This window comes from Ranitomeya variabilis, chromosome 4 (assembly GCF_051348905.1).
Source record: "Ranitomeya variabilis isolate aRanVar5 chromosome 4, aRanVar5.hap1, whole genome shotgun sequence".
Taxonomy (NCBI): Eukaryota; Metazoa; Chordata; class Amphibia; order Anura; family Dendrobatidae; genus Ranitomeya; species Ranitomeya variabilis.
In genome coordinates this window covers 469772816-469916994 of record NC_135235.1, presented here as the reverse complement: position 1 = coordinate 469916994, position 144179 = coordinate 469772816, and the positions used below count along the sequence as shown (strand labels likewise).

The 144179-nt window shown below is 45.1% G+C and overlaps 2 protein-coding genes and 4 long non-coding RNA genes across 6 annotated transcripts; 2 read left to right on the top strand and 4 right to left on the bottom strand.

Moving 5' to 3' along the window:
• The first annotated feature begins 27274 nt into the window (after positions 1–27274).
• Positions 27275–106714, top strand: LOC143769037 (5-hydroxytryptamine receptor 3A-like). The gene is made up of 9 exons (XM_077257634.1): positions 27275–27343; positions 33552–33721; positions 35533–35577; positions 35666–35775; positions 67925–68094; positions 71865–72013; positions 77238–77448; positions 92325–92453; positions 106191–106714. The coding sequence occupies exons 1-9, from the start codon at positions 27313–27315 to the stop codon at positions 106451–106453; spliced, it is 1278 nt and encodes a 425-aa protein (XP_077113749.1). The 5' UTR covers positions 27275–27312; the 3' UTR covers positions 106454–106714.
• On the bottom strand, positions 71196–114401 carry LOC143769038 (uncharacterized). Its single transcript, XR_013214177.1, has 4 exons — positions 114265–114401; positions 72723–72804; positions 71831–71928; positions 71196–71384 (listed from the first exon to the last, which is right to left on the bottom strand). It is a non-coding gene; the product is annotated as an uncharacterized LOC143769038 (long non-coding RNA).
• A 195-nt stretch (positions 114402–114596) lies between these two features.
• On the bottom strand, positions 114597–116167 carry LOC143769036 (uncharacterized). The gene is made up of 3 exons (XR_013214175.1): positions 115819–116167; positions 115392–115472; positions 114597–115151 (listed from the first exon to the last, which is right to left on the bottom strand). It is a non-coding gene; the product is annotated as an uncharacterized LOC143769036 (long non-coding RNA).
• Positions 116168–116216: 49 nt separating this feature from the next.
• LOC143769035 (uncharacterized) lies at positions 116217–118645 on the bottom strand. Its single transcript, XR_013214174.1, has 3 exons — positions 117534–118645; positions 117249–117367; positions 116217–116446 (listed from the first exon to the last, which is right to left on the bottom strand). It is a non-coding gene; the product is annotated as an uncharacterized LOC143769035 (long non-coding RNA).
• A 37-nt stretch (positions 118646–118682) lies between these two features.
• Positions 118683–121970, top strand: LOC143769034 (uncharacterized). The gene is made up of 6 exons (XR_013214173.1): positions 118683–119040; positions 119207–119325; positions 120128–120251; positions 120391–120755; positions 121102–121182; positions 121423–121970. It is a non-coding gene; the product is annotated as an uncharacterized LOC143769034 (long non-coding RNA).
• Positions 121971–125319: 3349 nt separating this feature from the next.
• ATP5PD (ATP synthase peripheral stalk subunit d) lies at positions 125320–136254 on the bottom strand. The gene is made up of 6 exons (XM_077251739.1): positions 136116–136254; positions 135048–135178; positions 127430–127526; positions 127276–127347; positions 126607–126669; positions 125320–125499 (listed from the first exon to the last, which is right to left on the bottom strand). Exons 2-6 carry the CDS (start codon positions 135167–135169, stop codon positions 125368–125370), a joined length of 486 nt encoding a protein of 161 aa, XP_077107854.1. The 5' UTR covers positions 135170–135178; positions 136116–136254; the 3' UTR covers positions 125320–125367.
• Between the last annotated feature and the right edge of the window lie 7925 nt (positions 136255–144179).

Below are 144179 nucleotides of genomic sequence, written 5' to 3'. Positions count from 1 at the left end.
CTGAAGTACAAGGTGGCTGTTATACACGCCAACGCCTGGGGGGGGGACAGGTTCCCTTCAATTTAAGTTCTTGTGTCTGCGTGGCATTTGCAGGACACGATGCCGGCTACACAGCAGGGGAACAGCTGGCGTTACTGAACCCCACTGACACATTGGCTGTTTTTCTCTGTGCAGCTAGCACTTCCGGGCACCAACTAGCGGTGTTAGAGCCCAGGGTCAGCAGGAGGAGCAGATAGGAGGTATTGCAGCACACACAGCAGGGGAGCAGCTGACGTTACTGAACCCCAATAACACGGCAGCAAGTGTTAACTGTGCAGCCAGCATTTCCAGGCACCAACTGGCGGTGTTAGAGCCCAGGGACAGCAGGAGGAGAGGGAGCAGGGTGTAGGCCGAAGCCTGAACTCGAGGCAGTTTTAGGTCTGTTGTGTCTGCGTGGCGTTTGCAGGACACGATGCCGGCTACACAGCAGGGGAACAGCTGGCGTTGCTGAACCCCACTGACACATTGGCTGGTGTTTTTCTCTGTGCAGCCAGCACTTCCAGGCACCAACTGGCGGTGTTAGAGCCCAGGGACAGCAGGAGGAGAGGGAGCAGGGTGTAGGCCGAAGCCTGCACTCGAGGCAGTTTTAGGTCTGTTGTGTCTGCGTGGCGTTTGCAGGACACGATGCCGGCTACACAGCAGGGGAACAGCTGGCATTGCTGAACCCCACTGACACATTGGCTGGTGTTTTTCTCTGTGCAGCTAGCACTTCCAGGCACCAACTCACGGTGTTAGAGCCCAGGGACAGCAGGAGGAGATGGAGCAGGGTGTAGGTCGAAGCCTGCACTCGAGGCAGTTTTAGGTCTGTTGTGTCTGCGTGGCGTTTGCAGGACACGATGCCGGCTACACAGCAGGGGAACAGCTGGCGTTGCTGAACCCCACTGACACATTGGCTGGTGTTTTTCTCTGTGCATCTAGCACTTCCGGGCGCCAACTGGTGGTGTTAGAGCCCGGGGTCAGCAGGAGGAGCAGAGTGTAGGCCGAAGCCTGCACTGGAGCAAGTTGAAAGGGAACCTTTAACCCCCACCCCAGGTGTTTGTTGCTGAAAGAGCCATCTTGTACAGCACTAATGATGCAAAAGGAAAAGGTGGCTCTTTTAATTATGCTCCTTTCAAAGGCTGAACTAGACACTTATGATATGTGTCCCCTCACACCGTTAAACCATCCCGGAGGTGGGACTTTCCTTTGTAATGTGACGCAGCCCAGCCGTCATTCCTACCCCCTTGGCGCCGTGCGCCGCCTCCTCAGCGTTGTTTGATTCTGTCCCGGAGCCTGCGCTGTTATGTTATCCCTTGGCCAGGCACACTTAGCGCTGCCCATCTTCTGACATCATTTGGAGTCAGGCTGGCTGCGCCTGTGCGGCCGCGCTGGCCGACATCCCGCCTCGCAGTGTCGTCTAATGTAATCCCACCGCGGGCCTAGGATCCGTGGCCATGCGCAGTGCATATCCTCGCCTCTCACTCCCCTCCCTCCGGCTTCTTCAGACTGTGCGGTGTCACGGCCGTGGCATGCTATTAGGGATCAGCTGACGGCGCACAGTCTGAAGAAGGTGGAGGGAGATGAGTGAGAGGCGGAGGTGAAGATATGCACTGCGCATGCCCATGGATCCCAGGCCCGCAGTGCGATTAAATCAGAAGACACTGCGAGGCGGGATCTCGTCCAGCGCGGCTGCACAGGCGCAGCCAGCCTGATTCCAAATAATGTCAGAAGACGGGCAGCGCTAAGTGTGCCTGGCCAAGGGATAACATAACAGCGCAAGCTCCGGGACAGAATCAAAAAACACTGAGGAGGCGGCGCACGGCGCCAAGGGGGTAGGAATGACGGCTGGGCTGCCTCACATTACAAAGGAAAGTCCCACCTCCGGGATGGTTAAACGGTGTGAGGAGACACATTTCATAAGTGTGTAGTTCAGCCTTTGAAAGGAGCATAATTAAAAGAGCCACCTTTTCCTTCTGCAGCATTACTGCTGCACAAGGTGGCTCTTTCAGTAACAAACGCCTGGGGGGGGTGGGGGTGGCCAGGTTCCCTTAATTTTGAGTTGTGCCAGCGTGGCGGTCGCATGACACGTTGCCGGATACACAGCAGGGGAGCAGCTGACATTACTGAACCCCACTAACACATTGGCGAGGTGTTTGGCTCTGTGCAAACAGCACTTCCGGGCAGCAACCAGTAATGTTGGAGCCCAGGGACAGCCGGAGGAGCAGAGTGTAGGCCGAAGCCTGCACTGGAGGCATGTAAATGTCTGTTAGTTGTGCCAGCGTGGCGGTCGCATGACACATTGCCGGATACACAGCAGGGGAGCAGCTGACGTTACTGAACCCCAATAACACGGCAGCAAGTGTTAACTGTGCATCCAGCACTTCCAGGCACCAACTGGCGGTGTTAGAGCCCAGGGACAGCAGGAGGAGCAGATAGGAGGTATTGCAGCACACACAGCAGGGGATCAGCTGATGTTACTGAACCCCTATAACAGAGGAGCGACTGTTGACTGTGCGGACAGCACTTCCAGGCACCAACTAGCGGTGTTGGAGCCCAGGGACAGCAGGAGGAGCAGATAGGAGGTTTTGCAGCACACACAGCAGGGGAGCAGCTGACGTTACTGAACCCCTATAACAGAGGAGCGACTGTTGACTGTGCGGACAGCACTTCCAGGCACCAACTAGCGGTGTTGGAGCCCAGGGACAGCAGGAGGAGCAGATAGGAGGTATTGCAGCACACACAGCAGGGGAGCAGCTGACGTTACTGAACCCCTATAACAAAGGAGCGACTGTTGACTGTGCGGACAGCACTTCCAGGCACCAACTAGCGGTGTTGGAGCCCAGGGACAGCAGGAGGAGCAGATAGGAGGTATTGCAGCACACACAGCAGGGGAGCAGCTGACGTTACTGAACCCCTATAACAGAGGAGCGACTGTTGACTGTGCGGACAGCACTTCCAGGCACCAACTAGCGGTGTTGAAGCCCAGGGACAGCAGGAGGAGCAGATAGGAGGTATTGCAGTACACACAGCAGGGGAGCAGCTGAAGTTACAGAACCCCTATAACAGAGGAGCGACTGTTGACTGTGCGGACAGCACTTCCAGGCACCAACTAGCGGTGTTGGAGCCCAGGGACAGCAGGAGGAGCAGATAGGAGGTATTGCAGCACACACAGCAGGGGAGCAGCTCACGTTACTGAACCCCTATAACAGAGGAGCAACTGTTGACTGTGCGGACAGCACTTCCAGGCACCAACTAGCGGTGTTGGAGCCCAGGGACAGCAGGAGGAGCAGATAGGAGGTATTGCAGCACACACAGCAGGGGAGCAGCTGACATTACTGAACCCCTATAACAGAGGAGCGACTGTTGACTGTGCAGACAGCACTTCCAGGCACCAACTAGCGGTGTTGGAGCCCAGGGACAGCAGGAAGAGCAGATATGAGGTATTGCAGCACACACAGCAGGGGAGCAGCTGACGTTACTGAACCCCTATAACAGAGGAGCGACTGTTGACTGTGCGGACAGCACTTCCAGGCACCAACTAGCGGTGTTGGAGCCCAGGGACAGCAGGAGGAGCAGATAGGAGGTATTGCAGCACACACAGCAGGGGAGCAGCTGACGTTACTGAACCCCAATAACAGAGGAGCGACTGTTGACTGTGCGGACAGCACTTCCAGGCACCAACAAGCGGTGTTAGAGCCCAGGGACAGCAGGCGGAGCAGATAGGAGGTATTGCAGCACACACAGCAGGGGAGCAGCTGACGTTACTGAACCCCAATAACAGAGGAGCGACTGTTGACTGTGCGGACAGCACTTCCAGGCACCAACTAGCGGTGTTGGAGCCCAGGGACAGCAGGAGGAGCAGATAGGAGGTATTGCAGCACACACAGCAGGGGAGCAGCTGACGTTACTGAACCCCTATAACAGAGGAGCGACTGTTGACTGTGCGGACAGCACTTCCAGGCACCAATTAGCGGTGTTGGAGCCCAGGGACAGCAGGAGGAGCAGATAGGAGGTATTGCAGCACACACAGCAGGGGAGCAGCTCACGTTACTGAACCCCTATAACAGAGGAGCGACTGTTGACTGTGCGGACAGCACTTCCAGGCACCAACAAGCGGTGTTAGAGCCCAGGGACAGCAGGCGGAGCAGATAGGAGGTATTGCAGCACACACAGCAGGGGAGCAGCTGACGTTACTGAACCCCAATAACAGAGGAGCGACTGTTGACTGTGCGGACAGCACTTCCAGGCACCAACTAGCGGTGTTGGAGCCCAGGGACAGCAGGAGGAGCAGATAGGAGGTATTGCAGCACACACAGCAGGGGAGCAGCTGACGTTACTGAACCCCTATAACAGAGGAGCGACTGTTGACTGTGCGGACAGCACTTCCAGGCACCAACTAGCGGTGTTGGAGCCCAGGGACAGCAGGAGGAGCAGATAGGAGGTATTGCAGCACACACAGCAGGGGAGCAGTTCACGTTACTGAACCCTTATAACAGAGGAGCGACTGTTGACTGTGCGGACAGCACTTCCAGGCACCAACTAGCGGTGTTGGAGCCCAGGGACAGCAGGAGGTGCAGAGGAACACCGTTTAGGCCGAAGCCTGATTGGAGCAAGTCGAAAGGGAACCTTTAACCCCCACCCCAAAAGGCGTTTGTAGCTGAAAGAGCCAGCTTTTGCATCACAAAGGATGCCAAAGGAAAAGGTGGCTCTTTTCATTATGCTCCTTGCAAACACAGAACTAAACACTTAAAGTGTGTCCACTGATAGCGTAAAACCATCCCGGAGGTGGGACTTTCCTTTGTAATGTGACGCAGCCCAGCCATCATTCCTACCCCCTTGGTGCCATGCGCCGCCTCCTCAGCGTTGTTTGATTCCGTCCTGTAGCCTGTGCTGTTATGTTATCCCTTGGCCAGGCGCACTTTGCGGTGCCCGTCTTCTGACATCATTTTGTGTCAGGCTGGCTGCACCTGTGCGGCCGCGCTGGCCGAGATCCCACCTCGCAGTGTCGTCTAATGTAATCCCACCGCGGGCCTGGGATCCATGGCCATGCGCAGTGCATATCCTCGCCTCTCACTCCCCTCCCTCCGGCTTCTTCAGACTGTGCGGTGTCACGGCCGTGGCATGCTATTAGGGATCAGCTGACGGCGCACAGTCTGAAGAAGGTGGAGGGAGATGAGTGAGAGGCGGAGGTGAAGATATGCACTGCGCATGCCCATGGATCCCAGGCCCGCAGTGCGATTAAATCAGAAGACACTGCGAGGCGGGATCTCGTTCAGCGCGGCTGCACAGGCGCAGCCAGCCTGACACCAAATTATGTCAGAAGACGGGCACCGCAAAATGTGCCTGGCCAAGGGATAACATAACAGCGCTGGCTCCGGGACAGAAATAAACAACGCGGAGGAGGCGGCGCACGTCGCCAAGGGGGTAGGAATGACGGGTGTGCTGCGTCACATTAGAAAGGAAAGTCCCACCTCTGGGATGGTTTTACGGTATCAGTGGACACACTTTAAAAGTGTTAAGTTCTGCGTGTGCAAGGAGCTAAACAAAAATAGTTACCTTTTCCTTGTGCAGCATAACTGCTGCACAAGGTGGCTATTTCAGTAACAAACGCCTGGGGGGGGGGACAGGTTCCCTTACATTTCAGTTGTTGTGTCAGCATGGCGGTCGCAGGACACATTGCCGGCTACACAGCTGGGGATCAGCTGACGTTACTGACACCCAATAACACTGGGTCGTATGTTTTGACTGTGCAGACGGCACTTCTGAGCCTCAACTGACGGTGTTGGAGCCCAGGAATTACAGTTCAGGTGGTAGAAAGATCAACACAACAGGAGACCTGGATACTTTAGACAGTCACCCAATTATTTAATCAGGAAGAGGAGTGGCAAATTCCTGCGTGATCCAGGCCTGGTTCATTTTCAGGAAAGTAAGCCGGTCAACGTTATCGGAGAATAGTCGCATGCGACGGTCAGTTAGTACACCACCTGCAGCACTAAAGACGCGTTCCGATAATACACTAGCCGCAGGGCTAGCCAGCACCTCCAATGCATACTGGCTTAGCTCGGGCCATGTATCCAGCTTAGAGACCCAAAACTTGAAAGGGGAAGAGCCGTCTGGGAGTACAGCAAGAGGGCAAGACATGTAGTCTGTCACCATCTGACGGAACCGTTGCCTCCTGCTGACTGGAACCGTCTGTGATGGTGTAGACATTTGTGGTGGGCACACAAAACTGTGCCACAGTTGGGCCATACTGGTCTTGCCTTGGGCAGAGGCACTGCTTTTGCTCCCTCTTTGTGCAGAGCCTCCTCCACTGCCTGGACACACTGAGCTGCTTTGTAAAGCACTAGCAGCACTTCTCTCAGTTGGACTGGAGACGATGATGGAATTCACCAGTGTGTCTTGGTACTCCCGCATTTTACGCTCCTGGTTCAACGGTGTGATGAGGCTTTGTACGTTGTCCCGGTAGCGAGGATCGAGGAGGGTGAACACCCAATAATCAGACATCTTGAGAATGTGGGCGATGCGGCGGTCGTTTCTCAGGCACTGCAGCATGTAATCAACCATGTGCTGCAGACTGCCAACTGGCCAAGAAACGCTGTCCCCTGCTTGAGGCGTGATCTCTGCCCGCTCGTCATCACCCCACCCTCGCTGTACACACTGACTACTGGACAATTGTGTAACTCCCTCCTCTGGAAAGATGTCTTCCTCCTCCATTGACTCCTCCTCATCCTCCTCACAAAGTGTCCCCTGCCTACGCATTTGTGAGTAACCACGTGGCACTGACTGTCCAGAAGATGATGGAAATGGTGAATCCTCATCCTCCACCTCTTCCACAACATCATCCCTTAGCGCTTGCAGTGATTTTTCAAGTAGGCAGATAAGGGGGACAGTCATGCTGACTAGTGCATCATCTGCACTCGCCATCCGCGTGGAATAATCGAAGGGACGCAAAACCTGGCAGACGTCCTTCATAGTGGCCCACTCTGTGGTTGTGAAGTCTGAACGGCGCGGAGTGCGACTTCTTTGCGCCTGATGCAGCTGGTACTCCATTACTGCTTGCTGCTGCTCACACAACCGCTCCAACATATGTAACGTGGAATTCCACCTGGTAGGTAGGTCACATATGATGCGATGTTCCGGAAGGCGGAATCGGCGCTTCAGAGCTGCAATGCGCGATTTTGCCGTGCTGGAACGCCGCAAGTGAGCACACTCTAGGTGGACCTTGTGCAGCAGTGCATCAAGATCCGGATAGTCCCTCAAAAAACTCTGCACGACCAAGTTGAGCACATGTGCCAGACATGGGATGTGAGTGAGGTTGCCGAGGCCCAGAGCTGCCACCAGATTTCGGCCATTATCACACACTACCATGCCTGGCTGGAGATTCGCTGCCACAAACCACACATCGCTCTCCTGCTTGATGGCTTTCTAGAGCTCCTGCGCTGTGTGGCTTCGATTCCCCAAAGAAATTAATTTCAAGACGGCCTGTTGACGTTTGGCCATGGCTGTGCTCATGTCGGTCGTAACAGGTAAACGTTCACGGGCCCATGTGGAGGTGGACTGTGACGGCTCCTGCAGCGATGATTCTGAGGAACTTGTGTAAGAGGAGAAGTCAATGCGTACAGACTGGATTCCTGCAATTCTTGGAGTGGGCCACTCGCACGATCTGTACCCGGCTCAACAACATTAACCCAATGGGCAGTGAGGGAAAGGTATCGCCCCTGCCCATGTTGACTGGTCTACGCATCGGTGGTGAGGTGGACCTTGCTACTGACGGCGTTCAGTAGCACGTGTTTTATGTGTCCCTCCACATGCTTGTGCAGGGCAGGGACGGCTTGCCTGCTGAAATAAAAGCAGCTGGGCACATTGTACTGTGGGACTGCCAATGACATCAAGTCACGGAAGCTGTCAGTCTCCACCAGCCTGAATGACAGCATTTCCAGTGACAGAAGTTTGGCAATGCCTGCAGTCAGAGCCTCGTGGGTGGTTTGCCGAGAAAGGCCGCCTTTTCTCCCACGCCTGTACTACCGATGGCTGTAGACTGGGCTGGGAGTGTGAGGATGACTGGGAACGTGGTGCTGCGGGTGGAATTACAGTGGGTCTCTGGACAACAGTGCCAGAGGTTCTTCCATGGCGATCCTGGGAGGAAGCCGAACCAGCTGTGTGTGAGCTGGAGGAAGAGGCAACACGAGCTGAAGAGGTGGTAGCTGCCGCTGTTGGTTGGCCTAGCTCTTCAGTGTGTTTCTGTAACTCCGCCGCGTGCCTGGTCCGCACATGTTTCCACATGTTGGAGGTATTGAGGTTGCTGACATTTCTCCCTCTTTTGACTTTGTGATGACACACCTTGCATTTGACATAGCAAATGTCATCTGCAACTGTGTCAAAAAAGGACCAGGCACTGCAAGTCTTGGGAGCGCCCTTTTTGGCTGTTGGAAGAGACATGCTCCTAACGGGTGCCAAAGTGGAGGCTACAGGATCCGCAGTCTTCCCCCTCCCTCTCCCTCTTTGGCCCGTTCGGGGAATCTCTTCCTCAGAGCTGCTCCCACCACCTTCCTGTCCCTCACGCCACGATGGGTCAAGGACCTCATCATCTACACTACCCTCTGCCACCAACTGCTCCTCCTGGGTAGTCTCAGCAGCAGAGCACGCACCAGAAAGTGGCACCTGAGTGTCATCAGCGGATGCGTTCTGCGGTGTGGTGACCGGAGGCACTGGCCCACCCGCCTCTTCAGACTCAGAGAGAAAAAGCTGTTGGGCATCACTGCACACTGCCTCTTCTTCCATTTCTCCAATGCTGCTTGGCTGGTCCCCTGTTTCCAAGCCAAGAGATTCAGAGAACAGAAGTAGAGACGGCTCCTGTCCTGGGCTCTCTGTCTGCCTGGGCAATTTGGCAGGTGGTGAAGAGACAGATGGGTGCTCTCCAGTGCTCTGTGTCTGAGAGGATGTGGCACTAATTGAAGTCGATGCGTTAGCTGCCATCCATCCGACAACGGCTTCAATTTGGTCTTCACGCAGCAGCGGTGTACGGCGCTCTCCGACAAAGCTGCGCATGAAGGACTGTTCCCTGCTGAAACTGGGTGATGATGAGTCACCGTTGCCCGCAGCAGGCACAGAATCCCCACGTCCTCTCCCTGTTCCGCGCCCACGCCCACGTGCCTTACTCCCTGCCTTCTTCATCTTGGTTGACTGATAAAGATAAGCAGAAAAGTACTAACGGCTTAGTGTGCTTATTCCTGAACAGCTCCTAACAGGTATAAGAAACACTAATTTTCTAAAGTGTGGACTAGACTTTAATATGAGCCAATGGCGCCTACACAACTGTAAAGTGGTGTGTTTGGTGAACTTTATTATTTATTTATTTTTGGGGGGCTGAACTGACAACAGGGAGAGCTGCACTCACACGGAGACCGTGCAGACAGCCGTAAACGGCGCTGCAAGGCCACAAAAACCTCCTCTACGTTATCCTATGTAGTGTTTTTCCACAATTTAGCTGGATACGGGTGGAAAGCCACTAATAGGAATTATTTGAAAAAATGTGCAGCGGGCTGTACTATTTGCAAAAAAAGGACAATGGAATGGATAGAAGTGTATGAGCCAGTGAACCACCCTGAGCTGGATACAACCAGCTGTGGCTGCACACAGACTACAGGGCGAGCTGCACTCACACGGAGACCGTGCAGACAGCCATAAATGGCGCTGCAAGGCCCCAAAAACCTCCTCTACGTTATCCTATGTAGTGTTTTTCCACAATTTAGCTGGATATGGGTGGAAAGCCACTAATAGGAATTATTTGAAAAAATGTGCAGCGGGCTGCACTATTTGCAAAAAAGGACAATGGAATGGATAGAACTGTATGAGTCAGTGAACCACCCTGAGCTGGATACAACCGGCTGTGGCTGCACACAGACTACAGGGAGAGCTGCACTCACACGGAGACCGTGCAGACAGCCGTAAACGGCGCTGCAAGGCCCAAAAAAACTACTCTAGGTTATTCTATGTAGTGTTTTTCCACAATTTAGCTGGATACGGGTGGAAAGTCACTAATAGGAATTATTTGAAAAAAATGTGCAGCAGCCTGCACTACTTGCAAAAAAGGACAATGGAAAGGATAGAACAGTATGAGGCAGTGAACCACCCTGACCTGAATACAACCAGCTATGGCTGCACACAGACTAGAGAGTGGGCTGCACTCACACACACACAGAGACCTTGCAGATCACTGTGAAAACAGCGCTGCAAGGCAAAAGCAAGGTGAACACACAGCGGTTGCTAAATTAGCCTGGGAAAAGCACAAAGAAGCAAATCGCTATCTCAACTGGCCCTCAGTCAGAACACAGCGTCCTGTCACTAACTGAATTCACAGCAGAGTGAGCCAGCAAGGGCGGCAGCGTTTTTTATAGTGCATCATGACATCATTTCAGCAGCCAATCACAGCCTTGCCAGTAGTTACATGCCCACCATGCTGAACAGGATGTGCCCACACTTGGAATCATTCCTCATTGGCTGAATTCGTGCAGTTTGAATCCTGGGAACGTCCGATTCCGGTATCCGATATGCGGCAAGTATCGGATCTCGGTATCGGAATTCCGATACCGCAAGTATCGGCCGATACCCGATACTTGCGGTATCGGAATGCTCAACACTAGACATAAAGCTTCTGGGAGAATGTCCAATGAACAGATGAGACAAAAATGGGACTTTATGGCAAGGAACATCAGCTCTATGTTCACAGACGGAAAAAATGAAGCATATCAAGAAAAGAACACTGTCCCTACCGTGAAACATGGAGGATGCTCTGTTATGTTCTGAGAGAAAAAGGCGTGTGCACAAACTGCTAGGATGGTGCTAAGGTAGGCTCCCACACCTTAATATACTAATGAAAAAAGACCTAGCACTCAACTTGATGCTTTAGTGAAGTATTTATTGTAGTACCCAACAAACGTTTCGGTCCGTCATATGGACCTTCATCAGTAACTACATGTGAACAAACAATCAAAGTGAACCAAACAATACAAAAAGTGTGACAAAAAAACAAAGTATATACATTGCTAGAGACAAATAGAATAACAGCATCTGTATCTTTACGGGTTCAATGAGAAAACTGAAAATATGCTGAGAGAGACCGTATAGAATAAAGTGGCACCACCTAATCCACAGAGTGGAGTGCTAGATATAGTGAGGCACGTACCGTACTATGGTGAGACTTGCGTGTGGAGACAATATAGTCCCAGGGTACAAGTGGCGCCTATAAGTAATGGTAAGAACATAAGAAAACTGCCAGTAGTGCAATGATCTGCGGAAGTACTACTGTGGGCATACCTTAGGTAAATGCTGAACCTGTTTAGAGACTGGAGGGGAATAGGGAAGGAGAGAGGGAGAACTGGCGTTAAGTATAATATAGAAAGGAGCTGGTGAGGTGCCTAGCTGGACTGAGAGATGATTTACCTGTGGAGGATGTCCTGTGAAGCGCCGTCGTCAGACGCGGAGTCCACCGCTAGTCTGATGTGGAGGTGTACTGACCGCCAATAAATATACTAAGGGAGGGGCCGTAGTGATAGCACTGTCCAATGCTATGCTGATGTCCGGAAAACCGGAAGTGTACACATCCGGGTGTAGCCGACATGCGGCCGGATATGCGGCGTCTAAGAAGGAGCCGGCGGAAGTGACGTAAGTGAGTGTCACCGGTCTCCGGAAAGTAGTAACGGTCAATACAGTTCCCTTAGTGCAAGTGCGATGTATCTGATCGCTGAATGGGCGCAGTGGGGCGGTGCTACACAGAGGCGGTGCTTAGCAGGGATCTAGTGAAGTGAGAGATTCCTGTAGTGCCCATGCTGAATCTGTATTGTGTTCAGCCGTGTGAGTGATGGACCGGTGGAGAAGAGAGACTGGGTCCCGTGCGTTCTGTGGCTGTGCCGGTGGATCATTGTAGAGAAAGCACCTTAGTAAAGTCGACTCTATAAATACAAAGATACATAGTTACATATTGTAAGCACAGACATATGTTCAAGTAGAATAGGCTGTTACCTCATTAGAAAGAATATATTTTGTGCAGATTATCACATAGGTAAAAATCATGAACCAGTACAAATGAATCGCCAGGGGGGAAAACTGGAGTTAAATGGTATAAGTAAATATATTGTCCTATTAATCAGTAAGGCAATGCACAATTACAGAATGACACTGATTTGTAACACGTACTATGGCTACAGTAAGATGAAATCCAAGGGACAAGACGTGGTTACAGATAATGGAGTAAAGATCACTGAGAATAATATGGACACAGTACCGAGGGGATGAGTAAAGGAGTAGTCAGTCTGTGTGCTCAGAATGGTACGATGTCTAAGGGAAGAATCAGAGAAAAGACGCTAGGTCATAATCCCTATTAAGGCCTGACGGGTGGAGAGAATCCAACGTGTGGATCCAATACGCCTCCCTCCGTTTCAGACGGGCCACACGATCCCCACCACGTCTCGAGGGTGAGATGTGTTCAATAACTTGAAAACGTAACTGTGAAACATTATGGCTGAGTGTTGAAATGCGACGGAATGGGTAAAAGGAGGTGTTTACACCGGATGGTGGATTTATGTTTTGAAATCCGATCGCGGATAGGTTGAGTGGTCTCCCCTACGTATAACAATCCACAAGGACACTTAATAAGGTAAATGACCCATGAAGAGGCACAGGTAAAGTACTCTGGAATACGGAACAATTTCCCTGAGCGAGGATGGTTGAAAGAAGAGCCCTTGAGTACATTATGGCATTGTGCGCAGTTGAGGCATGGAAAGGTCCCTGTGCGGGGATTATGCAAGAATTGTTGTCGTGGGGATGACTTACTGGATCCCAAATCTGCCCTAACTAAAGAGTCCTTGAGATTGGGAGGGCGTTTGAAACACGGTAGGAATGGATTTTGAAATTCCGGAATATGAGGGTGAGCTTTGGCCAGTAGGTGCCAATTTTGGCGTATGGACCTGTGGAGGATATATGCGAATGGGTGATAGGAGTGAATGAAAGGAACTCGGTTGGTGGCTCTATTGCATCTTGGAAGCGGGGGTGACGCCGCTTGTTGGAGAATGGCTGGCGGGTAGCCGCGTTGTGCAAATTTGGAGGCCATTTCCTGTAAACGGAGAGGACGTAGATCTGTGTCGGACACAATATTAGAGACCCTGTAAAATTGAGACTTAGGTACTGACCTCTTGGTTGCAGGTGGATGGAAACTTGTGAAATGAAGTAGGCTATTACGGTCAGTGGATTTGGTATAAAGGTCTGTGGAAATGGAGCCATCGGGTTGGAGAATGACCATAGTGTCAAGAAAATTGATCCGAGCAGGATCATGGGACATAGTGAACGAAATTCCCGGCCAGGCTGTGTTAAGCCAGTCAAAAAAGCACGCGAGGGCTTCCAACGAGCCCCCCCATATGCAGAAGACGTCATCTATGTACCGTCTCCACAGGAGTACGTTACTGCGGAACAGGGAGTGCGGATATATCCGACTTTCTTCGAAGTCGGCCATGTAGCAGTTAGCATAGGGGGGCGCTACGTTGAAGCCCATCGCGGTGCCACGGATTTGGAGGTAGAACTCATCCTGAAACATAAAGAAATTTCGAGTGAGAATGATGGTCAGTAACTCGACACAGAAATTAATTTGGTCAGATTGCATGCCTGATTGGGAGAGAAGTTTATGGACCGAATTGATGCCATCTGTATGTGGAATAGATGTATATAAGTCTTTTACATCCATGGTGACCAATGTGGAATGTGGGGGAATAGGGCCCATTTCTTTCAAAGTGTTCAAGAAGGATCCTGTGTCCAAGATAAAGGATTTGGATGTGCGTATCAGTGGAGTCAAAATTTTCTCTAGGTAGACCGCCAGAGGGGAAAGAATAGAGTCAGTGGAGGCTACTATTGGCCTCCCTGGCGGTTTTTCCAAGTTCTTATGGATTTTAGGAATAGTATAAAAAACCGGAATTACTGGGTATAGGTTGGTAAGGAATTCACACGTTTTTGAATCAAGAACCCCTAGCAGGGTGTATTTTTGAAGGGTATCAGAGATGGTTCGCCGAGTAGCGGCCGTGGGGTCCCTTGGTAATTTTGCGTAAATAGTGGAATTATCCAACTGACATCTAATCTCAGAGAGATAATCAGTCCGATTCATTACCACTAGAGCACCCCCTTTATCAGCCGGTTTGATAACCAGACTATTATCATTTTGTAAGCTTTGTAGGGCTTGACGTTCCGTGGGGGTGAGATTGGGAGGATAGGATAGTCTACCCCTTCTAATGTCCTCACATAGTGATTTAAATGATTTTTGTATAAAGCCAATAAAGGTTTCCATGGCGTGAGAGCCATGTGGTGGCCTAAAATGGCTTTTAGTGTGTAGCCGCGATACCCGCGAAGAAGACCACGAGGCGCGGCCACGGACACAGGAAGAGACTTAGACCAAGCGAGAACAACGAGATCTCAGGTATCCACCCGCTGGTGATAAACATTTCTGATAGACTACTGGGGGTGGCGGAGTATAAAGTATTGCAGAAGGGATTATCATTCTGTCCCTCCTACCAATGTCACACATTCGACCTGGAGATGGATCTCCAAAGATTTTTTCGCACTCTTAGACTTAAAGCCTTCTTCGCTAATTCCCCAGAACTAGCTCCATCCCAATCTAATGATGTATCGTCTGACTCCATTCTTTCCTCCCGCAGTCTGGGTCTACACACTAAAAGCCATTTTAGGCCACCACATGGCTCTCACGCCATGGAAACCTTTATTGGCTTTATACAAAAATCATTTAAATCACTATGTGAGGACATTAGAAGGGGTAGACTATCCTATCCTCCCAATCTCACCCCCACGGAACGTCAAGCCCTACAAAGCTTACAAAATGATAATAGTCTGGTTATCAAACCGGCTGATAAAGGGGGTGCTCTAGTGGTAATGAATCGGACTGATTATCTCTCTGAGATTAGACGTCAGTTGGATAATTCCACTATTTACGCAAAATTACCAAGGGACCCCACGGCCGCTACTCGGCGAACTATCTCTGATACCCTTCAAAAATACACCCTGCTAGGGGTTCTTGATTCAAAAACGTGTGAATTCCTTACCAACCTATACCCAGTAATTCCGGTTTTTTATACTATTCCTAAAATCCATAAGAACTTGGAAAAACCGCCAGGGAGGCCAATAGTAGCCTCCACTGACTCTATTCTTTCCCCTCTGGCGGTCTACCTAGAGAAAATTTTGACTCCACTGATACGCACATCCAAATCCTTTATCTTGGACACAGGATCCTTCTTGAACACTTTGAAAGAAATGGGCCCTATTCCCCCACATTCCACATTGGTCACCATGGATGTAAAAGACTTATATACATCTATTCCACATACAGACGGCATCAATTCGGTCCATAAACTTCTCTCCCAATCAGGCATGCAATCTGACCAAATTAATTTCTGTGTCGAGTTACTGACCATCATTCTCACTCGAAATTTCTTTATGTTTCAGGATGAGTTCTACCTCCAAATCCGTGGCACCGCGATGGGCTCCAACATAGCGCCCCCCTATGCTAACTGCTACATGGCCGACTTTGAAGAAAGTCGGATATATCCGCACTCCCTGTTCCGCAGTAATGTACTCCTGTGGAGACGGTACATAGATGACGTCTTCTGCATATGGGGGGGCTCGTTGGAAGCCCTCGCGTGCTTTTTTGACTGGCTTAACACAGCCTGGCCGGGAATTTCGTTCACTATGTCCCATGATCCTGCTCGGATCAATTTTCTTGACACTATGGTCATTCTCCAACCCGATGGCTCCATTTCCACAGACCTTTATACCAAATCCACTGACCGTAATAGCCTACTTCATTTCACAAGTTTCCATCCACCTGCAACCAAGAGGTCAGTACCTAAGTCTCAATTTTACAGGGTCTCTAATATTGTGTCCGACACAGATCTACGTCCTCTCCGTTTACAGGAAATGGCCTCCAAATTTGCACAACGCGGCTACCCGCCAGCCATTCTCCAACAAGCGGCGTCACCCCCGCTTCCAAGATCCAATAGAGCCACCAACCGAGTTCCTTTCATTCACTCCTATCACCCATTCGCATATATCCTCCACAGGTCCATACGCCAAAATTGGCACCTACTGGCCAAAGCTCACCCTCATATTCCGGAATTTCAAAATCCATTCCTACCGTGTTTCAAACGCCCTCCCAATCTCAAGGACTCTTTAGTTAGGGCAGATTTGGGATCCAGTAAGTCATCCCCACGACAACAATTCTTGCATAATCCCCGCACAGGGACCTTTCCATGCCTCAACTGCGCACAATGCCATAATGTACTCAAGGGCTCTTCTTTCAACCATCCTCGCTCAGGGAAATTGTTCCGTATTCCAGAGTACTTTACCTGTGCCTCTTCATGGGTCATTTACCTTATTAAGTGTCCTTGTGGATTGTTATACGTAGGGGAGACTGTCATGATCTCCATGGCCAGAGAACTAGCATAAGCCTCTATAGGAACAAGCTCTTGGAAGATGTAACTGTACTGACCATGAACTAAACCTACCGCATCATCTAGAAGTAGCCAGGTAGCATGTCCTACTTTTTATCCCTATATGCCCAGCGCCGGCCGGAGAACTAAATAATGCTAGCAGAGGGAAATATAAGACCTGACTCACCTCTAGAGAAATGCCCAAAAGGAGACAGAAGCCCCCCACATATATTGGCGGTGATATGAGATGAAACAACAAACGCAGCAGGAAAATAGTTTTAGCAAATTTGAGGTCCGCTTTCTAGATAGCAGAAGACAGAAAGCATACTTTCATGGTCAGTAGAAAACCCTAACAAAACACATCCAGAAATTACTTTAGGACTCTGGCATTAACTCATAATACCAGAGTGGCAATTCCTGATCAACAAGAGCTTTCCAGACACAGTAACGAAACTGCAGCTGTGAACTGGAACCAAAATACAAAAACAAAACATGGACGAATGTCCAACTTATCTAGTAGATGTCTGGGAGCAGGAACAAGCACAGAGAGGCTTCTGATAACATTGTTGACCGGCAAGCATCTAACAGAGAAGCCAGGTTATATAGCGACACCCAGATCTAATCAGAACAGGTGAACAGGGAAGATGATGTCACAAGTTCAATTCCACCAGTAGCCACCGGGGGAGCCCAGAATCCAAATTCACAACAGTACCCCCCCCTCAAGGAGGGGGCACCGAACCCTCACCAGAACCACCAGGGCGATCAGGATGGGCCCTATGAAAGGCACGAACCAGATCAGAGGCATGAACATCAGATGCAGTGACCCAAGAATTATCCTCCTGGCCGTATCCCTTCCACTTGACCAGATACTGGAGTCTCCGTCTGGAAACACGGGAGTCTAGGATTTTTTCCACAACGTACTCCAACTCACCCTCAACCAACACCGGAGCAGGAGGCTCAACGGAAGGCACAACCGGTGCCTCATACCTGCGCAATAACGACCGATGAAAAACGTTATGAATAGAAAAGGATGCAGGGAGGTCCAAACGGAAGGAAACAGGGTTAAGAATCTCCAATATTTTATACGGACCGATGAACCGAGGCTTAAACTTAGGAGATGAGACCCTCATAGGGACAAAACGAGAAGACAACCACACCAAATCTCCAACACAAAGCCGAGGACCAACACGACGGTGACGGTTGGCAAAAAGCTGAGTCTTCTCCTGGGACAACTTTAAATTGTCCATCACCTGCCCCCAGATATGATGCAATCTCTCCACCACCGCATCCACTCCAGGACAATCCGAGGATTCCATCTGACCGGAGGAAAATCGAGGATGGAACCCCGAATTACAGAAAAACGGGGAAACCAAGGTGGCAGAGCTGGCCCGATTATTGAGGGCGAACTCCGCCAATGGCAAAAAAGCAACCCAATCATCCTGGTCAGCAGACACAAAACACCTCAGATATGTCTCCAGGGTCTGATTAGTCCGCTCGGTCTGGCCATTAGTCTGAGGGTGAAAAGCAGACGAAAAAGACAAATCTATGCCCATCCTAGCACAAAATGCCCGCCAAAATCTAGACACAAATTGGGTTCCTCTGTCAGAAACGATATTCTCAGGAATACCATGCAAACGAACAACATTTTGAAAAAACAGGGGCACCAACTCGGAAGAAGAAGGCAATTTGGGCAGGGGAACCAAATGAACCATCTTAGAAAAACGGTCACACACCACCCAGATGACAGACATCTTCTGAGAAACAGGCAGATCTGAAATAAAATCCATCGAGATGTGTGTCCAAGGCCTCTTAGGAATAGGCAAGGGCAACAATAATCCACTAGCCCGAGAACAACAAGGCTTGGCCCGAGCACAAACGTCACAAGACTGCACAAAGCCTCGCACATCTCGTGACAGGGAAGGCCACCAGAAGGATCTTGCCACCAAATCCCTGGTACCAAAAATTCCAGGATGACCTGCCAACGCAGAAGAATGCACCTCAGAGATGACTTTACTGGTCCAATCATCAGGAACAAACAGCCTATCAGGCGGACAACGATCCGGTCTATCCGCCTGAAACTCCTGCAAGGCCCGCCGCAGGTCTGGAGAAACAGCTGACAAGATAACTCCCTCCTTAAGAATACCTGTGGGGTCAGAGTTGCCAGGTGAATCAGGCTCAAAACTCCTAGAAAGGGCATCCGCCTTAACATTCTTAGAACCTGGTAGGTACGATACCACAAAATTAAACCGAGAAAAAAATAATGACCAGCGCGCCTGTCTAGGATTCAGGCGCCTGGCGGTCTCAAGATAAATCAAATTTTTGTGGTCAGTCAATACCACCACCTGATGTCTGGCCCCCTCGAGCCAATGGCGCCACTCCTCAAACGCCCACTTCATGGCCAAAAGCTCCCGATTCCCAACATCATAATTCCGCTCAGCGGGCGAAAATTTACGGGAAAAGAAGGCACAAGGCCTCATCACGGCGCAGTCAGAACTTTTCTGCGACAACACTGCCCCAGCTCCGATCTCAGAAGCGTCGACCTCAACCTGAAAAGGAAGAGTCACATCAGGCTGACGCAACACAGGGGCAGAAGAAAAACGGCGCTTAAGCTCCTGAAAGGCCTCCACAGCATCAGGGGACCAATTAGCAACATCAGCACCCTGTCTAGTCAAATCGGTCAATGGCTTAACGACATCCGAAAAACCAGAAATAAATCGACGATAAAAGTTGGCAAAGCCCAAAAATTTCTGAAGACTTTTAAGAGAAGAGGGCTGCGTCCAATCACAAATAGCTTGAACCTTGACAGGATCCATCTCAATGGAAGAGGGAGAAAAAATATATCCCAAAAAGGAAATTCTCTGAACCCCAAAAACGCACTTAGAACCCTTGACACACAGAGAATTAGACCGCAAAACCTGAAAAACCCTCTTAACTTGCCGGACATGAGAGTCCCAGTCATCCGAAAAAATCAGAATATCATCCAGATACACTATCATAAATTTATCCAAAAAATCGCGGAAAATATCATGCATAAAGGACTGGAAGACTGAAGGGGCATTAGAAAGACCAAAAGGCATCACCAAATACTCAAAGTGGCCCTCGGGCGTATTAAATGCGGTTTTCCACTCATCCCCCTGCCTGATCCGCACCAAATTATACGCCCCACGGAGATCAATCTTAGAGAACCACTTGGCCCCCTTTATGCGAGCAAACAAATCAGTCAGCAACGGCAATGGGTATTGATATTTAACCGTGATTTTATTCAAAAGCCGATAATCAATACATGGTCTCAAAGAGCCGTCTTTTTTTGACACAAAGAAAAAACCGGCTCCTAAGGGAGATGACGATGGACGAATATGTCCCTTTTCCAAGGACTCCTTTATATATTCTCGCATAGCAGTATGTTCAGGCACAGACAGATTAAATAAACGACCCTTTGGGTATTTACTACCCGGAATTAAATCTATAGCACAATCGCACTCACGGTGCGGAGGTAGTGAACCCAGCTTGGGTTCTTCAAAGACGTCACGATAATCAGACAGGAACTCAGGGATTTCAGAGGGAATAGATGATGAAATGGACACCAAAGGTACGTCCCCATGAGTCCCCTTACATCCCCAGCTCAACACAGACATAGCTCTCCAGTCAAGGACTGGGTTGTGAGACTGCAGCCATGGCAATCCCAGCACCAAATCCTCATGTAGATTATACAGCACTAGAAAACGAATAGTCTCCTGGTGATCCGGATTAATACACATAGTCACTTGTGTCCAGTATTGTGGTTTATTATTAGCCAATGGGGTGGAGTCAATCCCCTTCAGAGGAATAAGAGTTTCCAAAGGCTCTAAATCATACCCACAACGATTGGCAAAGGACCAATCCATAAGACTCAAAGCGGCGCCAGAGTCGATATAGGCGTCAGTAGTAATAGATGACAAAGAGCAAATCAGGGTCACTGACAAAATAAATTTAGACTGTAAAGTGCCAATGGAAACGGATTTATCAAGCTTTTTAGTACGCTTAGAGCACGCTGATATAACATGAGTAGAATCCCCACAATAGAAACACAACCCATTTTTCCGTCTAAAATTCTGCCGCTCGCTTCTGGACAGAATTCTATCACACTGCATGCTTTCTGGCGTCTTCTCAGTGGACACCGCCAGATGGTGCACAGGTTTGCGCTCCCGCAGACGCCTATCGATCTGAATGGCCATTGTCATGGACTCATTCAGACCCGCAGGCACAGGGAACCCCACCATAACATCCTTAATGGCATCAGAGAGACCCTCTCTGAAAGTAGCCGCCAAGGCACACTCATTCCACTGAGTAAGCACAGACCATTTACGGAATCTTTGGCAGTAAATTTCAGCTTCATCTTGCCCCTGCGATAGGGACATCAAAGTTTTTTCTGCCTGAAGTTCCAAATGAGGTTCCTCATACAGCAAGCCCAAGGCCAAAAAAAACGCATCCACATTGCGCAACGCAGGATCCCCTGGTGCCAATGCAAAAGCCCAGTCTTGAGGGTCGCCGCGGAGCAAGGAAATCACAATCCCAACCTGCTGTGCAGAGTCTCCAGCAGAACGAGATTTCAGGGACAAAAATAGCTTACAATTATTTCTAAAATTCTGAAAGCTAGATCTATTCCCTGAGAAGAATTCCGGCAAAGGAATTCTCGGCTCAGATACCGGAGCATGAATAATAAAATCTTGCAAATTTTGTACTTTCGTGGTGAGATTATTCAAACCTGCAGTTACACTCTGAAGATCCATTATTAACAGGTGAACACAAAGCCATTCAAAGATTATAAGGAGAGAGAAAAAAAAGAAAGACTGCAGCATAGACAGACTGGCAAGTGATCCAATTAAGAGCACAGAGGAAAAAAAAAAAAAAAAAAAAACTCTCAGCAGACTTCTTATTTCTCTCCTTTCTCAGCCAAGGATTTTAACCCTTTAGTGGGCCGGTCAAACTGTCATGATCTCCATGGCCAGAGAACTAGCATAAGCCTCTATAGGAACAAGCTCTTGGAAGATGTAACTGTACTGACCATGAACTAAACCTACCGCATCATCTAGAAGTAGCCAGGTAGCATGTCCTACTTTTTATCCCTATATGCCCAGCGCCGGCCGGAGAACTAAATAATGCTAGCAGAGGGAAATATAAGACCTGACTCACCTCTAGAGAAATGCCCAAAAGGAGACAGAAGCCCCCCACATATATTGGCGGTGATATGAGATGAAACAACAAACGCAGCAGGAAAATAGTTTTAGCAAATTTGAGGTCCGCTTTCTAGATAGCAGAAGACAGAAAGCATACTTTCATGGTCAGTAGAAAACCCTAACAAAACACATCCAGAAATTACTTTAGGACTCTGGCATTAACTCATAATACCAGAGTGGCAATTCCTGATCAACAAGAGCTTTCCAGACACAGTAACGAAACTGCAGCTGTGAACTGGAACCAAAATACAAAAACAAAACATGGACGAATGTCCAACTTATCTAGTAGATGTCTGGGAGCAGGAACAAGCACAGAGAGGCTTCTGATAACATTGTTGACCGGCAAGCATCTAACAGAGAAGCCAGGTTATATAGCGACACCCAGATCTAATCAGAACAGGTGAACAGGGAAGATGATGTCACAAGTTCAATTCCACCAGTAGCCACCGGGGGAGCCCAGAATCCAAATTCACAACAGGAGACCACTCAACCTATCCGCGATCGGATTTCAAAACATAAATCCACCATCCGGTGTAAACACCTCCTTTTACCCATTCCGTCGCATTTCAACACTCTTAGCCATAATGTTTCACAGTTACGTTTTCAAGTTATTGAACACATCTCACCCTCGAGACGTGGTGGGGATCGTGTGGCCCGTCTGAAATGGAGGGAGGCGTATTGGATCCACACGTTGGATTCTCTCCACCCGTCAGGCCTTAATAGGGATTATGACCTAGCGTCTTTTCTCTGATTCTTCCCTTAGACATCGTACCATTCTGAGCACACAGACTGACTACTCCTTTACTCATCCCCTCGGTACTGTGTCCATATTATTCTCAGTGATCTTTACTCCATTATCTGTAACCACGTCTTGTCCCTTGGATTTCATCTTACTGTAACCATAGTACGTGTTACAAATTAGTGTCATTCTGTAACTGTGCATTGCCTTACTGATTAATAGGACAATATATTTACTTATACCATTTAACTCCAGTTTTCCCCCCTGGCGATTCATTTGTACTGGTTCATGATTTTTACCTATGTGATAATCTGCACAAAATATATTCTTTCTAATGAGGTAACAGCCTATTCTACTTGAACATATGTCTGTGCTTACAATATGTAACTATGTATCTTTGTATTTATAGAGTCGACTTTACTAAGGTGCTTTCTCTACAATGATCCACCGGCACAGCCACAGAACGCACGGGACCCAGTCTCTCTTCTCCACCGGTCCATCACTCACACGGCTGAACACAATACAGATTCAGCATGGGCACTACAGGAATCTCTCACTTCACTGGATCCCTGCTAAGCACCGCCTCTGTGTAGCACCGCCCCACTGCGCCCATTCAGCGATCAGATACATCGCACTTGCACTAAGGGAACTGTATTGACCGTTACTACTTTCCGGAGACCGGTGACACTCACTTACGTCACTTCCGCCGGCTCCTTCTTAGACGCCGCATATCCGGCCGCATGTCGGCTACACCCGGATGTGTACACTTCCGGTTTTCCAGACATCAGCATAGCATTGGACAGTGCTATCACTACGGCCCCTCCCTTAGTATATTTATTGGCGGTCAGTACACCTCCACATCAGACTAGCGGTGGACTCCGCGTCTGACGACGGCGCTTCACAGGACATCCTCCACAGGTAAATCATCTCTCAGTCCAGCTAGGCACCTCACCAGCTCCTTTCTATATTATACTTAACGCCAGTTCTCCCTCTCTCCTCCCCTATTCCCCTCCAGTCTCTAAACAGGTTCAGCATTTACCTAAGGTATGCCCACAGTAGTACTTCCGCAGATCATTGCACTACTGGCAGTTTTCTTATGTTCTTACCATTACTTATAGGCGCCACTTGTACCCTGGGACTATATTGTCTCCACACGCAAGTCTCACCATAGTACGGTACGTGCCTCACTATATCTAGCACTCCACTCTGTGGATTAGGTGGTGCCACTTTATTCTATACGGTCTCTCTCAGCATATTTTCAGTTTTCTCATTGAACCCGTAAAGATACAGATGCTGTTATTCTATTTGTCTCTAGCAATGTATATACTTTGTTTTTTGTCACACTTTTTGTATTGTTTGGTTCACTTTGATTGTTTGTTCACATGTAGTTACTGATGAAGGTCCATATGACGGACCGAAACGTTTGTTGGGTACTACAATAAATACTTCACTAAAGCATCAAGTTGAGTGCTAGGTCTTTTTTCATTACTGTTATGTTCTGAGGCTGCTTTACATTTAGAGAAATGTGCTGCCTAGTGTCAGAAAGCTTGGTCTCAGTCGCAGGTCATGGGTCTTGCAACAGGATAATGACCCAAAACACACAGCTAAAAACACCCAAGAATGGCTAAGAGGAAAAAATAGGACTATTCTGAGCATCTTTGGAAAGAGCTGAAACATGCCATCTGGAAAAGGCAACCTTCAAACACAAGACAACTGGAGCAGTTTGCTCTTGAGGAGTGGGAACAAATACCTCTCCAGAGGTGCAGAAGTCTCATTGACAGTTACAGGAATCGCTTGATTGCCTCAAAATATTAAGTTAAGGGTACCATCATTTCTGTCCAGGCCTATTTCATGAGTTTTATTTTCTTTTTATTCTGTGGAAGCATGGTTGAAAAGCAGTGTCTGATTTTCATTTGTTCATTACACAGGTCAACAAAAAAAAAATTTTTTTCTGGTGTCCAAAATATTTTAATGAATTTGGGGTATTTTTGGGGTGCTGATTCTGAATATGTCATCAGTTTTGCCAGATTGGCTCAAGTTTTTGAGATTTTTGGTATCTTATTTATAGCACTTGTTGGTAAATGCGACGCATCATCTCATTAATTTCTTTGGATTAGTACTTGAACTGAGCAGTTCTCAATATAGTTTTGTGTTAATTAGTGTTCTAAAAGTTTGTTCATAGCTTGATTTTTGCACTAACTTTATGTTGTTGTCTGTTTTCCAGTGAAAAGCATGAACTCATCAAGAAGAAGTTGTCTTAACGATCCAGACTCATTCTGTTACATTTGTGGTGAATACACACTGCCAAAACATAGAAGAAACATAACAGACTTCGTAAAAAAAGTGTATTTTGCCTATTTTGGGTTTATGCTTGGGGACCAAGACAAGTTTTGGGCACCACACATAGTGTGCAAAGCATGTATCGAATTATTACGAAAATGGAGCAAAGGACAAAGAAAAAGCTTCAAATTTGGTGTTCCAATGGTGTGGAGAGAGCCAAAAAATCATCATGATGACTGTTATTTCTGTGCAGTGCAAGTGCAAGGATTCAATAAGCATAAGAAACGAAAATGGGAGTAACATGGAATCTGCAAGAAGGCCTGTCCCTCATTGTGAAGATGTGCCTGTACCTGTGTTTACCATAAATAACAGTCATCATGATGATTTTTTGGCTCTCTCCACACCATTGGAACACCAAATTTGAAGCTTTTTCTTCATCGCATCGTCGCATTTACCAACAAGTGCTATAAATAAGATACCAAAAATCTCAAAAACTTGAGCCAATCTGGCAAAACTGATGACATATTCAGAATCAGCACCCCAAAAATACCCTAAATTCGATGAAATATCTTTGGCACCAAAAATGCTGTTGACCAGTGTTATCATAGATCTTTTATTTATTATTACTTTTGTCAGATTCAAGATATTTCTGTGACCTTTGTGGGTTTTCCTGTCATTAAATGAGGGGTACCAACAATTTTATCCACGTGTGTAATGTAATTAGTTTAATTAATAGCAGTACTCTATAGCACATATTATAAACAGCCCCCCAGACACGCCACATATTTTTCTTCTGTCTCTTCCTATAGTTTTGACCCCACAACCACCTAGATATTGCTTTTTTTGGTAGGGAGAGAGCCTTTCCCTTATCACGGAGGTCTTTAGGCTGTCCAGAGAAGCCAAGTTGATTCTTTATTTTTCTGGACAACTTATAAAAAAATCATGGACAGACAATATTTTTTATCAACACATTGGAAAACCATAACAAATCATTATGATTATAAGTGATACATGTCTACAGCACATATTTCTCATAAGAAGACATCAGCGCATTCATTGTTGTAAGCTGGAAAATGATGATGAATGCAGTCAAAATAATCTGTATAAGTTTCTTCAACTTCAAAAATGTTACACCTTTAAAAAAAAATTACTAACAGGCCCTATAATTTCTGGATGGATGCAGCTGTGGTCATGGAGGCTGGTGCAACAGGCAAAATTAACCCCTGTCGAGATTAAACCCGGGTACATTTTGGCCCAGGCCAGAGTATACCCAGTGGGATAAACTGTCCTAGGCCAATCTATACCCGGGGTGTAAAATAGCTTAGGCCAAGCTATACCCCTCCTGGCTACAATATACCCTTCTATTTTATGAGCCCTTGTAAATGAGATAGATTTTAGAACGTATTTGTGTTGTTAATCACATGATGAAGATTGATCTTACAACACAATGTGACTGGTAACGGACAACAGTCATTATATCGGAGATTATACTGTTATCCATTAAGATAAGTGCTTTAAAATTAATGTACAAACACTGCTGAGAAGGGTGCTAGTCATCTTTTATTTTTGTGGAAGTCTAACATTATTATTTTTTATTATTATTATTATTATTATTATTATTTAGTACTGCTATGTGTAGCTCAAGCAATCAGACAATACCAGCTTCAACTCTCTAAGGCCCCTTTCACACATCAGTTTTTTGCCATCAGTCACAATCCGTTGGCTCGACGGATCCGTCACAGATTGTGAAAAACTGATGCAACGGATCCGTTTTTTGGACGGATCCAACCAGCTCTCGGGCCCCATACACCAGTAAGGGTAATAATGCCCTGATGGTGGCACTGGTCGGCAGTGTCATAGAATAAAGTTTTACTCAGGCTATAAGCGCAATAAACCTGTTTTTAGCCGTCCAGGGTATGGAGCTCAGTCAACATGTCTGTTCCCGCCAAGAGCCGTGCATGTGCGCCAAACTTGCAACTCTTTATGCGACTTTTTAAAACACCAAATCAATAAATGACAGCAAAAGTGAAGAGAAAGAACTTCAAATGTTTACAAAAACTGTCCAATGTAAAAATTGGACAGTTTTTGTAAATCTATAGGAAAACTAGTCACTTCAGTGAAACTATGCTCCTGTTATCAGACATACAGAAAATAATGAAAAAGAGGCAAAACGAGTAAAACAAAGGAGCAAAAGTTTGGCAAATGTGAGATGAAAAAAGTCCAATCTAAAAAAAAACAATTGTTTTATTCCATCTGCCCCTATATGTGTAACAGTACACCATTCATAGAAGAAATAACTGCAGGAGAAAATAAGCGTTATTCCAGTCATCCAGTGTTATCCGAAATAGTAATTTTTAGAAATTTTAAGTGTCTTAAATTACTCTAAAATGTATTAACATCTTAACAGAACAAAACTTTTGCACTTTAGAATCATCATGATCAGCAAAATCAATATTAGAGAATGTGTGGCGAATACACAAGAGATTGGAAATTGATGCAGACTTATCATCAGCTTCTCGCTGCTCAGTATAAATGCTCCTTCCTTCTTTATCCACAGACTGCTAGGAACGCTGGAACAATGTGGCTGCTTCTCTTGTATCTTTTAGCCGGTATGTATAGTGCTTGTTATGTTCTGCTTAGTCTTTATCTTAATATTTGGAATACTTTCTATTTGATAGTATGGATAAGAAAGTGAATGTGAAATAATCACCTGAATATTTATTTCATTTTTTCCTTGTGAAATTCCATCACCTAAACACATTTTCATTTTTCAATAAAGCAACCCAAATGAGCATTATTGTAATAATGCTCATTTGGGGTACGTAAAGATTACCGATTTAACTTTCCTTTGTTTAACTGTTTTGTTTTTGGGGAAATACCAAATTCATTATATGTGTGCGTTTTATATATATATATATATATATATATATATATATATATATATATATATATATATATATATATATATATATATATAATCTTTGCTTAATAAAAAAAATCTACTAGAAACACAAAAATAATGTGTTTTGGGGGGGTCTTCATCTGACAGCCTCAACCTTTTCATTTTTCTACAGACAGAGCTGTGTGTGGGCTTGTTTTTTGCAGGATGAGTTCATGTTTTTATAGGTTTTTATAGGTATCATTTTATAGGTACATAGGACTTTTTTATTTAGTCATTTCTTTATTAGTTGTTTTTTTCTTTTACTCTGTTTATTCTGTGGAAACGCTGATATCAGCTGCAGTATGTTTCACAGATGGATACATAATTCCTATGCTATGAATGGGGTAAAAAGAAAATCCCTGAGGCCGCATTCAGATGTCTATGTTGCACGTACATGTTGTATCTGTCATTTGCACAGAGAGAACACGTGCCCATTATAATCTATGGCGATTCACATGTCTGTATATTTTTACAGACTGCGCGTTCGTGCTAAAAATTTCCGCTTTTCCCGGTATCACAGATGGGTCCGTGAGAAAACACGTACAGCACACGGATGGCATCAGTGTTTCATCCATTTTTAACACTGCAAAGTATAGGAGAAGCTTTGTAATTTATTTATCTATCTGTGGATACACTGATGACACTGATGGATAAAAACAAACTCATGGACTATACACTGATGACACACGATCCAAAACACTGATCACACTGGTGATATTTTTTCACATATGTGTTTAAACACGGACGTGAAAATGAAGCCTTATAAAATAAATGGGAAACTATGGTGGCCGCAATTGCCGTTCGAATAGCAATAGTCGAGTGTCTGTTTCGGGTGAAACCATATTGATTAGGCGACAAAATCTCAGTAAGAAACGTCTGTATTCTATTAGCCATAATCTTCGCCAACAATTTATAATCCAGATTTAACAAGGATATGGGCCTGTATGATGTTATCTGCGTTGGGCTCCTACCTGGCTTTAAAATTAGGGATGTTAATGCAGAATTAAAAGAAGTTGGGGATGCGCCCCCATTCAAATAATGATTGAGTAGATCCTTGAGGAGAGGAACTATATCTGGAGATAGCAATTTGTAATATTCAGCAGGTAAACCATCCGGTCCTGGTGACTTATGATTTGCCAATGCTTTAATGGCCGAGCTTATTTCCATTAGTGTGATAGGCACCTCTAGAGTTGCACGCTGAGAATCTGTCAACATAGGTAATTGCAAAGAATTTAGAGAATGTGCTATGGAGGAGATATCTCCTCCCCGTGTGGAGTAGAGAGCCGTATAATGAGCATGAACCGCCTGTAATATGTCTTTGCTATTAGTCAGGTGGGACCCTGATAAGGGGTCCACTAAAAGCGGAATTTTCTGTCTAGGACCTTTTGGATTTGCCAACCTAGCCAGTAAGGTTCCTATTTTATTACCCCATCTAAAGAAATGTTGTCTAGTAAAGTCTACTTTCTGTTGGGCTATCTTAGTCAAATGTGCATTTAATAACGATAAAGCATCTTGCCACTGTGCCCAATCCTCTGGAACATTAGATCCCAGGTACCGTCTATAGGCCAATATGGTCAATCCCTGGAGGTCTCTCGTTTCCTGTCCCGCTTTACGCTTTTTCCCTGCCACATATGCAATAATTCTCCCTCTCATAACTGCCTTGCCCGTCTCCCACATGAGTACTGAGTCATCCCAGTGTTGTATATTATCATCCACAAAATTACCCCACTCTTGTTTAAGGAATGTCTCAAACTCTCTGCTTTTAGACAAGTAGGCTGGGAATCTCCATGAGCCCGGCTGACGCGGGTCACGCCCACAGCGAAGGAGTAAAGTGATAGGAGTATGATCAGAAATCCCAGCATCCCCTATAGCTGCTTCCAACACCTCCGACAAAAGAGACTCCCCTACCAAAAACATATCAATACGTGAGAGGGACTTATGTGCCTTAGATATGCAGGTGTAATCCCTTTCCGTCGGATGTAGTACTCGCCATATATCTACCACAGGAGTGTCTCGCATGAGATTAGTCAAACCAGGTCCCGGACCGAAATAAGGAGTGGGCAAGGCCGCAGACCTATCTAATTGTGGATCCAGCACAGCATTAAGGTCACCCCCCACCACCAAGTTAGGCAAGTCCATTGTTAAAATCATCTGGGCGACAGATGCAAAAAAGGCGGCATTATCAGCATTGGGGGCATAAATATTTAACAACGAATAAGGGGTATCTTCAATAGTCACTTTCATAAGAAGGAACCTGCTCTGAGGGTCAGTCACCACGTCCCCCGGAGTCACCCGCAAATGTCTAGCAAAGGCTATGGCCACTCCCCGCTTTTTTGACGAGTATGTGGTAGCATAAGTTTGTCCCAACCAGTTATCTTTCAAATGTAATGTATCCCTATGTGACCAATGGGTTTCCTGTAAAAATATAATATCCGGCTTAGCTCGTTTGAGTGCCTGTAATACACGGCGCCGTTTTACCGGCGAATTAAGGCCCGCTACATTCCATGATAAGATTTTTAAAGGATTACCTGTCCCTTTTCGGCCAGACATACGCGAAGTTGTCATCATGGTGGATAGAAGTGACATAGAGGCAGGGCATTTCCAATGTATAGGAGCACGGAGGATTTCGGAGTCCCAGCTGCTCCGCTACCCTCTAGAGTAGATAGGTGTGTGACATCATTAGCAACAATACACTTATGCAAGAATATAACAACCAAATTCTTTTTTCCATACAAAATTAATTTCAACCAAAATATAGTCAATATCACTATGTAACTCATATTCCTTGTCATTTTGACTCATTAAAGAAAGATCTATTAGTTTCTCATCTAGTCTCACCCTAGATGTGAAAATGTGTTTTCAAGTGTCTGGGGGAGCAAGGTCTCGTTTCAGCTGATCTAAAGCAATCTTAGGGTCATCAAATAACTTTGTCTCTGTACCCAGTGTTACTCGGAGCCTAGCCGGGTAAGCCAAAGCAAAACGGACCCCTTGATCAATAAGAAACCGACAAACCGGGCCAAACTCCTTTCTACGCCGGGAAACAGCTGCTGAGAAATCCTGAAACACCAGGATCTTTATCCCTTGGATAGTGACATCTCTAAGGTTTCTGGCTGCTGCTAAAACTCTCTCCTTGTCGTGATAGTGGAAATATTTAGTAATAACCGGGCGAGGTCTCGCACCAGACTCTCTCCTCTCTGGTCCCACCCGGTGTGCCCTCTCAATTTGTCTAGAAGAACCGGGCTCCAGCTGGAGGGCCTCCATTAAGTCAACCGTTAAGAACCGAATAAGATCCGCACCCTTGCAACTCTCAGGAATGCCAATAAACCTGAGGTTGGATCTCCTGCTACGATTCTCAAGGTCCTCAACCTTGTCTAGCAAAGAACCAATGAGAATCTTTTGTGCCTCCACCGTAGTTTGAGTATTCACTACAGTGTCCTCCATATCGCTAATCCGCTGCTCAGCTTCTGTAATCCGAGATGTATTTGCCGACACAGCAGTCACTGTTGCCTCAAGGGCCTTATTCCAAGTTTCAAATTTTTTGTCAAAATATGGGAGAAGAATTTTTGATACTGCTTGAGCCGTAGCAGTGTGAGGTTCAGGTGGGAACTGTGAATCAGAGGTGTCCTGCGACCCCTCTCACGGCCACATCCGATCCAAAGACCCCCCAGCTGAAGATCCACCCTCCGTTCTACTTTTATTCTTATGTTTAGTGCGTCTAGAAGTAGTCCCTTTCTGTAAGGGAACCTGCGTTTTTTCCAGGTATTTTTCCATGATGTGGTAGCACGCAGACCTCCCCACCACCCAAGGTCCCAGTAGTAAGCTTTGATCTTAGACCCGTTACTCTCAGCTCTCACTATCACCTAGGCTTATGAGATAGAGGTCCAAAATCCGTGAAAGCGAGGGACCGCAGCAAGATAGAAGATTATGTATATGATAAAATGACTCCCAGAGAGTCCCAAGAAATGAGAACAGCCTGTGGCTATGGGCAGAACAGCAAAAATTATTGAGTATATATATTACAACCAAAAGAAAAAGGAAAATAACATTAGGTACAATAATTATGTATAATATAATGACAAAGCTTTGTAGTACCACTAGATGACGTTATTTGGTTGCAATTTCCAAAATTGTGGCTCCAGGCATTGACCATAGAAAGAAAGAGAGGGGAAAAGCTGAATTAATTATGAGCTAACAACCGATATTCTCCTGCTTTTCCTCCCAATCTGTCATATTGAGGGGTATATGAGGGTTGTTTCCTCCTCCCTCTTCCTCTCAAAGCCCCACTCCACTGAGACACCGAAAAAAGAAATTGTAAGGGGGGGGAGATTGAGGCCAGATAAGCTTGTGGAAAAAAAAAGAAAATAAAACTAAAAGTAAAAAGATTAAGTCCAATAAAAATAATATTGACTCTGCCTGTGCTTCCCAAAACTAAGGAAGTCCTTGTCCTTTCTCCAAGGAAGTTCCGAGAAGATGTCACTTCACACTGAGTCAAAATCTCAGCAACAACAGTGGGGTCTGAGGGCCACACCACCAGCATCCAACAAGGGCCCAGCAAAACCGGAGAATTGTTCAGTCACTAGGGGTGCAAAAACCAGCCCGACAATCCAGACAACCCCGCTCACCTCCACCCTGACAGCCACTTCCTCTCCGTTGTTATCAGCTGCCAAACCGGAGGGCCAGTGATCCAGCACCAGGCCGAGGCCAATTATGGCGGGAAGATGCCTCTGCACCGCAGCCGCGATGTTCCGATGCCGTCAGATCAGGCCAGGCTCCCTGTTACCAGCTCGCCCTCCAGGTGCACTGCTCCACTGGGACCGTCTTAGGCTGTCCGGATCCGACCAGTAAGTATAACGATCAGGAGCCACACCCTCGTGTCTTCCAACTCCCGCTCGTCACTCCAAAGGACCGCAGTCTCTCCGCAGCTCTCTCCGGCACCCTCCAGCCGCAACAAGAGCAGGGGCTTTCCGGGGTCACGAATCCCGTTCTCCGGCAAGGTGTCGCCGGACCCCTCTAGCAATGCGGTCAGGGTGGCTGCAGTTTGCCTCAGCGCCTCGTGGTCCACCTTCAGGCCACAGGTTAGGTCTCCTCCCTCAGATAGGACAACAAATGGCAGGGACTCCCAGGAATAAAAATGCACGTATCCCTGTAATCTCCTTCTCAAGGGGAATCACATCCACTGTAATCAGCCCACGATTGAAGGCTGTAATCGAGGATGGCTCCAGATTAGGTCTCTCACTAACAGGGAGCGCTTCTAAAACGCGGCCATCTTAGTTGGCTCCGCCCCCGGAAGTCCTTTTTTAGCTTTTTAACAGTAGTATTTGCTATTTCTGTTTGATCTATTTCATATATGTATATATCATATGTGGATGTGCGTCCTTGTATTTTTTTACAATTTGGTATTGTCCTTGCACACATTGTTCTTCCATTATTGTCTCTGATTTTAGCTTTATCGCAAGCAATAAAATATATTTCTTTGGACTTTTTGGTCGGCTTTTCTTTCCTTTATTTTGTTTGGCATTTCCCGATTGTCCGTGATTTGTTTTACATTGTCCTATGCTTATGGTAGCTATATTGAATTGGTTATTCATCTAGATTTAACTTAAAAAAAGAAAAATTTATTCTTTGTACTCTGCTCCTATTTGCACCCCTATTTTTCAATATTTTTTTTGTATTAAAGCCTGAGAATAGTAGTATTTGTTGCATACATTAGTATTAATTCGCCTGCTCATAACCATTACACATTTTTATGGTAGTAAAAGATTTGTTTCTCTATGTTTAACCTACGGTATTGTCTAAAAAGTATAAAAACATACACAACTGTTATGTACTACATTATCATACAATCCATTATCTCCCTTTTTCATTTGCCCTTCCAGATTACCTCCCTGGTACATTGCCAAATCAGACGTGCAAGCACTATGATGTTGTCGAGTATCTCAATATCACAGAACGTGAACATCTGCTATTAATGTCTATGCCAAAAAATGACTGGACAAAGCCATTGATTGTCACAGTGGATACAGTGTTTGTCTCCATCCTGGCTGTGGTGAGAGCATGTTCTAGGGCAGGGATCCTCAACCTGTAGCTCGGGAGCCACTTGGGTCTCGCTGGCTTTTGCGTGGCTCGAGGCTGTCTGCCCGCTTGTGCATGAACACCAGGTCTAGTAAGAGCTATAAAGAAAAGGTCTCCAGATGGTGATTTCCATGAGTATTTACTGGCCCTCGAGAGATAAATTAAAGGGGTTGTCCACTACATGAGCTTGGTGCTAATTAGGTGCCAGGCTCACATGTTAAAACAACCGCATGAGGGCCTCGAGAACATGAGTGCCGACACCACTGGAAAGATGTCGGCACAGGAGGTGAGTATAAGCTTTTTTATTTTAACGGGGCCAGATATTTAGATCAAGAAGGGGTTGTCCTAGTAGTGGACAACCCGTATAAGGAAAGAGGTACGCTAGACATAAGATGATACTGCCAGATAGAGGGGTTGCTTAAAGCTGGATACAATAACAGGGTGAGAGTGCTTGATGCAAAAACACCGAATGAAGGTTAGGAGAGAACCACTAGATGCAAGCATACTGCCACGGTGTGATTTCTACGGGGAAGCTTTAGCTGTCTTTCTAGCAATAACGGAGGTTTTGGGTGTCACTAGTGTGGGGGAGGCTGGACCTGGATGTCTTTACATGGGGGGCTCTGAATGTGACTCACAACTCTCTCTCAGGTCTCTTTCACACGTCAATGTCTCCGATACATGTGGTGACAGTTTTCACACATACCGGAGACACGTACACATGTAGACCCATTCAAGTGAATGGGTCTGTGCTGATGTCAGTGTGTTTCCACGGACCATGTGCCCGTGGGCAAAAAACGCTGACATGTCCATTTTTTAACAGCAGCACAGACCGCAAAAAGTCCCTCACAAGTGCACACGTATGACACACAGGGATGACTGTGTGACATGTACTGGTGCCTGAGAAGCAGCGGTACAGTTAGCACTGAAGACAGCTCTCATCATTCTCTGTCAGCGACCAGTGCGGCGAGCAGGGGAGAATGATGAGAGTTGTATTCAGCCGATAACAGCGACAGCAGGTGGCGGCTGATGGGACTATTATTATTAATAACAGTGAGAGCAGACGCCGGGTGATGGGAGTAATCATCACCCGCCGCCTGCGCTATAAATAAATAAATAACAAAATTGGCATGGCTTCCCTGGCATAGAAGGATCCCCATGCTGTTTTTTTTTTCATTATTTAAATAAGTAATTTAAAAAAAACGACATGGGGTCTCCCCCATTTTTGACAACCATCCTTGCTAAAGCAGACAGCTGGGGACTGGCATTCTCAGGCTGGTATGGGGCCATGGTTATTGACCCCCACAACCTAAAAACAGCAGCCTGCAGCTGCCCAGAAAAGGCACATCTATTAGATGCTCCAATTCTTGCGATTTGCCTCGCTCTTCCCACTTGTCCTGTAGCGGTGCCAAGTTGGGTTCATATTTGTGGGGTTGATGTCAACTTTGCATTGTCTGGTGACATCAAGCCCACGGCTTAGTAATGGTGATAAGTTATACATATGGTACTGATGTGGTGCAGGATTGCCACATGTGGGCTGCAAGTATTACACACATGGACACTGATAGTGCTGGTAATGTTTTTTCCAGTACTGGAAAAAAGTGGACGTGTGAAACCGGCCTCAGAGCTGAATGTGGCTGTTGAGGTAAGACAGTTTGCGGATTGCTGTTCTAGTTCAGGAACATGAAATCCAGTTTTTTGAACCCGGCCTAAGCTGAAGTCATTTCTAGCAATAGTAGTAGGCTATCTACTATGTGTTTTCTTGGCACATCCATCTTGTTTTTACAGGTTGAGAAGACACAGACCATAACATCGTATTTTTGGATACATGCGGTAAGAGGACTTTTTGATCGTTCTTATGGTGTTAGTTAAAAGCACATTTGTACAGTTTCTTTCTGAAAATAAATATTTCTGTTTGCAGATATGGAAGAATGATTTCTTATCATGGGATCCTCAACAATTCTGTAATATAAGCCATATAACAATTCCATTGTCCTACTTCTGGGTGCCAGACCTCTACCTGCACGAACAGTAAGAAAATATTCACTGAATATGGGCATGATACGTGATTCTAAGCAGTGCAATTCTGTAAATGCAGAGCCTGGCCAGCAGTGCAAGGAGTTCAGCTGCTTAGTGGATAACCGTACATCTGCACCAAGGCCCGCAAGCATGAGAGGGAGCTGAAGCATCCACACTGAGTAGATGCCGGTTATGTTGCATAGCTTAGTGATGGAAATTAATTACATACTGGTGTCAATCTCTGACAGCGGCTTTTAAGTGGAACGCTAGATTGTGCACGTGCCCACCGGCTCCCATTAGTGTTACCATGGCAACTGCTTACTGATGGCTCCTGTGGCTGCCATCTTGGTCCATCTGTGATGCTCAGTCACAGGTTGAATTTTATAGTAGACCACAATTGAACTATATACTGCCATACTGTTACATGTCAGCATATTGTACAAATAATCAGATGATCGCTGGTTTAAGCTGTCTAACGGTACCAGAAAGTAATTTTAAAAAGTTCTTAGAAGTGTAAATAAATATATATATATATATATATATATATATATATATATATATATATATATGTGTGTGTGTGTATATATAGAGTATACTGTATATATATATATATATATATATATATATATATATATATATATATATATAATCACCCCCCCCCCTTTTCCTCACATAATAATAAAGAAATGAAAAAGGAACTATTAAATAATTAACCAGCGTAAATGGCGTAAAGAGAAAAAAAACAAGGAACGCCTGAACTGCAGCTTTTTGGTCACCACTTCTCCCTATAAAAATGCAAAACTTGCCATCAAAAGGGTTTCAAAAGGGGTAAGGGTATGTGTCCACGTTCAGGATTGCATCAGGATTTTTCATCAGTATTTGTAGCCAAAACCAGGAGTGGGTGATAAATGCAAAAGTGGAGCATATGTTTCTGTTATACTTTTCCTCTAATTGTTCCACTCCTGGTTTTGACTACAAATACTGATGAAAAATCCTGCTGCAATCCTGAACGTGGACACATGCCCTTAGAGGGAGTCTGTCAGCACAAAATGACTGTTCAAACCAAGTAGAGTACTATGTAGCAGTAGTTGACATAGCCCTAATAACAATTGTACTCTAAGGGTATGTGTCCATGTTCAGGATTGCATCAGGATTTGGTCAGGATTTTTCATCAGTATTTGTAAGTCAAAACCAGGAGTGGAACAATTAGAGGAAAAGTATAACAGAAACATATGCTCCACTTCTGCATTTATCACCCACTCCTGGTTTTGGCTTGCAAATACTGATGAAAAATCCTGACCAAATCCTGATGCAATCCTGAACGTGGACACATACCCTTAGGTTACATTCCCATGATGAATATTTAGTGAGTGTTTGATGTTGCAGGTCCTGAGCAGGTGAATTAGCTTATTTGCAGGGGCGGACGTATCATTGGTGCAACCTTTTCAGCTGCATAGGGGCCTATGAGGTAAGGGGGCTTATTTCTACCTTCAAAATAGGTGGAATTGTGCATTATGAGGAGCTATTGGACTGCAATGGGCCCATATATTGTTCTTGCACAGGGGTCCTCTTCTGTCTGTATCCGCTGGTGCTTACTTGCATTTTTTTATTGCGTTTTTGAGTGGGTTTTTTTACATGCTTTTTATCGCATTTTTGATGCTGTGGTTTTTGACTCTTGTTGGTATGTCATGCCATAAAGCTGTTTTGTTTTAGATACTTCCTGGTATTTGGCTTTGACAAAGCTTGATTGCTACAATCGTGTGGATTACATGCTTTTTTAGTGCAAAGCAGGGGCGGACATTCCGCCGGTTCAACCGGTGCAACCGCACCGGGGCCCAGAGCGGGAGGGGGGCCCAGAGCGGGAGGGGGCCCCCGACGGCGACGCGACGGACATACACGGCAGGCGCAGCATTGTTGTGAGGATCCTGTAATGAGCGGTTCTGCGGTACCCAGTGACCGCTGGTGAAGAAGCTGCCGTGCCCGGAGTCTGCGGAGACCATCTGTCCACAGTCCGGGAGAAGGAGCCAGGGACGCCGGAACCAGGTGAGTATCATATTTACCTGTCCACGTTCCACACGCCGGGCGCCGCTCAGTCTTCCCGTCCTCTGCTGTGACTGTGCAAGTCAGAGGGCGCGATGACATACTAGTGTGCGCGCCGCCCTCTGCCTGAACAGTCAGTGCGGAGAGACGCCGAGACGGTGAGGACCAGCGGGCAGCAAGAGAGGTGAGTATGTCAATTTTTTTATTTTTATTGCAGCAGCAGCATTTATATGTGGCACAGCGTTATATGGAGCATCTATGGGCCATAATGAATTGTATGGAGCATTATATGTGGCGGCACAGCTTTATATGGACTCCATATAAAGCTGTGCCGCCACATATAATGCTCCATACAATTCATTATTACCCCATAGATGCTCCTTGCTCCATATTATGGAGCATCTATGGGGTAATAATGAATTGTATGGAGCATTATATGTGGCGGCACAGCTTTATATAGAGCATCTATGGGGCAGTATTCAATAATGAATTGTATGGAGCATTATATGTGGCGGCACAGCTTTATATAGAGCATCTATGGGGCAGTATTCAATAATGAATTGTATGGAGCATTATATGTGGCGGCACAGCCTTATATGGAGCATCTATGGGGCAATATTCAATAATGAATTGTATGGAGCATTATATGTGGCGGCACAGCTTTATATGGAGCATCTATGGGGCAGTATTCAATAATGAATTGTATGGAGCATTATATGTGGCGGCACAGCTTTATATAGAGCATCTATGGGGCAGTATTCAATAATGAATTGTATGGAGCATTATATGTGGCGGCACAGCCTTATATGGAGCATATATGGGGCAATATTCAATAATGAATTGTATGGAGCATTATATGTGGCGGCACAGCTTTATATGGAGCATCTATGGGGCAATATTCAATAATGAATTGTATGGAGCATTATATGCGGCGGCACAGCTTTATATGGAGCATCTATGGGGCAGTATTCAATAATGAATTGTATGGAGCATTATATGTGGCGGCACAGCTTTATATGGAGCATCTATGGGGCAGTATTCAATAATGAATTGTATGGAGCATTATATGTGGCGGCACAGCTTTATATAGAGCATCTATGGGGCAGTATTCAATAATGAATTGTATGGAGCATTATATGTGGCGGCACAGCCTTATATGGAGCATCTATGGGGCAATATTCAATAATGAATTGTATGGAGCATTATATGTGGCGGCACAGCTTTATATGGAGCATCTATGGGGCAGTATTCAATAATGAATTGTATGGAGCATTATATGTGGCGGCACAGCTTTATATAGAGCATCTATGGGGCAGTATTCAATAATGAATTGTATGGAGCATTATATGTGGCGGCACAGCTTTATATGGAGCATCTATGGGGCAGTATTCAATAATGAATTGTATGGAGCATTATATGTGGCGGCACAGCTTTATATGGAGCATCTATGGGGCAGTATTCAATAATGAATTGTATGGAGCATTATATGTGGTGGCACAGCCTTATATGGAGCATCTATGGGGCAATATTCAATAATGAATTGTATGGAGCATTATATGTGGCGGCACAGCTTTATATGGAGCATCTATGGGGCAGTATTCAATAATGAATTGTATGGAGCATTATATGTGGCGGCACAGCTTTATATGGAGCATCTATGGAGCAGTATTCAATAATGAATTGTATGGAGCATTATATGTGGTGGCACAGCCTTATATGGAGCATCTATGGGGCAATATTCAATAATGAATTGTATGGAGCATTATATGTGGCGGCACAGCTTTATATGGAGCATATATGGGGCAGTATTCAATAATGAATTGTATGGAGCATTATATGTGGTGTGTTGTGGATTCTGTTGGTGGGCTCCCTCTGGTGGTTACTGCTGGTACTGGGTGACTTTGGTGGGTTGCGGCCTTTGGTTTCCACCTGTCCATCAGAGGCTGGGTGTTTCCTATTTTACCTGGCCTTTCTGTCATTTCCCTTGCCGGCTATCAATGTGTTCAGATGTGCTCTGTTTGGTTCCTGCCTACCTGCTCCCAGATCTTTCAGGATAAGCTAAGTGCTGATTTTCAGTTGTTTGGTTTTTGGTCCAGCTTGCTTAGAATGTCTCTATGCTAGCTGGTTGCTCTAGTGGACTGAGGTTCTCCCCATGTGCCATGAGTTGGCACATGGGTTCTTGTAATCTCAGGATGGTTTTTTTTGATTAGGGTTTTTTGCTGACCGCTCAGTCCCCTTTTGTATCATTCTGCTTTCTAGTTTTCAGCGGGCCTCTATTTGCTAAAGCTATATACATCATCTCTATGTGTGTGCCTTCCTCTCATTTCACCGTCAATACATGTGGGGGGCAACTATACCTTTGGGGTTAATTCCTCTGGAGGCAAGTGAGGTCTTGTTTTCTCTGCAGTACTAGTTAGCTCTTAGGCTGGTGCGTGGCGTCTAGAACCAACGTAGGAACGCTCCCTGGCTATCTCTAGTTGCGTTTGTCAGGCGTAGGGCAGCGGTCAGCCCAGGTTCCATCACCCTAGAGCTCGTCCGATATTTGTTATACTTTGCTTGTCCTGTGCTATCCCTAGCCATTGGGGATTCATGACAGTATAGCCGGCCCACAAAGTGTTAATTGTTTGGGCTGAAGCAGGAGGAATAGAAGTGTTCAAGGAAAATTTTTTTTTTTTTTTTTTTTTCCTTCAGAGTTTTGCTGCCTAGCCCTTAATTGCTGTCTAGCTGCTTCTTACCTCCTCTTAACCCTTGAATGGCTCTGATCTTAGCTATTTATCATGGATGTCCAGAGTTTGGCTTCCAGCCTGAGTAATCTCGCGGCAAAGGTTCAAAACATACAGGATTTCGTTGTTCACACTCCCATGTCTGAACCTAGAATTCCTATTCCAGAGTTTTTTTCTGGAGATAGATCTACCTTCCTGAATTTCAGGAACAATTGTAAATTGTTTCTCTCTTTGAAATCTCGCTCCTCTGGAGACCCTGCTCAACAGGTCAAGATTGTTATATCGTTCCTACGGGGCGACCCTCAGAATTGGGCATTTGCATTGGCACCAGGGGATCCTGCGTTGCTCAGTGTGGATGCATTTTTTCTGGCATTGGGATTGCTCTATGAGGAACCTAACCTAGAGATTCAGGCTGAAAAGGCTTTATTAGCCCTCTCTCAGGGGCATGATGAAGCGGAAATATATTGTCAGAAATTTCGGAAATGGTCGGTGCTTACTCAGTGGAATGAGTGCGCCCTGGCTGCAAACTTCAGAAATGGTCTTTCTGAGGCCATTAAGGATGTTATGGTGGGGTTCCCTGCGCCTACAGGTCTGAATGAGTCTATGGCTATGGCCATTCAGATTGATCGGCGTTTACGGGAGCGCAAACCCGTGCACCAGTTGGCGGTGTCTTCTGAACAGGCACCTGAGACTATGCAATGTGATAGAATTCAGTCCAGAAGTGAACGGCAAAATTATAGGCGGAAAAATGGTTTGTGTTTTTATTGTGGTGATTCAGCTCATGTTATATCAGCATGCTCTAAACGCACAAAAAGGGTTGATAAATCTTTTGCCATTGATACTCTGCAGTCTAAGTTCATTTTGTCTGTGACTCTGATTTTTTCACTGTCTTCCATTTCCGTCGATGCCTATGTGGATTCAGGCGCTGCCCTGAGTCTTATGGATTGGTCATTTGCTAAACGCTGCGGTTTTAGTCTAGAGCCTCTGGAAGTTCCTATTCCTCTGAAGGGAATTGATTCTACACCATTGGCTATGAATAAACCGCAGTATTGGACACAAGTGACCATGCGCATGACTCCCGTTCATCAGGAGGTGATTCGCTTCCTTGTACTGTATAATTTACATGATGTACTAGTGCTTGGTCTGCCATGGTTACAAACTCATAATCCTGTCCTGGACTGGAAAACAATGTCTGTGCTAAGCTGGGGATGTCAGGGGGTTCATGATGATGCACCTCCGATTTCTATCGCTTCATCGACTCCTTCGGAGATCCCTGCGTTTTTGTCAGATTATAAGGATGTTTTTGAGGAGCCTAAGCTCAATTCGCTCCCTCCTCATAGAGAGTGTGACTGTGCAATAGAATTGATTCCTGGCAGTAAGTTCCCTAAGGGTCGTTTATTTAATCTGTCACTGCCAGAGCATACTGCTATGCGGAATTATATTAAGGAGTCCTTGGAAAAGGGACATATTCGTCCATCTTCGTCCCCTCTGGGAGCAGGTTTTTTTTTTGTGGCAAAAAAAGATGGTTCCCTGAGGCCTTGTATAGATTATCGCCTTCTGAATAAGATTACAGTCAAATACCAGTATCCATTGCCATTATTTACTGATTTGTTTGCTCGCATTAAGGGGGCTAGGTGGTTCACTAAAATAGATCTTCGTGGTGCGTATAATCTGGTGCGGATAAAACAGGGTGATGAGTGGAAAACCGCATTTAATACGCCTGAGGGCCATTTTGAGTATTTGGTAATGCCTTTTGGACTCTCCAATGCTCCGTCAGTCTTTCAGTCCTTTATGCACAATATTTTCCGCGAATATCTGGATAAGTTTATGATTGTGTATTTGGATGATATTTTGGTGTTTTCTGATGACTGGGAGTCTCATGTTCTACAGGTCAGGAAGGTGTTTCAGGTTTTGCGGGCCAATTCTCTGTTTGTGAAGGGCTCAAAGTGTCTCTTCGGAGTCCAGAAGATTTCTTTTTTGGGGTACATTTTTTCTCCTTCTACTATTGAGATGGATCCCGTTAAGGTTCAGGCTATTTGTGACTGGACACAACCTACATCTGTTAAGAGCCTTCAGAAGTTCTTGGGGTTTGCTAATTTTTATCGTCGGTTCATTGCTAATTTTTCCAGTATTGTTAAACCTTTGACTGATTTGACTAAAAAGGGTGCTGATGTTGCTGATTGGTCTCCTGCGGCCGTGGAGGCCTTTCGGGAACTTAAGCGCCGGTTTTCTTCTGCTCCTGTGTTGTGTCAACCAGATGTTTCACTTCCTTTTCAGGTGGAGGTTGATGCTTCCGAGATTGGAGCGGGGGCGGTTTTGTCACAGAGAAGTTCTAATGGCTCGGTGACGAAGCCATGTGCTTTCTTCTCTAGAAAATTCTCGCCCGCCGAGCGCAATTATGATGTGGGTAATCGGGAGCTTTTGGCCATGAAGTGGGCATTTGAGGAGTGGCGTCATTGGCTTGAGGGTGCTAAACATCGCGTGGTGGTCTTGACTGATCACAAGAATCTCATTTACCTTGAGTCTGCCAGGCGTTTGAATCCTAGACAGGCTCGTTGGTCATTATTTTTTTCTCGTTTCAATTTCGTGGTTTCATACCTGCCAGGTTCAAAGAATGTGAAGGCAGATGCTCTTTCCAGGAGTTTTGTGCCTGATTCTCCTGGAGACACTGGGCCTGCTGGTATCCTTAGGGATGGGGTAATATTGTCCGCCGTATCCCCAGACTTGCGACGCGCATTGCAGGAGTTTCAGGTGGATAAACCGGGTCGATGTCCACCAGAAAGACTGTTTGTTCCGGATGATTGGACCAGTAGAGTCATCTCCGAGGTCCATTCTTCTGTGTTGGCTGGTCATCCTGGAATATTTGGTACAAGAGATTTGGTGGCCAGGTCTTTTTGGTGGCCTTCCTTGTCTAGGGATGTGCGTACCTTTGTGCAGTCTTGTGAAGTGTGTGCTCGAGCTAAGCCTTGCTGTTCACGGGCTAGTGGGTTGTTGTTATCTTTGCCCATCCCGAAGAGGCCTTGGACGCACATTTCCATGGATTTTATTTCTGATCTCCCGGTTTCACAGAAAATGTCCGTTATCTGGGTTGTGTGTGACCGCTTTTCTAAGATGGTTCATTTGGTGCCCTTGCCTAAGTTACCCTCCTCCTCTGAGTTGGTTCCTTTGTTTTTTCAGAACGTGGTTCGTTTGCATGGGATTCCGGAGAATATCGTTTCTGACAGGGGATCCCAGTTTGTGTCTAGATTTTGGCGGACGTTTTGTGCCAAGATGGGCATTGATTTGTCTTTCTCGTCTGCATTCCATCCTCAGACGAATGGCCAGACGGAGCGAACTAATCAGACCTTGGAAACTTATTTGAGGTGTTTTGTTTCTGCTGATCAGGATGACTGGGTTGCTTTTTTGCCACTGGCCGAATTTGCTCTTAATAATCGGGCTAGTTCTGCCACGTTGGTCTCTCCTTTTTTTTGTAATTCGGGGTTTCATCCTCGTTTTTCCTCTGGTCAGGGGGAATCTTCGGATTGTCCTGGAGTGGACGTGGTGGTGGACAGGCTACATCAGATTTGGAATCAGGTGGTGGACAATTTGAAGTTATCTCAGGAGAAGACTCAGCAGTTTGCTAATCGCCGTCGCCGCGTGGGTCCCCGACTTCTTGTTGGGGACTTGGTGTGGTTGTCTTCTCGTTTTGTCCCTATGAAGGTCTCTTCTCCTAAGTTCAAGCCTCGGTTCATCGGTCCTTATAGGATCTCGGAGATTCTTAACCCTGTATCTTTTTGTTTGGATCTCCCAGCATCGTTTGCTATTCATAATGTGTTCCATCGGTCGTTGTTGCGGAGGTATGAGGTGCCCGTTGTTCCTTCGGTCGAGCCTCCTGCTCCGGTGCTGGTGGAGGGAGAATTGGAGTATGTTGTTGAAAAGATCTTGGATTCTCGTGTTTCCAGACGCAAACTCCAGTATTTGGTTAAGTGGAAGGGTTATGGTCAGGTAAATAATTCCTGGGTGGTCGCCTCCGATGTTCACGCGACTGATTTGGTCCGCGCCTTCCATAGAGCTCACCCTGATCGCCCTGGGGGTTCTCGTGAGGGTTTGGTGACCCCTCCTCAAGGGGGGGGTACTGTTGTGGATTCTGTTGGTGGGCTCCCTCTGGTGGTTACTGCTGGTACTGGGTGACTTTGGTGGGTTGCGGCCTTTGGTTTCCACCTGTCCATCAGAGGCTGGGTGTTTCCTATTTTACCTGGCCTTTCTGTCATTTCCCTTGCCGGCTATCAATGTGTTCAGATGTGCTCTGTTTGGTTCCTGCCTACCTGCTCCCAGATCTTTCAGGATAAGCTAAGTGCTGATTTTCAGTTGTTTGGTTTTTGGTCCAGCTTGCTTAGAATGTCTCTATGCTAGCTGGTTGCTCTAGTGGACTGAGGTTCTCCCCATGTGCCATGAGTTGGCACATGGGTTCTTGTAATCTCAGGATGGTTTTTTTTGATTAGGGTTTTTTGCTGACCGCTCAGTCCCCTTTTGTATCATTCTGCTTTCTAGTTTTCAGCGGGCCTCTATTTGCTAAAGCTATATACATCATCTCTATGTGTGTGCCTTCCTCTCATTTCACCGTCAATACATGTGGGGGGCAACTATACCTTTGGGGTTAATTCCTCTGGAGGCAAGTGAGGTCTTGTTTTCTCTGCAGTACTAGTTAGCTCTTAGGCTGGTGCGTGGCGTCTAGAACCAACGTAGGAACGCTCCCTGGCTATCTCTAGTTGCGTTTGTCAGGCGTAGGGCAGCGGTCAGCCCAGGTTCCATCACCCTAGAGCTCGTCCGATATTTGTTATACTTTGCTTGTCCTGCGCTATCCCTAGCCATTGGGGATTCATGACAGTGGTGGCACAGCCTTATATGGAGCATCTATGGGGTAATATTCAATAATGAATTGTATGGAGCATTATATGTGGCGGCACAGCTTTATATAGAGCATCTATGGGGCAGTATTCAATAATGAATTGTATGGAGCATTATATGTGGCGGCACAGCTTTATATAGAGCATCTATGGGGCAGTATTCAATAATGAATTGTATGGAGCATTATATGTGGCGGCACAGCCTTATATGGAGCATCTATGGGGCAATATTTAATAATGAATTGTATGGAGCATTATATGTGGCGGCACAGCTTTATATAGAGCATCTATGGGGCAGCATTCAATAATGAATTGTATGGAGCATTATATGTGGCGGCACAGCCTTATATGGAGCATCTATGGGGCAATATTTAATAATGAATTGTATGGAGCATTATATGTGGCGGCACAGCTTTATATAGAGCATCTATGGGGCAGTATTCAATAATGAATTGTATGGAGCATTATATGTGGCGGCACAGCTTTATATAGAGCATCTATGGGGCAGTATTCAATAATGAATTGTATGGAGCATTATATGTGGTGGCACAGCCTTATATGGAGCATCTATGGGGCAATATTCAATAATGAATTGTATGGAGCATTATATGTGGCGGCACAGCTTTATATGGAGCATCTATGGGGCAGTATTCAATAATGAATTGTATGGAGCATTATATGTGGCGGCACAGCTTTATATGGAGCATCTATGGGGCAGTATTCAATAATGAATTGTATGGAGCATTATATGTGGTGGCACAGCCTTATATGGAGCATCTATGGGGCAGTATTCAATAATGAATTGTATGGAGCATTATATGTGGCGGCACAGCCTTATATGGAGCATCTATGGGGCAATATTCAATAATGAATTGTATGGAGCATTATATGTGGCGGCACAGCTTTATATAGAGCATCTATGGGGCAGTATTCAATAATGAATTGTATGGAGCATTATATGTGGCGGCACAGCTTTATATAGAGCATCTATGGGGCAGCATTCAATAATGAATTGTATGGAGCATTATATGTGGCGGCACAGCCTTATATGGAGCATCTATGGGGCAATATTCAATAATGAATTGTATGGAGCATTATATGTGGCGGCACAGCTTTATATGGAGCATCTATGGGGCAGTATTCAATAATGAATTGTATGGAGCTTTATATGTGGCGGCACAGCTTTATATAGAGCATCTATGGGGCAGTATTCAATAATGAATTGTATGGAGCATTATATGTGGCGGCACAGCCTTATATGGAGCATCTATGGGTCAATATTCAATAATGAATTGTATGGAGCATTATATGTGGCGGCAGAGCTTTATATGGAGCATCTATGGGGCAGTATTCAATAATGAATTGTATGGAGCATTATATGTGGCACAGCTTTATATGGAGCATTTATGGGGCCATAATGAACAGTATGGAGCATTATATGGGGCTCCTGATTTAATATGGATATTCAAAGACACTTAACCTACTGATGTCTCAATTAATTTTACTTTTATTGGTATCTATTTTTATTTTTGATATTTACCGGTAGCTGCTGTATTTTTTTGCACCCTAGGCTTATACTCGAGTCAATAAGTTTTCCCAGTTTTTTGTTGCAAAATTGGGGGGGGTCAGCTTATACTCGGGTCGGCTTATACTCAAGTATATACGGTAGTTTAAGAAGGGGTTGTCTAGTAGAGGACAACCCTTTTAAGCACCTACATGCATCTGACATACCTGTTGATATGTTGTGGTGTTTATGCCCCTTTTTATTGTTTATAATACAATAAATATATCTGTTAAATAGTCTGTAATGTTAACTGAACACATAGTGAACAACTGAACATTTATGTTCATTTTTTTTAGAATGGCATCTGGCCAAAAACCTAAAAGCGGAGCTCAAAAGCGCAGACTAAGAAAAGAAGAGTTAGCACAGACAGCTAAATTACCCAAAATTATTTCATTTCTTAAACAATCTGAGAAAGAACATGGTGAGATAACAATCCCCTGTAGCAGTACTTCAGGTGACAGTGGCCAGATTACTGCCCGGGCCAGTGCCCATGGTGAGGAGACTGAAAACTTGGCAAGTGTAAATGCTGAAGTTACATATGTGGACACGTCTCACATTCCTTCAAAGAATCCAGAGAGCACACAGTCAAGTGTAAATAAAGAATTCTGTGCATCAGTTACTATACAGAGCGAAGAACATTCCAGTGAATATCTGGATGAGATAATTGCAGATGATGAAGGCCTTGCTACAGATGCAAATACATTTCCAACAGACCGTGCTAACTCTCCACCAGATATTAAGGACAGTCAAACAAAGAGATTCATAATTTCTCGGGGGTCTTGAAGGCCATTTATAACATTTCCATGAGATGAAAAACAGGGAGGACGTTGTTTTTCGCAGGTATTTTACACTAAGAAAACACAAGCTGGAGTATTGATCCCACGTTCATGGTTGTGTTATTCTCCAATCCTAGACTGTGCCTACTGTGAACCCTGCTGGCTTTTTGCTGATCGAAGCTATGGTGCTTATAATTCAGCATGGGTGAATGGTGTGAGAAATTGGTCTCACCTATCACAAGCAGTGCATTATCATGAAACCTCCATCCAGCACATTAATGCGTGCATGTTGATGCAGCATTGGCGCAGTAATAGTACTCTAGATGAAGAAAATGAGAGGGAAGTTAGAAAACAAAAAAACTTCTGGAGGCAAGTTCTTGACAGAGTGATTAATGTCACCTTAACACTGGCAATGTGTAATCTTCCTTTTAGAGGTCACACAGAAGTAATAGACCAAGCAAACAGTGGAGTTTTTTTGTCCGTGATTCAGTTGCTAGCAAAGTATGACTCTACTCTGCAGCAATTAATGGAAATGCCAAGGGGTTCTGTCCGTTATCTGAGCCACAGAATACAGGATGAAATCATTTCTTTATTGTCAAAGAAGATAGAGCAAGAAATTGTTAATGAGATCAAGAACGCTACATTTTTTTCAGTGATCATAGATACAACACAAGACATCTCTTAAACTGACCAACTTAGTCAGATTTTTCGTTATGTAACCATTGAAACTAATGAACAGAATACTGTTAGTGAAGTAAAGGTAAATGAAGTTTTCCTGGGATTTCATGCCATAACAGATCAAACAGCTGCAAACCTTGAGAAAGAAATTGTTCTAAGTATTGAAAATAAGGGTCTTGACATAAGTAGATGTTGTGGACAAGGGTATGATGGGGCCGCAAATATGAGTGGCATATATACTGGGGTTCAAGCAAGAATTTCAAAAAGGGAACCTAGTGCACAGTATATACATTGTGCAGCTCACAACTTAAACCTTGCTGTAAATGATTCCGTAAGATTCATCCCGGAACTAGGAAAATTTTATGATATTATTGAGAAATTGTACCAGTTTTTTGCCAACAGCATCAAACGATGGGCTTTATTATCAGAGATATCATCAGAGTCTAAAACTGATAACATTACTCTGAAGAGATTGTGTCCAACTAGATGGTCTTCCAGGAATGATTCGATCAGGGCACTGAGGTATCGCTACACTGATATCCTGAAGGCACTGACAAAAATTATCCTGAAGTCTGACAAAAATTCTAGTGACAGCAATGATGCCGCTAGCTTAAAGAAAAACATCAGCACCTTTGAGTTTGTGATCACAGTCGTCATGCAGGCTACGATTCTAGATGTTGTTGGACCAGTTTCAAAGTGTCTGCAAGCGAAAGATGCAAATCTTGAAAAAGCAACACTCTTACTTAAAAATGCTGTTGAAGTTCTTCAAGAGTTCAGAGAAAACTACCAGGGAGCAAAAAACAGTGCCATACAATTGTCAGAGAAGTGGGGAATAGGCGTTGCATTTGAAAGAAAAAGAAATAAACGTGTAAAAAGACAGTATGATGAATTGTGCGAAGATGAACAGCTCTGCGATGCTGAGAAGTACTTCCAGGTCAACATCTTTAACTCCTGCTTGGACACAATTATCATGCAATTAAAGCAAAGATTTCACAGTCTTCATTCAACTGTGAATAAATTTAAAGCAATCCTTCCCAGCTCACTGCGATCTGCGTCTGATGAAGAACTGCATAAGGATGGAGAGAACCTTGTGAACCATTTCATAAAAGACTTTTCACCAACTCTTCCTACACAGCTCATTTCATTCAGAGCTTGCTTCAAATCACAAATTGCACACATGACCACTGTGGAAGAAATTGCCAAGCTATTGATTGTTGACAACAGTGTGCTAGTTCCAAGTTTTCCAGAAGTGTGTACAGCATATATTTTGTTCTTATCCTTGCCAGTAACAGTGGCTAGCGCTGAACGCTCTTTCTCAAAACTAAAGCTAATAAAAAACTACCTGAGGTGTACAATGGGACAAGAAAGGCTAAGTGGACTAGCTATGATGTCAATTGAAAATGACCGTGCTAGAAAGATTAACTTAAATAAAATTATTGATGAATTTGCTGAAAAGAAGGCCAGGAGAATGAGTTTTAAGTAAATTGTTCACACCTCCACACAGTTTTACTGTTTGAAATACATTTTTCAGTGAACATTTCTAAATTCAATGGCTGACTAAAGCCTAGTTATCTTGATTTGATTTAGTAAATTTAGTAAAATGGTTTTGAGTATTTAGCAATAAAGGGTACAGTTGTTTACTAATTATTATTATTGAATGGGTTGTCTAAAACCATTCTATTTTTTTACTATAGGCCTAAGCTCTAACAGGCAGGTAGTTACTAACTAACTGCCTGTCCTGCCCAGTGCAGACCTGTGCCAGCTCAGGGTAGTCACAGACCACTACTGCTGCTTCCTCTGACATCACATCAACAGAACAGCAGCTTCTCTTCTAGTCTGTTGAAGGGCTGTGACTGCCAGCTTTATGCTGATTGACAGCCATCTCCCCATTGCATAACTACAGGGAGCCGGCTATTGAACAGCATGAGGTCGGCAGTCATGCCCCATAAACAGAGCAGCCCAGAACATGAAAAGCTGCTCTATTGACATGAAGCAGCAGGATCAGTGGCAGGAGCAGTCCTTGACCACTCTAGGCCAGCACAGAACAGGTGGGTAGTTAGCAACTACCTGCCTATCAGTTCATAGGTTCATAGTTAAATAATAAAACAGTCCTGGACAACCCATTTACATTTTGAAAAAAATCAAATCCTCCTCACTACAGTATTATTTCCTCCAGTTTATAAAGTAATAACAGTCCGTGCTGCTTGATAAGTCATAGGCCACAATAAGCACATCCAGATTTGCCAGATATGACATCAATTGCATGACTGCTTTGTGTTATATTCAGTTGTTAAATATTGAACTTAAATGTATTATTTAGAGTTGATAGTTGTGTTCTAAACAGATAATAAATATTACAACCTATATGTTTACATAACTTTGTTGCGGTATGGGTGGGTGGGGGGGGGCCAGGAAGATTTCTTGCACAGGGCCCCTCTCCAGTCTGTGTCCGCCCCTGGTGCAAAGCAAACTAAAAACTCATGCTGTGTTTACCTGTGGATTTTGCAAATCTTAAGCAATTATATGGGGAAAATCTGCAGATAAAACTCTTGCGTAATCCCAAGAAAAATTGACAATCTTGCGTATTTCAAACATGCACCGCCGGTCAGTTTATGCAGGGTAAAAAAAGCACAGTAGGCATGAGATTTCTATCAATTCATTGCTTTTTTTTTGTGCAACGAAAATACACAGCATCAGAAACTCAATGAAAACTCATGGTGGGACATTAACCTTCATTTCCAAGTCCATTGCTACTTTTGCAAAATTATTTACTATTAAAACATGCTCATGTTGTGCTTGGTCCACTCTTGGTGTCAGAAACAAACATATGCAGATGAGGGCCGCTGCACAAGAACAATATATGGGACTTTTGCCGTCCAGCAACTTATACTGTACAATTCCACCTGGATTGTGGAAATGGGCCCCCTTACCTTTTGGGCCATTGTTCGGCCGCACCAATTGTATGTCAACACTTTCGAATTACTTGTTTTCCATCTACCTATGTCCTCCAGTAGCTCATGTAAAGTCAGATCTGTCAATCAAGTTAGGCGAGGAGCAGAACTAGAAAACAAATTATTATTATTATTATTATTATTTATTTATATAGCACCATTAATTCCATGGTGCTGTACATGAGGAAGGGGTTACATACAGGGTTATAAATATCGTTTACAGTAATCAAGTTTACAGTGACAGACTGGTACAGAGGGGAGAAGACCCTGTCCTTGCGGACTTACATTCTATGGGATAGTGGGGAAGAGACAGAGGTGGGAAGGTCGGAGGTGCAGCAGCTCTGGCGGTAATGAGGCGGCTGCTCTGGCGATGGCGAGGCGGCAGAATGGTTATTGCAGGCTGTAGGCTTTCTTGAAGAGATGGGTTTTCAGGTTCCGTCTGAAGGATCCGAGGGTGGTAGATAGTTGGACGTGTTGAGGCATGGAATTCCAGAGGATGGGGGATATTCAGGAGAAATCTTGGAGGCGGTTGTGTGAGGACCGAGTAAGTGTGGTGGAGAGTAGGAGGTCTTGAGAGGATCGGAGATTACGTGAGGGAAGGTATTGGGAGATTAGTTCAGAGATATAGGGAGGGGACAGGTTGTGGATGGCTTTGTACATCAGTGTCAGTAGTTTGAACTGGATTCGTTGGGGAATTGGGAGCCAGTGGAGGGATTTGCAAAGGGGAGAAGCAGGGGAGTAGTGAGGAGAGAGGTGGATTAGCTGGGCAGCAGAGTTGAGGACAGACTGGAGTTGTGCAAGAGAGATAGCGGGGAGGCCACAGAGGAGGGTGTTGCAGTAGTCGAGGCGGGAGATGATAAGGGCATGCACAAGAGTCTTAGAAGATTGTGGGGTGAGGAAGGGACGGATTCTGGCAATATTTTTGAGTTGGAGGTGACAGGAGGTGGCAAGCGTTTGAACGTGCGGTTTGAAGGACAAGGCAGAGTCGAGAGTTACCCTGAGGTAGCGGATTTCAGGTGCGGGAGAGAACGTGATGCCGTTTACCATAATAGATAGATCAGCTAGGGGGATACTTGAGATGGGGGAAAGATGATGAGTTCGGTTTTGTCTACATTGAGTTTTAGGAAGCGAGAGGTGAAGAAGGAGGATATGGCTGACAGAAACTCCGGGATTCTGGACAGAAGAGAGGCTACATCTGAGCCAGAGAGGTAGATCTGAGTGTCGTCCGCATACAGGTGGTACTGGAAGCCATGGGACTTTATGAGTTGCCCTAGGCCAAGGGTATAGATGGAAAAAAGTAGGGGCCCTAGGACAGAGGCTTGAGGGACTCCAACAACGAGAGGGCGGGATGAGGAGGTAGTGTGGGAGTGGGAAACACTAAATGTGCGGTTGGAAAGGTATGAGGCAATCCAGGACAGGGCAAGGTCTTTGATGCCAAGGGAAGAAAGAATCTGTAGCAGTAGCCAGTGATCGACTGTGTCAAAAGCAGAGGACAGGTCAAGAAGGAGGAGGATGGAGAACTGTCTGTTAGCTTTGGCTGTAAGTCATTAGTAATTTTTGTCAGGGCAGTTTCGGTGGAGTGGTTGGGGCGGAAGCCAGATTGGAGGTTGTCAAGGAGAGAGTTAGATGAGAGGTGGGAGGAAATTTGAGCATGGACATGCTGCTCAAGGAGTTTTGAAGCAAACGGGAGCAGTGATATGGGGCAGTAGCTGGGCATAGCAGTTGGGTCAAGGTTAGTTTTTTGAGGATGGGTGTGATGGTGGCATGTTTGAAGGCAGAGGGGAAGGTACCAGAAGATAGCGATAGGTTGAAGAGATGGGTTAGGGCTGGAATGAGCATGTTAGTGAGGTTGGGGAGCAAGTGGGAGGGGATGGGGTCAAGTGCACAGCTGGTGAGGTGTGATTTGGAAAAGAGGCGAGTAAGCTCTCCTTCAGTGATGTTGGAGAGGGAGGTTATTAGGGAAGGGCAGAGGTCTGGTATATGGAGTGGTTGGGGTGGTGGAACAGTTAGGGTTTGCCTTGTTTAGTCGATCTTGTTTTTGAAGTAGGTGGCAAAGTCCTCAGAGGAGATGAGGGGAGTTGGGGGTGGCAGTGGTGGGCGGAGGAGGGAGTTAAATGTGCTGAACAGTTGTTTTGGGTTGTGGGATAGTGAAGATACAAGGTTAGTGAAATAGGTCTGTTTAGCGGAGGTGAGGGCTAATTTGAAGTCAAATGTAGCTTGTTTGAAAGCAATGAAGTAGTCTGGCAGGCGTGTTTTCTTCCAACGTCGCTCTGCAACCCTGGATGCTTGTCTAAGTTTTTTTGTCAGATTGTTATGCCAAGGTTGCCTATTGGTTCGTCGCACTTTGCCATGCATGAGAGGGGCGACTGAGTCTATGGCTGATGTGAGAGTGGAGTTATAGAACGCGGTGGCGCTGTCCGTGTTGTAGAGTGAAGATGGAGCGCCCCCACACCGCCGCAGGGCCGAGGGGTACCCGGAGCCGGGCCTCTAGGTCTCAGTCCTGGGGTTGTCACGGTGGCTAGACCCGGTCCGTGGCCCTGTCTGTCAATGGGGGACGTCCGGTGCAATAAGTGGTGTGGTAACGGTGCAGGTCGCGGTAAATAACGAGGACACCAGTTTGCAGTCTCTTTACCTCTTTACTGAAGATGTTGGAGACCTCAGTCCAGAGCGCTGTTAACTGGGTTTTCAGAGACCGGCCGGTCCAACGACACATCAGGAGTTCTCCTCACAGGTGGGAATCAGTATCTACCTTCTAGCGCTGTGTGTTGTAGTTCTTCCCTGCTGAGCTCCCGGGATAGTCCTCACAACTGTTTCTTTCTGTCTCTACTGTTCGTTCTCCGTCCTCCAGGTGATATGGTAGGACGCACCCGTATGACGGGGTAGGCCTGGAGTTCTTCCGGGACTCTAGCGTCGCCCCTCTCCCACAGCTGCCTCCGTTGTCTGCTTAGGTGTTAAGTGAGACAGCCAACCTGTAATTAGCTGTCCTGCCGTGGTTTGCAATGTACTTAAAGTCTCTTACTTGCTCGGCGTTCCGGCCACCGATTGTTTGCGCCTCAGCAAGGTGCTGCCTCTTTCAACAAAACCCCTGCTGGTATTCTCCTTTTCTGTATTCCCGTTGTTTGCTGGTTAGTTCTGCTCTGAGGAGTCTGCCAGGATCCCCATCCCTGACAGGTCCTCTCACTAGCTCTTCCCAGCTACTTCTCCCTGTCTTCCTGTCCAACCCCCAGTTTTACCAGAGTTGTGAGGAGTGGCCTACTAGATAGGACCACCCCCCCGGTGGCCGGAGTGTGAAGTGTGGTGAGAATGTACCTGGTCAGAGAAACTCCTTAGTGCAATCAGACGTACCATAGCTCCCCATAGTGGCGGAGCCACAGTACTGCAACAACCAGGACTCTGGGGTGCTGCACTCCCCCCCGGTTAAATCCAGTACTCCGGGACTGGGAAAACAAGAACAATAATACATGTTAACAGGAAACACACAAACTTTTGAAATAGCATAACAATTGAACATAACAATGCTTCCCTTTACGGGAGGTGAGGATTCTTGAACGTTGCAAAAGTTAGGTCATGCACAGTTTATGACTCTCAGTTCAGTGGTTGAAACAGCGGGGACCCCGGGTAAACAAAGGGGTCCCCCTTATGAAAGTTTTTGAGCAATTCACTGTCCATTACTCTATTGTCCATTTTAACAACCTGTAACAAAAAGATATGCATACAAACATTTTTAATGAAATAGCAGCCCTTATCAATACCTCCACATTTTGTAGCGGAGGGGAGTTTGGTTCTGTGTGCTGCGTGTGGACCTTCGCAGCGCAGGGGTTGCTATTGGCCTAACAGGGCCCGCTATGCTTGCTACCGCTGGTGTAGTGCGCTGTCTTCTAACTACACTTCTAGTGAGTCTGGGTAGCACTGGCAGGTTGGGGCTCTCAGAGCTGCTGCTATCAACAGTGGGTACGGCAGGCTCACTGATAGCAGAGGGAGGATTTGCCGATTCAACGGTTGGCATGGCTTCTTCAGGCAAGGCTTGTTGAGGTTGCGGGGCCGGATGATCTGGTTCCACCATTGTTTCTGGCGGGTCCGGCTGTTCAAACATTACAACAGGTACCGCAACGGCTTGGTTTATCAGAGTCCAGGACTGGGGAAAGTCACCAAGGACAGTATGGAACATTTTCTCCTTTTCCACCGGCGGGGAGATTTCTGGGGCCGTGCCCCTCTCTTTCAATTTATCGGGGCAGACCTTAAGGTGATCCCTGGATACCGCTGTCGAGGTCTCCCCTTTGTCCTTGCTGATGAGACAGACCTTAGTGTTGTCGAAGTCGGATGGCAAGATGGTATACGGTTCCGCTTCCCATTGGTCATCGAGCTTGTGTAACCTCCTCTTTCGTTTAAGCACTTGCTCACCAGGTGACAGGGGAATCGCAGGAGCGTGTTGGTTGTAGTCCCTTTCTTGCCTCTGCCTAGCCTGGGCGAGACTTCTCTCCACACACTCTTGCACTTCGCAGTACCTTCGCTGCCTTTCTGCATCCCAATCCGCATCCGGCGAGGTATCTTCGGGTACTAGGACCCCCATGTCCAGATCAACGGGTAACCGACTGGACCTTCCTCGCATCAGGTACGCTGGAGTACAGTTGGTGGAACTTACTGGGATGTGGTTGTACATATCCACCAAGTCAGGCAACTTTGTCGGCCACAGATTCCGTTCCTCCACAGGCAAGGTCTTCAATAAATCGATTACTACCTGGTTCATCTTCTCGCACATCCCGTTGGTTTGAGGGTGGTACGGTGTAGTTCTGATCTTCTTACACCCGTACAACTGGCAGAATTCTTGGAATACTTCTGCTTCAAAGGCAGGTCCCTGGTCGGTCAGTACCTTCTCTGGGTAGCCATGGGGCCTACAAAAGTGCTGCTGGAAGGCCCTGGCGGCAGTCCTGGCCGTTAGATCTTTAACAGGCACAACCACCAGAAACCTGGAGTAGTGGTCCACGATGGTAAGGGCGTAGATATAGCCCGACCGGCTAGGTGTCAGCTTCACATGATCCAGCGCGACCAGTTCAAGCGGCCGTTTGGTGATGATAGGCCGCAGGGGGGCCCGTTGGCTGTCACGGTCCTTTCTGCGCAGACTACATGGACCACACTCCCGACACCACTTCTCAATGGTTCTCTTCATGCCAATCCAATAGAACCTCCCTCGGAGTAGCTTCTCCAGCTTCTTCCATCCGAAGTGTCCGGCTCCATCATGGTAGGCTCCCAGAACCATGGGCGCATCTCGCCTTGGCACCACTATCTGCCACACCAATTCATGAGTACGTGGGTCGATGCTCCTCCTGCACAGCTTGCCATCATGGATAAACAGCTTGCTTCTTCCCTTCCACAGCTGTTGGGTTTCTTGTGGATCATCTGGGCCAGGGTGCAACCCAGCCTGCGTCAAGAGCTCCTTCACCTGACGGACCGCGGGGTCACTATCCTGGGTTTCTGCCCATCCGTGGTGGGGCAGGGGATTCAGCGTGGCATCCGGTTGGTTCTTGTGCCTGTTCTTCACATGGTGAGAGCTCTGAGTGGCTTTGGGGCGATGGAAGGCAGGCAGCTCCACCTCTTCAAGTGCCTCCGGGTCTTCTCCCACTTCTGGTAAATTGGGCATTCGGGACAAAGCATCGGCATTGGCATTCTGGTGCCCTGCCCGATATTTGATGGTGAAATCATAGTTGGACAGCCGGGCCATCCACCGCTGTTCCAAGGCCCCGAGTTTGGCGGTATCCAGATGCGTTAGCGGATTGTTGTCCGTGAAGACGGTGAATTTCGCGGAAGCCAGGTAGTGCTTAAACCTCTCCGTCACTGCCCAGACAAGGGCAAGGAATTCCAGTTTGAAGGAACTGTAGTTGTCAGGGTTCCTTTCCGTGGGACGGAGTTTCCTGCTGGCGTAAGCGATCACTCTTTCCTTGCCGTTCTGGACCTGAGACAGCACGGCTCCTAGTCCCACATTACTGGCATCTGTGTACAGCACAAACGGTTGGTCGTATTCGGGGTAAGCCAGTACCTCTTCCCCCGTCAGCGCCGACTTCAAGCAGGTGAAGGATTCCTCCAGCTCTTCGTCCCAATCAAAGGGGGTTTTCCTCCCCTTGGTCTTCTTTGGTTGGCCCACCAGCAGATTTTGCAAGGGTGCGGCCTTCTTGGTGAAATCCTTAATGAATCTCCGGTAGTAACCTACCAACCCGAGGAACTGCCGGACTTCGTGGAGGTCACTAGGCTTTGGCCAGTCCTGGATCACTGTGACCTTGTCGGGGTCTGGGGCCACTCCTTCAGCGCTCACCACATGGCCCAGGTACTGCACTTTAGGTTTCAGCAGATGACACTTGGACGGTTTCACTTTTAGGCCGAATTTGGACAAGGCTTCAAACACCTCGGCCAGGTGCTTCAGATGGTCTTCGTAGGTTTTAGAGAAGACTATGACGTCATCCAGATATAGCAGCACGGTTTCAAAGTTCAGGTGTCCCAGGCAGCTCTCCATCATCCTCTGGAACGTTCCGGGAGCATTGCACAATCCGAAGGGCATGTAGTTGAACTCACAGAGGCCCATTGGCGTCGTGAAGGCCGTCTTTTCCTTGTCCGCCTCCGCCACAGGAACCTGCCAGTACCCACTGGTGAGATCTAAGGTAGAGAAATAGTTAGCAGATTTTAAAGCAGCCAGAGACTCCTCTATCCTGGGCAGTGGGTATGCGTCCTTATGTGTAATGCGATTCAACTGTCTGTAATCAACACACATCCTCATTGTACCATCTTTCTTTTTAACAAGGACTAACGGAGCCGCCCAGGGGCTACAGCTGTCTCTCACCACCCCAGCCTCCTTCATTTCCCGCAACATGTCCTTGGCACACTGGTAATGAGCTGGGGGTACAGGGCGATATCTCTCTTTTATGGGTCGATGATCTCCCGTGGGGATGTGATGTTGGATCCCTTTCACCTGCCCAAAATCTGAGGGGTGTTTGCTGAATACCTGTTCGTACTCGTGTACCACCCTGTAAGCCCCCTGTATTTGATGAGATGGGGTAGAGTCAGTGCCCACATGCAATTCCCGACACCAATCTTTCGAGTGCTCTGCAGAACCTTTGTTCTCCGCCACGTTTGACGGGCCCAAGGGTTCAGGTGTCTGTATTACACTATTATTGACAGTGAACAGTTTGGCGAGCGTAGTATACTTGGTTAGGTGGACCTCTTCCTCCCCACAATTGAGGACACGTACAGGCATTCTCCCCTGTCGGACGTCTACCACCCCCCGGGCTGTCAGAACAGTAGGCCTATTGTCTGAATATACAGGTTCTACCAAGGCCTGGTAGTCCTTACCCCTGAGGCCTATGGCTGCTCGACACCATATTAACATTTCACTCTTGGGAGGTATCGCGATGGGGTTTGAATCACTTACAGTGACACGACCAATCTCACCACCAGTCAGCTCTACCTGCTGTCTCTGCATCAGAGCTCTGATTTCCTTCTGCAGGGCACGTTGCTCACTGTGGCCAGCGTTTTCTGCCACCTGTTGCAACAAAACAATCACTTCTGCAAGACAATTTTCTATAACATTAGTACCAAGAGTCATCATGGGATTACATTCTCGACGATCAATATCTACAATCACAATCCCTTGGGCTTTCAATTCCACCCGCCCCACTTTGATGGTGACCTCCTTATACCCCACTTGTGGCAATGGCTGACCATTACTGGCGATTATGGTGAAATCATCATCAGGGCCACGAGTAATATCAGCGTCCTCCCAATACCGTTTGTAGAGCACGTAAGGTATAGTCGTCACCTGAGAACCGGTGTCCAGCAAAGCATTCAAGGGGATTCCATCAATCACTACAGGGAGAACTGGTCGTCCTCCAATATACTTGGTTCTCCAATGCTGCGGGCCTGACCGTCCTACTCCTGGGGGTTGGCCCTTTGCCCCAGGGGTTGCTCGTTTAAAGGACAGTACCTTGCAAGATGGCCCACCTGGTGACAGCGGCGGCAGATGGGTCGTCCATCCTGGTGGAAGCGATCGTCGGGCCGGCTCCTGGTCGGCGGAGTCCTCCTCTGTCGCATCCAAGGGACATCCTCCGGGCTGGAAGCCAACTGGATCTTCTCTTTGGGGGCCTCCTGTAGGGACTGCACCGTCCGGGCCAGGGCAGCAACGCTCTTGGTTAGCTCTTGCATCTGGAGACGAAGTCCTGCAGGGGAGTCGTCCTCGAAGCTCTGGGCGTCGGCCTCCGCGGCAACTGGGGTATCCGATGCCACCTCCTGGTGGTATGTGAGAGCGGGGCGCCTGGGTGGTACTGCGCGGCTGGGCTGTCGCTCCTGCAATGCCTGGATAGCTTTATCTTTAAACTGCGCAAAAGTCAAGTCTGGATTTTGCATGGCCAGAAAGTGCAATTGGCCCCGCTGGTGACTGCACAGGAGCCCCTCAATGAACCGCTCCTTCAGGATTTTATCTTCATCCTGCATGCTGCCGGGGTCACTCTGCTTAATGGCCCGCATCGCTTCCTGGAGATTAAGGGCATAGTCCCGCAAGCTATCCTGTGACTTTTGTTTGCATCCATAAAAAGTCAGTTTAATCTCTGTAGCAGTGCGAGTGTCAAAGGTGGCTTTAAGCTTGGCAAAAATCTGTTGTGCAGTTCCTTTATCCTCAGCGGGCCAGGATTTCAATTCCCTCAGAGCCGCCCCAAAGAGTTGGCCGGTTATCATATGGACCTTCTGGGGCTCGGTTAGGGGATAGAACTCGAGCAGGCTGCAGAGCCCTTCTTTAAAGTCAGTGAACGTATGCGCCTCCCCAGAGTATCGTGGGAGCCAGGCCGCTCCGGGCAGGTAGGGCATGGAGAAGGGCATTATGGCTTTTGCATTAGCGGCAGTGTCCGACTGGCTGATGGGGGCAGCGGGTTCTGCGGCAGTCAGTGGTGGTATTAGGGCCGCGGCTTCGCCCGCTGCGGGGACCGGAGCTGCCCCTGCGTCCGCGGCTGCGACCGCCACCTCCTCTCCTCCCGACTCGGACATGGCCGTCCCTTCCTCCCACTAACCTGCTGGAGGTTGGAGTTCCTCTTCCGGGATTGGCACCTCACCGCGCTTTCCGTTCCGCGCTTCTTTTGGCTGATCCCGCCCACGTAGCTAAGGCTCCTCCCTCCGCGCGCGGCAATGGCGAATTTTGGCGGCAAATGGCACAGCACAGTCTTTTCAATAAAGTACGGTCCAAGCACAATAACTCACAGTTCCAAGGCACACATGACCTGATTCTTCAGGCTTAAGTAAATCCTGTTCGTGACGCCAAGTTGGAGCGCCCCCACACCGCCGCAGGGCCGAGGGGTACCCGGAGCCGGGCCTCTAGGTCTCAGTCCTGGGGTTGTCACGGTGGCTAGACCCGGTCCGTGGCCCTGTCTGTCAATGGGGGACGTCCGGTGCAATAAGTGGTGTGGTAACGGTGCAGGTCGCGGTAAATAACGAGGACACCAGTTTGCAGTCTCTTTACCTCTTTACTGAAGATGTTGGAGACCTCAGTCCAGAGCGCTGTTAACTGGGTTTTCAGAGACCGGCCGGTCCAACGACACATCAGGAGTTCTCCTCACAGGTGGGAATCAGTATCTACCTTCTAGCGCTGTGTGTTGTAGTTCTTCCCTGCTGAGCTCCCGGGATAGTCCTCACAACTGTTTCTTTCTGTCTCTACTGTTCGTTCTCCGTCCTCCAGGTGATATGGTAGGACGCACCCGTATGACGGGGTAGGCCTGGAGTTCTTCCGGGACTCTAGCGTCGCCCCTCTCCCACAGCTGCCTCCGTTGTCTGCTTAGGTGTTAAGTGAGACAGCCAACCTGTAATTAGCTGTCCTGCCGTGGTTTGCAATGTACTTAAAGTCTCTTACTTGCTCGGCGTTCCGGCCACCGATTGTTTGCGCCTCAGCAAGGTGCTGCCTCTTTCAACAAAACCCCTGCTGGTATTCTCCTTTTCTGTATTCCCGTTGTTTGCTGGTTAGTTCTGCTCTGAGGAGTCTGCCAGGATCCCCATCCCTGACAGGTCCTCTCACTAGCTCTTCCCAGCTACTTCTCCCTGTCTTCCTGTCCAACCCCCAGTTTTACCAGAGTTGTGAGGAGTGGCCTACTAGATAGGACCACCCCCCCTGGTGGCCGGAGTGTGAAGTGTGGTGAGAATGTACCTGGTCAGAGAAACTCCTTAGTGCAATCAGACGTACCATAGCTCCCCATAGTGGCGGAGCCACAGTACTGCAACAACCAGGACTCTGGGGTGCTGCAAAGATATGGAGGACAGGGGTAGGAGAGAGTCTGAGAGTCTGTGAATGTCTAGATGTGCGAGGTTTCTGCGTAGATGTGGTAATGGCTGGACATGGGGGGCAGATGAGGAGGACAACGATGAGAAGGTGAGTAGATGGTGGTCAGATAGGGGGAAGGGAGAGGTTGCGAGATTAGATAAGGAACAGAGGCGGGTGAAGATGAGGTCTAGTGTATGTCCGTCTGTGTGGGTGGCTGTGGAGGACCACTGGGTGAGTCCAAAGGATGAAGTAAGGGCCAGTAGCTTGGAGGCTGCTGGATGGCGGGTGTCATTAGGGATATTAAAGTCACCCATGATGATGGTGGGGATGTCAGCGGAGAGAAAGTGAAGGAGCCAGGTGGAGAATTGGTCGATGAAGGCAGTGGCTGAGCCGGTGGTCGGTATATGACAGCCATTTGGAGATTGGAGGGAGCATAGATACGGACAGAGTGAACCTCAAAAGAAGGGAGGATAAGGGAGGGTGGGGATTGTATAGGGTTGAAAAAACAGTTTTTAGAAAGAAGGATACCCACTCCTCCACCATGTCTGTTGCCAGAGCGAGGAGTGTGGGTAAATTGGAGGCCACCGTAACTCAGTGCTGTAGGGGAGGCCGTGTCAGGGGGCGTCAGCCAGGTCTCAGTGAGGACCAGGAAGGAAAGGTTGCGGGAAGTAAAGAGATCATGGATCACGTGGAGCTTGTTGCATATAGAGCAGGCATTCCAAAGTGCCCCAGGGAGAGGAAGCAGGGGGGTGGGGGTCAGTGGCACAGATTTTAAGTGTGAGGGGTTGCGATAGTTTCTATCAAAGCAAAAGGTGACTACTTTGAAGAACCTAGAATATAAGACATAATTTCAGTTGTTTTACACTTTTTTGTTAAGTATATAATTCCACATGTGTTAATTCATAGTTTTGATGCCTTCAGCGTGAATGTACAATTTTCATAGTCATGAAAATACAGAAAAATCTTTAAATGAGAAGGTGTGTCCAAACTTTTGGTCTGTACTGTGTATATATATATATCCATTATATGTCCATTTTTCAAGCCGGCGAGAAAATCTTGCCGTACGGATGCCATACGGAGGTTTACATGTGCAAAATACGCAGCCACACCTTACCTACGGATGATATACGGATCATTGTTCAGGGAACATTTCTGCATATTTGGTCCATAAACAACGGACCGTATTTTTATACGTTGTGTGTGACTCCAGCTCTAATGTTTGTAATGTACAGAGACGTTCTCCGGAGTTCAGCTAATACACAGATTGACAGAATTCATCTCAGTAACTACATTATAGGACACAGATTAATAAAATATATATGAATGCGGTCAGGTGAATAATTTATTATGAGTGCATCTAACTAAGCAGCAGAAATGTGCAGAATGTGAATGGCACCAAGAATAAACTACAGTTGCCACCAAGATTGGGGGTCTGCAAGTTCTGTGATTAATTTAGAAGGCACAAAAATAGGTGAAAGAAGTGTTTTTAATGTCATATTTATATACATTAAATATGTTGGGTTTTTTATGTGTAGGAATTGGTATAATACATGGTAAATATTTGGATATTGGGTCTGCTTTAGTGATGAGTGAGTATACTCGTTACTTGAGATTTCCTGAGCATGCTCAGTTTGTTAGGAAACCCCCACATGTATTCAGGCTGTCTAGCAGCTTCAAATCATGCAGCTAGGGAGACAGAGACTAAATCTCTGAGCACATCCAAATACTTGGAGATCACCCGAGCATGCTGGGAAAATCTCAAGTAACGAGTATACTCGCTCATCACTGGTCTGCTTCTTTAAATATATACATTTTCTTACAAATTTTGTAAGGATGTTTTCTTGTTTAATTGCAACAGAGCTTGTGTGTGATGATATCACAGCTTTGGGGGGCTCAATACCTGGTGTTATTAAATGTAGTGGATGCAGTGTGTCATGTATTTTTTTAAAGTGACAAAGTGTGTAGCACTGGTATATTTAGGGAGTTCAAATGTGTAACAGTACTGAATTAATGGGGCACAATGTGTAACACTACAAGTGCTTCTAACTAAATTAGAATATCATCAAAAAGTTAATTTATTTCAGTTCTTCAATACAAAAAGTGAAACTCATATATTATATAGCCAGTACGAAAAGAGTGATCTATTTCAAGTGTTTATTTCTATTAATGTTGATGATTATGACTTATAGCTAATGAAAACCCAAAAGTCATTATCTCAGTAAATTAGAAGAATTAACAAAAAACACTTGCAAAGGCTTCCTAAGCATTTAGAAAGGTCCCTTAGTCTCTTTCAGTAGGCTCCACAATCATGGGGAAGACTGCTGACTTGACAGATGTCCAGAAGGCAGTAATTGACACACTCCACAAGGGGGGTAAGCCATAAAAGTCATTGCTAAAGAACCTGGCTGTTCATAGAGTGCTGTATCCAAGCATATTAATGGAAAGCTGAGTTTAAAGGAAAAGGTGTGAGAGAAAAAGGTGCACAAGCAACCGGGATAATAGCAGCCTTGAAAAGATTGTTAAGAAAAGGCCATTCAAAAATTTGGGAGAAATTCACAAGGAGTGGACTGCTGCTGGAGTCATTGCTTCAAAAGCCACCACACACAGACGTATCCAGGACATGGGCTACAAGTGTTGCATTCCTTGTGTCAACCAACTCATGACCAATAGACAACGCAGACGCCAGAAGTGTCTTACCGGGACCAAGGTGAAAAAGAACTGGACTCTTGCTCAGTGGTCCAAGGTGTTGTTTTCAGATAAAAATAAATGTTGCATTTCCTTTTGGAAATCAAGGTCCCATAGGCTGGAGGAAGAGTGGAGAGGCACACAATCCAAGCTGCTTGAGGTCTAGTGTGTAGTTTCCACAATCAGTGATGGTTTGGGGAGCCATGTCATCTGCTGGTGTAGGTGCACTGTATTTTATCAAGATCAAAGTCAGCGCAGCCATCTACCAGGAAATTTTAGAGCACTTAATGCCTCACTCTGCCGACAAGTTTATTGGAGATGCAAATTTCATTCTCCAGCAGGACTTGGCACCTGTCCACACTGCCAAAAGTACCAATTCCTGGTTTAAAAACAACGGTATCACTGTGCTTGATTGGCAGCAAACTCACCTGGTCATATCCCCATAGAGAATCTATGGGGCATTATCAAGAGGAAGAGGAGAGACACCAGACCCAATAATGCAGACGAGCTGAAGGATGCTATCAAAGCAACCTGGGCTTCCATAATACCTCAGCAGTGCCACAGGCTGATTGCCTCCATTCCACACAGCATTGATACAGTAATTGATGCAAAAGGAGCCCCGACCAAGTATTGAGCGAGTTACTGAACATACATTTCAGTGGGCCAACATTTTTGATTTTACAATCATTTTTCTAGCTGGTGTTATAAAGTATTCTAATTTTCTGAAATCATGACATTTGGGTTTTCATTGGCTGTAAGCCATAACCATCAACATTTAGATACAGAGAAGACAGGCTAATGGAGCGCCAGGCTGACGGTCAGGGGAAATGTTGATTGAGAAAGGTCCGATGCAGCTCCTGCCGGGTGCCTCAGGAGAGGAATAAACAGTGAGTTGCAAGATACTGCGGTCACATGGGAGCGCACAGGACACAGATGAAAGGATTAAAAGTTTCTTTGTTTATTGAAATCCACAACGCGTTTCGACGGAAGCTGTTCTGTCAAAACGCGTTGTGGATTTCAATAAACAAAGAAACTTTTAATCCTTTCATCTGTGTCCTGTGCGCTCCCATGTGACCGGAGTATCTTGCAACTCATAATCATCAACATTAACAGAAGTAAACACTTGAGATAGATCACTCTGTAATGACTCTATATAATATATGAGTTTCACTCTTTGTATTGAAGAACTGAAATAAATTAACTTTTTAATGATATTCTAATTTAGTGAGAAGCACTTGTATAAGGATTGTGTGTTCCTATAGAGCAGTAGCCCAACCTTTTTTAACTTGGGAGCCACAATCAGCACCCTTATCCCCAATATTAGTGTCACCTATAGCCTACCTTTAGGATTAGAGCCATAGCCACCCCACCCGCAATATAGGTTGCATAATTATATCCAAAGGTCCCCACTTTACCATCATTCAGTATTCTAGCTTCAAGCACTTGCATCACACTATTGCCTCAAGCTTCAAGCTCCGCTCTAACATAGAGTATCCTTTTCTCTCCATGTTACAATATTTATCTTGCCCACATCTCCGCTTACCTGCTTTTCTGCACAGAACTACCCATTAAAGTCACCATCTAGAGGCCTACTCTTCATAGCTGCTTTTCTAGACCTGGTGCTAAGGCACCAAGCAGGAAGACAGTCTCCATAAACACTTCTTGGGCTCACAAGCCACATTGTAGCTCCCAAGCCACAGGCTGATGACCCCTGCAGTGTTCTGCAGAAGCAAGAAGCCAAACACATCTGAGTATCAAACTCAACAAAGACAACTTGTGGCTGGGAGAAATCATTATAGTGGTCTGAAACGGATGGAGGGAAAAAAAAAAGAATATCGACAATCGGAGAACATATCACCCTAGACCTAGAGTAAATGTGTATTTTGCCTCAGACTGTATTTACTTAGTACTGGATTGATTTGTTGATGTTCCTGTGGGTTAATGGTGGATTTAAAACCCTGTTACCTGTGCTGTCTTTATAAGGCAGGTGAATTTTAACAAGTTAAGATCAGGTTTAGAGGTTTAGTTTTCACAATCCGTATACGGACCACAATGCCCAGACTGACAGCAGTGATCCCGACCCAAACATATAGCCTCATAGACACATATGAGGCTGTAAGTTCAGAATGGAAGATCCATGGTTAGTTCAGGAATTGTGGTTGGTATATGGCTCATATACCACTGCTACTCATGCACCAAGGCTGTGTGCTTGTCCCTCAGGCAGGCTGCAGATGCATATCCAGAGAACTCGGATGATTTTCTTCCGTGTGCCATCTGTGTTGTGATGTCCATGTGCAATCTGCTTTCATACATCTACATTAAAAACTGTAAATGATCAAATACAGTTTCTTAAGTTAATAACAGAAATGTATCCATAAAAATAGAATGCCACATTGATGTTCTTTGTGGGATCAGATTTTTTTTTTACGCACCCATAAATTTAAAGGGGTGAGTGTCAACAGATATACACAAGAAAGTCGTGCATGTTGTGATTTTTTTTTTCCCCCCCACGGACAGTTGGACAGAGAAAAATAGTTAATCTGAACAGCCCTAGTGGACAGCATGGGTGGGTGTGCTGTGCTTATGCTGGCCAATCAAAAATAAGACAGCGTAAGTCCAATTTATACGACTGTCTGCATGAGCTCCAAGAATTGCAAACCAGTCCCCTATCGGGACCCGCGTCTGTACCCTTTACAGGACCATTTTACAATGTGGCCTTCAACCCATACATGAGCAAATAGGAATCTACTTTGAATCTTTCTGTAGCTCTAGATGATTGCGAACTGGCCATGTCCTTGACTTATTCTGCCACCATGTCCATGGCTCTTCATGAGTCTTATTTTAAACTTATCTCTAGGTGGTATTATTCACCGTGTCGCTTAGCATTTATTAATCCTTCCAATTCCCCTCTCTGCTGGAGGGATTGTGGACATTATGGTAGCCTTTCCCATTTGTTTTGGTTTTGTCCACGTATTAGACCTTTTTGGGATGAAATCTCTTCTCTTATTTCTATTATATTAAAACATTCAGATTTTTCTCTGTCTCCTCAGTTGGCCCTGCTCTCGTTGAATGCAGATCAATTGACTCCACCTTTTAGGAAACTTGTTATACATCTGCTTTTAGTTTCTAAGAATGCTATTGCTTTTTTTTGAAAATCTTCTAAAGTACCCTCTTCACAAGAAATTATTGACAAACTGGCTTTGCATATATCCTATGAACAAAAATTGGCGTTACTGAATGGCTGCTTTCCTTCCTTTGTGAAAAAATGGTCTCGCTGGCTGGAAATATTTCCATAAGAATTTACTGTACTTATTGCTTTGCTATTTTATTTTATTCTATTTTTACTTTTACGCTTCATGAATGTTTTATGTCATTGTATTTATGTTAACCTTGCTCTCTCTACGTCTTGTTTTGGTTGAAAATGTTAATAAAGTTGTTTGGGAAAACAATGCGGCCTTAAAACTTACAATAAATGCCATCTGATCATCCCTAGAATCATGTCATGATTATTCTCAGCTGCAGAATAATTTGCAGTTTGTGGTTTCAGATTTTATAATTATGATTTCTTTTTTTCAGAGTTCTTGAGGATACGTCCACTTGGATGAAGTATGCCAATCTGACCCACGATGGCATGGTAAAAGCTATTAAACCAACCCGTTTGACAAGCACATGCGTTTTGGACTTTCACTACTTTCCATTTGATACTCAGAAGTGCTCTGTTTCCCTTGTCAGTGCCATGCATTTAGGTACGTTTTCCAGTAGGGGCTTTTATTAGCCATTGAGCAGCAAATTTCAATTTACCCAATGAATGCCTATAAATATTATACAGTGGGTATGGAAAGTATTCAGACCCCTTTACATTTTTTCATTTGCAGCAAGACAATCACCAAAAACATACAGCCAAGGCAACAAAGGAGTGGGTCAAAAAGAAGCACATTAAGGTCATGGAGTGGGCTAGCCAGTCTCCATACCTTAATCCCATAGAAAATTTATGGAGGGAGGTGAAGCTCCGAGTTGCCAAGCGACAGCCTCAGAATCTTAATGATTTATAGATGATCTGCAAAGAGGAGTGGACCAAAATTCCTCCTGACATGTGCTCAAACCTCACCATCAACTACAAAAAAAGTCTGACTGCTGTGCTTGCCAACAAGGGTTTTGCCACCAAATATTAAGTCTTGTTTGCCAGAGGGATCAAATGCTTCTTTCTCACTGCAAAATGCAAATACATTTATATAATTTATACCATGTGATTTTCTGGATTTTATTTTTGCTATTCTATCTCTCAATGTTAAAATTAACCTACTCTTAAAATTATATACTGTTCATGCCTTTGTCTGTGGGAAAACTTACAAAATCAGCAAGGGATCAAAAAATTATTTCCCTGACTGTAAGTTAGAACACATGGAAAAAGTGGTAATAGAGCAGAAAGAGTACTGGAAAATCACATGGTCATAGTGACAGCAATAATGTTCTGGAGATGTTTACCTGAAACGCCTGATGCACGTTTCGCCAATGCTAACAATGGGGTGATCACTTATGGGAGCATTTCTGTCTTTTTATTACATCTGGAGAGTTTGTAAATCTTTGATCAATCTTTTATTGAATTCTTCTCAGCTGATTTAACCCCTTCAAGTCGCGGCCCTTTTTCGTTTTTGCGTTTTCGTTTTTCACTTCCCTCCTTCCCAGAGCCATAACCTTTTTTATTTTTCTGTCAATATGGTCATGTGAGGGCTTATTTTTTGCGGGACGAGTTGTACTTTTGAATGACGCCATTGGTTTTACCATGTCTTTTACTAGAAAACGGGAAAAAAATTCCAAGTGCGGTGAAATTGCAAAAAAAGTGCAATCCCACACTTGTTTTTTGTTTGGCTTTTTTGCTATGTTCACTAAATGCTAAAACTGCCATTGTGATTCTCTAGGTCATTACGAGTTCATAGACACCTAACATGTCTAGGTTATTTTTTTATCCAAGTGGTGAAAAAAAATTCAAAACTTTGCTTTAAAAAAAAAAAAAAAAAAAGTTCCATTTTCCGATACCCAAAGCGTCTCCATTTTTCGTGATCTGGAGTCGGGTGAGGGCTTATTTTTTGCGAGCCGAGCTGACGTTTTTAATAATATCCCATTTGTGCAGATACGTTCTTTTGATCGCCCGTTATTGCATTTTAATGCAATGTCGCGGCGACCAAAAAAACGTAATTCTGGCGTTTCGATTTTTTTTTCGCTATGCTGTTTAGCGATCAGGTTAATGCTTTTTTTTATTGATAGATCGGGCGATTCTGAACGCGGCGATACGAAATACGTGTAGGTTTGATTTTTTTTTTGTTTGTTTTATTTAGGATGGGGCGAAAGGGGGGTGATTTAAACTTTTATATTTTTTATATTTTTTTCACATTTTTAAAAACATTTTTTTTTTACCTGTGCCATGCTTCAATAGCCTCCATGGGAGGCTAGAAGCTGGCACCACTCGATTGGCTCAGCTACATAGCAGTGAACATCAGATCGCTGCTATGTAGCTGAATTGCAGGTGTGCTGTGAGCGCCGACCACAGGGGGGCGCTCACAGCAGGCCGGCATTAGTAACCATAGAGGTCTCAAGGACCTCTATGGTTACCATCCTGATGCATCGCCGACCCCCGATCATGAGACAGGGGTCGGCGATGACGTCAATTCCGGCCGCCCGGCTGGAAGCGCCAGTTAAATGCCGCTGTCTGCGTTTGACAGCGGCATTTAACAGGTTAATAGCGGCGGGTGAATAGCGATTTCACCCGCCGCTATTGCGCGCACATGTCAGCTGTACAAAACAGCTGACATGTCGCGAGTTTGATGTGGCCTCACCGCCGGAGCCCACATCAAAGGGGGAGACACGACATGCGCAGTACATGTACGGCGCATGTCGTGAAAGGGTTAATATCACAGACCACATGAATGTTGAATGTTTAGGGAAACAAAAAGCCTTTAAAAGCTAAATGGTGCAACATTCTGAATTAAACCCAATTGCAAAAATTATTTGTAACCCCAAGTGTATGCATTTAAGTTTAAATTAAAAAAAGCCACTATTCTGTGTTACAGCATGCAAAGCATAATCAGAAATATAGTCTGAGCATGAATCTGAGATGACAAAAAGACAGAAATGCTCCCATAAGCTGGCCAACAATGTCAACAAACAAAACTCAATGAGAACACAGCAATCTGTCATTAACATTTTTTCTAAACAATTGGTCTTATGTTTGGTAGATTGTTGTATCAAGATTTAACTTTTTCTTTGGGGCGGTGCTCTTGAAAACACCTTTAATTACATATTTACCAATTAGTAAAAGAAGAGGTTCATTGTTTAAATACATTGAGGTATAACAAGAGACGCAGCCTCCATTTTCCAGTTCTCTTGTGTTTTTCATAATTAATACATAATGCATCTACAGACAAGGGATGGGGGAACTCATCGCAAAGATTGTTTTTTTTCCCAAACAGGTCACAAGGGCTAAGGCCCCAATTCATTAAGGTGTGCTCGAAAGAAAAGTTAAACAATAAGACTTATACTCAATTCTGGTGCTGACACTGTTCCAGCAGTGTCGGCAATGGCTCTCCCGAGGCTTGTGTGACATAACAATGTCACTGCTTCACTCTCCCCTTCTTTGGACAAATCAGACATCTGGAGGAAGTACAGTAAAAGAGCAACTGCAACTCTCTCTGGATGTCAGTTCCGTTTGAAGGAGGAGACTGTAAAGCAGCTGCTAATTGGTCACGGGGTTCGCGTGATGTAACAATGTCACACAAACCCTAGAATAGCCAGTGTTGACACCCCTGGAATGATGCCAGTAATGGAGGTGTTATTATTTTACTTGGAGAAACAGAGTGATTGAGAAAGAGTTGTCCAAGTAGTGGACAACCCCTTTAATGAAGTGTTTATTTCCTCCTCCACACCTTGTACATTGTTGCAGATTTAAGCTTTCAGCACAATCATTCAGCATTCAGACAGTGTAGGAGACTGAACTGTTATCTTGGGAAATACTGCAACCGTTGTCTTCATCATCAAATACCTGGAAGATACAGAGGAGATCTGACAAACAAAACTGAGGTCATACAATAGATTCTAAACATTAGTAAACTTTAGCAGTTCCCGCAGCGCTATCTGATGTCTCCTAAACCTAGCCCTTCATAGGCAAGTTGCAGCTGTGGCCATTACTCGCACATTCATGACTCTTGAGCCAAATCATGACCCCTTTGCTTGCTGTATAAGTTCTTGCCACTGAGTAGAAAAGTGGAAGGGATCAACTTGGGCCAGGACCACATTCTCCTAGGACCCCATAGCTGCCTCTGGGGTATGTAAGTGAACTTACTAATAATGTCTTAAATGGCATGACTATCGACTCTTGTATAACACGATCATATTAATCATATTTCCTCATGCCCCCTATAATCACCATAATTATTACCTAAGTAGAGTTCTTTTCAATAGGAATAGCAGGATACACTAGAGTCTCACCTCATGTAACTCTATTGCGATTTCTTCTCTCTAGAGAACAGTATTGTTTTGAAGTCCCTGAGAAATTCCTCAGAAGTAGACAGAGAACGCTTGAAGCACTTTGTTGACAATGGAGAATGGCATCCATTGGAGTTAGTGATGGAAGAAAAAACAAAGGATGGCCGCTCAATGATCTTATTCACGGTATTTAGATTGTGTATTCTTACTTATTACTACCCATGTCCATAACTAGCTTTCCTTGATTCAGTCGAAAAGCTACAACTTACTGTTTCCCACAAAATGTTTCTGATAAACACCTTTAGTCCACCCTAAAGAAATACAGAAGAGTTGAAGTCATGGTATTTCCCATTATATAAATGTGTGTATCATGGGAAATATAAGCTTCCAGGAACATAACAAGTAAGTATGAGGTCCCATAACTAAATTTGGAAGGGTGCCTGATTTTACCATGACCATCTGCAGCAGCAAGAACAGAATATGAAAGCTAATATCTATATTACTCTTAAATTTGTATATATGGCCTTTCTTAAGGCATATACATAAAGCCATATCTCCAAACCATCCTAGAACCAGTGGGACATTTCCAAATTTGGGGAACCGTCCTGCTGTACAGAGAGGTTAGGAAAATGTCCTGAATTCAACTGTATATGTGTCCTTGGAACATACATACAGTTGAAAATAACGGTAGAGTAATTTTGTTTATTGAGGTAAATGCAGTAATAAAAAAGTAAAATAAATAAGGCCGAGTAACCCAATGGAGGACCACAAAAAAAACAAATATATACAAACGATAAGCTTTTAAATACATAGTATATATCCCAGTGCCTATATGTTTTATCCCTATGAGCAATACTATGCCAGCATGTTGTATGATAGTAAAGGCAACACTTACATCAAGTGATGAAGAAAATGTGACAATTGCTTTGTGGCCCAGGTGCCCCAACGTACGTTTCACTCTTGCTTCGTAACTTGAGCTCAGAGAAAAAGACAGATGAAAAAGAGGTATAAACTTTTCTGTTAGAGTATGTTCACAGAAAAACAACGTGGAAAATACTTTTTTTTTACACCTTTTTGTTGTGTCTTTGATGCATATTTACTTGCATTTTTTCCTAATTCATTAGAATAGATGAAAAGCGCTGCAAGACATTAAAAGAATTGATATACTGCAGATTTAAAAAAACGCAAGGGGAAAAAAAACTAGCGTGTGAATGAGAATTTTAAAATCTCATGCACTTTGCTGGTACTGTAAAATGCAGCATTTTTGTGGCAGAAAGAAAACACTGCAAAAATACAGTGTCTGAACAAGTCCTTAGACTGTTACAATGACATCAAGGACTTTTTCTCAGCCTTCTCCAATGGAAAATCAGCTTTCCCATGTGAGGTGTTCTACAATTGAAAGTGGCTGATGAACAGTTCTGGTCACATGCTCCTCCATCAGCTGCCAGCAGCATTCACCCCCATTGGCTTGTACCTATGTTGTTACATTACAACCTGTGTCTAAAAATTTTTGTAATCCGATTTGTGTTTGATGAATCAGCACTAAGTAGTCTAAGTTGGTGAAATCAAGTGAGAAAAATATAGGCATAAATCAAATTTATGGGGTCAAATAACTAAAAATTTGCATGTGCATATGTATTCACTACTTTTGCGATGAAGCCACTAAAAATTCCCGTTGCAATCAATTCACTTCATAAGTCCCATGCTTAGTGAAAGGAAGTCCACCTGTGTGCAATCCAAGTGTCACATGTCTGTCAGTATACACACACCTTTTCTGAAAGGCCACGGAGACTGCAACACCATTAAGCAAGAGGCACCATGAACCAAACAGCACCATGAAGACCAAGGAGATCTCCAAACAAGTCAGGGTTGGGTTATAGACAAATAACCCAATCTATGATGATCTCCTGGAACACTATCAAATCCAATATCATCAAATGAAAAGACATGGTACCACAACAAATCTATCAAGAGAGTGCCACCCACCAAAACTCTAAACCTGGGCAAGGAGTGCATTAATCAGAGAGGCAGCACAGAGACCAAAGGTAACACTGAAGGAGCTGCAGAGTTCCCAAGCAGAGATAGGAGTATCTGTCCATGCGACCACAATAAGCCATACACTCCATAGAGGTGGCCTTTATAGAAGAGTGGGAAGAAAAAAGCCTTTACTTACACACAAAAATTGTAAAGCACATTTTGAGTTTGCCAAAATACATGTGGGAGACTCCCCAAATGTATGGAGAAAGGTGCTGTGGTCAGATAATACCAAAATTGAACTTTTTTGCCAGCAAGGTAAATCCTATGTTTGGAGCCAAACCAACACAGCTCATGACCTCTAGAACACCATCCCCACAGTGAAACATGGTGGTAGCAGCATCATGCTATGGAGATGCTTTTTGGCAGCAGGGACAGGGAAAACGGTCCCAGTCGAGGGGAAGATGGATGGTGCGAAATACAGGGATATTCTTGATCAAAATCTGTTTGTCTATCAGTGATTTCAGAGTGGGACGGAGGTTAACCTTCCAACAAGACAATGACCCAAATCATACTACTAAAGCAACACTTGAGTAGTTTAAGGGGAAACGTGTAAATCTTTTGGAGTGGCCTAGTTAAAGCCCAGACCATAATCCAATTGGGAATCTGTGGTCAGATTTGAAGATTGCTGTTCACCAGAGGAAACCATCTAACTTGGAGGAGCTGGAGCAGTTTTGCCTTGAGGAATGGACAAAAATTCCAGAAGCAAGATGTGGAAAGCTCAGAGACTTATCCAAAGCGACTTGCAGCTGTAATTACCACAAAATGAGACTACAAACTACTGACTTTAGGGGGTGAATAGTTATGCACAATTAAGTTTTCAGTTATTTTGTCCTATTTGTTGTTTGCTTCATAGCAATAAGAAAACCAAATGTCTAGAGTTGTAAACATGCACTTTGCATGAACTGATGCAAACCCTCAAAAAACTGTGAAATTCCAGGTTGTGAGGTAGCAAAACACGAAAAATGCTAAGTGGGGGGTGGTGAATACTTTTGCAAGCCACTGTATATGGACAAAAGTGCTGCTCAGTGTGTGAAGCTGAAAAGTCAAACAGCTGCATTCTCAATTCGTGTTGCTAGTGAATCATTTAATCCGTAGAAAATTGACACCATATAAAATGATTTTTGATGAACAAGGTACAGAATCAAGTAGTGTACGTGAAGTATCGACCCTTTGGAGGGTCTTTCTCAAACAACGCTAGCTGTAGATTCAATATGGCCCACAAGGAAATGGTGTGCAAATTAGGTGCTATAGATATGCAATGGGATAAGGAAATAGTGTCCTAGGGTGCGTATCGCAGTCACAGTATCCCGGTTCAGCTTGCACCTCGTCCTCCTCTTAGCTGTGTGCGCCTCCTTATTTTTTCTGATTCAGTGTGTGAAGATGACTGCACTAACAAGAGAAAGTGGCCAAACTGTACTTGAGAATCAGTCAATGAGCTCTTTCTGACAGTCTAGTAGGAAAGTTTGCAACTATTTTATATCTGTCTTTTTCTGAGCTCATATCAGCTGATTTATTACTATTGACTACATTAAGAGAATCTGTCAGGTGCGATAACGCTATTAACCTTCAGATATAGGGTTATTCAGGTTTATAGCATTATGGAGGTCCTAGCCGCCGGCTTTCAGTCATGCAGGCATGCCCATAGCAATTACAGTCACCGCTTACAGCACTGCCAGCTGTAAGCACACCCTGGAATTGATTGATAGCCATCTTTACACTGATGAATTACAGAACTGGCTGCCAGTCAGTGCTGGGGCATTCTTGCAGCCATTGCTCTCAGTGCTATGAACAGTGACTGTTACCGTGCCTGCACACCCACATAACTGAAAGCCAGGGGCTGCTGGGAGAAAAAAAGTTCAGTTTCTCCCGGGTGTCACACCTTCAGTTTAGCTGCCAGGCTCATTCATAATGCTATTAACCTGCAGATTAGCCCTATATCTGTACTTAAAAGCATTAACAGACATGACATGTTCCATTTAAAGTTAAATATGCTAGAAACCAAGAGCTTATGAAGGCAAAATGGTGCAAAATTTGGGGGGGAAATCCAATTAAAAAAATATTTTTTAGCCCAAAATTCATGTATTTGTGTAAAAAAAAATAACAAAAAACAAAGAGCAACAAATAGTGGACAACTCCTTTGATGTCCTATCCTTGGTCTCCATGCTCATTCATTGCGATTATGGCACCTCATCTCTGACTACAGGCCAGCTGAGAAAGGTGAGAAAGAGTAATGCCACACCTGTCAAGTATTTTATAGTGTTTTCTAGGTTTCAGACATATTTAAAAATCTTACATGTAATAATTGAAAATTAAAAGTCTTTGGCTCTGATTCATCTGTGTTTACCCCACAAAACTGTTATAGGACATTAAAAAAAAATTGCATTTTGTTTGTGCGCCATGTGACATTCAGCAAAAATGTGGCAATTTTTTCTGTTTTCATGCTAGCTTCTCGCAGCTCCATGAAAAAAATGCGGCTGGGGAGGATTCGGGACAGGGCGTGGCTGTAACAACCCGTCAAATTCATGTAAAGTGTCATTGTTTCCTATGCCAGAAATGTTTTTTTAACTGGAGTAACATTTCTGGTGAGGCGCACACAATTGATAAGAAACACTGAATTTATTAACGATGGTGTCCACTATTTTAGCATTGATGACCAATCTTTAGGATAGGTCGTCAATGCCTGATCGGTTAAGGTCCGACACCCTGCACCCCCTGCCGTTCAGCTATTATTGGCGGTGCTGCTCCATCTTCAGATAGTGGCCGAGGTTTGGTTCTACACATCTGCCTCCTATTCAAATCAATAGGAGGCGGATGTGTTGTACCCTGCAGCGGCCACTACCGGAAGAAGGACAGCTCCACGACTGAGTACTTCCGGATGGTAGTTGCTGCCATCGATAACAGCTGATTGGCTGAGGTACCGAGTATTGGACCCCAACCGATCAGACATTGATGATCTATCCTAAGGACTGGTCATCAATGCTAAAATAGTGGACAACCTCTTAAAATGGTGTCTACCTCTTAATGAATTTGGCACATCTCAATCCAGCAAGCCCATTATTAGATTGGAGTATGAAACATCAGTGTTAATTAATCAGGGTTATAGTGTTATAATGTTGTACTAAGCCCAGAAATCCTTCTTTTTTCATCAACAGGCTACATCAGTCTTTATGGGTCTCAGGCGTTTGAATAACAACAATAACTTTTGGTCTGTAGTGATGTGATGGCATGTTATGTGGCTGTATCTTCCAATTGCCACAGACCATAGTTCTGCTCAAATTATGCAGTAGCCACTGGATGACATATTCAAGGGACAGTTTAGAGATTTAAGTACTGGTTAGTATGGATTAAGACTTTTAATTTTCTAATTCCTTAGGTGGTCATAGAGAGGGAATCAAGTCTTTATGTACTTGCCTTAATCTTACCGTCATTGTCTCTGATGCTTCTGGACCTGTTAAGTCACTACGTTCCCAAATCATACAATGAAAAAATCAACTTCAAGATCACTTTGCTCTTGGGGATATCTGTCCTCATGCTCCTATTGAATGAATTTTTGCCTGCATCCTCTGATGATCCCCCTATTATTGGTAAGAAGAGAACTTATAACATACTTTTTGTATTTTTACACAATGGTTTGTGTGTTCTCAAGTAAAGCTTTAGAGCTATTGGATATATAAATTTTGGCCCTGATTCATCATTTGCTTTTTTTTCAAGTAACTTTCCTTTTTTGTCTTTGTCTTATGGTTTTGTTAACCAAATTGAATAGTAAAATAATGTGAGTCTTTAAATATGAGAAGAAATCCTATGTAGAACAAGACAAACACTTATAATACTATCTGTAGATGATTTAAACATTTATTAATTTGCATCCTTGAAGGGCAGTTCACATTTTGCTTCCTCACAAGTGCACCTTTTGAGGAAGTAAAATGCGAAACCACGTCAAGGGTGCTTTGGTATACCTGCATGCTAATAGTAGCCTTGTTTTATATGACTATCATACATGTATGTCTTACATGGTCATGCTGAGTTTAGATATGCTGGTCTTCACATCACTCTGAAATGGTGATTTACTCTTGTATTATGAGACAATACTATGTGCGGCAGCGGCGTTTCTGCCAGTGAATTTAGTGAGACAGTGACCCAGGAAAGATAAATAAAATGTCCTTTATTCTCCAAATACTGCATACAGGAAATAAAGTACAGTGCCGCTGGCACTTGAACCCCCATAAGGTTCTTGGGTGCTCTCGTGCTTCACACAGCCAGGCATACGTCCACAGCGCCACCAGCTTTGCTACATGTGAAAATCCAAACAAAAAACTGATACACCCAAACCTTAACTGAAGATTTATATGAAAACCGTGGACAGGGGCCACTTGTAAGAACCGGACTGGAGGGAGAGATCCGTTCCACTACCATCCTACATACAATGAGTACGGAAAATATTCAGACTCCTTTAAAATTTTCACTCTTTGTTTCATTGCAGCCATTTGGTAAATTCAAAAAAGTTAATTTTTTTCACATTAATGATGGAATTATGGGAATGATGCAGCAAGTTTTTCACACCTGGATTTGGGGATCCTCTGCCATTCTTCCTTGCAGATCCTCTCCAGTTCTGTCAGGTTGGATAGTGAACGTTTTTCAGGTCTCTCCAGAGATGCTCAATTGGGTTTAGGTCAGGGCTTTGGCTGGGCCAGTCAAGAATGGTCACAGAGTTGTTCTGAAGCCACTCCTTTGTTATTTTAGCTGTGTGCTTAGGGTCATTGTCTTTTTTGAAGGTTAACCTTCGGCCAAGTCTGAGGTCTAGAGCACTCTGGAAGAGGTTTTCATCCAGGATATCTCTGTACTTCATGTTCCCTTCAATGACAACCAGTCGGCCTGTCCCTGCAGCTGAAAAGCACCCCATAGCATGATGCTGCCCACCACCATGTTTTACTGTTGGGATTAGTGTTGAGCATTCCGATACCGCAAGTATCGGCCGATACTTGCGGTATCGGAATTCCGATACCGAGATCCGATACTTTTGTGGTATCAGGAATCGGTATCGGGATTAATATCAATGTGTAAAAGAAAGAATTAAAATAAAAAATAGGGATATACTCACCTCTCCGGCAGCCCCTGGACTTTACCGCCATAACCGGGAGCCGTTGTACCTAAGAATGCGCGCTTGAAGGGCCTTAGATGACGTCACGGCGCTCTGATTGGTCCGTAGCGGTCGCGTGACCGCTACTCGACCAATCACAAAGCCGTGACGTCACCTAAGGTCTTTCAAGCGCTTGAAAGACCTTAGGTGACGTCACGGCTTTGTGATTGGTCGCGTAGCGGTCACGCGACCGCTACGCGACCAATCAGAAGCTGCGGACGTCTTCTAAGGTATTTCAAGCGCTTGAAAGACGTTAGGTGACATCACGGCTTTGTGATTGGTCGCGTAGCGGTCACGCGACCGCTACGGACCAATCAGAGCGCCGTGACATCATCTAAGGCCCTTCAAGCGCGCATTCTTAGGTACAACGGCTCCCGGTTACGGCGGTAAAGTCCAGGGCGCGTCAGAGGGTGAGTATATCCCTATTTTTTATTTTAATTCTTTCTTTTACACATTGATATGGATCCCAGGGCCTGAAGGAGAGTTTCCTCTCCTTCAGACCCTGGGAACCATACAGGATACCGTCCGATACTTGGTGTCCCATTGACTTGTATTGGTATCGGGTATCGGTATCGGATTAGATCCGATACTTTGCCGGTATCGGCCGATACTTTCCAATACCGATACTTTCAAGTATCGGACGGTATCGCTCAACACTAGTTGGGATTGTATTGGGCAGGTTAGTGAGCAGTGCCTGGTTTTCTCCACACATACCACTTAGAATTATCACCAAAAAGGTCTATCTTCATCTCATCAGACCAGAGAATCTTATTTCTCATAATCTGGGAGTCCTTCATGTGCTTTTTTAGGAAACTCTATGTGGGCCTTCATACGTCTTGCACTGAGGAGAGGCATCCGTCAGGCCACTCTGTCATAAAGGCCCGACCGGTGGAGGGCTGCAGTGATAGTTGACTTTGTGGAACTTTCTTCAATCTCCCTACTGCATCTCTGGAGCTCAGCCACAGTGATCTTGGAGTTCTTCTTTACCTCTCTCACCAAGGCTCTTCTCCAACGATTGCTCAGTTTGACTGGACGGCCAGATCTAGGAAGACTTCTGGTGGTCCCAAACTTCTTCCATTATGGAGGCCACTGTGCTCTTAGGAACCTTGAGTACTGCAGAAATTCTGTTGTAACCTTGGCCAGATCTGTGCCTTGCCACAATTCTGTCTCTATGCTCCTTGGCCAGTTCCTTTGACCTCATGATTCTCATTTGGTCTGACATGCACTGTGAGTGGTGAGGTCTTATATAGACAGGTGTGTGCCTTTCTAAATCAAGTTCTATCAGTTTAATTAAACACAGCTGGACTCCAATGAAGGAGTAGAACATCTCAAGGAGGATCACAAGGAAATGGACAGCATGTAACTTAAATATGAGTGTCTGAGCAAAGGGTCTGAATACTTATGACCATGTGATATTTCAGCTTTTCTTTTTTTATTACATTTGCAAAAATTGCTACATTTCTGTTTTTTTTTTCCCGTCAAGGTGGGGTGCAGAGTGTACATTAATGTGAAAAAAAATGAACTTTTTCGAATTTACCAAATGGCTGCAATGAAACAAAGAGTGAAGGATTTAAAGGTGTCTGAATACTTTCCATACCCACTGTATCTCTCCAAAAATACAAGCCCAAGACAGGTTTTCCTAACATGACCCAGTTCTCACTTTTATTTTGCATGGTAACCACATCTGTGGTTGTGATTACAATGCACTCCAGCTGTTCAGTATGCTTTGAAGCACATTCTGGGGGATACATAACAGCCCTCACATATGGTTCTCCTCACTGACTCACAACTGTTTATAACCTGTCTTCGGAGGTGTGAAGCTCAATTCTACATTAGCTTGAGGTTTGGTTACTCTCTTAGCATTGATATAAAGCATTTTTTGACCTATTATACATATATCTATATTATAGTTTTGCAGCACACCTTTCTTCATTCTGTTTTTGTACCATGCAAATTACCCTTGGATTTTTTATTTTGTAAAATAAGAAATATTTCAATTTTTATCTACATTGTGTACTCTAAGTCTTTGTCTTTGAGTCTTATTCTACTTAGGATTTATTTTGTCTTGTGGTATTAGTTGTCGTTTTTGTTGCCAAATTCTTCTAAATGGTGCACGCAATTCATGAATTTGGAACAGAAGTAAAAAATAATCTTTTTTTCCTACCTTCAACAGTAGAGCACATATAAAATAGACTTCAAGAAAGGCACAAGTACAATAATGAATTCAGTGCAAACAAAAAAAGGATCAAAACACGCAAAACTAGACAAAAAAACAGGTTCCGAGACAATGATGAGTCAGGACCATAGTTTCTTAGAACAAAATAAACGTGGTGTATTTCTTCTTTTTACAATTACCCATGTTTCACTCAGAAAGGTGTATAGTATGCATCAATGAAAATTGAGCTGACGACGAACTCAAAGAAAGGAAAATTTGAGGTAGAAATAGGTTTGCTTTCTAAGGCAGCACTTATGTGACTTAAAAAGCAATTCAAATGAACAAACCAGGGAAGCGTCAACATCTAATGGCTTCCAAGAGCACTCTTCAGCCGAAGTCTGAACCCTCTGAGGAAATATTGTCCTGTCAATGCCTTTAGTGTCTCATAAAAGTTGAGGATGAATCCCAAGTTGTTGCTTCATAGATTTGGTCAAGGGGCACAAGAGATTCGTCTGCCCAAAATGCAGCCGATGATCTGGTAGAATGAGAGTAAGTGTGGTGGCCTGTCCTATTGTGTTCCTGCCCTTGAAGTCACCAAGAGTGTTATAATATATTGTGAACAAGGTTAGGTGTCTTTTATATGTATATGGTAATGTGTAATGCATAAGTAAGATGTCTAGTGTAAAGTATAGAGTAAGATATAGGTTAGGCTTAGGACAAAAGATAGACTACGGTAAGCATTATAAGTAAAATATGTCACAGGTTTACCGCAACGGTGCGGAACCAGAAGGCCGCAGCGTCTGGTTGCTCCTACTTCGGCACTGAGAAGAAGCACTTCTTCGTCTTATTAAATGTGTTTATTTCTCACGGCAGAAAAGGTGTTAATTGGCCATGTTGGAAATCCCTGTTCTCAGCTGTGCTTGGTTAGACACTCCTTTTTCCTAAATAATCTGGGCTCTATTACTAGCGAGCTAGGGTGCCCCCAAATTTTAGGGCTAGGAAAGGAGATCATGGTCCCGGGTCACCTGACAGCTGTGTCGTGACAGAATATGTGTAGCATTTGTAAAGGTAATAGTGTTTGTGATGGAGATCTGCCCAGCTACATGCTGTAGGGACAGGCATAGTTAAAGTTTGGGACTGGCCCATAGTGGGAGGGGCAGGCCCTAGTAAATGTGGACTGCTTCCTGATGGTTTGTCAGATAGGGAAGTACAGTAACCAAGGTCAAGTTGCAGTGGGTAGTCGGCTATCGTTCAAGGTAATGGGAAGCCTTACTGAAATATCTTGCAGACATTCCTACAACGTCTGGAGCCTAGGGTTCGATACAGGTACTACGGAGAGCTCCTTATCCTCTGGCATACAGAGGAATTTGGTCGTGGAACCGTGTTAAGGGAAAGTAACGGATCTCGGGTGCAGCGCAGGACTGGATGGGAGATCCTTGGGGTTGACAAAACTAGTAAACATGGGGATAGTCCAGGAGGAAAGGATAGTAATGCGGGAAACATACTGTACTAAGAAAACAAGGAGTAAGAAGTGTTGTGCCAGACAGAAACTGTGTTATAATCTGATGAACTTGAACTGTCCAGTAAACATTCGCTTGTTACCATGAAATGAGTGCTCCCCGAGTTATGTGCGCCGGCTCCTGAAGATGGAGGCCTGGAGACAGTGGAGGCCTGCATCCAACAAGTCATTGTGATGCACCCCACCCTTGACACCACATTGGGACTGGGACACAATTTTCCTGTAAGGTGTCAGGGTGTTATGGAGCAGCAGTTCGTCCACTGCTACTGCCCTTGGTCACTTTACATGAGACTGCAAATTCAGAGGAGATTGCAAAGCTTGCAAATCATAACAGTCAGTAAAGGGAATCTGTCACCAGGCCGCTTGGTGCACATTAGATAACATCACTGTTTTATCAGCAAGAGAGAAACTATCACTATAGGACTAGTAAACCTGCTGCCATGTAGTCCTCAATATTCATGTGCTGGGTAGAACACCGCCTCCACCACTCAACCCCATCCCCACGACTGACTGGCAGCTTTCTGCCTATGCACAGTGTACATTCACAGAAAATACTATACCATAAAAATCCTTTATAAGATATGCATTAATATGATTAATGGTAAAACTATACCAAGTAATCCAACAACATATAACTAGAGGCTGAGCGACCAGTCCCAATTGGAACACTTAACACACCAAAAGAAAATCACAAAGTCTAGGGTTCAGTTATATTTCTCTGTTAGACATAACCGCGGAGGTTGGCACCTGAAAAAATGCAATGGCGCTCTTGCTCAACCAAGAGCAAGATAGGCCAAATAGGCCAAATCTATAATCAAAGAAACATATAACCAATGTTGTTTTACATAGGTAGACCAATGATAATATCCAAACCCTAGCGCCTAAGAATGAAAATCAGTGCAGTACTTTACTCCATGTAATCAAAACATAATCATGCCACAATTGGTAGCCAGACCAAGAATATACACTAATCCTAGTACCTGAGGAAAAATAATTAATATGGCATTGTAATCAATGTTTTGCCTGATTTGTAACATCCCTCAATCAGTGCCATAAAAAGACACTCCACACGTTTCCCCTCCAGCATCAGTTTCTTCAGGAGTTAATTAATGGTAGATTTGCATCATGAAACTCAGTTGAACAATACGATGGACTATGGTACTTAGCTCAGGTACACAAAGATGTCGACTCTTTAGGTAGATATAGGCAAGCTTGGATACAGGTATCAATATATGGGAAAGTTTGGTGTCCCCATCAGGTGTACTGGTTCGCTGGTTTGTCTCTCCTTTTGAAAGAGTGATCCTGGGCACCGACACCTTTGTCCATCTTACTGTTCAGCTGAGATTGAGTTGATCAGAAGACAGTCTGCTGGAATAGATCTGAGCTCCAGAGAGTCGAAGATATTAGAATTGACCCACACATCTGAAAATGTTTCTATCTGACCATACGTATTATTCCAGTCTTCTTCCTACTGGCCGGTGTGGCGGAATGGCACCATAAATCAGTGTTATGTTGAAAATGTGGCTTTTTTTTTAAGAGAAGTTGGACTCCTGTTGAGATTTGAATTGTCACTGATTGTCAGATTGACAAAGGCTATGCTGACTTCTAGATCTTCTCGTTTGACCTCTGAAAAGTATATCATTTAATTAATGGTATTCAGGATTTCTTCCAAATGGGGCCCAAACAGAGAAGAGGGATGAAGTGAGAGGTCACCACAGAAGTTAAAATTTGATGGAATCTTACCCCCCTGTTGTGAACTCTGTTCTGGAACTCCCTCCTGTGGTCAGGAATGGTATTTCTGTGAGTTCTGTCCGTGGGTTCCCTCTGGTGGCTGAAACTGGAGCTGCTGGTCTGGAGGTGGCTTCCTCAGCTGCATCGTTTAAGACTGGGCTGGTTCCTCTATTTAACTCTGCTCAGATCATTACCTGATGCCAGTTGTCAATGTATCTGTACTGGTTCAGATCTCACTTGGATCTCCTGATGACCTGTCTACTTCCGCAGAAGCTAAGTCCCTGTTAAGCTCATTTGTTGTTCATTTGTGTGCTGAATATATTTCTGAGTACCTGCTAAGTTTTGTCCAGCTGGCTATCATGATATTGTCTCGCTAGCTGGAAGCTCTGGGTTGCAGAGTGGCACCTACCGCGCCGTGAGTCGGCGCGGGGGGTTTCTTGCTCACTCTGCGTGGCTTTTTGTAGTTTTTTGTGCTGACCGCAAAGATCCCTTTATCTATCTTCTATCTATTTAGTAAGTCGGGCCTCCTTTGCTGAAACCTGTCTCATTCCTGTGTTTGTGCCTTCCTCTTAACTCAGTCAATATATGTGGGGGGGCTGCTCTTTTCCTTTGGGGAATTTATCTGAGGCAAGGTGAGGCTATATTTCTCTTTAGGGGAAGTTACCTCTCAGGCTGTGAAGAGTCGTCTAGGCAGAGTCAGGTACGATCCACGGCTAATTCTAGTGTGTGTGATAATAGATTAGGGCTGCGGTCAGCAGAGCTCCCACTTCCCAGAGCTCGCTCTATTTTGCAGTTTTGACTATCAGGTCATTCCCGGTGCTCCTAACCACCAGGTCCAGCCATAACAGTACAACTGGCCTGAAAGTGTTAATGCATCTCAATAGAGGGATAGGAGAAGTTCTGAGACCATTTTTTTTTCTCTGCAGTGTGTTTAGTCTTTTTTTTCCCCTAAACCTCTGGGTGGTTCAGGACTCAGGTGTAGATATGGACATTCAAGGTCTGTCCTCTTGTGTGGATAATCTCACTGCAAGGGTACAAGGCATTCAGGATTATATAGTTCAGAATCCTATGTTAGAGCCTAGAATCCCAATTCCTGATTTGTTTTCTGGGGATAGATCAAAGTTTCTGAATTTCCAGAATAATTGTAAACTGTTTCTTGCCCTGAAACCTCGCTCCTCTGGTGACCCTAGTCAGCAAGTAAAAATCATTATTTCCTTGTTGCGTGGTGACCCTCAAGACTGGGCATTCTCCCTTGCGCCAGGAGATCCTGCATTGCTTAATGTAGATGCGTTTTTTCTGGCGCTTGGATTGCTCTATGACGAACCAAATTCTGTGGATTAGGCAGAGAAAATCTTGCTGGCTCTATGTCAGGGTCAGGATGATGCTGAAATGTATTGTCAGAAGTTTAGAAAGTGGTCTGTGCTTATTCAATGGAATGAGTGTGCTCTGGCAGCGATTTTCAGAAAGGGTCTTTCTGAGGGCCTTAAGGATGTTATGGTGGGGTTCCCCACGCCTGCTGGTCTGAATGAATCAATGTCCTTGGCTATTCAGATCGATCGGCGTTTGCGGGAGCGGAAAGTTGTGCACCATATGACGGTGTCCTCTGAGCAGAGGCCTGAGCCTATGCAATGTGATAGGACTTTGACCAGAACTGAACGGCAAGAGCACAGACGTCAGAATGGGCTGTGTTTTTACTGTGGTGACTCCACTCATGCTATCTCTGATTGTCCCAAGCGCACTAAGCGGTCCGCTAGGTCTGTCACCATTGGTACTATACAGCCTAAATTTCTTTTGTCCGTTACTTTGATTTGCTCTTTGTCATCCTACTCTGTAATGGCGTTTGTGGATTCAGGCGCAGCCCTGAATTTGATGGACTTAGAGTATGCCAGGCGCTGTGGTTTTTTCTTGGAGCCCTTGCAGCATCCTATTCCATTAAGGGGAATTGATGCTACGCCTTTGGCCAAGAATAAGCCTCAGTACTGGACCCAGTTGACCATGTGCATGGCTCCTGCACATCGGGAAGATATTCGCTTTTTGGTATTGCATAATTTGCATGATGTGGTCGTGTTTGGTTTGCCATGGCTACAGGTCCATAATCCAGTATTGGACTGGAAATCTATGTCTGTGTCCAGTTGGGGTTGTCAAGGGGCCCATGGTGATGTTCCAGCGTTGTCAATTTCTTCTTCCACTCCTTCTGAAGTACCTGAGTTTTTGTCGGATTACCAGGATGTATTTGATGAGCCCAAGCCCAGTGCCCTGCCTCCTCATAGGGATTGTGATTGTGCTATTAATTTGATTCCTGGTAGTAAGTTTCCTAAAGGCCGACTTTTCAATTTATCTGTGCCAGAACACGCCGCTATGCGGAGCTATATAAAGGAGTCCTTGGAGAAAGGGCATATTCGCCCATCGTCGTCACCGTTGGGAGCAGGGTTCTTTTTTTGTGGCCAAGAAGGATGGTTCTCTGAGACCCTGTATAGATTATCGCCTTCTTAATAAAATCACGGTCAAATTTCAGTACCCTCTGCCTCTATTGTCTGATTTGTTTGCTCGGATTAAGGGGGCTACTTGGTTTACCAAGATATATCTTCGAGGAGCGTATAATCTTGTGCGTATTAAGCGGGGCGATGAATGGAAAACCGCATTTAATACGCCCGAGGGCCATTTTGAGTATCTGGTGATGCCATTCGGGCTTTCTAATGCGCCATCTGTATTCCAGTCCTTTATGCATGACACATTCCGAAAGTATCTGGATAGATTCATGATAGTATATTTGGATGATAGTTTGGTCTTTTCGGATGATTGGGAGTCTCATGTGAAGCACGTCAGAATGGTGTTCCAAGTCCTTCGTGCTAATTCCTTGTTTGTGAAGGGGTCTAAGTGTCTCTTCGGAGTTCAGAAGGTTTCCTTTTTGGGCTTCATTTTTTCCCCTTCTACTATCGAGATGGATCCAGTTAAAGTCCAGGCCATTTATGATTGGACTCAGCCTACATCTGTAAAGAGCCTTCAGAAATTCCTGGGCTTTGCGAATTTTTACCGTCGCTTTATCGCTAATTTTTCTAGTGTTGTCAAACCACTGACTGATTTGACCAAGAAAGGTGCGGATGTGGTGAATTGGTCCTCTGCGGCCGTTGAGGCGTTTCAGGAGCTGAAACGTCGTTTTTCTTCGGCTCCTGTGTTGTGTCAGCCAGATGTTTCGCTCCCTTTTCAGGTCGAGTTTGATGCTTCTGAGATTGGAGCAGGGGCTGTTTTGTCTCAGAGAAGTTCTGATGGCTCTGTGATGAAGCCATGTGCTTTCTTTTCTAGAAACTTTTCGCCTGCTGAGCGTAATTATGATGTTGGCAATCGGGAGTTGTTGGCCATGAAGTGGGCATTCGAGGAGTGGCGACATTGGCTTAAGGGCGCCAAGCATCGCGTGGTGGTCTTGACGGATCACAAGAATTTGACTTATCTCGAGTCTGCCAAGCGGTTGAACCCTAGACAGGCTCGATGGCCACTGTTTTTCTCCCGTTTCGATTTCGTGGTTTCATACCTTCCGGGTTCTAAGAATGTGAAGGCTGATGCCCTTTCAAGGAGTTTTGTGCCTGATTCTCCGGGAGTTTCTGAGCCGGCTGGTATTCTCAAAGAGGGGGTGATTTTGTCTGCCATCTCCCCTGATTTGCGGCGGGTTCTGCAGGAGTTTCAGGCGGATAGACCTGACCGCTGTCCTGCAGAGAGACTGTTTGTCCCTGATAGATGGACTAGTAGGGTTATCTCGGAGGGTCATTGTTCGGTGTTGGCTGGTCATCCTGGAATTTTTGGTACCAGAGATTTGGTGGCTAGGTCCTTTTGGTGGCCTTCCTTGTCCCGGGATGTGCGTGCTTTTGTGCAGTCCTGTGGGACTTGTGCTCAGGCGAAGCCCTGCTGTTCTCGTGCCAGTGGGTTACTTTTGCCCTTGCCGGTCCCGAAGAGGCCCTGGACGCATGTTTCCATGGATTTTATTTCAGATCTCCCTGTCTCTCAAAGGATGTCGGTCATCTGGGTGGTTTGTGATCGCTTCTCTAAGATGGTCCATTTGGTACCCTTGCCTAAGTTGCCTTCATCCTCTGATTTGGTTCCATTGTTTTTCCAGCATGTGGTTCGTTTGCATGGCATTCCAGAGAACATTGTGTCGGACAGAGGTTCCCAGTTTGTTTCGAGGTTTTGGCGGTCCTTTTGTGCTAAGATGGGCATTGATTTGTCTTTTTCTTCTGCTTTCCATCCTCAGACAAATGGCCAAACTGAGCGAACCAATCAGACTTTGGAGACCTATCTGAGATGCTTTGTTTCTGCTGATCAGGATGATTGGGTGACCTTCTTGCCATTGGCTGAGTTCGCCCTTAATAATCGGGCCAGTTCGGCTACTTTGGTTTCACCTTTTTATTGTAATTCTGGTTTTCATCCTCGTTTTTCTTCAGGGCAGGTTGAGCCTTCGGACTGTCCTGGTGTGGATTCTGTGGTGGACAGGTTGCAGCAAATTTGGACTCATGTAGTGGACAATTTGACATTGTCACAGGAGAAGGCTCAACGTTTCGCTAACCGCCGTCGCCGTGTTGGTCCTCGACTTCGTGTTGGGGATCTGGTTTGGCTGTCATCTCGTTATGTTCCTATGAAGGTTTCTTCTCCTAAGTTTAAGCCTCGTTTTATTGGGCCTTATAAGATTTCTGAAATCCTCAATCCTGTGTCATTTCGTTTGGACCTTCCAGCTTCTTTTGCCATCTATAATGTGTTCCATAGGTCGTTGTTGCAGAGATATGTGGCGCCTATGGTTCCTTCCGTTGACCCTCCTGCTCCGGTGTTGGTCGAGGGAGAATTGGAGTATGTGGTGGAGAAGATTTTAGATTCTCGTGTCTCGAGACGGAAACTTCAGTATCTGGTCAAATGGAAGGGCTATGGTCAGGAAGATAATTCCTGGGTTCTTGCCTCCGATGTCCATGCTGCCGATTTGGTTCGTGCCTTTCATTTGGCTCGTCCTAATCGGCCGGGGGGTTCTGGTGAGGGTTCGGTGACCCCTCCTCAAGGGGGAGGTACTGTTGTGAACTCTGTTCTGGAACTCCCTCCTGTGGTCAGGAATGGTATTTCTGTGAGTTCTGTCCGTGGGTTCCCTCTGGTGGCTGAAAGTGGAGCTGCTGGTCTGGAGGTGGCTTCCTCAGCTGCATCGTTTAAGACTGGGCTGGTTCCTCTATTTAACTCTGCTCAGATCGTTACCTGATGCCAGTTGTCAATGTATCTGTACTGGTTCAGATCTCACTTGGATCTCCTGATGACTTGTCTACTTCAGCAGAAGCTAAGTCCCTGTTAAGCTCATTTGTTGTTCATTTGTGTGCTGAATATATTTCTGAGTACCTGCTAAGTTTTGTCCAGCTGGCTATCATGATATTGTCTCGCTAGCTGGAAGCTCTGGGTTGCAGAGTGGCACCTACCGCGCCGTGAGTCGGTGCGGGGGGTTTCTTGCTCACTCTGCGTGGCTTTTTGTAGTTTTTTGTGCTGACCGCAAAGATCCCTTTATCTATCTTTTATCTATTTAGTAAGTCGGGCCTCCTTTGCTGAAACCTGTCTCATTCCTATGTTTGTGCCTTCCTCTTAACTCACAGTCAATATATGTGGGGGGCTGCTCTTTTCCTTTGGGGAATTTCTCTGAGGCAAGGTGAGGCTATATTTCTCTTTAAGGGAAGTTACCTCTCAGGCTGTGAAGAGTCGTCTAGGCAGAGTCAGGTACGATCCACGGCTAATTCTAGTGTGTGTGATAATAGATTAGGGCTGCGGTCAGCAGAGCTCCCACTTCCCAGAGCTCGCTCTATTTTGCAGTTTTGACAATCAGGTCATTCCCGGTGCTCCTAACCACCAGGTCCAGCCATAACACCCCCCATGGCTTGATCCATTCAGCTCTCCATGCTGGAATAGATAAGATATCCTGGAAGAACATTTTAAAACCAGGTTCAATTTTATACATAGACTTTAATTTTCCACCTTCCCTCTTTTCTTAGTGATCAAGGGGGAATCAGACTAATGGGATTCAGTGATCAGCAGAACTGGGTACTTTTATCGCCACTGGACTGGAGCGTGAGTGTGCATGCTTGACCACCACTCCATTCATTCCCTATGGGGCGGCCGAGCACTGCATTCAGCCTTTTTGTTTGCAGCTCATAAAGAATGAATGGAGCAGTCGGAAGATGAGTTGGACTCATGTAGGAACATCCACATGTCTCTTAGCACACCTTGCGAGCAGGGCCAAAACCATAAACAACAGATGAAATGGTAGCAGAAAAACAGGAAACCTACTACTAATAAAAAATGAACATGCCTTAAGAGGAATCCATGCTGGAATATTGGTCACGGTGTAAGGGACAGCCAAAGGACTGGGCAAACACTCAGAACACAAAAACATGCAAGTGAACCTTAGTGACACCAGAAATGTCATGTGCAAGATGCATAATAGAAATTATCTATCAGACATAGAAGAGAAAAAATGTGCCTGGTCCTTCTGTTCAGGATATATGCTAGTGAGGATGTGCCTATTTGATTCTATTATTAACTGGTAATTAATCTGAATCTTCTATCCGTGCAGATGAGGTCTCACTAATCCATCCATGTTCTGTCATAGGAAAAATAGGAAATGTGGATTTGTAAAAAGGAAGCCTGTCCCTGATTTATGCTACCCATGATTTGGACAGCATAAATCATATGCCTGATTCCACTTAAAGAGAACCGGTCATGTAAAAAAGATGATTAACCTGCAGATATCTCCCACCTTTAAACTTCGTGCTTGCCAGGAGGTGATGCATTCCTGAAGATTGACAGTTTGGGCCGGTGGCGTGGCTGAGCGGACAGCTTTGCTTCTGCAGAATGAGCGAGTTGTGGAAAAATGTTGTGGAATATGATAACATTATAAAAAATCAGTAAAATAATTAAAAGCTAGCCTTCTGGCTAACTTCAGAGCACTGCTTGAAAGCTGTATAGCAAAAAGCTTGAAAACTCATCTCTGTGTCTAGGAGACTGGCCACCTCTGAGATGGTTGGTAACCGTGGCAACAAGCAGTACACTACAAAATTAAAAGCTCTCCATTCTAGAGATACATTTCAAAGCGGTTTGTTTTTGCGCAGCCTTGTTCATGGCAGAGGTAGGGGCCTTTTTAGCCCAATACTGCTGTCAGGATCTTATCGGCACCCTATGCACGTTGTGGGAAAGCTACTAGGCTTCCCTTTTGTAAACTAATTAGATGCCGCTTTCGTTATGGACTGCAGCATCCAAGGTGTTGCAAGGGCAGGAATGGAGGAACCCTCATCAGTAGGCTATGTTCATATAGCATTTTAGCCTACGGTCAGTGACTCCATCGGGGCTTACATCTGAAGCCTTGGAATAGGGCATTCGGACGTTTGCACTAACGGGGCCTTGGAATGTAATGATGCAGACGGGGTCACTGTGTCTGAATCCCTTTTTCCAAAGCTTCAGAAGTAAGCATAGATGGAGCCACTGAGCATTAACTAAAACCCTATATGAACATAGCCTTAGATAGGCAAATAACTGCTCCAACCAGCACAAGAAAATGGCAGAATTAACAGCTAAAACAAAATATATTCTATGACCCCACACAGTACTGGAAAACATGACTAGACACATAAATGCTAATTGATCCGAATGACAGTGACCACCCCTGATTCCCCAATATCAGAAATACTCAGTAATTCCTAGCGGTGGGGATGAGCGGTGAATACTTCTGGCACTATAAAATAACACACCCATGAAAAGAAACAGTCACTCTAAAGAGCAGACATGACTATACCTTTGGCAATCTCAGAAAGCTGCATACATCTGACTACAGGACCCCAATGTGTCTGGGCAACTTAAATGTTATTCTGATATGTCGCCTGCATTTATAGGGTTCTCTTCTGTTTTGTTGCAGTAACATTCTTTATTGGTACAATGACTCTCATGTCTATTGGCATCATAGAAACAATCTTTGTTATGTACATTGGAGGTAAAATACAAAAGCAAGATAAAACACCAGGTGGGACATTGCCATTATATCAAGGTAATGTAATCATAATTTATATATGGAAGATGATGTTCCAAGGATGTCCTGGGGATAATTTGCATCTTTTTTCAAATTTGTTAAAAGGGGTTGTTCAAGATTTGTAAGAAACAGATGAATAGCAGAAAGTGTTACATTAAAATAATGAAATACAAATGCCTGGTAACAGTCAAGTATTATTTCACTATTTTTGCAATATTCAATAGAAATAAACACATAATTGAGAAACAACAAACTATGAGCATACTAAACCTCTGGCACACCAGAGCTGACGCTCCAGTGATGCCTACAAGTCCTACAGCAGCAATGGTCTCACATCTAACATTCACATATCCGCGGACAATCACTTGTATGAAAAGGACTCCGTCACCTCGGAAAGTGCTATATAGGGTTAATCTGCAGGTAAATACAAGTGCTTCTCACAAAATTAGAATATCATCAAAAAGTTAATTTATTTCAGTTCTTTAATACAAAAAATGAAACTCATATTATATAGAGTAATTACAAAGAGAGTGATCTATTTCAAGTGTTTATTTTTGTTAAAGGGAACCTGTCACCCCCAAAATCGATGGTGAGGTAAGCTCACCGTCATCAGGGGCTTATCTACAGCACTCTGTAATGCTGTAGATAAGCCCCCGATGTCAGGGCCGCCATCAGGGCATTACAGTCGTTACTGCTGTATGGGGCCCGGTCAGCAGCAGTACACAGAGGGGCCCGCAGATCCGGGGCCCCACTGTTGTGCTTCTACTGATCGGGCCCCATCGTGCACTAAAATACTGTGCACTGCGGCTCACATGTCGGCGCTGGGGCCCGGGAGCCTTCTTGGAGCTGTGCACGGCCGTCTCACCTAGTCGGCTGCGCAGCTCCTGACCTGCTCGGCTGTAGCTAGAATGTATGGGCTCCCTGCAGGTCCTGACTACAGCCCATCCATTCTAGCCAGTAGCGTAGGGGGGGGGCATCGCCCTGGGCCCTGTCACATGCAGGGGCCCACGGGGAGCCAGGGCAGGGCCACTTCCGTGACGAGGCAGAACACATAGGAGCAGAGCAGTATAACGTCTGCTCCTGTCTGACAAGCTGCACGCTGGCTACTAGCACAGTGACGGCTGCAGTCTCCCCCCCCTGCAGTGAATGGTTTCGCCCGTCTGACCTGATCATGAAGCTTTTCCCCGGCTGCAGTTTTCTTCACTCTGTGCACGCTGGGATTGGCTCAGGCACGCTGGGTCCTAGTGCCCACCTTGCATTTCACTGACACTTCCTGGTCCTGCAGTGCAAACGTTATCAGTAAGTGCTGGGGATGGGACATTTTAGGTTTATTAAATTCAGGTATGTCACTATGAGACCCTTGGGGTATTGTGGGGGCTGAAAGTGGGTGAGGGGGGACAGGGTACTGGGGGGTGAATGTGAGCCCATGGGGGTATTGTGGGGGAGGGGAGACAGGGCACTGGGGGGTGAAGGTGAGACCATGGGGGTGTTGTGGGGGCTGAAGGTGGGTGAGGTGGGACAGGGCACTGAGGGGTGGATGTGAGACAATGGGGGTATTGTGGGGGAGGGGGACAGGTCACTGGGGGCTGAATATTATAATGTTATGTTATGATAATATATGTACGGGGGGCCTTTGATACGTACCACCTGGATATTTTATGAGTGTTAGTATAAGGAGCCCGCATACAGTAACCAAGAGCTGCATCACATTTACAGCACCACTTCCAGGTGCTGACAATCCCCGTCCCCTGCCCCCTGTCTGATACTCACCTTCTGGCGTCTTCATCTGTTTTAGTCTCCGCTCGGCTCTGTCTCCTGCAGTGTGTGGCCTGTCCGCGGCTCCAGTGTTTCATGGAGCAGCGCAGAGGTCACTAATCAGTGTGAGTCTGTGGGAGCCTCGTTCCCACTCTCAGGCTATGTGCACACGGTGCGGATTGGCCGCTGCGGATCTGCAGCAGTTTTCCATCTGGTTTACAGTACCATTTAAACCTATGGAAAACCAAATCCACAGTGCACATGGTGCGGAAACGCTGCATTGTATTTTCCGTAGCATGTCAGTTCTATTTGCAGATTCCGCAGCATTTTACACCTGCTCCTGTATAGGATTCCGCAGGTGGTAAAACGCAGTTGAAATCTGCACAAAAAACACAGGAAATCCACAGTAAATCCGCAACAAAGTGCACATAGCCTCATAGTCTTACATTGAGCGCTTGTGACATAGCTTCTAACTTCTGGCCTGTCAGAAGCTGCGCTCACAAGTTTGAGCAGCGGCACTGCAGCAGTGCCACAAAATACTGAATACGCCGGAGGATGAGTAAATGTCCATCATACTGTGTATACGGGAGCTGCAGGTCCATCATACTGTGTATAAGGGAGCTGTGAGTCCATCATACTGTGTATAAGGGAGCTGTGGGCTCATCATACTGTGTTTAAGGGAGCTGGGGGTCAATCATACTGTGTATACGGGAGCTGCGGGCCCATCATACTCTGTATAAGGGAGCTGGGGTCCATCATACTGTGTATACGGGAGCTGCGGGCCCTTCATACTGTGTATAAGGGAGCTGTGGGCCCATCTTACTGTGTATATGGGAGCTGCGGGTCCATCATACTGTGTATACGGGAGCTGCGGGTCCATCATACTGTGTATACGGGAGCTGCGGGTCCATCATACTGTGTATAAGGGAGCTGCGGGCCCATCATACTATGTATACGGGAGCTGCGGGCGCATCATACTGTGTATACGGGAGCTGTGGGCCCATCACACTGTGTATACGGGAGCTGCGGGCCCATCATACTGTGTATACGGGAGCTGCGGGCCCATCATACTGTGTATACGGGAGCTGCGGGCCCATCATACTGTATACGGGAGCTGCGGGCCCATCATACTGTGTATAAGGAAGTTGTGGGCCCATCATACTGTGTATAAGGGAGCTGCGGGCCCATCATACTGTATATATGGGAGCTGCGGGCCCATCATACTACATATAAGGGAGCTGTGGGCCCATCATACTGTGTATACGGGAGCTGCGGGCCCATCATACTGTGTATAAGGAAGCTGTGGGCCCATCATACTGTGTATAAGGGAGCTGTGGGCCCATCATACTGTGTATACGGGAGCTGCGGGCCCATCATACCGTGTATAAGGAAGCTGTGGGCCGATCATACTGTGTATAAGGGAGCTGTGGGCCCATCATACTGTGTATAAGGGAGCTGTGGGCCCATCATACTGTGTATAAGGGAGCTGCGGGCCCATCATACTGTGTATAAAGGAACTGTGGGCTCATCATACTGTGTATAAGGGAGCTGCAGGCCCATTATACTGTGTATAAGGAAGCTGTGGGCCGATCATACTGTGTACAGGGGAACTGTGAGGGACATCATACTGTTTGACGGGAGCTGCCGGCCCATCATACTGTGTATAGGAAACTGTGAAGGCATATTGTGCATATGGGAGCTGTTGGCCCATTACACTGTATATAGGGGAGCTCTGGGGGGCATTCTACTTTCTATAGTGGAGTTCTGTCAGCATTATACTTTGTATAGGGGAGCATTGGGCTCATTATCTATAGGTGAGCAGTGGGAACATCATACTGTGTAAAGGGGAGCAGTGGGAACATCATACGGTGTATAGGGGAGTTATAGAATCATCATACTGTGTATAGGGGAGCTGTGGGGGCCTTATACAGTGTATATGGAAGCTTTAAGCTCACCATACTGTGTATAATGGAGCAGTACATGGGGGAACTTAGGGGACATTATTAAATGTTAAGTGGGCACTTAAGCATTATTGTTATAGGGGCACTCGGAGTATTGTGACCATCAAAGTTGCATATTATCACAATATGGTGGTAAAATCAATGTTCGTTTTTGTATAGAGATTTATTTTCAATAACAGTAGGGTCATATTCTGAGGTTCCCCTATATTCACAATAAGTGCGCAACCGTCGCTGTAATCAGGGTTAGCTGGTTAGGGGCCCACTCAGATGTTTCGCACCCCCCTAAGTTGAAACCCTAGCTACGCCTCTGATTCTAGCAGTCTCAGTAGTGAATGTGCTAGAATGTATGGGCTCCTGTCAGGTCCTCTCAGCAGCCCATACATTCTAGCTGCTGCTTCACTGCTGGAAACACTAGACGCCCCGGAACGACTGAGGTAAGTATAAAAAACATTTTTATTTTTGTTTTTTTAAATGGGTGAGGTGGGGGGAGAGTGAGACTGCAGATGATGGAGTGTGTTTAAGGGGGCACTGCGCATGATGAAATGATAGGGGGCTGCAGATGATGAAGTGTGGTTGAGGGGGCACTGCGCATGATGAAATGATAGGGGGCTGCAGATGATGAAGTGTGGTTGAGGGGGCACTGCGCATGATGAAATGATACGGGGCTGCAGATGATGAAGTGTGTTTGAGGGGGTACTGCACATGATGAAATGATAGGGGGCTGCAGATGATGAAGTGTGGTTGAGGGGGCACTGCGCATGATCAAATGATAGGGGGCTGTTATGACCCCAGTGGACAGGGTCTCAGAGGAACGTGTAAGTCTGCGAGATTCAAAAATCCAGCTCATAGGGCTGTGGTAACTGGGTTGACCAAATAGCTACTCCTAACGCCAACACTAGAAGTAGCCGGGGATCATGCCTACGGTGATCGCTAGATGACTCGCGCCAGCCGGAGAATCTAACTACCCCTAGGAGAAGAAAACAAAGACCTCTCTTGCCTCCAGAGAAAGGGACCCCAAAGCAAGATACAAGCCCCCCACAAATAATAACGGTGAGGTAAGAGGAAATGACAAACACAGAAATGAACCAGGTTCAGCAAAGAGAGGCCAGCTTACTAATAGCAGAATATAGCAAGATAACTTATCTGGTCAACAAAAACCCTATAAAAATCCACGCTGGAGATTCAAGAACCCCCGAACCGTCTAACGGTCCGGGGGGGAGAACACCAGCCCCCTAGAGCTTCCAGCAAAGGTCAGGATACAGATTGGAACAAGCTGGACAAAAATACCAAACAAAACAAAAGCAAAAAGCAAGGAAGTAGACTTAGCTTGAAATACAGGAACCAGGATCATAGGACAAGAGCACAACAGATTAGCTCTGATTTCAACGATGCCAGGCATTGAACTGAAGGTCCAGGGAGCTTATATAGCAACGCCCCTGAACTAACGGCCCAGGTGAGGATATAGGAAAAGACAGAAGCTCCAGAGTCAAATCACTAATGACCACTAGAGGGAGCAAAAAGCAAAATCACAACAGGGGGCTGCAGATGATGAAGTGTGTTTGAGGGGGCACTGCGCATGATGAAATGATAGGGGGCTGCAGATGATGAAGTGTGGTTGAGGGGGCACTGCGCATGATGAAATGATACGGGGCTGCAGATGAAGTGTGTTTGAGGGGGTACTGCACATGATGAAATGATAGGGGGCTGCAGATGATGAAGTGTGGTTGAGGGGGCACTGCGCATGATCAAATGATAGGGGGCTGCAGATAATGGAGTGTGTTTAAGGGGGCACTGCGCAAGATGAAATGATAGGGGGCTGCAGATGATGAAGTGTGGTTGAGGGGGCTCTGCACATGATGAAATGATAGGGGGCTGCAGATGATGAAGTGTGTTTAAGGGGGCACTGCGCATGATGAAATGATAGGGGGCTGCAAATGATGAAGTGTGGTTGAGGGGGCACTGCACATGATGAAATTATAGGGGGCTGCAGATGATGAAGTGTGTTTGAGGGGGTACTGCACATAATGAAATGATAGGGGGCTGCAAATGATGAAGTGGGGGTGATGGGGACTGCAGATGATGAAGTGGGGGTGATGGGGACTGCAAATGATGAATTGTGTTTGAGGGGGTACTGCAAATGATGAAATGATAGGGGGCTGCAGATGATGAAGTGTGGTTGAGGGGGCACTGCGCATGATGAAATGATACGGGGCTGCAGATGAAGTGTGTTTGAGGGGGCACTGCGCAAGATGAAATGATAGGGGGCTGCAGATGATGAAGTGTGGTTGAGGGGGCTCTGCACATGATGAAATGATAGGGGGCTGCAGATGATGAAGTGTGCTTGAGGGGGCACTGCGCATGATCAAATGATAGGGGGCTGCAGATGATGAAGTGTGGTTGAGGGGGCACTGCGCAAGATGAAATGATAGGGGGCTGCAGATGATGAAGTGTGGTTGAGGGGGCTCTGCACATGATGAAATGATAGGGGGCTGCAGATGATGAAGTGTGCTTGAGGGGGCACTGCGCATGAAGAAATTATAGTGGGCTGCAGATGATGAAGTGTGTTTAAGGGGGCACTGTGCATGATGAAATGATAGGGGGCTGCAAATGATGAAGTGGGGGTGATGGGGACTGCAGATGATGAAGTGGGGGTGATGGGGACTGCAAATGATGAATTGTGTTTGAGGGGGTACTGCACATGATGAAATGATAGGGGGCTGCAAATGATAAAGTAAGGGGGACTGCAGATGAAGTGAAGGGGGGATAGGGGACTAAATGATGAAGTAAGGTGGACTGCAAATGATGAAGTGAGGGTGATGGGGACTGCATGCACATCAAGTGAGTGTGAGGGACGGTGGACAGCAATTGATTTGTAGGTGGGGGTGGGGAGAGCCAATGGTATATTGAAGGTAGGGAGAGCAAATAATGAATTTTGAGGGTGGGGAAGAGCAGTTGATAATGAATAGAGGGTGGGAGAGAGAGAAGACATGACAATGAATTGAGGCAAAAGGGGCATGTAACTATAATGAATCGGAGTTAGGGTTAGAGCGGGAGGTGCATAGTGGGATAGTTGAGGATAAAGTGACTGGAAATAAATTGGGGGAAAGAGTACAGGTGCTAATTAATTTATATATTAAATGGGGAAAGTGGCTATGTATAGCTAGAAGGGGCTCAGTGGCGTATTATAATTTATATTTGGAATGGTGGGTTGCATAATAACCAATTACAGTATATATTAATGGTGGGTGAATGTCTGTATTCAGATGGGTAGTGTAGAAGAAAGGAAAAAAGTGGGGAATGTGCTCTGAAAGCGGTGCTCTAGATAACTGTTATTTTATGCAGAGACGAGTCCTGGCTGAAAGAAGTGATGGCGGTCTGCGCTGGATTAAAAAGAAACGCAAAGATGAAGGACTTCAGCTAGAGACATCACTGGTGAGTCAGTATGTTACCTGTACACTGACACCATACGCTATATACTGTATACAGAGCTCCTGTGTATCATGTCACTAGTGATCCCTGTATTACCTATACACTGACACCATACACTGTATACTGTATACAGAGCTCCTGTGTATAATGTCACTGGTGATCACTATATTATCTGTACACTAAACACTATATACAGAGCTCCTGTGTATAATGTTACTAGTGATCACTATTACATGTACACTGACACTATATATAGAGCTCCTGTGTATAATGTCACTGGTGATCCCTGTATTACCTGTACACTGACACTATATATAGAGCTCCTGTGTATAATGGCATCGGTGACCACTGTATTACCTGTACACAGACACTGCATACTAAGTACAGATCTCCTATGTATAATAGCACTTATGGTGATAGTATTTTTTTTTATTAATGATCAGTATTGTACTATTCAGTCACAATGTGGTGGTAATATGTTGTCCGGCCATGGTGTGGCGGTATTTGTTCCTTGTATGTGCTATTATTTGGTCACTATTTGGTGGTAATATGTGGTCTGGTCATGGTGTGGTGAAAATTTGTTCCTTGTACGTGCTATTATTCGGTCACCGTGTGGTGGTAATATGTGGTCTGGTCATGTTGTGTTGGTATTTGTTCCTTGTATGTAGTTGGTCACCATGTGGTGGTAATATGTGGTCTGTACATGCTGCTGTGGTATTTGTCCCTTGTATGCGATATTGTTCGGTCACTGTGGTGGTAATATGTGGTCTGCACATGGTGTGGCAGTATTTATTCCTTGTAGATAGTATTATAGGTCACTATGTGGTGATAATGTGGTGTCTGGTCATGGTGTTGTGTTATTTGTCCCTTGTATGTGGAATTATTGGTCATTTGAAAAATTGAAAAATAAATAAAAATATACCTAAATTGTATTGCATATTTTAACAAGTGTTTAATAAGTTAGAGTAGAGTAGGGCCCGGCCAAAAGAGTCTACCTTGTCATCGTGGCAGATTAAAAAAACCTTTTGGCCAAAACAAAATCTGCTGGCTATGTGTGTGATCTGGTGATGGGAACTGTTAATATGTGATTGGTGAGAAGTGGAGTTTTTCCAAGAGTCAGCGGTGGTGCTGTAGACAGTTCGAGGGTTGGAGGCGGGGCTAGGTTGGAGCCTGGGCGGAGTCTTAAAGGGGCCCCGAAAATGTTGCCAGTATGGGGCCCCGAAATTTCTAGTGGCAGCCCTGCCCGATGTTACCTGAAAGAGGAGGGCGGTCACCCAGGGGCGGTCCCGCTGCGGTCCAGGTCCGATGGGTGTCTCAAGTCCGGTCCGGAGCCTCCCATCTTCATTCCATGCCGTCCTCTTCTGGTCTCAACACCACGGCTGCGGCGCAGGTGTACTTTGTCTGCCCTGTTGAGGGCAGAGCAAAGTACTGCAGTGCGCAGGTGCTGGGAAAGGTCAGAGAGGCCTGGCGCCTGCACACTGCAGTCCTTTGCTCTGCCTTCAACAGGGCAGACAAAGTATGCCTGCGCCGCGGCGTGAAGACCAGAAGAGGACGTCATGGAATGAAGATGGGACGCTCCAGACCGGACCGGAGACACCCATCGGACCCGGACCGCAGCGGGACCGCCCCTGGGTGAGTATAATCTAACCTCTTTTTCTCCTCTTTCAGGATACATCGGGGGTTTATCTACAGCATTACAGAATGCTGTAGATAAGCCCCTGATGACGCTGAGCTTACCTCACCATCGATTTTGGGGGTGACAGGTTCCCTTTAATGTTGATGATTATGGCTTACAGCCAATGAAAACCCAAAAGTCATTATCGCAGAAAATTAGAATAAATAACAAAAAACACCTGCAAAGGTTTCTTAAGCATTTAGAAAGGTCCCTTAATCGGTTTCAGTAGGCTCCACAATCATGGGGAAGACTGCTGACTTGTCAGATGTCCAGAAGGCAATCATTGATACACTTCACAAGGAGGGTAAGCCACAAAAGGTCATTGCTACAATAGTTGGCTGCTCACAGAGTGCTGTATCCAAGCATATTAATGGAAAGTTCAGTGGAAGGAAAAAGTGTGGTTGAAAAAGGTGCACAAGCAACCGGAATAACCGCAGCCTTGAAAGGATTGTTAAGAAAAGACCATTCAAAAATTGGAGGGAGATTCACAAAGAGTGGACTGCTGCTGGAGTCATTGCTTCAAGTGCCACCACACACAGACTATCCAGGACATGGGCTACAAGTGTCGCATTCCTTGTGTCAAGCCACTCGTGACCAATATACTATGCCAGAAGCGTCTTACCTGGCCAAGGAGAAAAAGAACTGGACTGCTCAGTGGTCCAAGGTGTTTTCAGATGCAAGTAAATTTTGCATTTCAGTTGGAAATCAAGGTCCCAGAGTCTGGAGGTAGAGTGGAGAGGCCACAATCCAAGCTGCTTCACAAGGTCTAGTGTGGAAACTTTAATCAAAAGAGAACTACTGTAGAGTATAATCCAAAATATTTAATTTTTATTAATCATATAGAATATTTAATATATCAATGGAATACAGAGGCTGACAAGCTACACTAAAAGGAACACACTGACCGAATAAAATGCAAAATTAAGTAAACTATAAATGTGCAAAAAACGCAGATTGCTATTGAATTTTTCAAAATGTCACAGGTTAAAGGGAACCTGTCACCCCCAAAATCGAAGATGAGCTAAGACCACCAGCATCAGGGGCTTATCTACAGCATTCTGTAGATAAGCCCCCGATGTATCCTGAAAGATGAGAAAAAGAGGTTAGATTATACTCACTTGGGTGGGCGGTCCGATCCGATGGGCGGCACTGTCCGGTCCAGGGCATCCCATCTTCATACGATGATGTCCTCTTCTTGTCTTCACGCTGCGGCTCAATACTTTGTCTGCCCTGTTGAGGGCAGACAAAGTACGCTTGTGCCTGAGCCGCAGGGTGAATACAAGAAGAGGACGTCATCGTAAGAAGATGGGAGGCCCTGGACCGGACCGCGACACCCATCGGACTGGACCGCAGCAGGACCGCCCCTGGGTGAGTATAATCTAACCTCTTTTTCTCATCTTTCAGGATACATCGGGGGCTTATCTACAGCATTACAGAATGCTGAAGATAAGCCCCTGATGCTGGTGGGCTTAGCTGACCTTCGATTTTGGGGGTGACAGGTTCCCTTTAATTGTAAAAAAACTAATTAACACTAACTTTCCTTCAGTAAGGAGTCTATAGAATGTGCAACACACCTTAAATACACCAAGCAGGAAAGCAAATGCAAATGATACCACTATTCATGGCTTTATCACTATAAAGGCTAATAACCAGTAATAGAAGTGTAGCCAGTGGGAAAGCACAGCAATTTGATCACACCTAGCTTATATTATATAGACATTGAAATAGAGGAAGGAAACTTACAAGAGAAGCTAGTGGGAATCCAATCGCCCCAACCCACGTTTCATTACTACTTCATCAGGAGGTGCCCTGATCATTTGCATTTCCTTTCCCGCTTGGTGTATTTAAAGTGTGTTGCACATTCTATAGACTCCAAAGCTGAAGGAAATTTAGTGTTAATTTGATTTTTCACAATTAACCTGTGAGATTTTGAAAGAAATTCAATAGCAATCTGCGTTTTTTGCACATTTATAGTTGACTTAATTTTGCACTTTACACTTTATTTATTTGGCCAGTGTGTTCCTTTTAGTGTAGCTTGGCAGCCTCTGTATTCTATTGATATCTTAAATATTTTATATGATTAATGTATGTATTATGTACATTTTTTCAATTATACTCTAGTTCTCTTTTGATTGAGGTTTCCATAATAGTTGAGTTTTCTGATCAAAAAATTGTTTTGGATGTAGTAGTGGGCAATTTTGTGCATAATAATTGAGGTCTAGTGTGAAGTTTCCACAATCAGTGATGGTTTGGGGAGCCATGTCATCTGCTGGTGTAGGTCAACTATGTTTTATCAAGAACAAAGTTAGCACAGCCGTCTACCAGGAAATTTTAGATCACTTCATGCTTCCCTCTGCTGACAAGCTTTTTGGAGATGGAAATTTAATTCTCCAGCAGGACTTGGCACCTGTCCACACTGCCAAAAGTACCAATACCTGGTTTAAAAACAATAGCATCACTGTGCTTGATTGGCAAGCACACTCGCCTGACCTTAACCTCATAGAGAATCTATTGGGTATTGTCAAGAGGAAGATGAGACACCAGGTCCAACATTGCAGACAAGCTGAAGGCTGCTATCAAAGCAACCTGGGCTTCCATAACACCTCAGCAGTACCACAGGCTGATCGCCTCCATGCCACGCTCCATTAATACAGTAATTGATGTAAAAAGGAGCCCCAACCAAGTATTGAGTGCCTTTACTGAACATACAGTTCAGTAGACCAACATTTCTGATTTTAAAATAATTTTAATTTTTCAAGCTGGTGTTATAAAGTATTCTAATTTACTGAGATAATGACTTTTGGGTTTTCATTGGCTATAAGCCATAATCATCAACATTAACAGAAATAGACATTTGAAATAGATCACTCTGTTTGTAATGACTTTATAAAATATATGAGATTCACTTTTTGTATTGAAGAACTTAAGAATTGTTATTGAAGAACAGAAATAAATTAACTTTTTGATGATATTCTAATCTTGTGAGAACCACTGTGCAGCCTGACATCTTTAATGAAAGCTCGCTCTGCACAGATGCCTTGCAGTGTCGGCTATCAATCAAAGGTATGTGGTCAGGGCGTGCTTACAGCTTCCACTCACACCTCCAGGCTGTATAACCAAGGGGAGGGATGGAGTACTGCGTCAGATGACATGGCTCCACAAATCACCTGAGCTCAGACGAAATTAGATGCTTTTAGTACCTCCGGGAACTCATTTAGACTGTTGGAAAACCATTCCAGGCAATACCAGAAGAAGCTGAGTGAGGAAGTGCCAAGGGGTTAAAAAGCAAATTTAAAAAAACTGACCGTCACATACAAACATAAACTAGGTGTTAACAGGTGCTTACCTAGAGTCACCAACTTATATACAATCAAACAAAAAAAGCAACACTCTGTGGCGCCATAGCATGCAAATATGAAAATTGAATTGCATTACTGCACTAGGAATATGAAAAATTAAGAATCCTTAGCGCATAAATTGGCCAATTCATGTGTACCTGGAAGCCACGTTAAGGGGTTATAAAGCAGTCATCAGAGTAAAAGGGGGTACACTGAGGATTCTATGGTTTAACACATTTTTGTTTGCGTTACATGTGTTTCTTTCCGCCTTGTTTGCATATGCGATCCTTCATTTATCTGCAGCCTTCAGTCTGAATTTACAGTGTGCACATTCCAGAAGAGAAAGGAAAACCATTGCATGAACAGCGGTGTCCAAACTTTTCGATGGTACTGTATATTTCTGGTTCAAAGCAATCACAATTATTAAGACTTAACATCATAAAATGTTTACTAGTAACTAGTATTAAAGTGATTATCCGCTACTTTAGAAATTGATGACCTATCTTTAGGATAGGTCATCAACTTCTGATTGGTCGGGGTCTGACACCCAGCACCCCAGCCTATCAACTGTGGTTGGTGTCGGCAGCCAGAAATACTCAATTGTGGAGCTGCTCCGTCTTCTGATAGCAGCCTCGTACTGCACATCTGTCTCCTATGATTTGAATAGGAAGCGGATGTGAGGTACTTGGCCACTATCAGAAGACAGATCAGCTCTGAGATTGAGCCAGCAGACACCAAGTGCAGCTGATAGGCTGGGTTCCAGGTGTTGGATCCCGACCGAACAGACATTGACAACCTATCTTAAGGATAGGTCAATGATGATAAAGTAGTGGACAATTGGTTTAAACTCAGTGGTAACTGTGTAAGCCTATATGATGGTTTTTCAGAAGGTTGGGCAGGCAATTTACTGCTTGACTCTTCCAAACACAGCCTTCAAAGAAGTAAAGTGCCCAAACTGTAAATTAGGCACAAAACACTGGTCATGCACCTCTAGATCCAGCAGAACATTGGCAGATTACTGCACCTGCTGCTATAATCGCATAGCACACCTCTAAACTGGCAGCTCTGGCGCTGGCGGATGGTGTAACCTGTGAGAAGCAAGCACTTGGTTACTAATAGTGATGAGCGAATATACTCGTTACTTGAGATTTCTCGAGCATGCTCGGGTGTCCTCCGAGTATTTGTTAGTATTCGGAGATTTAGTTTTCATCACCTCAGCTGAATGATTTACAGCTATTAGCCAGCTTGATTACATGTGGGGGTTGCCTGGTTGCTAGGGCATCCCCACATGTAATCAAGCTGGCTAGTAGCTGTAAATCATCAAAGAAAACTAAATCTCCGAGCACTAAAAAATACTTGGAGGACCCCCGAGCGTGCTCAGGAAATCTCGAGTAACGAGTATATTCGCTCATCACTAGTTACTAACATTGCTGGAGAAACAAGGTCGGAACAGAGCAGTAACAGAAGATTTAGGCATTATGCTCTATATAAAATGTCCTGCTTGTAAGTTTGCAATAAAAGTTTTGAGGTAATGCATTATTTATAATAGTGTGACATGTAAGATCATTTTTCGCTTTCCCTCCCCTCTTCCTTTAAGGACTCCTACTGGAGTCTTGCTCCAAGGAAGTGCAGTTGAAGGAAGAGGAGCCGGTACTGGAAGATGGAGTGGTCTCAATACTAGAAAGGATTTCCAGAGACATGCACTTGGTAAGGGAACAGATCCTGTCTCTGCAAAGCATGGAACAGATGGAGACTGAGCGGGAAAAGCTGCAGGAAAAGATAGAGAAAATGGTCTTCTATTGCCATCTTGTGCTCGGTTCTGCTTTTTATTTCATCATTTTTAGCAAATGGAAATGGTGACAAACGTGTAAGAAAAGGACATGATCTGCTGCATCAGGCTTGTATTGCATGCGTGCATATATACCAATGTCTGCTCCGCAACTATAGATCTGGGCTACATTAATTACACATAAATCTGTGATGCTCACGTGGGGTTCAAAACACTAACTGTACGGAATAAAATTCTCTGCTAACAAGGAATACTATGTGTGAATGGATAATTGCTGTTATATACTTCAAACTTTTTGGGTTAACATTTTAACCCTTTAAAAAAATAGGGAATTTTTTTTTTTTTTATGTATCTGGCTTACACACACAACACAGATCAAGTGCTGCCTCTCCTCTACCAAAGCCTGTCTTTATTGACTGGCAGCAGCAATGACAATTTGACTATAGTGGACATGACCGCTGCAGCAAATCATTGAGATTAATAGTGATAGCAAATGTGGTTTGCACAATACCACAGAGCCCAGTGAGGGGTGACAGCGCTTAATTTATTATAGGCTTCTTATTTTCTTCCTCTTCTGATTTGGAAAGTTATAACTTCTATTTCTGCATTTTTATTACTTTTGTGTTGCATTATTCCAAGACCAATGGCATTTATTTTTTGGTGGAGAAAATCCATTTAATTTTCCACCATCATGCTTAAAATAACTGCAACTCTACCCGGAGCAGAAGAAGTGATAACATTTTAGCCAGCGACAGTGGAGTACAAGAGTGCAGATCAGCACTTCAGAATTATTTGACCATCTCATGGCTGCTCTAAAAAGCGCCTCCGTGCACAATGGATTTCAGTCTTTATGAAGACTTTTTAACAGAATTCTACATGAGAGCAAAAGATTGGACAACCTGAAGTCCAGCCCGTTTGACCTTCGCTTACCCTATGTGAGGACAATGTGATCGCCATTGAAAATGTATGGGATCAGCTGACATTTCTGCAAGTTTAATGAACTGCTAGACAGGTTTTATATCAGAATACTATATAGTGCAAATCAATAGAATTAGCACGGAGCCAGCATGCGGCTATTTTGGCTAAATACTATTACAGAATTCACGTTTAAAACAAATCCCCTGATCAGATAATGGTCTTATAAACCGTGCTCATCTTACTTTTAGGTTCTGCGCAAAACTACATACAAAGCATGAGGAGCAACAGACTCCAGTTGTATCATATAGTCAATTGAGTCCCAATTATAGTAATGTCTAAAAAGAGGCTTGCAATCATCTGACAACCTAGAAAATCGGGACTTCATCAGGTGTGATGATTTTTAAGCCAGTGTTATACCCTTAGTGACAGAGCCAATTTGGTACTTAATGACCGAGCCCAATTTTTACAATTCTGACCACTGTCACTTTATGAGGTTACAGTTCTGGAACGCTTCAACGGATCCTGATGATTCTGAGACTGTTTTTTTCGCGACATATTGTACTTCATGTTAGTGGTAAAATTTATTCGCTATAACTTGCTTTTATTTATGAAAAAAACAGAAATTTGAAAAAAATGTAGAAAATTTAGCAATTTTCGAACTTTTACATTTTTGTACACTTAAATCAGAGAGTTACCGTATTTTTCGGACTACAAGACGCACTTTTCCCCCCCAAAAAAGGGGGGAAAATAGGGGGTGCATCTAATAGTCATAATGCAGGCTTACCCGCAGTGGTGTGGTGGCGGCGGCAGAGGTGGCGCAGTGAGCGGGGTCCCTTTCACCGGTGAGGTGATGCAGCAGCCCGGTAAGCAGCAGAGCCGGGTGAATCATGTTGTTATCGGTGGTGGCGGCCATCTTCCTGAGGCCGCGCGTGCGCAGATGGAGTGCTCTGTTTCCCGGGGCTTCGGGAAAATGGCCACGGGAGGCCGCATATGCGCAGATGGAGATCGCGGCGGCCATTTTCCTGAAGCCGAGTTCGCAGATTTGGATCTTGGCTTCAGGAAAATGGCCACCGCAATCTCCATCTGCGCACGCACGGCCTCCCGTGGCCATTTTCCCGAAGCCCCGGGAAGCAGAGCACTCCATCTGCGCACGCGCGGCCTCAGGAAGATGGCCGCCACCACCGATAACAACATGATTCACCCGGCTCTGCTGCTTACCGGGCTGCTGAATCACCTCACCGGTGAAAGGGACCCCGCTCACTGCGCCTCCTCATCCCCGCACCTCTGCCGGTAACCACTGCTGTAACCCTCCCTTGGACACCAGGCCGTGGCGTCGCCCACCTAAGCAGGAAGGGACCCTGCTCAGGTGCACGCCGTACCGCATCACCCTACCTCTGCCGACACCATGCCTCATGTGACCCTGCTCTGCCACCGCCAGCCCTCAGGTAAGATACTGTAAATTCAGACAATAAGACGGACCCCTTATAAAAAAATCTTTTTTTCTGCTATTTTCACCCCAAATTTGGGGTGCGTCTTATAGTCCGAAAAATACAGTAGGTCACACAAAATAGATAATAAATAACATTTGACACATGTCTACTTTACATCAGCACCATTTTGGAAACGTCATTTTTTTTTTTGTTAGGATGTTATAAGAATTAAAAGTTGACCAGCGATTTCTCATGTTTCCAACATTTACAAAATAATTTTTTAGGGACCACCTAACATTTGAAGTGAGTTTGGAGGGTCAATATAACAGAAAAAACTCAAAAGTGACACCATTCCAAAAACTGCACCCCTCAAGGTGCACAAAACCACATTCAAGAAGTTTATTAACCCTTCAGGTGCTTCACGAGAACTAAAGCATGGAAATAAACGTTTAGGTCTGGACCAGTGTGTGAATGAGTACATGTGGGGTAGGAGTCCATTAACCCCTTCCTGACATCGGACGTACTATCCCGTCGAGGTGGGGTGGGCCCCCATGACCACGGACGGGATAGTACGTCCAGCGCGATCGGCGGCGCTCACGGGGGGAGCGCGGCCGAGTGTCAGCTGCCTATCGCAGCTGACATCCGGCACTATGTGCCAGGAGCGGTCACGGACCGCTCCCGGCACATTAACCCCTGGCACACCGCGATCAAACATGATCGCGATGTGCCGGCGGTGCAGGGAAGCATCGCGCAGGGAGGGGGCTCCCTGCGGGCTTCCCTGAGCCCCCCGCAGCAACGCGATGTGATCGCGTTGCTGCGAGGGTCTTACCTCCCTCCCTGCCTGCTCCAGACCCGGATCCAAGATGGCCGCGGATCCGGGTCCTGCAGGGAGGGAGGTGGCTTCACAGAAGCCTGCTCAGAGCAGGCACTGTGAAGCAGCCTGCACTTCTCTCAGATCGGTGATCTGTCAGAGTGCTATGCAAACTGGCAGATCACCGATCTGTATTGTCCCCCCCTGGGGCAAAGTAAAAAAAAAAAATTTCCAAATGTGTAAAAAAAAAAAAAAAAAAAAATATTCCAAAATAATGAAAAAAAAAAAAAAAATATTATTCCCATAAATACATTTCTTTATCTAAATAAAATAAAAAAAACAATAAAAGTACACGTATTTAGTATCGCCGCGTCCGTAACGACCCGACCTATAAAACTGGCCCACTAGTTAACCCCTTCAGTAAACACCGTAAGAAAAAAAAAAAAAAAACGAGGCAAAAAACAACGCTTTATTATCATACCGCCGAACAAAAAGTGGAATAACACGCGATCAAAAAGACAGATATAAATAACCATGGTACCACTGAAAGCGTCATCTTGTCCCGCAAATAACGAGCCACCATACAGCATGATCAGCAAAAAAATAAAAAAGTTATAGTCCTGAGAATAAAGCGATGCAAAAATAATTATTTTTTTCCATAAAATAGTTTTTATCATATAAAAGCGCCAAAACATAAAAAAATAATATAAATGAGGTATCACTGTAATCGTACTGACCCGAAGAATAAAACTGCTTATCAATTTTACCAAACGCGGAACGGTATAAACGCCTCCCCCAAAAGAAATTCATGAATAGCTGGTTTTTGGTCATTCTGCCTCACAAAAATCGGAATAAAAAGCGATCAAAAACGGTCACATGTCCGAAAATGTTACCAATAAAAACGTCAACTCGTCCCGCAAAAAACAAGACCTCACATGACTCTGTGGACCAAAATATGGAAAATGTATAGCTCTCAAAATGTGGTAACGCAAAAAATATTTTTTGCAACGAAAAGCGTCTTTCAGTGTGTGACGGCTGCCAATCATAAAAATCCGCTAAAAAACTCGCTATAAAAGTAAATCAAACCCCCCCTTCATCACCCCCTTAGTTAGGGGAAAAAAAAATGTATTTATTTCCATTTTCCCATTAGGGCTAGGGTTGGAGCTAGGGTTAAGGCTACAGTTAGGGTTGGGGCTAAAGTTAGGGTTAGGGTTGGGGCTAAAGTTACGGTTAGGGTTTAGATTACATTTACGGTTGGGAATAGGGTTGGGATTAGGGTTAGGGGTGTGTCAGGGTTAGAGGTGTGGTTAGGGTTACTGTTGGGATTAGGGTTAGGGGTGTGTTTGGATTAGGGTTTCAGTTATAATTGGGGGGTTTCCACTGTTTCGGCACATCAGGGGCTCTCCAAACGCGACATGGCGTCCGATCTCAATTCCAGCCAATTCTGCGTTGAAAAAGTAAAACAGTGCTCCTTCCCTTCCGAGCTTTCCCGTGTGCCCAAACAGGGGTTTACCCCAACATATGGGGTAGCAGCGTACTCGGGACAAATAGGACAACAACCTTTGGGGTCCAATTTCTCCTGTTACCCCTGGGAAAATACAAAACTGGGGGCTAAAAAATAATTTTTGTGGGAAAATTTTTTTTTTTATTTTCACGGCTCTGCGTTATAAACTGTAGTGAAACACTTGGGGGTTCAAAGTTCTTACAACACATCTAGATAAGTTCCTTGGGGGGTCTAGTTTCCAAAATGGGGTCACTTGTGCGGGGCTTCTACTGTTTAGGTACATTAGGGGCTCTGCAAACGCAATGTGACGCCTGCAGACCATTCCATCTAAGTCTGCATTCCAAATGGCGCTCCTTCCCTTCCGAGCCCTCCCATGCATCCAAACGGTGGTTCCCCCCCACATATGGGGTATCAGCGCACTCAGGACAAATAGGACAACAACTTTTGGGGTCCAATTTCTCCTGTTACCCTCGGGAAAATACAAAACTGGGGGCTGAAAAATAATTTTTGTGGGAAAAAATTTTAGTTTTATTTTTACGGCTCTGCATTATAAACTTCTGTGAAGCCCTTGGTGGGTCAAAGCGCTCACCACACATCTAGATAAGTTCCTTAGGGGGGTCTACTTTCCAACATGGTGTCACTTGTGGGGGGTTTCTACTGTTTAGGTACATTAGGGGCTCTGCAAACGCAATGTGACGCCTGCAGACCATTCCATCTAAGCCTGCATTCCAAATGGCACTCCTTCCTTTCCGAGCCCTCCCATGCGCCCAAACAGTGGTTCTCCCCACATATGGTGTATCATCGCACTCAGGACAACTTGGACAACAAATTTTGGGGTCCAATTTCTCCTGCTACCCTCGGGAAAATACAAAACTGGGGGCTAAAAAAATAATTTTTGTGGGAAAAAATTTTTGTTTTATTTTTACGGCTCTGCATTATTAACTTCTGTGAAGCCCTTGGTGGGTCAAAGCGCTCAAAACACATCTAGATAAGTTCCTTAGGGGGTCTACTTTACAAAATGGTGTCACTTGTGGGGGGTTTCAATGTTTAGGCACATCAGTGGCTCTCCAAACGCAACATGGCGTCCCATCTCAATTCCTGTCAATTTTGCATTGAAAAGTCAAATGGCGCTCCTTCGCTTCCGAGCTCGGTCATGCGCACAAACAGTGGTTTACCCCCACATATGGGGTATCGGCGTACTCAGGACAAATTGTACAACAACTTTTGGGGTCCATTTTCTCCTGTTACCCTTGGTAAAATAAAACAAATTGGAGCTGAAGTAAATTTTTTGTGAAAAAAAGTTAAATGTTCATTTTTATTTAAACATTCCAAAAATTCCTGTGAAGCACCAGAAGGGTTAATAAACTTCTTGAATATGGTTTTGAGCACCTTGAGGGGTGCAGTTTTTAGAATGGTGTCACACTTGGGTATTTTCTATCATATAGACCCCTCAAAATGACTTCAAATGAGATGTGGTCCCTAAAAAAAAATGGTGTTGTAAAAATGAGAAATTGCTGGTCAACTTTTAACCCTTATAACTCCCTAACAAAAAAAAATTTTGGTTTCAAAATTGTGCTGATGTAAAGTAGACATGTGGGAAATGTTACTTATTAAGTATTTTGTGTGACATATCTCTGTGATTTAAGGGCATAAAAATTCAAAGTTGGAAAATTGCAAAATTTTCAAAATTTTCGCCAAATTTCCATTTTTTTTGCAAATAAACGCAGGTAATATCAAAGAAATTTTACCACTATCATGAAGTACAATAGGTCACGAGAAAACAATGTCAGAATCGCCAAGATCCGTTGAAGCGTTCCAGAGTTATAACCTCATAAAGGGACAGTGGTCAGAATTGTAAAAATTGGCCCGGTCATTAACGTGCAAACCACCCTTGGGGGTGAAGGGGTTAAAAACAGTGGACTGTGGAAAACAGTGGAAGTACGCATCTCAGACCTGGAGTTCTAGGGTGATCGGGCCATATTGGGTGTTGGCCGTTCTCAGCCCTAAGACTTTCCAGTTGGTTACCCACAGTAATGCACGCACATAACGTATTCCACAGGTCGTCGCACTGGATATATTGCGCCTACGGTATTTCCTTCATCATTGGACTGCGTTTGCCATAAACCTGAGAATCAGGTGACTGCGGGGTGAATCCTAGTGGGTTGAGGCATCCTCACCAAATGTCATTTCCGGTGTAATCTGGGGTTAAGGGTCCAGAGGCCCCTCATTGAAAGGGGGTACTGTCATGACTCATTTTTGGACTTGTGACAGCTCTGGTTCTGCTTTAATTTAAAGGGTCCTCTCACTTATCTCCGAGCTGCCTACTGACAAGGAGCGGGGGGCGCCAGCTTGGAGGAATTTTTTTTTCTTCTCCAGTAAGTGGCCTCGCAAGCACATGTGCAGTAGCAGCTATCGGATCACATCTAGACACCAATAGCAGCTATTGCCCAGGCACGGTGGGCGCCATTTTCAAATTGATTTTTTTTTTTCTGTAGCTGAATAAAATGTAGTATTGGTACACAAAACATGCGATGTTGCTGCAGAGTAGGTGACATGGCTGGCACTGGCTTGCAGAAAGGTAACCAAAGCACGAGAAACAAGAGCCATCAAAATGTCTGCACACCACCGAAGTTAAAATAATATAAGCTTTATTGGGAACATAATTAAAAACATCTAAAATCACACATACCCTCCGTGCAGATGCCCCTGTGAACACTGTATGCCACTATATATGGGTAAATAAACATATGAAATCTTACAGACGTGTCCCTGCCCTCTGCACTTAATATTATAATATAACTATATGTAGACAAAATGGAGAATGAACACGCTGTATACAACCATATAACAGCAAATATGCACACAGTCAAGTATGATACAAGCCACACAGCATGCAAATAGCATGCAACACCCCAACACAATATGCAGCTTTCAAAGGGAGCAGATAAAATAAACTGCCCTAGATATCCAAAGAAAGGGACAGAGGAAGATGTCCAAATATATAACCTGAAATACCCTGCATAGTCTGGTCCTAGGAGTGGTCAAAAGGTGAGGATAGTGCTGGAAAGAGCAACATAGGATGAAACCTGCTGCAAGAGGCTGTGAGGCTGTATAGTCACAGGGCAAATGCGACCGGAGGGGAAGCCCAACGCGTGTCGCTGTTCTAAGACAGCTTCGTCAGGGGAAGTAGTGCAAATACCCCCAATAGCACTTAAATACCTTATAATCAATTGTGTGGTCAGGTCCGGTGTGTAGCTGGCAGAGCATGGGGGCCGGAAAACCGGAAGTGACTCACCAGGAAGAAGGGAAAATGAAAGTGTCCTGAATGCCACACTGAGCATGTGCCAATGGAAGGTCAAAACAGCAGAATTGATGTAGGCAAAAAGTCTGAAGAAACGTAAGTGTTTGTGACAGCGCAGCTCCCGGGAGCAGATGTGGTGACAGTCCTGCGATGCATGACTGTCAACCCATCTGTGGGCACAAAAGAAAAAGCCTCCTGGTACAGTCCATATATAGAGGCAGCGAGTACACAGCAAAGAGGAGAAAGCAGAACCAATCCTAAAAGATGAATGTAGAACCAGAAGATTAATTCCTGAAAAAAGATTTTAAGATTATGTACATAAATATACCAATAAATAAGCACATGTATGAGTCATGGTGTTATAACATGAAATAGATATATATATGTATTCCAATGTGCAGACTTCATTAGAACATACAATACATAGAAGACAGAATAAATACCATCAAACTATGCTGAATCAGATTAATTCATCAATATATATACAGCACCCTCACAAAACACATGGATAAAACTTCCATGATATGATATTACACAGGATTACAAACGGATACTTCAATTGTCCTGTTATGTAATATATTGTCCAATAGGGAAGGAGAAGCATAAAATCCCTCTCCCTTCCCCCCATATAATGTTCCATTTAGGTCCAAAGTCTTCTCCTCTTCTCCGAAGTCTTGTAAATGAAAAAACATACAGATTCTTCTCCAGACCTCCATATCACAACCAGAGGGAGTCGATGCCGCTCAATATGCTGTTCGGGAAGCGCATAACTCCACTCCAAACGTCCACCACCACCGCAGAAATCCTAAAGAAGAATAGCCAAGTTATCCCAAAAAACCTGTAAAAAGGAGGTCCTCGTTAATTCCATGGGGTGCCATAGAGTGGAGCTGGTAGATCCAACGGGATTCTACCTGTAGCAATTTCTTATGTAGTGTGCCACCCCTATCGGAGGTCCTCAGATGTTCCAAACCAATAACTCTAGTATTGGTATAGCTCCCAGCATGATGAGTCAAGTAGTGAGCCGCCACCGTAGTAAGGGTCTTACCTTTGCGTCTATCAGCCACCGCTGTATTGATCGTAGAAAAATGTCCCTGAATCCTCCGGCGCAGCTCCTGTGTGGTCTGGCCTACATAGATACGAGGGCAAGTACATATGATGGCATAGATAACATTGGATGTTTTGCAATTAATGTAGGACTTTAATCTATGTGGCGTCTGATCTGTTGGGTTAATAAAGGAATCTCGCGTGGGGTGCATATATGTACATACCGTGCAATTCCCACACGGAAAAGAACCTTTCAGGACAATACCACGATTCAATTTATGAGTGGGCCTAGAATAATGGCTCCTCGTAAGTATGTCCCTAAAATTGGGAGCCCTTTTTGCGGTCACTAAGGGTCGTGGGCTGATCACCTGCGCTGTTTGCATGTCAGCAGTCAGGATTCTCCAGTGATTGTTCAGGATGTCCCTTACCTGGTTCCACTGAGTATGGTATCCAGTAATGAAGCGTACAAATTTGTCCGTTTGCTTCTTTGTGGGGACCAGTAAGGTGTCCTGTGTCTGTTTTTTTGCTCTCTGATAGGCCCGAGAGATACATTTCTTGGGGTAATTTCTCCTCCTAAATCTCTCCGTGAGATCATGAGCTTCCCTTCGAAAATCCTCGTCATCGGTACAATTTCGTCGTACCCTGAGGAATTGTCCCCTCGGAATACCATCCCTCGTATGTCCTGGATGGAAGCTACGATACTCCAACAGACTATTGACCGCTGTGGGCTTGCGATAAAGACAAGTCGATAATTTACCATTCTGACATTTGACCTCAAGATCCAGGAATTGCACTGCAACAGAAGAAAACTGGTGAGTCAAAAAAATATTGAAAGGATTATGATTGAGGACGTCCAGAAATTCCAGACATTCCTCAATAGAGCCTAACCAAATAAAGAAAATGTCGTCTATGAATCGCGACCAATGCCGTACCTTATTGATGAAGAAATTGGAGACATAGACGACAGTGTGCTCCCACCACCCTAAAAAAAGATTTGCAAAAGCTGGGGCGCAGCGCGCTCCCATTGCCACGCCTGATGTTTGAATATAGAAAGTTCTGTCAAATAAGAAAAAATTGTGCCTCAAAACAAAATCTAATAAATCAATAATGAAGGAGTCATGCATTCTGTCAGAATTAGTTTGTTGATCAAGAAAAAACATAATTGCCAATAGGCCATCATCGTGACCGATATTCGAATACAGGGATTCCACGTCACAGGTAACCATAATCTCCCCTGATGATAAATCCAACCCTTTGTATAAGCTGATAAAGTGTGAGGAGTCCCTAATGTGAGAAGGCAATTTCAGCACAAATGGCTGTAGAAAAAAATCAATGTAAATACACGCCTTCTCACACAGACTCCCAACGCTGGACACAATAGGTCGGCCTGGGGGTTTATTTAAATCTTTGTGAACCTTGGGTAGCATATAGAACGTAGATGTAGTTGGTTCCTCTACCCAAATAAAATCCCGTTCCTGAACACTGATAACCCCCAGTTCAAAAGCCCTATCCAAGAGAGCTCTCAATTTCGTAGAGAATACCCCCGTAGGATTGGAGGGGAGTCTTCGATAGAAATGCTGGTTACCCAGTTGTCTATTTGCTTCCTCGAGATACAAGCTATGGGGCCACAGGACAACATTACCCCCCTTGTCCGCCTCCCTGATCAAGAATTCTTTATTTGACCGTAGGTCAGACAGAGCCCGCCGTTCCTGAATAGACAAATTAGGCATGAGGCCTATCCTAGGGGGGAGAGCTTCAATATCCTGTTTGACCATCTCGAAGAAGATTTTGACAGCTGGTATAGTGGACAGGGGTGGACACACAGTAGATTTATTCTTGTGAGGAAAATTACGCCTACCTGTGTTAGATTCACCCTCTTGTAGGAGCTCCATAAGATCTTGAAAAACTCCATGTTCAGTCTGATCAAGAGAGGAAATCGCCTGTGGTTGTATGTGCAGAACCTGGAGGACGATTTTCCTACAGAATAAGAAAAGATCCTTGATCAAAGTGAAGTTATCAGCCCGTTGTGCCGGCGAGAAAGTCAGACCCCTGCTTAATACTGCAGTTTCAATAGGTGTTAGTTGGTGTTGAGACAAATTGAGAATCTGCAATGAATCATGTTTAACTCGAACATCAGACTCACCATCACTGTTGATTGATGACGGGATCACTTGCGTTGTTTCATCCGTTTGTTGTGATATTGAGGTCTGTACCCCCTGTTCCTGGTGATCCGAGTGGTCAGGTCTACGTCTCCTATGCCCACGCCTAGTCCTGGTCCTGGTTCTGTATCGCTTTCCGCTGAGGACAAAAAATCACTCGAAGACGGACCCTCAGTGGTTGTGATGTTACGGGAGGCATTGGTTGGACCTTGTCTGGTTTTAAGACCTCGACGTTGATTGCCTTGATGTCCCCACTTATAGGCCATGTGTTGATCGAAATCCAATTTATCCCTCAAAAATTTTGCTCTTTTTTTATCCATTATCTCCTTGTCATACTTATCCAATCCCTCTTTGAGTTTGATTTTAAAGGGCTGGATTTGTGAGACCTCATCAAATTTACTGAGGCCATTTTCCAAATCCCTAATTTCTGTCTTAACCTGTACCAAGAGTTCCCTATCATGTGCAATAAGCATGTTGATTAGAATTTGTGAACAGCGGAGTAACCCCTCCTCCCATGTAGTGCGAAAAGCCACCGAGGGTTCCCATGCTGGAAAAATAGGTATCCTCAAACCTCTAGGTACTAAATTCAATTTCAAGTATTCCTCCAAACATCGAATGTTCCATAATAATCTAATTCCATGTTTTTGTGCTGCCATAAGATCCACAGATAAACGCGCAAAATTAGAATCTGGACAGTTACCAATAGTGTCCACAAATGCCGCAGAGGCAGAAGCCTTCCATGCCGCTTCCCTCGCCTCCCAATCCATGCTGCCCACAAGGAACCAATAAACCACACAATAAATATATTTTATATCAATAGATCCTCACAAATATGAGGAAATAGGCTACAATAAGCCGTGTGCTGCCAAGCAAAGAAAAAACACCACTGGGTGTTTGAAAAACCTATAACATATGGGATAGCTGACGCACCACTGCAATGTGTAGATATATAGAGGGGGTGCAAGACTGATGGCTAATAATGCAAACTAACCAAAGCACGAGAAACAAGAGCCATCAAAATGTCTGCACACCACCGAAGTTAAAATAATATAAGCTTTATTGGGAACATAATTAAAAACATCTAAAATCACACATACCCTCCAGCCCTTTAAAATCAAACTCAAAGAGGGATTGGATAAGTATGACAAGGAGATAATGGATAAAAAAAGAGCAAAATTTTTGAGGGATAAATTGGATTTCGATCAACACATGGCCTATAAGTGGGGACATCAAGGCAATCAACGTCGAGGTCTTAAAACCAGACAAGGTCCAACCAATGCCTCCCGTAACATCACAACCACTGAGGGTCCGTCTTCGAGTGATTTTTTGTCCTCAGCGGAAAGCGATACAGAACCAGGACCAGGACTAGGCGTGGGCATAGGAGACGTAGACCTGACCACTCGGATCACCAGGAACAGGGGGTACAGACCTCAATATCACAACAAACGGATGAAACAACGCAAGTGATCCCGTCATCAATCAACAGTGATGGTGAGTCTGATGTTCGAGTTAAACATGATTCATTGCAGATTCTCAATTTGTCTCAACACCAACTAACACCTATTGAAACTGCAGTATTAAGCAGGGGTCTGACTTTCTCGCCGGCACAACGGGCTGATAACTTCACTTTGATCAAGGATCTTTTCTTATTCTGTAGGAAAATCGTCCTCCAGGTTCTGCACATACAACCACAGGCGATTTCCTCTCTTGATCAGACTGAACATGGAGTTTTTCAAGATCTTATGGAGCTCCTACAAGAGGGTGAATCTAACACAGGTAGGCGTAATTTTCCTCACAAGAATAAATCTACTGTGTGTCCACCCCTGTCCACTATACCAGCTGTCAAAATCTTCTTCGAGATGGTCAAACAGGATATTGAAGCTCTCCCCCCTAGGATAGGCCTCATGCCTAATTTGTCTATTCAGGAACGGCGGGCTCTGTCTGACCTACGGTCAAATAAAGAATTCTTGATCAGGGAGGCGGACAAGGGGGGTAATGTTGTCCTGTGGCCCCATAGCTTGTATCTCGAGGAAGCAAATAGACAACTGGGTAACCAGCATTTCTATCGAAGACTCCCCTCCAATCCTACGGGGGTATTCTCTACGAAATTGAGAGCTCTCTTGGATAGGGCTTTTGAACTGGGGGTTATCAGTGTTCAGGAACGGGATTTTATTTGGGTAGAGGAACCAACTACATCTACGTTCTATATGCTACCCAAGGTTCACAAAGATTTAAATAAACCCCCAGGCCGACCTATTGTGTCCAGCGTTGGGAGTCTGTGTGAGAAGGCGTGTATTTACATTGATTTTTTTCTACAGCCATTTGTGCTGAAATTGCCTTCTCACATTAGGGACTCCTCACACTTTATCAGCTTATACAAAGGGTTGGATTTATCATCAGGGGAGATTATGGTTACCTGTGACGTGGAATCCCTGTATTCGAATATCGGTCACGATGATGGCCTATTGGCAATTATGTTTTTTCTTGATCAACAAACTAATTCTGACAGAATGCATGACTCCTTCATTATTGATTTATTAGATTTTGTTTTGAGGCACAATTTTTTCTTATTTGACAGAACTTTCTATATTCAAACATCAGGCGTGGCAATGGGAGCGCGCTGCGCCCCAGCTTTTGCAAATCTTTTTTTAGGGTGGTGGGAGCACACTGTCGTCTATGTCTCCAATTTCTTCATCAATAAGGTACGGCATTGGTCGCGATTCATAGACGACATTTTCTTTATTTGGTTAGGCTCTATTGAGGAATGTCTGGAATTTCTGGACGTCCTCAATCATAATCCTTTCAATATTTTTTTGACTCACCAGTTTTCTTCTGTTGCAGTGCAATTTCTGGATCTTGAGGTCAAATGTCAGAATGGTAAATTATCGACTTGTCTTTATCGCAAGCCCACAGCGGTCAATAGTCTGTTGGAGTATCGTAGCTTCCATCCAGGACATACGAGGGATGGTATTCCGAGGGGACAATTCCTCAGGGTACGACGAAATTGTACCGATGACGAGGATTTTCGAAGGGAAGCTCATGATCTCACGGAGAGATTTAGGAGGAGAAATTACCCCAAGAAATGTATCTCTCGGGCCTATCAGAGAGCAAAAAAACAGACACAGGACACCTTACTGGTCCCCACAAAGAAGCAAACGGACAAATTTGTACGCTTCATTACTGGATACCATACTCAGTGGAACCAGGTAAGGGACATCCTGAACAATCACTGGAGAATCCTGACTGCTGACATGCAAACAGCGCAGGTGATCAGCCCACGACCCTTAGTGACCGCAAAAAGGGCTCCCAATTTTAGGGACATACTTACGAGGAGCCATTATTCTAGGCCCACTCATAAATTGAATCGTGGTATTGTCCTGAAAGGTTCTTTTCCGTGTGGGAATTGCACGGTATGTACATATATGCACCCCACGCGAGATTCCTTTATTAACCCAACAGATCAGACGCCACATAGATTAAAGTCCTACATTAATTGCAAAACATCCAATGTTATCTATGCCATCATATGTACTTGCCCTCGTATCTATGTAGGCCAGACCACACAGGAGCTGCGCCGGAGGATTCAGGGACATTTTTCTACGATCAATACAGCGGTGGCTGATAGACGCAAAGGTAAGACCCTTACTACGGTGGCGGCTCACTACTTGACTCATCATGCTGGGAGCTATACCAATACTAGAGTTATTGGTTTGGAACATCTGAGGACCTCCGATAGGGGTGGCACACTACATAAGAAATTGCTACAGGTAGAATCCCGTTGGATCTACCAGCTCCACTCTATGGCACCCCATGGAATTAACGAGGACCTCCTTTTTACAGGTTTTTTGGGATAACTTGGCTATTCTTCTTTAGGATTTCTGCGGTGGTGGTGGACGTTTGGAGTGGAGTTATGCGCTTCCCGAACAGCATATTGAGCGGCATCGACTCCCTCTGGTTGTGATATGGAGGTCTGGAGAAGAATCTGTATGTTTTTTCATTTACAAGACTTCGGAGAAGAGGAGAAGACTTTGGACCTAAATGGAACATTATATGGGGGGAAGGGAGAGGGATTTTATGCTTCTCCTTCCCTATTGGACAATATATTACATAACAGGACAATTGAAGTATCCGTTTGTAATCCTGTGTAATATCATATCATGGAAGTTTTATCCATGTGTTTTGTGAGGGTGCTGTATATATATTGATGAATTAATCTGATTCAGCATAGTTTGATGGTATTTATTCTGTCTTCTATGTATTGTATGTTCTAATGAAGTCTGCACATTGGAATACATATATATATCTATTTCATGTTATAACACCATGACTCATACATGTGCTTATTTATTGGTATATTTATGTACATAATCTTAAAATCTTTTTTCAGGAATTAATCTTCTGGTTCTACATTCATCTTTTAGGATTGGTTCTGCTTTCTCCTCTTTGCTGTGTACTCGCTGCCTCTATATATGGACTGTACCAGGAGGCTTTTTCTTTTGTGCCCACAGATGGGTTGACAGTCATGCATCGCAGGACTGTCACCACATCTGCTCCCGGGAGCTGCGCTGTCACAAACACTTACGTTTCTTCAGACTTTTTGCCTACATCAATTCTGCTGTTTTGACCTTCCATTGGCACATGCTCAGTGTGGCATTCAGGACACTTTCATTTTCCCTTCTTCCTGGTGAGTCACTTCCGGTTTTCCGGCCCCCATGCTCTGCCAGCTACACACCGGACCTGACCACACAATTGATTATAAGGTATTTAAGTGCTATTGGGGGTATTTGCACTACTTCCCCTGACGAAGCTGTCTTAGAACAGCGACACGCGTTGGGCTTCCCCTCCGGTCGCATTTGCCCTGTGACTATACAGCCTCACAGCCTCTTGCAGCAGGTTTCATCCTATGTTGCTCTTTCCAGCACTATCCTCACCTTTTGACCACTCCTAGGACCAGACTATGCAGGGTATTTCAGGTTATATATTTGGACATCTTCCTCTGTCCCTTTCTTTGGATATCTAGGGCAGTTTATTTTATCTGCTCCCTTTGAAAGCTGCATATTGTGTTGGGGTGTTGCATGCTATTTGCATGCTGTGTGGCTTGTATCATACTTGACTGTGTGCATATTTGCTGTTATATGGTTGTATACAGCGTGTTCATTCTCCATTTTGTCTACATATAGTTATATTATAATATTAAGTGCAGAGGGCAGGGACACGTCTGTAAGATTTCATATGTTTATTTACCCATATATAGTGGCATACAGTGTTCACAGGGGCATCTGCACGGAGGGTATGTGTGATTTTAGATGTTTTTAATTATGTTCCCAATAAAGCTTATATTATTTTAACTTCGGTGGTGTGCAGACATTTTGATGGCTCTTGTTTCTCGTGCTTTGGTTAGTTTGCATTATTAGCCATCAGTCTTGCACCCCCTCTATATATCTACACATTGCAGTGGTGCGTCAGCTATCCCATATGTTATAGGCTTGCAGAAAGGTGCTTTTTTTTTTTTTTTAAGTATATACAGATATTCATTATGTAAACTAGGGGGCAGGTCACTCAGGGATCAGTGACCTGTCAGCAGTCCGCATTATGAATATCTATCTAATCAGAGCACCACATACACCAACCCCGCCTAAAGGTACCGTCACATTTAGCGACGCTGCAGCGATCTAGACAACGATGCCGATCGCTGCAGCGTCGCTGTGTCGTTGTGTGGTCGCTGGAGAGCTGTCACACAGACAGCTCTCCAGCGACCAACGATGCCAGTCCCCGGGTAACCAGGGTAAACATCAGGTTACTAAGCGCAGGGCCGCGCTTAGTAACCCGATGTTTTCCCTGGTTACCAGTGCTAATGTAAAAAAAAAACAAACACTACATACTTACATTTCGGTGTCTGTCCCCCGGCGCTGTGCTTTCCTGCACTGACTGAGCGCCGGCCGGAAAGCACAGCGGTGACGTCACCGCTGTAATCTGCTTTACGGCTGGCCGGCGCTGACAGTGCAGGAAAGCACAGCGCCGGGGGACAGACACCGGAATGTAAGTATGTAGTGTTTGGTTTTTTTTTACATTAGCACTGGTAACCAGGGAAAACATCGGGTTACTAAGCGCGGCCCTGCGCTTAGTAACCAGATGTTTACCCTGGTTACCAGTGAAGACATCGCTGAATCGGCGTCACCCACGCCGATTCAGCGATGTCTGCGGGAGTCCAGCGACGAAATGAAGTTCTGGACTTTCTGCTCCGACCAACGATGGCACAGCAGGACCCTGATCGCTGCTGCGTGTCAAACTCAACGATATCGCTAGCCAGGACGCTGCAACGTCATGGATCGCTAGCGATATCGTTCAGTGTGAAGGTACCTTTAGGGCACGAGAATCTCATTAACACAAAACTGAAAATAAAGATTAAAGGACAACTATAAAACGGATTTGATCAACCAAGGTATCATTTTAATCAGTATAATGACGCCGAACTTTCACTGTGTTTAGGTTTCTGTGCACAATCCTGCTTACAGGTTTCCTTTAAACATGTTTTTTACTTTTGGGCCAGCAAAGGTTAATGTCAGTTCCTTGCTGGCAGCTGCTGGTCAGCTGATGTGGGTAGTGACCACTCCCACATCCTTTAAATAGTAACATGACGCATCAGCTGACTGTTGGTAATAGAGTTTTTCTCGGAAGACCAGCCTAGGAGTTTGGAGCTCTCAAGTGCCCGCTTTGTATGAGCTGCTGCGGTGGAGTTCAAGGTCCTGGTTCTGGATCCTCTGCTGTGTGGAGTTTTGCAGTAGAGGCTTGAGCTAAGTTTTTGTTGTTCCTTTCCTTGTCTATCTGGTGCTTCTCACTACCCCGTGTTGATACCATCTGCAGTGGTGAGGCTAGTGTCCTTGTACTAGACAGGGCATAGTGAGGTGACAGCTAGGGACTAGGCCACGTGACGGTGGGTGGGTGGGTGGAAGGGGAGCTTAGGGATAGGCTCAGATAGTTGTTAGGAGGTGCCCCATCCCTTGTTCCCCACTGTTAGGGGGTGTGTGTGTGTGTGTGTGTGTGTGTGTGTGTGTGTGTGTGTGTGTGTGTGTGTGTGTGTGTGTGTGTGTGTGTGTGTGTGTGTGTGTGTGTGTGTGTGTGTGTGTGTGTTTTTTGTGCCGTCCGCCGGACTTTCCCATCCCAAGCCAGCTTAAAAACAGGCCATTAAATGGCCACCGGTCAGCTTGCATGTTGCCGATCAGCAGTGGCTTAGAGGGAATCTGTCAGCAGGTCTGCACTACCCAATTTGACAGTAGTATGATGGAGGAGCAGAGCAACCCGATTCCACTGATGTGTCACTTACTGGGCTGCTTTCTGCAGTTTTGATAAAATCACTGTTTTGTCTGCGGCACATCTACCATAACTTTGAATACTGAGCCTTGTATAACTGTGCCCACCACTAATGGTCAGCTTTCTGACTATGCAGATTGTATACAGAAAGCGGTCAGTGATCGGGATGGGGTTAAAACAGAGCTCACAAATATGGAGAACTACATGGCAGCAGGGTACCTAGTCCACTGTCTTATCAGCCTGAGACTGTCCACAACAGTAAGCAGCCAAGCAAGTGACATCTTTGGAATCAAGGTTTTTGTCACTGCACTATTCTGCTTTCAGATTATGTGACAAACCCGATGATAGATTCTCTTTAACGCAAGACAAATGTGACAGGCTGCTTACAGTAGGTTCTGTTTTCTTCTGGATAAACAACGAGCAATAAAAGGTATAGTCAATATGAAGGGTGAAACGGAGTCATTACAATGTGATTTATTGACTTCTAGTATGGATTAACAGCGCAGTTTATAACTCGGAGATAGGCTTGTGTGGCCAGTAGACATACTTCTCTTTATCCAACTTGGTCTCAGGGAAAGCCTCATTAACATCTTCAATGGTCATCTGGTCAAATGGAATCATGCTCCTGAACTTGGCCAGCTGCAAGACAAGATAAATGGTCAGGCTCCAGAATGAAAATAACCAAGAACGTTCAGAATACAAGACTCATTTATACTTGGGCTATGAATGCAACATTCACAGCAAACAATGGCTGCAACAGTTAGTGAACATCATTGCCTCGGCTTCACAATTCAGAACTCTCTTGTGCCTGGCATCCAGCTGAAGAGGTAATTGATGAAGACAGTACTGTATGCAGCTCATAGCTATGGATATGCTCAGATTATTATTAGTGATTGGGGGGAGCAGGGGATTGTCAGACAGGAACTGACACTGTCCACCTAAACCTTAATGGTGTAATGTATTTAGCACAGATTGGTCAGTTACTGCTACCATCTGCTACAGTTACCAATGCCAACCATGATGTTCTCAGACCCACAGACATGTAAACAGCCTCAGACTATAATGTATACGTATTAGAAGGTAGCCGACAGCACTACTGGCAAAGGGATGCCCGTCCTAATTCCACCGGACCCAGGTGGGAAGTACATACCATAGCAAAGTGAAGAACAGCATCCAATCCAGGTGAAAAACGTTTCTTTATTGTGCCAAATGCGACGTTTCAACCATCAAAGGTCTTTTTCAAGCTTGAAAAAGACCTTTGATGGTTGAAACGTCGCATTTGGCACAATAAAGAAACATTTTTCACCTGGATTGGATGCTGTCCTTCACTTTGCTATGGTATATAATGTATACATGTCCCATTCAGGAAAGACACCAACAGAACACGTACGTGACTCACGGGTGTCTGAATGAGACCTTAAAGACATTGTGAGCTCCTTTAGAGAAACTTTTTACCTTTTTAAAACCACATGAATTTACTCTAATTTTTGTCACATGAAAGTTTCATTCAAACATTTATTCAACAATTCCCTATAAACTGCAATTGTCTCCAAGCTGATATTATCAAAGCTTTTTCACTAGTGTCCATCATTGCACCACAAATTAAATAACTAGAACTATCAAAATTCACCACTAAAATGAAAATAACTTTTCCCCATGTTTTTTGTGCCTTCAAGACACAGAACTTCTTGCAGCACGTCTAGAATGTACCAGTGGATAGGCCACAATTCTACAAGTACTACTCACCTCTTTCTCATACTGTGCCACTCTGGCTTTGGATTCCTCAATATAGGAAAGAGCGGATTTATTCTGTACAGTAAAAAAAATAGGACACCTATATAACCTTACACAATAATATAAAAATAAAACTATTACATTCGAAATTTTGAACATTTTATTTACAAGGAAAACATTTTTTTTTTTATATTATGTTTAATAGTTTTATGTGGGCATACAGCCACTCAGTAACCCGTTCACTTTCAGATGTGCAAATGGCCTAAAAAAGATCAGAGCCGTTTATAAAAGAGTCAAAGAATCCATATCCCCCAGTAGTGATCCCTTACAGGACCTGTTATGGTGCTAGTCTGGGCTTCTGGGTCACATCCTGGACACATCCTGTAAAAGGGCAGGTAAATGGCCACCATGCCAATCACTGGCTGCAGTCATGACGCAAATCATTGGCATTTCTACGTGTTGAAGAAGGGCTCAGGAAAAAGATTAATGGGGGGCTGGGTAGTCGTCTGAAAGGGTTGTGTGCGTATCATTTTTTTTTTTTTTTAACCTTTTTAAAGAGGATTTTAATCTCCTGGAAAATGGCACCTACAAATGTACAGTATTCTGTAGCATTGAGACAGCCAGAGCGGGCTTACAGCGGAGGTCGGCTTACAGCGGAGGTGTACAATGAGGACTACTTACAGATTCCTGCTCCTGTGCACTAAGCTTCTCTGTCTGGGTGTCCTTTGGCTCTGGAACTGTAGTAGCATTGAACTAGAAGAACATGAACATTTTTATTAAACCAAACGTCTACAATTCTAAAACAATTGTACTCCAGGGCGACACGTCATATTACCTTCGTCTCAAACTCATTCACTAAGCCGGCCTTGGCTATTGCAGTGCGGTAGAATGCCCAATCAATGGTAGGAGGTTTGTCTGGGAGAGAAGTCAGCCTGTAACAATAAACTAGAAGAGTTAGCCAAGATTAGAGATTGCAAAATTCACTGTAAGCTAACAACACTAAACTCTACTAAGTACCATAGTCACATCCCTAGACGTGCAATAGATGCCATGGGAGGTGTCAGAACCCAGCAAACAGAGAACAGAGAAATGACAAAAGAAAACATAAGCGAGCTTGTGGTTAATATTTCATCTAAGATTCTTACCAAAAATGAGCATTGCCATTTATTAACCCTAGAATGCGTGACCATAGAAATCTACACTATTACGTACCTGGGGCCTTTGAGGCCTGTTTTCAAATAACATGGAATAACTCAAAAAAATTTTTTTTTCAAAGTTATTTGAAAGAAAGCATGCATTCCCACTAGCTCTGGGGTCCGCCTGGACAGGATTTCGTAATGGATCTGACCTCCTGGTGACCCCGGCTAAGGCTGGAAGAACACGTACCTGGGGCCTCGCAGGCCTGTCAGGTTACTTTTTTATTATTTTCTGTAAAACTACTTTAGTTACAATTTTGAAACTCTAGGTATTCCTCAGCTATATAGTTGTTAGTAATTTCCAGTTGTTCGTATATTTTTATGTTATAGGCATTTCGTATAGCAACGCTTTTTTTGTGACTACCCCATATTCACGTACCTGGGGCCTTTTAGGCCTGTGTGCAAATAACATGGAATAACTCAAATAAAAATACTTTTCAAAGTTTATTTTAAATTTGCAAAGTAAGGATGCATTCCCACTAGCGCTGGGGTCCACCAGGAGGGGATCCGTAATGGATCTGACCTTCTGGTGACCTCAGCTAAGGCTGGTGGAATCCCGCCATTCCGGCAGCCTTAGCTGGAGTTACCAGGAGGTCAGATCCATTATGGATCCCCTTCTGGTGAACCCCAGCGCTACTTGGAACATAGCCTAAGATGTGTATAATTCCAAAAAAAATTATGTACATAAAACAACAAAAATGTAACTAAACGGGCACGCCCAATATATTCACTCAGTACAATTTTTTATGATGGATACATTTTTTCTTATAAAAAGTTTTTACATAAAGTCTGTAGCAAACTTGGTGCAGGAATATTTATTTTCCACTTTACATATTCCCCCGACAATTCTTGCATATTATTTTTTCTTCAGAATGTTCCCTGCATACATTTTGTCCGCAAGTAGAACAGAAACGCTCCGATTTTCTTTCTTTCTTTCTTTGCTGGACAAATATAGCAGCGCTTTCTTTTTTTTTCTCTTTGCTCTGGCTGTTCCTGAAAGCATATTCCACATCGGATCATTGCCTCCGTAATTTGCCTTGATAAGCATTTTGTGCTAATTCTCTCTAGCATAGTAGGCATCAAAAGTTCATAACAAAGTTCTGTCAAAAATATACGTCTATTGTCCTTCCTGTTGGCATGGAATTCTGGATTAGTTTGACAATAAACAATATAGCTATTGAGGGATGACACATCAAGGATATTGGAAAAAAGGGCAACAGGCCAACGTTTAGTCTGCCTTTTACACGAATATTCAGTAATCATTTCGTCCATCTTGTCGACACCTCCTTTTGTCTTATTATAATGAAGTATAATTTCAGGTTTTTGTTTCCTGTCATTGGTGTCAATACTTTCATCGTGATGCATTGTGCTCAGTAATATCACAGATTTTTCTTTCTTGGCTTTATAGGACACCATTGTTGCCTCATTGCAGAAACCGAATACACTCTCGTAGATTGGTCGCTGTGCATTGTGCTTCATTATTGGTGGAATTTCACGGCGGTTTGGTCTCATTGTACCAACAAGTGTTAGTTGTTTCTGAAGCAAAAAATTGGCCAGTTCTAAATTAGTAAAATAATTATCCATAGTGATATTTTTTCCAGAATGGAAAATTGGTAAAGCTAGTGTTTTTACTATGTTGGAACATAGATCTTTCTGGACTGGAGCGTCAGCTTCTTTTCCACAGTAAATCATGCCATTCATCCCATAATAAGTTGCTGAATCGCACATCCAGAAAATTTTTATGCCGTATTTAGCTGGCTTACTGGGCATATATTGGATAAATTTGCAACGTCCCCTAAAGGCAAGAAGTTGTTCGTCCACTGTCACATATTTGCTAGAATTGTAAAGTTTGTAACAGTTCTTGATAAAAAGATTCCATATATAGCTAATAGGCGCTAATTTATCGGTTGCCAACCTCACAGGCCGAGTTCTCTTTTCATCAAAACGAATGCATCTCCGAATAGCCTCAAATCTATATACGGACATAGTGGCTTTGTAATGTGGATCTGCAAATGGGTTCAGAAATAACTCTCTGATTGGCACATCATATGATTTAGTCGACCCTGCCAGAAGAGTAAGGCCAATATAGGCATATAGTTCCTCTTTAGTTACATTTTTCCAAGTTTTTTTTTTTTTTCCGAAGCAATACGTTTACCTTCCACATTCGTACACAAAACTACCTCATCTGCAATATCATCTGAAACAAATTTACTGAAAACATCTTTTTTGGACATGAATTGGGAAATTCCGACAGCTCCTTGAGGAACTCTAATAATGTTATGTGATGGGGTGCGTGCATGAGCCACAGCAGTACTGTTCCAAAAAACATTTGTTTTAGATGTTCTACTTGCACATTCTGCTGGATCCATTACTTCTTCATCATCTGAGGAATCGCTGGATGATGAAGTTGATACATTAGCTGGTGGAATATACTCTTCAACCGACAAAGAAATGTCACTGTCTTCATCACTATTGAAAATAATCGCCTCAATTTCTTGGACAGTCAATCCCCTTGATGTAGACTGTGCCATTGTAATCTTAGATGTGAGTAAACTAAAATGAAAAGTAAAAAATAAAGATTACAATCAGGCTTGTGCACTATACACTGTGTGTGCTAAGACTTTGTTAGTGTTTGTGTGCTTAGGGTAAAGTACAGCCCCCCTACTCTTACCTTCAACAGATCACTTTCTTGTAAGTGCAGTAGAAGCCTCTGGTTTTGGAGCTCAGAAAGGTTCTTTGTTACAGACCAAAGAAAGCTGACTTCTTCCTCCAAAGTCTCTCCAGCAACTAGGATTTAGGACTAAAGGACCTGTACTGACATCATAATCACGTTACTTTGTGAGGGGAAACTCCCTTCCAGGATCACATTACCATGTCAGGCAGAATCCACACTCTTCCCAGCAACAGCCATCGACCAATAGTCATAAAGACTGAGTCATAAGTTCTTCCCCAACAACAGTACAGACAAAAAGACTGAGGAGTACATGTAAACCAAAGCAGGCCTCAAAGGCCCCAGGTACGTGAATCTGGGGTAGTCACAAAAAAAGCGTTGCTATACGAGATGCCTATAACATAAAAATATATGAACAACTGGATATTACTAACAACTATATACCTGAGGATTACCTTGAGTTTCAAAATTCTAACTAATGTAGTTTTACAGATAATAGAAAACAAGTAACCTAGCAGGCCTGCGAGGCCCCAGGTACGCGTTCTAGGGTTAAAAGAGGATTCATTTGTACCAATGGAAAGTGTGCAGAAATGTGACTGTGTATTTTTATGGTTGTGGCAATATTTCCATCTTAACAGCCTTGGACTGGCAGGACGTGCGCTTGAGAAGGAGGCATGCCCCGAAAAGTAGCAGGACCAGCGTGCTGCTGCCTACACCTCTCCGCTGTTCCATATGTCCGCCATATACACTGACTATGGATTTTATTCAACCCAAAGTATTTGGCCATATTCTATGTCTGGTGAACATGCGCCTCACTATTCATAGGAGAACCTACTTCTAATTGCAAAGAAATGGGAGCGTCTGCACTTTTCTTCCATAAACATCTAATTTCGACATAATAAAAGATGGGGCATGTGAGACAAGTATATGCATACATAACTGTGCATTTAACAGTACGTCTATCTAAGGGGGTAAAGCTTCTCCTGGTGGAGAGCACCAATCTGGCGTAAGGAGACTTCTAGGCCATGCAATGCTCCCCTGCAAATGTAAATATGCAAACAGTCTCCCAGGGGAGCATTGCATGGCCTTTACGTCTCTTTACGCCAGATTGGTGCTCTCCACCAGGAGGAACTTTACCCTATAAACCCACTGCCAGAGGGTTCTCATCAAGCCAGGTCAGATCTCCTGCTTGGCAACGATGAGGCATAGACATCCCATAGCACCTGTCTGCAAATGCAGTTTCTGGTTTACATTGCTATCCTAAGTCAAATAGCAAGGATCATTAAAGGGATCTGTCACCTAATCTGAGAGAAGCATAATGTAGAGACAGAGACCCTGATGCTAGCAATATGTCACTGGCTGGGCCGCTTAGTGTAGTTTTGATAATCTCCTGCTGATTATATCACTAGAAGACTAGTACCCCTGCTACCATGTAGTCCTTCATATTCATGGGCTCTGTATATCCCTGCCCCTACTGCTAACTTTCTGTTTACACTGTGCATAGGCAGAAAGCTGCCAATCATCAGTGCTGTGTGCGGGGTTATACACGGCTCAGGAGTCAGAGAAGTGGCAGATCTGCAGCAAATAATACAGTGATTTTATAAAACTACAAGAAGCAGCCCAGTAAGGCCGGGTTCACATTCGCCTATCTGTGCACAGCGTATGATCCGCATGCGTACATATCTTTAACATAGTGTACGCACGGACATGCGGTTGCATGCGTTCGCATGTGGATGTGTACGCATGCGTCGTTTTGAGGCTTGCGGCGGGGGCCGGCGAACATAACGTGTTGCATTTTTTGAGGCGTCAAATATGACTAAGGGTGCTCTGTCACCAGAAACACGTTGATACTGTTTTTATTCCTGTTGTTGCTGATGTTTTTATCCTCCACATATATTATTGAAGTGAATAAAGGAACGACACGTTTTTTCACTATCTCGTTGAGCTGGACGTTTCCTTCTTCTTTGATCCTTCTACACCCTGACACAGCGGTTCCGTGCTCCGAGTATCCAGAGACGTAAACTATGGTGAGCTGGACTTTGCTTTGCCCCGTCAAATATTGCACATGCGGATGATTGCGTAAAAAAAAACGCATTACTGTCTATGGGAACGCTTTGGTATGCAAGGACATGGGTACGCTTGTGTTCTATACTCAAGCAAACTTTAGACGGCGCATGTCCAGGAAATGATGTCACCAACTCCACCATGCGCATAAACGCAGACACATACCAAAACGCATTTAAACGCATGCACACGCAGCGCCTTTTTTTTTGCATCATACGTAAGATGATGTGGAGGCGTAAGCATGCGTTTGTGCATGCAGATGATAAGCAGCACACAGAAACGCTAGTGTGAACCTAGCCTAAGCGACGCATCATTGGCATCAGGGCCTCTCCTGACATTATGCTGCTCTCAGATGGGGTAGCAAACATATAGTTTCCTTTAAAGGGTTTTAAAAGGTCCGAAACTTCAAGTAGGCGGTACTAGAGTTCCAGTTGCTGTTGAATACAGCAAGTCTATGACACACTAAGAACATGAACACATACAATGTAACATAATATGCACATGAGGACTTATCAACGCTTTCTGCCCTCCTCTAAGGTGTGACATTAGGGGAAGTGGGCTGCTGGTGCAGTTGCATATGCTTAGTTTAGGCGGAGTAAAGCAACCTTTGTGTGTTTTCAGCGCATTGCACCAGTATTTGTGAGCCAAAACCTAATCTTTTTCAGATTATGCATAGTGTCGCCTCCTAGTGGACAGCAGCATAACACCCATGGTCCTGTGTCCCCCAATGAGGTGACAGAGTAAAAACAAGTATAATGGAAAGAGGCTACCTGTGAATAAGTACTACCAACAATGAGCATCTGCTTGCCTCATGCAAAATGCTGTAGATCTGCATTTCTCTACATGTAGGATGACCCTGCACCGCAAAACGAAGCGGCAGGCAAGCGCTGGTAAATGGCAGCAGCAACCTCGGCCTGCTGCTTCATAGAGCCGTAGCTTTTGTTATTTATTCCCAATTTGCAGTTTATATCGGTACCATTTTGGGGTCCTTGTGACCTCTTTTTATTGCTTTTTTTGCCTCAGGAAATGGCAAGGGGAATGGTGATATGAACAAGATAAAAAAAATTCTTGCTTTTTTATGTTTTGGCATACACTATATGGAATAATGTATTTTTTTAACATATTTGTTAGATTTCGCTATTTGAATTACAAGTAAAGGAAGGTAGGGGAGTATACTGCTGTGATCATAATAGTTACATTCTGGTGCCAGCTGTATAATGCAGCCAAGACGTTTGCTTTATAGAGCGGGCTCAGCTCCTGAGCCCACGCTATACATGTAAGACATACATACATGCTGTCAAGCAGTCAAACATCACTAGAGTTGCTCTTTTCTACAATCGTCACTATATAATAAAGTATTCTCATCTACCTTCGCCATGACTGTAGCAGGCGACATAAAGGTCTCACTATGACTTTCTCCAGGCTCTGCTTCTAGCTCAAATGATACAACCCCTAACATGCCTAAAACTCACTACTGTGTCCTTTCGATGATCACCAACGTAGGAAACAAGATCCAGGATGTCCTAATTTACATTTAGTGGTCATTTACAAGTTAAAAAAAATAAATTTGATTTCAGCTTAAAGGATATGGTTACCTTCTGGGGTTATTTTTTTTTCTTAAATGCATAGATTTGAATTGTAAAATTCTCATTGGTTAGGAAAGTGAAACCAGCCCTGGGGGGGGGGGGGGGGGGGGGGGGTTAATTATAAACTGAAGCCCTGCAGCCACTCCTAACAGGGTGTAATATCCTCACAGTCAGGATTCAGCTTTTCTTGCAGGTTCCAGTAGTCGTCACATGGCTGCTTCACTCATATGCGATTTTCATACTTACAGCCACGTGACAAATGTTTCTTCCAGCTTCTCTCAAGTTTTCACTGAACATTAAGAGAGTTAAGGTACCGTCACATTCAGCAACTTTGCAAAGAGAACGACAACAATCCGTGACGTTGCAGCGTCCTGGATAGCGATCTTGTTGTGTTTGACACGCAGCAGCGATCTGGATCCCGCTGTGCCATCGCTGGTCGGAGATAGAAGTCCAGAACTTTATTTCGTCGCCAGGTCGGTGTGTATCGTCATGTTTGACATCAAAAGCAACGATGCCAGCAGCGAGCATAGGGGGCGTCGCAGCGTCTCCTTCTAGCCAGTCGGTACACTCCGGCTGTTTGACATGGAGCTAACAACCAGCGAGAACGAGAAGTGAGTCGCCGTTACGTCACTGGATCGCTCCTGCATCGTTCTGGAGTTGCTGTGTTTGACATCTCTACAGCGACCTAAACAGCGACGCTCCAGCGATCTAGTTTAGGTCGGCTCGTTGTCTATATCGCCGCAGCATCGCTGAGTGTGACGGTACCTTTAGGGAGCACAGCTTGTGGCACATGACAAAGTATGCAAATCGCATATGATCACATGATGACTACTTAAAGCCACTCAGGGGAGACAAACAACTATTGACCCAGGTGCCAGAAGACCTAGATACACCTCTGGCTTCAATAGATGTTCAGGAAGCTACTCTTGTTCTTACTTTGCGGCTATGGCATCGCTGCGAGTCTTCAGTGCGTTGAACATTGTCTTCTGGTTGGGGGGAACTCTTTCTGCAAATGCCATCCAGTCCACCGCCTTGATTGCAGCTCTTCGACCCGCCATGATTAGGAACTGAAGAAACAAAAATACAAATGTCACGAAAACAAGCCAACGGATATCATGGATTCTTATGTATGGGCTCTTTCAGACATCCGAGCAAATTGGATGGCAATGCACAGACTGGCTTTCATGACACTCCTAAAAAAACAAAGCGGCTATGCTTGGGGTTGTGAGACCTGCAGCCAGTCCATGCATGGCGGTCCGATCTGCACTATGTCTGCTGGAGCCCTAAGGCTTTGTTCACACTTGTGCCATACATTCATTTTCCACGACAGATACATTTCGGATCAGATCTCACTGACCTGAATAGGGTCACCCAACTTCTAGGTGTTCCCCTCCTCCTCACATGGAAATATAGCACATCAGGGTTCTATTGTACTGAAGGAGAAAGCCCCCAATGCCTAAAGACCTGTAACCACTAATATTCTCTTCCTGTAGATCTACTAGCCCCATTAGTAGGGTCGGAGAACCGGTATAGGTCACCTCCAAGCTCCCGCACACCGGCCAGCAGCCTGCAAGGACCTGTCTGGTAGTCTGCTGACATCTAATCGCGCTGCGGAAGGCAGAGCCAGGTCACAGCCTAGTTCCCAGCCATAGATGTTCAGCTGCCCTCCTCCAGGAACAATGCGCTAACAGGTGACATCTTGGCGCATGCGGGCACACACTATGTCAGGGCAGCGCCTGGGAAATGTGGAGGCAGGTAGAGCTCCCATGGGGAAGCAGCACTGAGCAATGCTCAGAATGGGCCGGCCAGGAAGGAGAGGCAGGTAGGTGGCCGGCATCACCAAGCTACCGCCGGACAGAGGTCACCACCCTGCAGCGCCGGCACCGCACACACCGCTGTAACGTGCGGACATACAGGCCGCCCATATCTACTGTGCCGCAGCCTGCAGCACCGGACAATGGAAGCACACCATGAGGCCGCCACACAGCGCTGCCGCCGTCTCACCTGCCTGTTCTCCGACCTCCAACCTCACAAGCCGGGACACTGCAATGGCCACCACCGAGTGAGACGTGCAGCTGCTCCTCAGATCAGCCAATCACATACATCAGTACAACACGCTACAGCCAATGAGTGAAGGGATGCCAGAGTAAAAGGGAGCAGGGATTGGACGACCGGTGCCATGTGACTCAGAGAAGGACGTGCGATTCCGTCATGACCTTGAAGACCGACGTCATGACGTCGTATAAATACAACGAGTGTGGGCGGGGCTCAGTAGTTGGGAGTGAGACACACTAGGTAGGAGCTGGTGGTTGCATGAAATCATCTCATGCAGACTCCTAGAATGTGTAGGTCTGTTTGGATACTAATCATTATCACGTGACAGAGTTTTACAGTTTTAGAAAAGTGAACAGATTAGATTGTGGTGAAATATATGTAGTATTCGGGCCAGCACTATCTGTGCCGCTGCTGTGTGTCTGTATTGTGGCTGCACCAGCTCTGCTTTTGTGGACGGTCCAAGCATCTGAGTGAGTAACTGTAGTATTGGTCACCGCTACAGCCAAAACACATAGTGCGGAGTACACAATAGTGTGGCTACTAATGGGGCGAAGGATGTGGGGCCATCATACTGGGTGGGGGGCTACTAATGGGGCCATCATACTGTGTGGGGGGCTACTAATGGGGCCATCATACTGTGTGGGGGCTACTAATGGGGCCATCATACTGGGTGGGGGCTACTAATGGGGCCATCAAACTATATGGGGGGCTACTAATGGGGCCATCATACTGTGTGGGGGGCTACTAATGGGGCCATCATACTGTGTGGGGGGCTACTAATGGGGCCATCATACTGTGTGGGGGCTACTAATGGGGCCATCATACTGTGTGGGGGCTACTAATGGGGCCATCATACTGGGTGGGGGCTACTAATGGGGCCATCAAACTATATGGGGGGCTACTAATGGGGCCATCATACTGTGTGGGGGGCTACTAATGGGGCCATCATACTGTGTGGGGGGCTACTAATGGGGCCATCATACTGTGTGGGGGGCTACTAATGGGGCCATCATACTGGGTGGGGGCTACTAATGGGGCCATCAAACTATATGGGGGGCTACTAATGGGGCCATCATACTGTGTGGGGGCTACTAATGGGGCCATCATACTGGGTGGGGGCTACTAATGGGGCCATCAAACTATATGGGGGGCTACTAATGGGGCCATCATACTGTGTGGGGGCTACTAATGGGGCCATCAAACTGGGGGCTACTAATGGGGCCATCATACTGTGTGGGGGGCTACTAATGGGGCCATCATACTGTGTGTGGGGGCTACTAATGGGGCCATCAAACTGTGGGGGCTACTAATGGGGTCATCATACTATGTGGGGGGCTACTAATGGGGCCATCATACTATGTGTGGGGGCTACTAATGGGGCTATCATACTGTGTGGGGGGCTACTAATCGGGCCATCATACTGTGTGGGGGGCTACTAATGGGGCCATCATACTGTGTGGGGGGCTACTAATGGGGCCATCATACTGTGTGGGGGTTACTAATGGGGCCATCATACTATGTGGGGGGCTACTAATGGGGCCATCATACTGTGTGTGGGGGCTACTAATGGGGCAATCAAACTGTGGGGGGCTACTAATGGGGCCATCATACTGTGTGGGGGGCTACTAATGGGGCCATCATACTATGTGGGGGGCTACTAATGGGGCCATCATACTATGTGGGGGGCTACTACTGGGGCCATCATACTTTGTGGGGGGCTACTAATCGGGCCATCATACTGTGTGGGGGGCTACTAATGGGGCCATCATACTGTGTGGGGATTACTAATGGGGCCATCATACTATGTGGGGGGCTACAAATAGGGCCATCATACTGTGTGGGGGGCTACTAATCGGGCCATCATACTGTGTGGGGGGGCTACTAATGGGGCCATCATACTGTGTGGGGGACTACTCATGGGGCATCATACTATGTGGGGGACTACTAACGGGGCCATCATACTGTGGAGGACTACTAATGGGGCCATCATACTGTGTGGGGGGCTACTAATGGGGCCATCATACTGTGTGTGTGTGGGGGGGCTACTAATGGGGCCATCATACTGTGGGGGGGCTACTAATGGGGCCATCATACTGTGTGGGGGGCTACTAATGGGGCCATCATACTGTGTGGGGGACTTCTAATGGGGCCATCATACTATGTGGGGGCTACTAATGGGGCGAAGGATGTGGGGCCATCATACTATGTGGGGTTTACTAATGGGGCCATCATACTATGTGGGGGACTACTAATGGGGCCATCATACTGTGTGGAGGACTACTAATGGGGCCATCATACTGTGTGGGGGACTACTAATGAGGCCATCATACTGTGTGGGACTCTACTAATGGGGCCATCATACTGTATTGAGGACTACTAAAGGGGCCATCACACTGTGTGGGGGCTACTAATGGGGCCATTATACAGCGTGGGGAGGCTACTAATAAGGCCATCATACTGTGTGGGGGACTACTAATGGGGCCATTATACAGCGTGGGGTGGGGGGCTACTAATAAGACCATCATACTGTAGGGGCTACTAAAAAGGCCATCATACTGTGTGGGGGCTACTAATGGGGCCATCATACTGTGTGGGGGACTACTAATGGGGCCATCATACTGGGTGGGGGACTACTAATGGGGCCATCATACTGGGTGGGGGACTCTACTAATGGGGCCATCATACTGTATTGGGGACTACTAAAGGGGCCATCATACTGTGTGGGGGCCACTAATGGGGCCATTATACAGCGTGGGGGGCCTACTAATAAGGCCATCATACTGTGTGGGGGCTACTAATAAGGCCATCATACTGTGTGGGACTCTACTAATGGGGCCATCATACTGTATTGGAGACTACTAAAGGGGCCATCATACTGTGTGGGACTCTACTAATGGGGCCATCATACTGTATTGGGGACTACTAAAGGGGCCATCATACTGTGTGGGACTCTACTAAAGGGGCCATCATACTGTGTGGGGGCTACTAATGGGGCCATTATACAGCGTGGGGGGCTACTAATAAGGCCATCATACTGTGTGGGGGACTACTAATGGGGCCATCATACTGTGTGGGGGCTACTAATGGGGCCTACTTACCAGCCAAGTACTAACAAGGAGTACCGTGCGCACAACTATATAGAAGGTTGAGTGGGTAGGTTCCCACACCGTAAGTATATATTAGATAAACCCAGCACTCATCTTAAGTGATCAAACAGAATTTAATATGGTTCACTGTAGTGAAAACGTTTCAGTCTTGACCTCAGACCTTCATCAGTTACAGTGTGTAAACTCGCTTGTGGGAGTCAGTTGATCACAATTATATAGCTACCTCGAAATTGCTATTAGGAACGTAATTGGATGGCGTGGTAAAGTAGGCCTCTGTGCAGAGAAAGTGCAGCATGCTGCCGTGGTGCTCATGGACGCGGTGTCCGCCGCTTTGGTTCTATGACTGGTCTTCAATACACATTTATTCAGAAGCTTCAGTATCAAGGCCAAAACCACGAATGGAATATAAAGTGTAATGGGGAAAGATTTGCACTTTATCTCATTTTAGACTCCCATTCTTCAGTAACCTGACTGTTGCGGCCCGTGATTGCAGCAGACCGGTAGCTGGAAATTGTCCATCATCAGAAACAGATCTGTTGATGCACTGTCACACTGTCTGCAAGCAAAGGCCTCAGCATTCGGGTGACCAAAGAGTTGTCGCCGCAGCGCTTTGTAGCGGAGAGCTGCATGATCATCCTGCAACATCTGACAGCCTTTACTTTCTAGCAAGGTTACTACTAGTGATGAGCGAGTATACCCGTTACTTGGGTTTCCCCGAGCACGCTCGGGTGGTCTCCGAGTATTTGTGAGTGTTCGGAGATTTAGTTTTCGTTGCCACAGCTGTATGACTTGTGGCTGCTAGACACGCTGAACACATGTGGGAATTCCCTAACAGGCAACCCCACATGTATTCAGGCTGTCTAGCAGCTGTAAATCATGCAGCTGGAGCATCGAAAACTAAATCTACAAGCACTAACAAATACTCGGAGACGAACCGAGCGTGCTCGGGGAAACCCAAGTCACGAGTACACTCGCTCATCAGTTACTACTAAATGACAAGAATGAATGAGCTCTGGGGGAGCTGCTTGTGTCCGCAGCTGTAGCCTATTTAATGCATTTTACAATAAAATGGGAAATCTGTAACTATTTTATTCCTACTGTGTAAGGCTGGTTTCACATTTGCGTTTTTTGCCGCTGCGTTTTAGCGCAAAAAAACGCATGCTTTTTTTTCTATAGTTAACATTAAAAACGCATGCTTTTTTCTGTATGCGTTTTGCCGCGTTTGACGACGCATGCGTCTTTTCTATGCTTGCGTTTGGTTGCAGAAATGCAACATGTAGTAATTTCTAGAGGCGTTTTTTTGCTGTCTATGTAAACGCATGCGTTTTTAAGTACATGCGTTTGGTTGCGTTTTAATAGAAAAAAACAATAATACACACTGATAAGCCACCCCCCACCATCAAGGTGATAAAGGGATCCAAACCCTAAAGGTACCGTTACACTAAGCGACTTACCAGCGATCACGACCAGCGATCGTTGGCATGTCGTTGTGTGGTTGCTGGGGAGCTGTCACACAGACAGCTCTCTCCAGCGACCAACGATCAGGGGAAAGACTTCGGCATCGTTGAAACTATCTTCAACGATGCTGAAGTCCCCTGCAGCACCCGGGTAACCAGGGTAAACATCGGGTTACTAAGTGCAGGGCCGCGCTTAGTAACCCGATATTTACCCTAGTTACCATTGTAAAAGTAAAAAAAAAACAATACATACTCACCTTCTGATGTCTGTCACGTCCCCCGGCGTCCACGCACTGCTGCAGGGAGCTTTCCCTGCACTGAATGTGTCAGCGGCGCCGGCAGCAACAGCGGTGACGTCACCGCTGTGCTCTGCTTTACGGCCGGCCGGCGCTCACACAGTCAGTGCAGGGAAAGCTCCCTGCAGCAGCGCGTGGACGCCGGGGGACGTGACAGACTTCAGAAGGTGAGTATGTACTGGTTTTTTTTTACTTTTACAATGGTAACCAGGGTAAATATCGGGTTACTAAGCGCGGCCCTGCGCTTAATAACCCGATGTTTACCCTGGTTACAAGTGAACACATCGCTGGATCGCTGTCACACACGCCGATCCAGCGATGACAGTGGGTGAGCAGCGATGAAGTAAAGGTCTGGACTTCTAGCTCCGACCAGCGATATCACAGCGGGATCCAGATCGCTGCTGCGTGTCAAACACAACGAGATCGCTATCCAGGACGCTGCAACGTCACAGATCGTTGTCGTTCTCGTTGAGTGTGACGGTACCTTTACCCTAACCCTGATAAGCCACCCCCCACCATCAAGGTGATAAAGGGATCCAAACCCTACCCCTGATAAGCCACCCCTCACCATCAAGGTGATAAAGGGATCCAAATCCTAACCCTGATAAGCCACCCCCCCACCATCAAGGTGATAAAAGGGATCCTATCCCTACCCCTAACCCCAACCCTAGCTATTTCTATTTATAGTGGGTTTTCTAGATGATTTTGATGATTGGCAGCTGTCACACACTTCTCAGCATGCGTTTCAAAAATGCAAACGCAGGAAAAAACGCATGTGAACGCGTCAAAACGCGTTTTTTTTACCGCATGATAAAACGCATGCGTCTAAAAAACGCAGCGTTTGCACACGTTTACATGCGTTTTTTTCACCACCTGCGTTTGCGTTTTAAACGCTGCGTTTTTAAACGCAAATGTGAAACTAGCCTAAGGCCGGTTTCACACGTCAGTGGCTCCGGTACGTGTGGTGACAGTTTCCTCATGTACCGGAGACACTGACACACGTAGACACATTAAAATGAATGTGTCTCTGCAGATGTCAGTGTGTTTTCACGGACCGTGTGCAAAACATGGAGACTTGTCAGTGTTCGTGGGAGCGCATGGATCACAAGGACCCATTAAAGTCAATGGGTGCGTGTAAACACGTACAGCACACTGATGACATCCGTGTGCTGTCTGTGTGCGTTTTTTAATTCATAGGGTTAAAATGGAAAAAAATGTTTCAAAAAACGGACACACACTGACAGCACACGGACGAGAAAAACGGACACACGGACAGCACACGGATGGCCTACGTGCACACACAGATAGCTCAGGGACCTTTCTTCACGTACTGGAAAAATCTGGACGTGTGAGACTGGCCTAATTGAATATGTAAAATGTTTAGTTTAACCCCTTAGTGACAGAGCCAATTTGGTACTTAATGACCGAGCCAATTTTTACAATTCTGACCTCTGTCACTTTATGAGGTTATAACTCTGGAACGCTTTAACGGATCCCGCTGATTCTGAGATTGTTTTTTCGTGACACATTGTACTTCATATTACTGGTAACATTTCTTCGATATTACTTGTGATTATTTATGAAAAAAATGGAAATATGGCAAAAAATTTTAAAATTTTGCAATTTTCAAACTTTGTATTTTTATGCCCTTCAGTCAGAGAGATATGTCACACAAAATAGTTAATAAATAACATTTCCCACATGTCTACTTTACATCAGCACAATTTTGGAAACAAAATTTTTTTTCGTTAGGGAGTTATAAGGGTTAAAATTTGACCAGCAATTTCTCATTTTTACAACACCATTTTTTTTAGGGACCACATCACATTTGAAGTCATTTTGAGGGGTCTATATGATAGAAAATACCCAAGTGTGACACCATTCTAAAAACTGCACCCCTCAAGGTGCTCAAAACCACATTCAAGAAGTTTATTAACCCTTTACGTGCTTCACAGGAACTGAAACAATGTGGAAGGAAAAAATGAACATTTAACTTTTTTTGCAAACATTTTGATTCAGAACCATATTTTTTATTTTCACAAGTGTAAAAACAGAAATTTGACCATACATTTTGTTGTGCAATTTCTCTTGAGTACGTCGATACCCCATATGTGGGGGTAAACCACTGTTTGGGCGCACTGCAGAGCTTGGAAGAGAAGGAGGGCCGTTTGACTTTTTCAATGCAGAATTGGCTGGAATTGAGATCGGATGCCATGTCGCGTTTGGAGAGCCCCTGATGTGCCTAAACAGTGGAAACGCTCCACAAGTGACACCATTTTGGAAACTAGACCCCTTAAGGACCTTAACTAGATGTGTGGTGAGCACTTTGAGCCCCCAAGTGCTTCACAGAAGTTTATAAAGTAGAGCCGTGAAAATAAAAAAATCGCATTTGTTTACACAAAAATGATCTTTTCGCCCACAAATTCTTATTTTCACAAGGGTAACAGGAGAAATTAGACCACAAAAGTTGTTGTGCAATTTCTCCTGAGTATGTCGATACCCCATATGTGGGTTAAACCACTGTTTGGGTGCACCGCAGAGCTTGGAAGAGAAGGAGTGCCGTTTTACTTTTTCAATGTAGAATTGGCTGGAATTGAGATCGGATGCCATGTCGTGTTTGGAGAGCCCCTGATGTGCCTAAACAGTGGAAACCCCCCACAAATGACACCATTTTGGAAACTAGACCCCTTAAGGAACTTATCTAGATGTGTGATGAGCACTTTACACCCCCAAGTGCTTCACGGAAGTTTATAACGTAGAGCTGTGAAAATAAAAAATCGCATTTTTTTCCCTCAAAAATGATTTTTTAGCCTGCAATTTTTTATTTTCTCAAGGGTAACAGGAGACATTGGACCCCAAAATCTGTTGACCAGTTTGTCCTGAGTACGCTGATACCCCATATGTGGGGGGGGCACTGTTTGGGCACCCATCAGGGCTCGGAAGGGAAGGAGCGCCGCTTGGAATGCAGACTTTGATGGAATGGTCTGCGGGCGTTATGTTGCATTTGCAGAGTTCCTGATGTACCTAAACAGTAGAAACCCCCCACAAGTGACCTCATTTTGGAAACTAGACCCCCCAAAGAGCTTATCTTGATGTGTGGTGAGCACTATGAACCCCCAACTGCTTCACAAAAGTTTATAATGTAGAGCCATG

What these genes read in the sequence shown, in the direction of transcription:
- LOC143769037 (XM_077257634.1), top strand. Translation starts at nt 27,313, where the DNA reads ATGTGGCTGCTTCTCTTGTATCTTTTAGCCG. An exon ending in GCTCAATGATCTTATTCACG is followed by an intron (nt 72,014 to 77,237) that starts GTATTTAGATTG and finishes CTAATTCCTTAG; the next exon opens with GTGGTCATAGAGAGGGAATC. An exon ending in TGATGATCCCCCTATTATTG is followed by an intron (nt 77,449 to 92,324) that starts GTAAGAAGAGAA and finishes GTTTTGTTGCAG; the next exon opens with TAACATTCTTTATTGGTACA.
- ATP5PD (XM_077251739.1), bottom strand. Translation starts at nt 135,169, where the DNA reads ATGGCGGGTCGAAGAGCTGCAATCAAGGCGGTGGACTGGATGGCATTT. An exon ending in AGCGATGCCATAGCCGCAAA is followed by an intron (nt 127,527 to 135,047) that starts GTAAGAACAAGA and finishes TTATTGTTACAG; the next exon opens with GCTGACTTCTCTCCCAGACA. An exon ending in GTGCACAGGAGCAGGAATCT is followed by an intron (nt 126,670 to 127,275) that starts GTAAGTAGTCCT and finishes TTTACTGTACAG; the next exon opens with AATAAATCCGCTCTTTCCTA.